The 144,179-nt window shown below is 39.3% G+C and overlaps 9 protein-coding genes across 9 annotated transcripts; all 9 read right to left on the reverse strand.

Annotated features, from left to right (window-relative positions):
* Positions 1 to 16,514: 16,514 nt before the first annotated feature.
* LOC124002452 (homeobox protein Hox-C4a-like) lies at positions 16,515 to 18,567 on the reverse strand. Its single transcript, XM_046309842.1, has 2 exons — positions 18,091 to 18,567; positions 16,515 to 17,515 (listed from the first exon to the last, which is right to left on the reverse strand). The coding sequence occupies exons 1-2, from the start codon at positions 18,527 to 18,529 to the stop codon at positions 17,130 to 17,132; spliced, it is 825 nt and encodes a 274-aa protein (XP_046165798.1). The 5' UTR covers positions 18,530 to 18,567; the 3' UTR covers positions 16,515 to 17,129.
* Positions 18,568 to 36,988: 18,421 nt separating this feature from the next.
* Positions 36,989 to 40,455, reverse strand: LOC124003474 (homeobox protein Hox-C5-like). Its single transcript, XM_046311755.1, has 2 exons — positions 39,798 to 40,455; positions 36,989 to 38,828 (listed from the first exon to the last, which is right to left on the reverse strand). The coding sequence occupies exons 1-2, from the start codon at positions 40,303 to 40,305 to the stop codon at positions 38,614 to 38,616; spliced, it is 723 nt and encodes a 240-aa protein (XP_046167711.1). The 5' UTR covers positions 40,306 to 40,455; the 3' UTR covers positions 36,989 to 38,613.
* Positions 40,456 to 42,630: 2,175 nt separating this feature from the next.
* On the reverse strand, positions 42,631 to 47,288 carry LOC124003456 (homeobox protein Hox-C6a-like). Its single transcript, XM_046311726.1, has 2 exons — positions 44,478 to 47,288; positions 42,631 to 43,721 (listed from the first exon to the last, which is right to left on the reverse strand). The coding sequence occupies exons 1-2, from the start codon at positions 44,875 to 44,877 to the stop codon at positions 43,423 to 43,425; spliced, it is 699 nt and encodes a 232-aa protein (XP_046167682.1). The 5' UTR covers positions 44,878 to 47,288; the 3' UTR covers positions 42,631 to 43,422.
* Positions 47,289 to 59,440: 12,152 nt separating this feature from the next.
* LOC124003593 (homeobox protein Hox-C8a-like) lies at positions 59,441 to 63,230 on the reverse strand. The gene is made up of 2 exons (XM_046311968.1): positions 62,498 to 63,230; positions 59,441 to 61,938 (listed from the first exon to the last, which is right to left on the reverse strand). The coding sequence occupies exons 1-2, from the start codon at positions 62,931 to 62,933 to the stop codon at positions 61,598 to 61,600; spliced, it is 777 nt and encodes a 258-aa protein (XP_046167924.1). The 5' UTR covers positions 62,934 to 63,230; the 3' UTR covers positions 59,441 to 61,597.
* Positions 63,231 to 67,106: 3,876 nt separating this feature from the next.
* LOC124003871 (homeobox protein Hox-C9a-like) lies at positions 67,107 to 69,873 on the reverse strand. The gene is made up of 2 exons (XM_046312494.1): positions 69,276 to 69,873; positions 67,107 to 67,960 (listed from the first exon to the last, which is right to left on the reverse strand). The coding sequence occupies exons 1-2, from the start codon at positions 69,844 to 69,846 to the stop codon at positions 67,716 to 67,718; spliced, it is 816 nt and encodes a 271-aa protein (XP_046168450.1). The 5' UTR covers positions 69,847 to 69,873; the 3' UTR covers positions 67,107 to 67,715.
* A 15,001-nt stretch (positions 69,874 to 84,874) lies between these two features.
* LOC124004245 (homeobox protein Hox-C10-like) lies at positions 84,875 to 89,053 on the reverse strand. The gene is made up of 2 exons (XM_046313028.1): positions 88,315 to 89,053; positions 84,875 to 85,492 (listed from the first exon to the last, which is right to left on the reverse strand). Exons 1-2 carry the CDS (start codon positions 89,051 to 89,053, stop codon positions 85,218 to 85,220), a joined length of 1,014 nt encoding a protein of 337 aa, XP_046168984.1. The 3' UTR covers positions 84,875 to 85,217.
* Positions 89,054 to 96,283: 7,230 nt separating this feature from the next.
* On the reverse strand, positions 96,284 to 98,935 carry LOC124004290 (homeobox protein Hox-C11a-like). The gene is made up of 2 exons (XM_046313084.1): positions 98,233 to 98,935; positions 96,284 to 96,956 (listed from the first exon to the last, which is right to left on the reverse strand). The coding sequence occupies exons 1-2, from the start codon at positions 98,933 to 98,935 to the stop codon at positions 96,724 to 96,726; spliced, it is 936 nt and encodes a 311-aa protein (XP_046169040.1). The 3' UTR covers positions 96,284 to 96,723.
* Positions 98,936 to 112,616: 13,681 nt separating this feature from the next.
* Positions 112,617 to 115,780, reverse strand: LOC124004286 (homeobox protein Hox-C12a-like). Its single transcript, XM_046313077.1, has 2 exons — positions 115,186 to 115,780; positions 112,617 to 114,105 (listed from the first exon to the last, which is right to left on the reverse strand). The coding sequence occupies exons 1-2, from the start codon at positions 115,778 to 115,780 to the stop codon at positions 113,867 to 113,869; spliced, it is 834 nt and encodes a 277-aa protein (XP_046169033.1). The 3' UTR covers positions 112,617 to 113,866.
* A 10,021-nt stretch (positions 115,781 to 125,801) lies between these two features.
* On the reverse strand, positions 125,802 to 129,358 carry LOC124003951 (homeobox protein Hox-C13a-like). Its single transcript, XM_046312619.1, has 2 exons — positions 128,655 to 129,358; positions 125,802 to 126,475 (listed from the first exon to the last, which is right to left on the reverse strand). Exons 1-2 carry the CDS (start codon positions 129,313 to 129,315, stop codon positions 126,216 to 126,218), a joined length of 921 nt encoding a protein of 306 aa, XP_046168575.1. The 5' UTR covers positions 129,316 to 129,358; the 3' UTR covers positions 125,802 to 126,215.
* Positions 129,359 to 144,179: the final 14,821 nt, after the last annotated feature.

A 144,179-nucleotide genomic window follows, 5' to 3' on the forward strand; every position in this document is an offset into this window, starting at 1 on the left:
ATGCTGCTTTCCAAGAAATACCGAGTCTTAATCTTCTGACGTGATGATAGACGCTTGGCTGCCTTTTGACAAATACAAATAATCTGTCCATCTCACCATCTCATCATGCACTGTATCTGCAGCATGTTGGTGAGAGCGCACGTGCAAATACCAGTGGGAACATTCTGGTATTTAACAGCAAAAGTTATATTTATGTGAAATAAATCATCACCCACAGACTTTTATGCATAGAATATATTGTTTTATGCGGATTTTCGAATGAACATTTGTCGCCAATTAGATGGACATTTAGCTAATCGGATGAAAACATAATGACGAGGTTTACTGTCAAAATACATGTCTTCAGTATTAGGCCCATAATTTTATTTAACTCGTAGGCAAGTCAGTTAAGAACAACTTCTTATTTTCAATGACGGCGTAGAAACTGACTTGTTCAGGGGCAGAACGACAGATTTGTACCTTGTCAGCTCCGGGATTCGAAATTGCAACCTTTCGGGTTACTAGCCCAACGGTCTAACCAATAGGATACCCTGCCGCCCCATTATAATTCCCCCACTGTGGAAAATAAGACCAAGTATTTGCTTTCCATTCTATTAACCTGTTGTGCCAATTGAACATTCGGCTAATAGCTGTTTAGCGTTAAAAAAAATTCAAATAATTTTCTGTAACCCGTTTCCGTTTAAATATTCTGCTGTGATTTGTATTGTTGTTGTAATTAGCAGGTCTAATTTTATGCTTTGCCAGGTTGCCCAGACAGAACAAGTGAGTACAAGCTGGGGAGGTTAATAGACAAGAAAAGCAATATCAGGAAACTATATTGCACTTTACACAAGTCTTTTCTGCCTGCACAAAATAGAGGTACGTTTGACTCAATTTACTGTGTTGAATTATCCTCATAATAACTGGTATGTCTTAAACATCAGAAAAGACAGATATAGGCCTAACCAAAGTCATTATAGGACAATTTGCTTGTCATTTTGCCTAACATTAAGGTTATCATAAGTGTATCAAATTTGTATAATGTTATGGAAAATTATGCTTTCTCAAAGAAAATGTAGTTTTATAGACTAGGCCTATTGTTCAGGTGAACACTTTGTTTTCTATTAAATAAAACATGCATATATTGCACAATTATATCTTTCTCAATCTCTTTATTCTTAAGAAAAACTACTCTGCCATAGCTCTCTCAATTCTGCTTCACCAGAGTGACAAAAAAGAATGTATTGTTATTATTACTACTACTACTTCTTACAGGGTAAACATTAGACTAACAATGTAATTATAATAATTCGTGCTATCGTTGGGTTGCCTTATTATTATCAACATTTACCATTTTCTATTTTCTATTTTGTTATTCCCTTTCTTCAGAGCGCTAGTCTAGCTCGAGCCTTTCCTTTCCTCTCTGCACAAGCAGGCAGCAGCTCCTCGTGAACTCTGTGTGAACCGCGATGACAACAATAAATTATTTTCTCCCATCGCTCGCGCCTGCCGTTAGCTCACCCTGTCAAACCATTATAATGTCTCCCTGCCTCCCTTCCCTTGATCTGGTCTAGGCTAGGGCATATCGAGAAGAAATATAAATAAAAATAATATATTAAAGATGATTTGAATAAAATAAGTAAAACCGGTTGGTAACTGGCATGCAGTCAATAGTCTCACATGTTACAATGGGTTTATTATTGTTTGTTTAGTGAATTCATCAGGCAGATAGTGACTTATGAATTGTAGTTTTGATTCAGCCCCAGGTAAACACAGCCTCTCTCCCTGGGGTCAAATTGTGTGATAGTCTATAAAGTACAGCCTGACCTGGGGGTAAGAGAAGGCAAGAGGCGACCTGGGGAGACGTGAATGGGCAAGGCACTGGCTGTGGTTAGAACCATGCATACAGATGGCGCAGTCTTGGCGCATTCGGGGTAAGATTTATGACTCCATCGCTTTCTTCGGATGTAAACAACGCCGAGTAAAAGAAAATAAGACGGAGTCGGCCTTCCATTGAGTAGACCAACAATAATGTGCTGGACAATTTCGCAGGATGGCAAATTCTTGTTTCAAGACAACAGAGGTTCTAGATTATAATCTTAATTAAAATTGTTATGTCGGCGAATTAAGTTCTCTCATTGAAAAAAATAGCATTTAGGCATTGTCAATTCTTCATCACCATTATATATCACATTAGGACAGTCTTAAACAGGTGGAAGAATAGGCCTGTTTTAATTTGATGAGGCATTATCCACACTAACCTAGATATAAGCATTATAAATGGCCTCATTAGCAGTTATTATATGGCTATTATCTAATGTCCTCTTTTTAAGTTTAGAGTTTATTGGGATAGCTAATGAAAGGTCCTACATTGTCCTACTGGTAGGGTAAGGTGAGGTTACTAGCCCCCTGGGGTAACTTCCCCCTGTAATTCTCACAGAAACTTACTTTATGTCACCCATCCCCCCCCCATCACTTTCCCTGGCTGCCACTACTCTTGTTTAACTAAAAAATGTTGTCTGTCATATCAAAAAATATTTCCCTCTAACCAAATGAGTCGGACGTAAGTTGATCTAATATTTTGCATTTAGAAAAAGTTATATACACTGAGTATACAAAACATTAAGAACACCTTCTCTTTCCATGACATAGACTGACCAGGTGAATCCAGCTGAGAGCTATGATCACTTATGGGTGTCACTTGTTAAGTGCACTTCAATCAGTTCAGATGAAGGAGAGGAGACGTATTAAGCCTTGAGACAATTGAGACATCGATTGTGTGTGTGTGTGTGTGTGTGTGTGTGTGTGTGTGTGTGTGTGTGTGTGTGTGTGTGTGTGTGTGTGTGTGTGTGTGTGTGTGTGTGTGTGTGTGTGTGTGTGTGTGTGTGTGTGTGTGTGTGTGTGTGTGTGTGTGTGTGTGTGTGTGTGTGTGTGTGTGTGTGTGTACCATTCAGAGGGTGAATGGGCTAGATAAAAATTTTAAGTGCTTGACCAGGCTGACAAAAAATTATGTATTACTACTAATAGAAGTAGTATTACTATTCCTACTACCCCAACCTCACTGTATACTGCTCATTGTCATAGATATTTCCTATTTTCCTCCTCACAGAAATACAGTGCCTTCAGAAAGTATTCACACCCCTTGACCCTTTCCATATTTTGTTGTGTTACAGCCTGAATTTAAAATTCATTACATTGAGATGTGTGTGTCAATGGCCTACATACAATACCCCATAACATTATTTTATGTTTACAAATTAAATATAAATTAAAAGCTGAAATGTATTGAGTAAATAAGTATTCGACCCCTTTGTTGTGGCAAGCCTAAATAAGTTCAGGAGTAAATATTTGCTTAACAAGTCAAATAATAAGTTGCATGGACTCACTCTGTGTGCAATAATAATGTGTAACATGTTTTTTGAATGACTACCTAGTCTCTGTACTCCACGCATCAACTATCTGTAAGGTCCCTCAGTCAAGCAGTTAATTTTAAACACAGGTTCAATCACAAAGACCAGGAAGGTTTTCCAGTGCCTCACAAAGAAGGGCACCTATTGGTAGATGGGTAAAAAATAAAATAAGAACCTGGACATTTGAGCATGGGGAAGTTATTAGTTACACTTTGGATGGTGTAGTAATATACCCATTCCCTTCAAAGATACAGGCGTCCATCCTAACTCAGTTGACAGAGAGGAAGGAAACCGCTCAGGGATTTCACCATGAGACCAATTAATGGTGACTTTAAAACAGTTGCAACGTTTAATGGCTGTGATAGGAGAAAACTGAGGATGGATCAACAACATTGTAGCTACTCCACAATACTAACCTAAATGACAGAGTAAAAAGAAGGAAACCTATACAGAATAAAAAATATTGCAAAACATGCATGCTGTATGCAATAAGGTACTAAAGTAAAACTACAACAAATGTGGCAAAGAAATTAACTTTATGCCCTGAATACAAAGTGTTATGTTTGGTGCAAATCCAACACAACACATCACTGAGTACCACCCTTCATATTTTCAATCATGGTGGTGGCTTCATCATATTATGGTATGCTTGTCATCGGTAAGGACTAGGTAGTTCTTAGCATAAAAACAAAACAGAATAGAGCTAAGCACAGGTCAAATCCTTATGAAAAACCTGGTCTGTTTCCAAAATACACTGGGAGACAAATTCACCTTTCAGCAGGACAATAACTTAAAACACAGGGCCAAATATACAGGAGTTGCAAGACCCTGGGAGACATTGAATTTTCCTGAGTGGCCTAGTTACAGTTTTGATTTAAATAATCTTCCAAATCTATGGCAAGACTTGAAAATGGCTGTCTAGGAATGATCAACAACCAACTTGAGAGAGATTGAAGAATTTTAATATTTTACAAATATTGTACAATCCAGGTGTGCACAGAGACTTACCCAGAAAGACTTACAACTGTAATCTGTGATTCTAACATGCATTCAAATCAAATCAAATTTATTTATATAGCCCTTCGTACATCAGCTGATATCTCAAAGTGCTGTACAGAAACCCAGCCAAAAACCCCAAACAGCAAGCAATGCAGGTGTAGAAGCATTGACTCAGGGGGTTGAATAATAATGTAATGAAGATATATTAGTGTTTTATTTTTCATTATTTGTTTTGCAAATGTTCAGTGGCATGTATTCATGGATGTCAATGGAAGCCAGGCTTCCACACAAAAAAATGTACCAAGAAAAAAAGCTAAAAACATTATTACAATTAATCTTTCAACTCTCTGTGTTTCATAATTTTCCGTCAATTTGCAAGATGCTTATTGTATCTCATCCGAGCGAGCAAAACAACTCCCCTCTGTCTCTGTATGGGTAGGTTATCTATCTGATGCTCTCTGGTCAAAAAGAGTATGACATTGTACCATTGAATGCAAGGGAAGCCAGCAAGCATTTGGACTCCCTTGATAAAAAATTTATAAAATAATAGCCAATCAGCATTGAGCTAAACTGAGTGAGCTCAACTGTGAATCGTCCTGATGCACCAATGAAGTGTCAAGGGAAACCAGTTTGGATTTGGCTTCACACCAATCACATCACATCAAAAGCCAAATTTCATTGAAAGAAATTGAATTGTTGCATGTTGTTGTTGTTGTCTTCAAGTGGCTAGCTAGCTCAAATTGGGCCTTTTCTAAATTAGCCAGGGATGGAGATAGGGATTTGGTCTTGTGGTTTGGTTTAATTCTCCGTACTGGCCAAATGCTAATGCTGATTCTGATCCAACCATAAATTCATACATTGTGCCCCTGGCATGAGAGTTTGGAAGTCAACCTGTAGCTACAGTGGGGCAAAAAAAGTATTTAGTTAGCCACCAATTGTGCAAGTTCTCCCACTTAAAAAGATTAGAGAGTCCTGTAATTTTCATCATAGGTACACTTCAACTATGACAGACAAAATGAAAAAGAAAAATCCCGAAAATCACAATGTAGGAATTTTAATGAATTTATTTGCAAATTATCGTGGAAAATAAGTATTTGGTCACCTACAAACAAGAAAGATTTCTGGCTCTCACAGACCTGTAACTTCTTCTTTAAGAGGCTCCTCTGTCCTCCACTTGTTACCTGTATTAATGGTACCTGTTTGAACTTGTTATCAGTATAAAAGACACCTGTCCACAACCTCAAACAGTCACACTCCAAACTCTACTGTGGCCAAGACCAAAGAGCTGTCAAAGGACACCAGAAACAAAATTGTAGACCTGCACCAGGCTGGGAAGACTGAATCTACAATAGGTAAGCAGCTTGGTTTGAAGAAATCAACTGTGGGAGCAATTAATAGGAAATGGAAGACATACAAGACCACTGATAATCTCCCTCGATCTGGGGCTCCACGCAAGATCTCACCCTATGGAGTCAAAATGATCACAAGAACGGTGAGCAAAAATCCCAGAACCACACGGGGGGACCTAGTGAATGACTTGCAGAGAGCTGGGACCAAAGTAACAAAGCCTACCATCAGTAACACACTACGCCGCCAGGAACTCAAATCCTGCAGTGCCAGACGTGTCCCCCTGCTTAAGCCAGTACATGTCCAGGCTCGTCTGAAGTTTGCTAGAGAGCGTTTGGATGATCCAGAAGAAGATTGGGAGAATGTCATATGGTCAGATGAAACCAAAATATAACTTTTTGGTAAAAACTCAACTCGTCGTGTTTGGAGGACAAAGAATGCTGAGTTGCATCCAAAGAACACCATACCTACTGTGAAGCATGGGGTTGGAAACATCATGCTTTTAGGGCTGTTTTTCTGCAAAGGGACCAGGACGACTGATCCGTGTAAAGGAAAGAATGAATGGGGCCATGTATCGTGAGATTTTGAGTGAAAACCTCCTTCCATCAGCAAGGGCATTGAAGATGAAACGTGGCTGGGTCTTTCAGCGTGACAATGATCCCAAACACACCGCCTGGGCAACGAAGCAGTGGCTTCGTAAGAAGCATTTCAAGGTCCTGGAGTGGCCTAGCCAGTCTCCAGATCTCAACCCCATAGAAAATCTTTGGAGGGAGTTGAAAGTCCGTATTGCCCAGCAACAGCCCCAAAACATCACTGCTCTAGAAGAGATCTGCATGGAGGAATGGGCTAAAATACCAGCAACAGTGTGTGAAAACCTTGTGAAGACTTACAGAAAACGTTTGTCCTCTGTCATTGCCAACAAACGGTATATAGCAAAGTATTGAGATAAACTTTTATTGAGATCAACTTTTGTTATTGACCAAATACTTATTTTCCACCATAAATTTGCAAATAAATAAATTAAAAATCCTACAACGTGATTTTCTGGATTTTTTTTCTCATTTTGTCTGTGTACTTATGATGAAAATTACAGGCCTCTCATCTTTTTAAGTGGGAGAACTTGCACAATTGGTGGCTGACTAAATACCTTTTTGCCCCACTGTATATGTTGTAGGCTATTGTTAACTAGCTGGCTCATGAAAGGGGCAACGAGTAAGCATTTTAGACAGGTAGCCAAAGACAACAAAACTAAAAGTGTGTTCTTTATGACAGAGTCATAGACCATTTCTACATCATGCAAGAGAGGAGGATGGCATTGGCATTTCTGTACAGCATAGGTGATTTGATGATGTTGAAATATTGAAGTTGAAATGGTGCTGGAACAGTGGAGGCAGCTCCTGTTTTCTTTGCAACTGGCTGTGTTCTAAATCAATAGTTGTTAAGTAGTCCGAAAAAAAAATTGAAAATATTAACTTGATTGAACATGCTGTAGGTCATGTAACTCTTTGTTACATGCAATATGTTTCGTGGACTCCACCGGACAAATGTTGCTCTGTGGTTTTGTGATGAAACAAATGTGTGGTTGAATATATTCTGCCACTCTGTCTTCTTATTGTCTCGGCCTTAGGCCTATGTATCACGGTAGCAAGGCATATGAACTAACAGGTTTTATAGCAAATAATGCAATTATCACAACACATAGGCCTCGGTTGTAATATGTATTTTCTTCCCCGGCTTCCTCTGTGATTTTACCCACTCACCGCTACTGCAAATGTTAGAATGTTTTTTCCACTTTGACATTACTATGAGTATTTTGTGTAGATCGTTGATAAAAAAAGAGAGTATTCAATACAGTTTAATCCCACCTTGTGACAAAACAGAATGTGGAAAAGGTCACGGGGGGGGGGGGATACTTTCTGATGGTACTGTATATGTTTATCAATTGGACTAAATGGTACTGGGCATTATTTTCCACCAATGGGCCTGGGTGGGAAAGAGTCAAACATGACTTTATTTGTCAATGGCATCATTTTGGATCCTCCTAATAAGCTGTTATATGTCATTTGAATTAACATTCAGTAGGGAATAAAAACTACTGTAAACACTCAATTTGGAATATAATAGAGCAAAATATAGGACGATTGAGTCTGAACACACCTAAGCCTATCCACATACTGCATATACTATACTGTAATCTGTGAGTTAGTCACATGTGGACAGAGAGGATTCATTGAGGTAATACCAATAACCAGTAGCCAGCTACTGTGCAACTGAACTTCCTTACCTTTGGCATTTCATTGAGTCCTCGAAATGAAATTATTAACAGATGGATCTCAATAAAATCCCAACTAAGTGTCTAATTAGCCTACAGGCATCTAGTCCTAAGGAACGATACACAACATGAACATGGAAGATATTGAAGATAGGCCAAGTAGTCTAGGTTGCAGTAATATCCTATTTGTCATCCATTATGACTTAAAACGGTCTATTGGCTATTCGTTTACAATATTGTAAGCATGAACGCAGCACGTAGGCCTATTATACTGTAAATCTGGCAGTCTTCTTAGACCACATATTTTCTGAGAGAACATGTTGACAACCAAAATAGTATCTGGTTAGCAAAACGCCCTTATAAGGGTGTGCATGGGATTTGTGAGGTAAAAATGATTCCTTACAATGTATGAAGTACAGTACATTGGATAACGAATGAAAATATGCGTTTCGTTTCGTGTACAGTTTTCATCACATCACGTGTGACAGGCTACAGGGGATATGTCCTCGACGACCACGCGCGCGCATCCGGGGAGAAGGGAACATCTGCTGTGCTCCACAATTTGAATAAGGGAGCAGCTAGATTTATAACACATCACCATTGAGAGTGCCGTCCTTTTTGTTCAATAGCCAGACGACCCCTGTTTCAACTCTGGGCTCCTATATGCTGCTTCCATGATGCACACAAAGGCTAATATTAACTCTCCTGCATACTGAAACTATCCGTGAACTCACAATTGGCTATCAGCGTAAAATCGAAATCTAAACCGAAGGCTATAAATAAAAGGCATTTTTTAAATAACTTGGGCATTTGATGAAATATCACAAATAAGACTGCGTAAATTAGGAAGCCATCTGCTGCAGCTGTAGCCTACGTTTGCGCTCACATTGCCTGGCCTATTCCAAAACCATTCCATGTCTTGTGGAAGAATTCCACATTTTTGCGGGGCGTAAGGGCAATACTTTAAAACGTGCTATAAATCAGAGTGAGACAGAGGAATGCTGGAAAGACACTGCACCGTTCTAAAGCAACCCAGGGGCTGGGGACTCCTCCAGGCATGTAGCGACACAGAAAGTTGTATCCCTATTTAGGCAGGCATACTGAATTACACAAAACAGAATGTTTTTGAGTAACTTATGTTTAAACCAATTGATCTATAGGCCTAATTGCAAGTTTAATCGCACTTTTCTCAGGGTTCTTGGTGGTATTAAAACGGATTTAGGCCTATAGACAAAAACAATCAAGTGTGCTTGCCAACATGAGGCTAACTTGAGGTTAAATGTAAAAAACAATCTTAGTAGAACATTTCAAATCGGACTTGAACACTGATATCGTGTTGATATTATGACGATATAACTTCGTACCGCCTCATCTGTGAAATGTAGGCTTAAGATATAATGGTGTCATTTGGAGCGAGCTAACCTGCGGATTTTTGTAGGCTACTAAAATACACGAAAGATCTAAATACTAAATACTACTAAATCCATTTAGGCCTATACCTACAATTAATGATGGGCCTAAGCATATATGCTCTTACAAAAAGACAAACTTCGATCCAGTTCTCCATTGCATCATATCTGAATGAAAGATTCCTTGGCTAGAATAAATATCTGTCCATGTGCCATGCCTATTGTACCTGCTTAATATAGCCTAGTTTGATACCAGTGGTCCATAGCACAGCGCTGAATGGGTCTCTGCTGCACCTATTCTCTTTTCTACTCTCTCCTCTAAAGTGTCCTTCCCTGTCTCAAGTAGGGTCATGGCCCTTTTCGTTGCCAGACACGAACTCAAAAGAAACATGTCATTGGGTCTTTAAATATTTATCATTGCTCTGCAAACAGGAGACAAATCCAGAGACTTGAGTTTAGCCTAATACGGCCAAAAACATAGTCCACACCGCACACTTGTTCACCAGAGGCATACAAAAACAAAAACAGAGTACAAAAAAGTAGCCTACACATGCTTAGTTAAATCAACACAGATGTCCAAATGGGTGAATACGCTCAGTAACCAAACCCTTGGTATTTAAGTCCATTTAGGAGGCTCGTCAAGGGGTGAGCTAGGGCTAAATCAAAAGTTCCAATGTGAGAGGTATGGGGCAATCATTTAGTAATAATGATTATGACAAGGGAAGTCAATTATACGACTTGATTACTTTTTTTAACCAAATGTCATTTTGAGGGATAGAGAGGTGGCCGAAAAAAGAGAATCGACAGAAAGAAAAATAACCTGCATCTATTTGAAAAACATTTGGTTCAGTCTACGGATACCATGCCTTTATTGTACTCTGTTCAACACATTCTGAAATCCTTAAGGATTCATCACATCGACAAGTCTGATGCAGACAGCCTGTTTGTAAAATATTTGTTACAGATTTGTAGAAATAAATAAAAATGGCCAAGTTCTAGGCTCTTATCACGACCTTCTGTGTTTTCGCTGTTGGGAGTTGTGCTAAATAAATAAATTAAATTTTTTAAAACATATCAATTGTATCTTAAAACACTTTTCTATCTCAGCTTTTTTTTATCAGCAAATGCAATGATGGTGGTTATAGATATCGATTACTTTTGCCAATATGAAAATGGAATGGACATGTCAATTGTCACCTAACAGACACAGTCATATCTCTCTGTCCCGTCAAAGACACCAACATATATAGGAATATATAGGAGGTGATACGGTAAAACGTTTTAGGCTTCTGGATGTATGAACGAACATGTGTGCTACAGGCCCATTGATTATCGCATTAGGACATAATAACCCCAATGCTAAACACGTCTTAATGTTTTAAATCCGCTATGTAAGATGTGCATACAGAGAGTGGGGCATGCACCAACAATGGCGCGAATGCATCCGATATGTTTTCCACATGTAAATAACACTTATTTTCTGGGATATACTATATCTTTGGTAGGCTGCTATACTCAGAGGATGAAAGTGAGATAAATACAGATTTTTGAAAACACAATTTAGGCTACTAGCTGTTTGGTAAAAGGCCGTTAGCTAATATTATTTTATGTTAAATATATAGGCCTAAAAATACACTTTAGTAATTTAGCAGGTACTTTCATCTAAAGTGACTTACAATAGTGCTTGCATACATTTTGTGGTCCTTCTGTAGCTCAGTTGGTAGAGCATGGCGCTTGTAACGCCAGGGTAGTGGGTTCGATTCCCGGGACCACCCATACGTAGAATGTATGCACACATGACTGTAAGTCGCTTTGGATAAAAGCGTCTGCTAAATGGCATATATACATATATATATTTTGTTATAGGTGGCACCAGTGGGAATCGAACCTACGATCCTGACGTAGTTTGCGCCATGCTCTGGCACACAGAACCCATTCCGAACCATAAAACCTTGTGTGTTTTTATACAGGCCAAAACGAAGTTTTTAATGTATGGCCCAAGGTGTAGTAGGCCTATTACAAGTTAATAATCATAAGCTAAGCATTGCTATAAGCTATTAATTTCAGACATTATACTCACGCATTTATGTTATAATGGAATAATGAGCTATAGGCTTCGTATTTGTAATTAGAGGTCACAGGTACAACAGCATCAGGACAATTAACAAGTCACATCACACACACTCTCCCCATGACAATTAACATAGAACAAACATCCACAATCAAGGCAACCCCCTGACGAAACACACAAACACACAAACACACAAACACACAAACACACAAACACACACACACACACGCACACACGCACACACACACACACACACACACACAAACACACACACGTTACAAGTCGAGGGAGCTTGACCGACCATGTTAGACCGTTGAAAGGGTCGAGCATCCCGGACAGAAATTAAGCTAATGGCACAGAAAAAAATGTCCCCCGCATGAACCCCAGCCTTTTCTGCCATCCGTCTGAAAAAAAGTTCAATAGCATTGCCCTTTTCAGCCGCGCTATAGGGAGACAGAGTGATATAGAAAATAGATGACGGGGAGGCTGCTGTTTTGGTATGCACACATACTCATTTCTCACCGCTGTCCAGGAGTATAATGGCAGCCAGAACGGTGGGTGGATCTGGTGGGGTTTACCCTGCATCTTTCTGTTCTATATTGGATGAAATCTAGAAAGGCCTCACCATGTGGCTTTGTTCTATAGGAAAGAGTTGAGTTGTCCATGCGAATATGGAGACATGTGGATTAAAGGCCCAGTGCAGTTAAAAACTGAATTTTCCTCTGTTTTATATATTTGGTGTGTCTGGTGACGTCATGAGGCGGTAAATTAATTAATAGACCAATAAGAAAGAGAGTTCCATACCTCTCTGCCAATAACTGCTAGTTTTCAGTTTTTACCCTCCCCACTCAGACCACTTCCAGACAGTCCTAGCTAAATTCTTGCTTGAGAAATTGCTCTTAGCTAAGAAGCTATTTTAATTTATTTTTAACCATTTTAATTTAAAACAATCCCACTAAGTTACTTAATTGTTACCCAGAAATGATTTGATATTGAGATAAAAAATTGCTGCATTGGACCTTTACATTTACATTTACATTTAAGTCATTTAGCAGACGCTCTTATCCAGAGCGACTTACAAATTGGTGCATTCACCTTATGACATCACAAAGTAGAATAAGCCATGGCCCAAGATTGTTCAAACCATATACCTTCAGTGTGTAAGTGATGCTAACAGGCAGTATTTGGGCCGTAGGCAATTAATAGCACAATCTGTAGACATGTAGCTGCTTATTAATTTATTAAAACATAATAATAAAACACTACGGACCTATTACTCCAACGTTATAATTTTGTTGTCATACAAGACTTTCTAAACTGTTTTTTAAAGTATTTTTGCTCTCTTGAACACTACAGATAGCCTATAGATATCACAGATCCAGATCGCAGATCCATTACATAGTTGATAGCCTAACTGAAACATGGACGTCACCTGTGCTTCTATCGTCAAACTTTGGTTAGAAACACATTTTATGACATTAAGCCTCTAAATCAGCAGTCATATTGACACCATAGTGCCCTCCAAGCTCATCACTAAGCTATGGACCTTAGGACTGAACACCTCCCTCGGCAACTTGATCCTGGAATTCCTGATGTCCGCACCTAGGTGGTGAGGGTAGGCAACAACACATACGCCACATTGACCCTCACCTTGGGGCCCCTCATGGGTGCGTGCCTAGTCCCCTCCGGTACTCCCTGTACAGGAAGGGATTAAACACCAATAGGACCCTGAACAGCTTCTACCCCAAGCCATAAGACTGCTAAATAGTTAGTTAAACAGTCAAGGAAACAGCTATCCGGAATATCTTCATTGACCATTTTTTGCACCAAATGTTTTTACTCCTCACATACGCTGCTGCTACTGTTTATTATCTGTCACTTTATTCCTAGTAATATGTACAGTACCAGTCAAATTGTACTACTCATTCAAGGGTTTTTCTTACTTGTACTATTTTCTATGTGGTAGAATAATAGTGAATACATCAAAACTATGAAATAAAACATGGAATCATGTAGTAACCAAAAAAGTAATAAACACATCCAAATATATTTGAGATTCTTCAAAGTAGCCACCCTTTGCTAGTCCCCCACGCTCTTCTCAATTTACATCAATAACATAGCTCAGGCAGTAGGAAGCTCTCTCATCTATTTATATGCAGATGGTACAGTCTTATACTTAGTAGGCCCCTCACGGATTTTGTGTTAAATGCTCTACAACAAAGCTTTCTTAGTGTCCAACCAGATTTCTCTACCCTTAACCTGGTTCTGAACACATCCAAAACAAAGGTCATGTGGTTAGGTAAGAAGAATGCCCCTCTCCCCACAGGTGTGATTACTACCTCTGAGGGTTTAGAGCTTGAGGTAGTCACCTCATACAAGTGCTTGGGAGTATGGCTAGACAGTACACTGCCCTTCTATCAGCACATATCAAAGCTGCAGGCTGAAGTTAAATCTAGACTTGGTTTCCTCTACTGTAATCGCTCCTCTTTCACCCCAGCTGCCAAACTAACCCTGATTGAGATGACCATCCTACCCATGATAGATTACGGAGACATAATTTATAGATCAGCAGGTAAGGGTGCTCTTGAGCGACTAGATGTTCTTTACCATTCAGCCATCAGATTTGCCACCAATGCTCCTTACACTCACTTATAATCACTGCACTCTATACTCCTCTGTAAACTGGTCATCTCTGTATACCCGTCACAAGACCCACTGGTTGATGCTTATTTTTAAAACCCTCTTAGGCCTCACTCCCCCCTATCTGAGATATCTAATGCAGCCCTCATCCTCCACATACAACACCCATTCTGCCAGTCACATTCTGTTAAAGGTCCCCAAAGCACACACATCCCTGAGTCGCTCATCTTTTCAGTTCGCTGCAGCTAGCAACTGGAACGAGCTGCAACAAACACTCAAACTAGACACTTTTATCTCAATCTCTTCATTCAAAGACTCAACCATTTACACTCTTACTGACACTTGTGGCTGCTTTGCGTGATGTATTGTTGTTTCTACCTTCTTGCCCTTTGTACTGTTGACTTTGCCGAATAATGTTTGTACCTTGTTTTGTGCTGCTACCATGTTGTGTTGCTACCATGTTGTCACGTGTTTCTGCCTTGCTATGTTGTTCTCTTAGGTCTCTCTTTATGTAGTGTTGTTTTGTCTCTCTTGTCATGATGTGTGTTTTGTCCTATATTTATGTTATTTAAAAAAATATATATTTAATCCCAGCCCCGCAGGAGGTCTTTTGCCTTTTGGTAGGCGGTCATTTTAAATAAGAACTTGTTCTTAACTTACTTGCCTAGTTAAATAAAGGTTACATAAAATCAAATATTTTTTTTTTCCTTGACAGCTTTGCACTCTCTTGGCATTCTCTCAACCAGCAGTCTTGAAGGAGTTCCCACATATGCTGAGCATTTGTTGGCTGCTTTTCCTTCACTCTGCATTCCAACTCATCCCAAACCATCTCAATTGGGTTGAGGTCGGGTGAGGTCGCACTCCATCACTCTCCTTCTTGGTCAAATAGCCCTTACACAGCCTGGAGGTGTTTTGGTTCATTGTCCTGTTGAAGAACAAATTATAGTTCCACTAAGCACAAACCAGATGGGATGGTGTATCGCTGCAGAATGCTGTGGTAGCCATGCTGGTTAAGTGTGCCTTGAATTCTAAATAAATCACAGTGTCACCAGCAAAGCACCCCCCCACACCATCACACCTCCTCCATGCTTCGCGGTGGGAGCCACTCATGCGGAAATCATCCATTTGCCTACTCAGCAATATCCACTGGTGTAATGACCATTGCTCGTGTTTCTTGGCCCAAGCACGTCTCTTCTTATTATTTGTGTCCTTTAGAAGGAGTTTCTTTGCAGCAATTCGACCATGAAGGCCTGATTCACGCAGTCTCCTCTGAACAGTTGATGTTGAGATGTGTCTGTTACTTGACTGTGAAGCATTTGTTTGGGCTGCAATTTCCGAGGGTGGAAAACTCTAATGAACTTCTGCAGCAGTGGTAACTCTGGGTCTTCCTTTCCTGTGGCGGTCCTCATGAGAGCCAGTTTCATCATAGTGCTTGATGGTTTTTGTGACTGTACCTGAAGAATATTCCAGATTGACATGAAGCTGGTTGAGAGAATGCCAAGAGAATACAAAGCTGTCATCAAGGCAAAGGGTGGTTACTTTGAAGAATCTCAAATATAAAATATGTTTTATTTGTTTAACACTTTTTTGGTTACTACATAATTCCATATGTGTTATTTCATAGTTTTGATGTCTTCACTATTATTCTACAATGTAGAAAATAGTAAAAAATAAAGAAAAACCCTTGAATGACTAGGTGTATCCAAACTATTGACTGGTACTGTACATATACCTCAATTACCTCATACCCATGCATATTGATTCGGTACTGGTACCCAATTTATATAGCCAAGTTATCATTACCCATTGTGTATTTATTATTACTTTTATTATTATGCGTTTTACTTTTCTAATATTTCGCTATTTTCTTTCTCTCTGCATTGTTGGAAACGGCCGATAAGTAAGCATTTCATTGTTAGTCTAGACTTGTTGTTTGCAAAGCGTGATTCATATCATTTGATTTGATTGGTTAGTTGGTAATGAATAAAGTATTGACCATGGTGTATGGTGTACAGGCACTGAGACTTTTAGCCTAAAGCCGATATGGACCAATGTACCTCCACAATAATTGAATAGTGGCCTATACCCCCAAACTATTTAGGGGGTTATGTTTTAAGAGTGCATGATGTTAATCTGAATTTGAGGAAAATATTTTCTACCCTTCTCACTCACAGAAGAATAGAATTGTTCCAAATGAAGTTATTCCAATGACGTATAGGACTACCGCTTTAGGGTCCGAGCACTTCTTCGTTGAGGACGCTCGAGCGTTTCCCATCTCTTAGATGGATGAACTTTCAAAACACAGTGTAGGCCATATGTATATAGAATATATTTTTTTGTGCTAAATACGTAAATAAAGATGACAAACGTATTTTAAACTACTCGACACTGTTTTATTGACCACTGCGATCATCACAAATACACTATACGTATTTTGCTGCATCTGATCAATTCAAAATAAAGCTAAATCACAGAAAAGTCATCACAAAACACACTACACTCATTACCTAAGATTGACTTTTCCTGATAAGAGGTTGTGCTGAAAAATAATTCACAACATATCACTGATTCACATGTAGGCTATTGCAATATATTGTTTTTATAGTACGTATACTTGCTATTGTTACTGTCACTTCTGAGATTAAAAAATAAATACATTACCCTACCATTCTTTTTCAGAGAATAAATAAAACTATTGTGCATGTGGATCTATTGACATTCAAGTTCATTGATAATGTCCATTATTGTTGTCAAAAATGTTTTACAAAAAAATGTAACAATTTCTATCATAAATAAATTAACCCTGATAACCGTAATAATGCATTGATATCTACAGTAATCCATGCTATGTAACATGCAATCGTGAATAACTGTGGACTGAGAGGAAAACCCCGTTTACGCACAAGAACACTACGAGGAACAAATATATAAAAAATAATATGTATTTTTTAAATAAATAATCCGTTGTTTTTTCTTCCTATTTGTTAGATATTATTGTTTGTCTATAACCTTGTAATATCCTGGTTTCTTTCGACTACGGACACTCGAGAGAGTTCCTCCGAAGCTGGCACAGTGTTGGAGACCACCGCACGCTGGAGAGTGCTGGCTGTTGTTGACGCTGTGTTGGACCCGGAGATAACGCTAGTGTTGGAGGAGGATCTCACTTTCGTGTTGGGTAGCCTATGGTCTTTTTTCCACTTCATCCTTCGGTTCTGAAACCAAATTTTGATCTGGCGCTCGGAGAGAACCAGGGTGTGGGCAATCTCGATGCGTCTTCGCCGAGTTAGGTAGCGGTTATAGTGAAACTCCTTCTCCAGTTCTAAGACCTGCTGGCGAGTGTAAGCTGTTCTGGACCGCTTTGCGTCTGCTCCATTGTAATTGGGATTCGCTGAGAGGTTTGGAGAGGTAAATAGAAAAGAGAGGAGAAAGGAAATGAAAAGCAGAAGGAAAAGGAGTGAAGCAAGACTGGCGTAAATTGAAATATGAAAAGAAATAGCGCAGAAAATTGAGAGTGGAATCACTATTATCTAGACCCCAATCAAATATTTCACAGTCAGGGACTCGACTCATGGTCTATATAATGGGTAGCACTTTCTCCACAGCGAGGGAGCAGCTGAATTATTTATTCAACATTACAAATAAAAAAAATATTCTTATCCCTCTTTTTCTCTCTCACTCTCTCCTCCCTCTGACACATAGCCTACATAACACAAAAAGCCACATGGCAATACGGTTGTCCAGACTAGTCCCTCCGCTATAAAATTTATGGCGGGTGTAATTGCCAATGCTGACTCGTAAATCCTCCTCATATGTGCCATTTCAAAGGGGCTGCTCTCTCACAACGTACGTAGCACGAGCCGGTTATAGGCAGGCGATGTAGGTAAAATAAGGGTGAAATAGTGGAAGAGAGGGCGCGAGAGGGAGGGAGGGCGAGTTATTAGAATAACTACACAGATTGCCTACCCGTACTGACGTGGATTTTCTTCATCCATGGGTACACTACAGGCTGCTTAGACGAGGTAGAGCTGATGGGATGCTCCGGGGTGGCTTGGATGCAGGTAGGCGGCGCAGTCGGTGGGGTCGTAGGGGATGTGGGTAACGGTGGCAAGGGCTCACGTGGAGCTGTCTGTGCCTTCCCCGCGAGAAGATTCCCCGAGTGTGTAAGCCCATGGCCAGTCTGGGGCTCGGGCTCGGGGATGCTTACACAGTTATACGGGCGCTCCTGGTAGGTCACTCGCGGAGGATACAACTCCTGGTGGTGATGCTGGTAGACAGCGTCTCTCATGCGGCTGTAGTATTCAGGGCTGTGTTCTGGGATGTAGCTATTTTGTGAATATTCCTCACAAGGAGGAAATTTCGGATCGATGTAGTTAGAGTCCATCAAATACGAGCTCATGATCATTAATTTCTGGAGTGAAAAATTATTTTTCTACCTTTGTCGTTTTTCTGGTCCATAAAGCCCTCCTACAAGCAAGCGACCCTGTAAAGTTACTTTAACCACGTGACACAGCAGTCCAATGGCAGCTGGCGAGGTAGTTCCCGGATAGGCAACCAAATATTTATTATCATATTTTTGTACTCTTTGTATAGGTGTGACAGTTTTCTCGAGGTTAGGCCTCTTCGATGAAGATCCATATCAAATGACTGAATAGGGCAGAAAGAGGCGAAGGTCAGCGGGATGTTGTGTGGGTATGCGGGCAGAGATACATCTCAGGCTGGGACTGAGGCTGAGCAAAGGTATTATGACATGAATAGGAAAACACAAAAACAAACAGTACAATGTGGCAATGGAGTAATGTGATGTGAACTATGCAGTTAGGCACATATACACCACTCCCTTCCTAAACCATTACAGCAGAACGTAGTCAAACTCATAACCCAATGGCTAACACTGATTGATTTAAGAAACAGGACCACATTCTTACCATAACACACTAAACGTCTAATTAATTAGGCATTATTGATCATCGACAAGCCAATCCGTTGGAGACCGGAACGCAAATGGATCATTCAACAATTTGTAAATTAACACATTCTAAACCAATGAAGATGGTGCTACTACCAGTACTAGGCCACTAATAGATAATAGCAGGCCTACTGCTAATGCTACTTCTCACGATATGAATAGGCTAATAATGATAATATTATGCGTAATATACTATTAGACCATTACTGCACTGTTGGGAATGAGCTCGTAAGTAAGCATTTCACTGTAAAGTATACACCTGTTGTATTCTGCGCATGTGACCAATAACATTTGATTTAGGCTATCTATTGTAGGCTTGTTATAACAACAACCATATTGTGATTGCAATGTTTTACCATCTTGTGAAGACCGAAGACAGAATAGTCTAGCATTAGGTCGTGGTAGGGTGTTAATAGTAGCAGTAGCCTACATGGCAGCTGTCCTTGCAATAGACTAGCAGTTATTGTTTATCTAATGACCCTATGAGTGATAATGGCCTGGCGGGTTACAGACGGAATCCCCCTCACAGTTCTATATCAGAGCGACTGAGAGCTGAACCTCCAGGTTAACTGTCTCTACTTCCTAAATAATAGGCGTCATTGCTGTGTCAGATTTTATCGGATAAAAATAAAAACGACACATAAAAGTTAGCATGGCTTATTTATTAGAATCGCGCGCCTGCCCGTTGAAGGCTCCTGGTTAAATGTTGTCTGAGTTTTATTGGGCTGTAAAAAGCAGTAAATCAATAGCTTCAAATGATCCCCGCTTGCACGCGTGCTTTACGATTTCTTAGATCATTCTTCTCTCTCTATCTTGCTCCCTCCCCCCTCTCTATTTGCAGCACCATCTCATTCTGCTTCTCCATCTTCAAAAGGTTAGATTTTTGCTCACATCCATTGAAGCATTATCAAATGTTCTTGACGGACGTTGTACTTGACACAGCTGAGGTATTGAAATCGCCCATGTATTCCCGTAGAGGCGAATTTGCGGTTGTGCAATTGTTAACACAAATTCGGTTCTACAGGGTGCATATAGACGACTTGAACTGCATTGCAATGCTGCGAGCTGTGATTGTGAAACCGAGAAAATAATATATAAATCCCACTCAGAATAATAAGTAACCTAGGCCAATGGCATCAGGGCATTGTCATCCAGGAGGAGATATAGGCCTATTCGGCTTGTAAACTTTCTTACAGACCATAGGTTGTGAAGTGTCAATACGCACAACAAAACACATAGTGATCTATATCTTATAATATAGGCTATTAATGGGTGCACATAATACTATAATGTAAGTTGTGGTAATAATTATATAGGATTCAACATTTCTGTCAACATAGCGTTGGAAGTGAATAGTGTTATCTACACAGGATGGACACAGAAAACCCAAACATTTAAGACATTTCCGTAACACTGTGAGACGCCGTTAGTGTTAACTATTAGACCCATCCCACTCAGCACAACCTGGTTGAATCAACGTTACAAAGTTATCAACAGCTATTGTTTCAATTCAACCCAGGGTTCAACTAAAAATAGACAATATATATGAGGCCTAGGGTTTAAAGCTTTGATTGATTTCAAGTGTAATCTTCAAGTTAATCATAAAAATGCTGGATTTAAGTCTCCATCACAACCACAGATCAAAGTTAAAGAATAGACCTAAATCAAATCAAACTTTGTTTAACGTGCATTTAAAGTTTGATTAGATTTAGTCCTATTCTTTACCTTATATTTTTTATTGAGATGGAGACATGAATCCAACATGTCAATTATTAATTTGTAGACAAACTGGCATTCAATATCCTTTAAATGTTGATATGTTGTTGTGTTGTCAACCGAACACAATTCAATATTGCTATTGTAATACAGTAAATTGTCTAAAGTTAAGGTTTTCTTACAAACTAATGTACAGTATTTATTCAACCTTAAAATGAGTAACATCCATGGCCACATATTGAGGTTAGCCTACTGTAAAGGCCTTCTTATGTAATCATAGAGAGCTTGAATGTTCAAGATAGCATGCAAAGGTTGCAGCTCAGTGGAGATCTTCACAATTGCTTTCATAATCTGTACAGAATCTCGAACAGCATTGATCACTTGTACTATGTACTTTTAATGTAATCTCAACTGCAATCCAGATCATTTGGTTGTGCTTTTAGATGAAGCACAGTGATAACACATTAAGTTTTTGTATAAATACCAAATATCTGACACGATATTCCCATATGAACTTTGTTGCGCATTTAAATGGTTGACAGCGCAGTGATACCATATTGATACCATACTAAACCAAACATCAGACATTGTTTTTCTATAGGAATTTGGTTGTGCTTTTAGATGGTTGAACGCATAGTGAAAACACATTGAGAATTCATCAAACTTCTGGCTGTCTTTTTGAGTGGGTGAATAAAGGTTGAAATCTCATTGATCAACGTCTCAACCAAATATTACCCACATTTCCACGTTGAAATGATGTGCACAGTGGGATAGATTAGTAGAGGCAAGACCCTGTGACCTCTGCACTGCTTCTCTCCACCCTCAAATCTTTTGTGGCACAAAATGTATGCCTTTAGCTGAATTTCCTAATATGTTAGGCCTACTCCTGGAATGTATAGGCTTAAGCTACACAAAGGAACCGCGAGAAGTAGCTTAAACACACCACAAACAAGTGAATATGCATGCGTAAAACGTACATTTATTGTCTAATGTCTTTCAAAATTGCACTGAACATAACCTTGCGGGTGTGTACCCCTTCCTAATCATAAATATTCCGATTGGAAAAACAGAGGACACAAAGCGACCACGTGACAGTAGAGATGAAAAATTACTTTCTATTATCCCCAAGGGTTTATTGTGTTCTTCATTACCATACTGACCTCTGGGTAACCCGAGTGTGGCACACAGAACAAACGAAATAGACTATGCCTATGCAAGACATCAAATAAAGGAACTCCCAGAAAAATACCTTGAATGTAAGCTACACTGAATAAATATAAACCTCAACGAGCAATAAGGATATTAATATGAAGAATAAGAGTAAGCAGCATTTTCAAAAGGAAGAAATTGGCTATAGCCACCCTCTTCTGTTTTGTTTCCTATTTGAGAACCTTAGCCTGCTTGATACAAATAGGCTAGTCTAAGAGAGGCCCTTGACTATCTATAAAGTCATTTCCTATAGGCTTATATGTGGGGGAACAAGACTATTGCTTTATTTACCATCCCCCACAGTCCTCTTTCTCTCTCATACCCTTTCTCGCTGAAGCCACATTTAATATTAACTGGTAGACAGCTTGACCGGCGTTTCACCTCTTGCGTTTGACTCGTTCCAATAGTTCACTGCCAAGGGGTTGATGAAGAATCACCAATTAAATTTGTCTTAAAATCCCATTTAGATCTGTTACCTTATTCAATAACTCAGTATAGGTAGAGATGGAAAGATGAACCCCTTGAGTAAATAATCTTAAGTTATTTCTATTATGGCAAATGGATGTTTCTTGAATCTATAGAAATCATATGGGCTCTGTTGCAATATGTAGGATTCTTCAACTCACCGCATGCTTTTGGAAAACTTCTTAAAACTACTACTGTCTGCAACCTCCACCCTCTGGTTTATGGGTTTTACGCAGAACAGAGACTATACATTTAGCCATTTCCTGAAATGTTGTGACTTGGTGGTGATACCCACTTGAAAAGCACTTTCAATTGATTGCAGTAATAGATCAATGACATGCTATTTTATCCAATCAAACAGACAACTTTACTGAGCAATGCTGTTGCCATAGCATTCACTGAAAACAGTACTAACAGGTCTGTGAGAGACGGAATTCTTACTGGTTGGTAGGTGATCAAGTACTTGTGTCATGCAATAAAATGCTAATTAATTACTTAAAAATCATACAATGTGATTTTCTGTATTTTTGTTTTAGATTCCGTCTCTCACAGTTAAGGTGTACAACAATGACATTTGCAGGTACACTCTTAGAAAAAGAAAATCTGGATAGAACCAAAAATGATTCTATTGCTTGCTTCTCATATGGCACCCCTAAAGGTTTTGTATGAACCCTTTTGTAAGGTTCTTTGATCAGAACCCCAGGGGTTATTTTTCACTGAACCAAAATTGGTTCCATATTAGAAACTTTGGGTTCCATGTAGGGTTTTATATGGAACAAATGTCCATTCTACAGTGGGGAGAACAAGTATTTGATACACTGCCGATTTTGCAGGTTTTCCTACTTCCAAAGCATGTAGAGGTCTGTCATTTTTACCATTGGTACACTTCAACTGTGAGAGACGGAATCTAAAACAAAAATCCAGAAAATCACATTGTATGAATTCTAAGCAATTAATTTGCATTTTATTGCATGACATAAGCATTTGATACATCAGAAAAGCAGAACTTAATATTTGGTACAGTCACCTTTGTTTGCAATTACAGAGACCATACGTTTCCTGTAGTTCTTGACCAGGTTTGCACACACTGCAGCAGGGATTTTGGCTCACTTCTCCATACAGACCCTCTCCAGATCCTTCAGGTTTCGGGGCTGTCGCTGGGCAATACAGACTTTCAGCTCCCTCCAAAGATGTTCTATTGGGTTCAGGTCTGGAGACTGGCTAGGCCACTCCAGGACCTTGAGATGCTTCTTACGGAGCCACTGCTTAGATGCCCTGGCTGTGTGTTTCGGGTCGTTGTCTTGCTGGAAAACCCAGCCACCACCTATCTTCAATGCTCTTACTGAGGGAAGGAGGTTGTTGGCCAAGATCTCGCGATACATGGCCCCATCCATCCTCCCCTCAACACGGTGCAATCGTCCTGCCCCCTTTGTAGAAAAGCATCCCCAAAAAATGATGTTTCCACCTCCATGCTTCACAGTTGGGATGGTGTTTTTGGGGTTGTACTCATCCTTCTTCTTCCTCCAAACAGGTCGAGTGGAGTTTAGACCAAAATTCTTTATTTTTGTCACATCAGACCACATGACCTTCTCCCATTCGTCCTCTGGATCATCCAGATGGTCATTGGCAAACTTCAGACGGGCCTGGACATGCGCTGGCTTGAGCAGGGGGACCTTGCGTGCGCTGCAGGATTTTAATCCATGACGGCATAGTGTGTTACTAATGGTTTTCTTTGAGACTGTGGTCCCAGCTCTCTTCAGGTCATTGAACAGGTCCTGCCATGTAGTTCTGGGCTGATCCCTCACCTTCCTCATGATCATTGATGCCCCATGAGGTGAGATCTTGCATGGAGCCCCAGACCGAGGGTGATTGACAGTCATCTTGAACTTCTTCCATTTTCGAATAATTGCGCCAACAGTTGTTGCCTTCTCACCAAGCTGCTTGCCTATTGTCCTGTAGCCCATTCCAGCCTTGTGCAGGTCTACAATTTTATCCCTGATGTCCTTACACAGCTCTCTGGTCTTGGCCATTGTGGAGAGGTTGGAGTCTGTTTGATTGAGTCTGTGGACAGGTGTCTTTTCTACAGGTAACGAGTTCAAACAGGTGCAGTTAATAGAGGTAATGAGTGGAGAACAGGAGGGCTTCTTAAAGAAAAACTAACAGGTTTGTGAGAGCTGGAATTCTTACTGGTTGGTAGGTGATCAAATACAATAAAATGCTAATGAATTACTTAAAATTCATACAATGTGATTTGCTGTATTTTTGTTTTAGATTCCGTCTCTCACAGTTAAGGTGTACCTATGATAAAAATTACAGACATCTACATGCTTTGTAAGTAGGAAAACCTGCAAAATTGGCAGTGTATCAAATACTTGTTCTCTCCACTGTATATAGAACCGTTAGTGGTACCATATATGAAGCAAGCATAGAACCCTTTTTATTCTATCCAGAACCTTTTTTTCTAAGAGTGTAGGCCTAATTGGTGTATTATGGAGTGTCCTCTCCAAATCCCATGTCGGGAAGCATTTGAATGTTGTATGAAAAACTATATATATATTTTCAGTTATACACACCCCAAGGTGTCGAAAGCCATGTAGGCTCCAATGCTACCCACAGTTGTGTCAAGTTGGCTTAATGTTATGTACTCTCAGTGTATATCACAATATATTTATTTTCTCTCGTCGATGCAGTTTAATCAAGTTGGAAGACTCTTTCGTATTCTTCTAGTCAGGATGTTCCAGTTCTCTAGTTTTCACAAACAGTTCTCCACAAATCCATGAAACCCGTTTGGCAATCAAATGATGTTAGATGTTAACTGGAAAAAAACAGCCTACATGTGTCTATTGATTTAATTTTGATTTTGTAAAAGTTCCTTCACGTACACCACTTGAGATGCACTCAAATAATGAATACTCTGTGCTTGCACATAAACATGAACCCAACGTCACTAGTGTGTTTCTGGCCTACCAAGGACTGACGTGTACTTGATATCGATATTGATGATGAATCTTCAAAGATGATTAGCCTATTTTGTAATCGTTTGTTAAAGCAATAAACTCTTTATAATAGTGGGAAAATGGTTTTAATCATTCACAAAACATGCAGCATTGAAATCCTACAGAATTGAAAGCTAACACAATAAAATACAATATTAGGCCTTAAAAAAAGTTAACCTTCTATAGAAACTAATAAGTTCAGTTAACAAGTGTTTTTATGTAGAAGTGAAAGTTGAAAGGAGTATTCGGGGTGCAATAGCTGAGTATGATAGCAGACTAGATTGTTGATTGTACTGATTTAATAACTGAGGCATAGGCTATTCTCAATGTTGTTAAGGGTTGGATAAGTGAGTAGAGGTGATAATAATTCAGAGGGGAATGGATGAAATATATAGCATGCAGGGTATGTTTATAGCATGCAGGGTATGTTTATAGCATGCAGGGTATGTTTATAGCATGCAGGGTATGTTAATAGCATGCAGGGTATGTTTATAGCATGCAGGGTATGTTTATAGCATGCAGGGTATGTTTATAGCATGCAGGGTATGTTAATAGCATGCAGGGTATGTTTATAGCATGCAGGGTATGTTTATAGCATGCAGGGTATGTTTATAGCATGCAGGGTATGTTTTTAAAATTAGAAGGACAGATCCGGAGAAATGTGGCCCTGATGGAAACTGTAATATAATGCACATCATTCATTTTAAAGGTTAGTTCTATTGTTATTGTAAAAATGCAGTAAAGACATCATGTTATTAATACACATGTTTGAGCATAGAATAATTAGAGGTGGTACAACACTGATTTGAGTAACTGGTGGAATTGACATGCATTGTAGCATCTTTACAGATACATTTTAGTGTGATAATCCTGTATGAATCTGGAATAATGATGAGTGACAAAGTTACAGAGGGTCAAAGATCATACCCCCAAGTCATGCTAACCTCTCTCCACTGCCAGTAACAAGGGAAGTTAGCATGTCTTGGGGGGTATGATTTTTGACCCTCTGTAATTTTTCTCTGGCTGGAGTCTCTGACGATTTTTAAGGCCTTCGTCTGACACTGCCTGGTATAGAGGTCCTGGATGGCAGGGAGCTAATCCTAAGGATGTACTGGGCGGTTCCCACTACCCTCTGTAGCATCTTGTGGTCGGATGCCAAGCAGGTGCCATACCATAAGGTATGCAGCCAGTCAAGATGCTCTCAATTGTGCAGCTGTATAACGTTTTGAGGGCCCATGACAGATCTTTTCTGCCTCCTGAGGGGAAAGAGGCATTGTCGTACCCTCTTCATGACTGTGTTGCTGTGTTTGGACCATGATAGATCCTTCACTTCCCATCGATGTGAATGGGGGTGTGCTCGGCCCTCCGTTTCCTGTAGTCCACGATCAGCTCCTTTGTCTTGCTGACATTGAGCGAGAGGTTGTTGTCCTGGCACCACACTGCCAGGTCTCTGAGTTCCTCCCTATAGACGGTCTCATCGTAATCATCATCATGATTGGCAAACTTAATGATGGTGTTGGAGTCTTGCGCAGCCATGCGGTTGTGGGTGAACAGGGAGTAGAGGAGATTAATAATTTTGACAGGTTACCTTGGCGTTCTTGGGCACAGGGATTATGGTGGTCTGCGTGCTACGGGGTGATAGTCATTTAGACAGGTTACTTTGGCGTTCTTGGCCACAGGAACTATGGTGGTATGCTTGAAACATGTAGGTATTACAAACTGGGTCAGGAAGAGGTTGAAAATGTCAGTAAAGACATTTGCCAGTTGGTCAGCAGATTCTATGAGTATGCGTATTTGTAAGCCGTCTGACCTTATGGCCTTGTGAATGTTAAAGGGAAATATTGAACATTGTCGACTTCATATTCATCTCCAGCACCACCCCAACATCAACATACAGTGGGGCAAAAAAGTGTTTAGTCAGCCACCAATTGTGCAAGTTCTCCCACTTACAAATATGTAATTTTCATCATAGGTACACTTCAACTATGACAGACAAAATGAGAAAGAAAAATCCAGAAAATCACATTTTAGGATTTTTTATGAATTTATTTGCAAATTATGGTGGAAAATAAGTATTTGGTCACCTACAATCAAGCAAGATTTCTGGCTCTCACAGACCTGTAACTTCTTCTTTAAGAGGCTCCTCTGTCCTCCACTTGTTACCTGTTAATGGCACCTGTTTGAACTTGTTATCAGTATAAAAGACACCTGTCCACAACCTCAAACAGTCACACTCCAAACTTTACTATGGCCAAGACCAAAGAGCTGTCAAAGGACACCAGAAACAAAATTGTAGACCTGCCCCAGGCTGGGAAGACTGAATCTGCAATAGGTAAGCAGCATGGTTTGAAGAAATCAACTGTGGGAGTAATTATTAGGAAATGGAAGACATACAAGACACTGATAATCTCCCGCTATCTGGGGCTCCACGCAAGATCTCACCCCGTGGGGTCAAAATGATCACAAGAATGGTGAGCAAAAATCCCAGAACCACACGGGGGGACCTAGTGAATGACCTGCAGAGAGCTGGGACCAAAGTAACAAAGCCTTTAGTAACCAGTTACCATTAGTAACACACTACGCCGCCAGGGACTCATATCCTGCAGTGCCAGACATGTCCCCCTGCTTAAGCCAGTACATGTCCAGGCTCGTCTGAAGTTTGCTAGAGAGCATTTGGATGATCCAGAAGAAGATTGGGAGAATGTCATATGGTCAGATGAAACCAAAATAGAACTTTTTGGTAAAAACTGGAGGACAAAGAATGCTGAGTTGCATCCAAAGAACACCATACCTACTGTGAAGAATGGGGGTGGAAACATCATGCTTTGGGGCTGTTTTTCTGCAAAGGGACCAGGACGACTGATCCGTGTAAAGGAAAGAATGAATGGGGCCATGTATTGTGAGATTTTGAGTAAAAACCTCCTTCCATCAGCAAGGGCATTGAAGATGAAATGTGGCTGGGTCTTTCAGCATGACAATGATCCCAAACACACCGCCCGGGCAACGAAGGAGTGGCTTCGTAAGAAGCATTTCAAGGTCCTGGAGTGGCCTAGCCAGTCTCCAGATCTTAACCCCATAGAACATCTTTGGAGGGAGTTGAAAGTCTGTGTTGCCCAGCAACAGCCCCAAAACATCACTGCTCCAGAGGAGATCTGCATGGAGGAATGGGCCAAAATACCAGCAACAGTATGTGAAAACCTTGTGAAGACTTACAGAAAACGTTTGACCTCTGTCATTGCCAACAAAGGGTATATAGCAAAGTATTGAGATAAACTTTTATTGAGATAAACTTTTGTTATTGACCAAATACTTATTTTCCACCATAATTTGTAAGTCGCTCTGGATAAGAGCGTCTGCTAAATGACTTAAATGTAATGTAAATGTAATTTGCAAATAAATTAATTAAAAATCTTACAATGTGATTTTCTGGATTTGTTTTTTCATTTTGTCTGTCATAGTTGAAGTGTACCTATGATGAAAATTACTGGCCTCTCTCATATTTTTAAGTGGGAGAACTTGTACAATTGGTGGCTGACTAAATACTTTTTTTGCCCCACTGTATGTTGATGTTTAGGTGGTGCTGGAGATGATGAATATGAATTTGAACAATTTAGACATTTGCCTTTAACCTGTTTACTCATATCCCCTACAGAGAGCATTATCACACAGTCATATAGAGCACCTCACTGGAATACCTCATGATAAGCTGTTGACTATACTGTTTACCAAGAGAGTTTATCTAAATTTTTTCAGGGGGCTGTAAATTTACCACCACAACCCGATGCTGGCCCTAAGACCGCACTCAACAAGCTGTATATGGCCATAACCAAACAAGAAAAAGCTCATCCGTAGGCGGCGCTCCTAGTGGCCTGTTATTTTAATGCAGGAAAACTGAAATCCCCCTTATCTAATTTCTACCAGCATGTCACCTGTGCAACTAGAGGCGAAACTCTAGATCAACTTTACTCCACACACAGAGAAGCATACAAAGATCTCCCTCGCCCTCGATTTGGCAAGTCTGACCATAAATCTATGCTTCTGATTCCTGCTTACAAGCACAAACTCAAACAGGAAGTACCAGTAACGCACTCAATACGGAAATGGTCCGATGAAGCGGATGCTAAGCTACAGGACTTTTTCGCAAGCACAAAGAGGAATATGTTCCGTTACTCATCCAATGGCATTGAGGAATTTAACACATCCGTCACGTCTTCATTAATAAGTACATCGATGACATTGTCCCCACAGTGACCATCCGTACATATCCCAACCAGAAGCCATGGATTACAGGCAACATCCACACTAAGCTAAAGGCTTGAGCTGCTGCTTTCAAGGAACTTAACACTAACCTGGACGCTTATGAAAAAACATATGCTACGCCCTCTGACGAACCATCAGACATGTTTCAATTATACAACACTATAGCATGCCCAACATGACCATATTACACCCCTGCGGAACCTCATAACAAACTCAACTTTAACTTTTAGAGTCAAGATCATTTAAAATTTGAGCACCATCCCCTTCTATGATAACCCTAATGAATCAGGTAAATTTGAGAGAGATAAAGGAAAGCAGCAGTGATTATGACCATTGAAGACAGAGACTGGGCACAACATCTCCAATACACTTCCATATAAATTCACTCACCGAGTCAGCATATTTGTCAATGTTATTCTCTGAGGCTGACCAGAACATATCCCAGTCCGCGTGATCAAAACAATCTTGAAAGGTGGATTCCAATTGGTCAGACCAGCATTGAATGGCTCTAGTCACTTGTACATCCTGTTTGAGTTTCTGCCTATAAGACGGTAGGAGCAAGATGCCACCCTCACTTCGGAAAATCTGAACACAACGCCATCCTGCTCCTACCGTCTTATAGGCAGAAACTCAAACAGGATGCACCAGTGATGAGAACCATTTCTTAACCAGAAACCATGGATGAATGGTGGCATTCGTGCAAAACTGAAAGCACGAACCACCGCATTTATAACCATGGAAAGAGGTCTGGGAATATGGCTGAATATAAGCAGTGTAGTTATTCCCTCCGCAAGGCAATCAAACAAGTGCAATGCTGGTACAGGGACAAAGTGAAGTCGCAATTCAATGGCTCAGACACGAGACATGTGGCAGGGTCTACAGAAATCACGGACTACAAAAAGAAAATGAGCCACATCATGCACACCGACGTCACGCTTCCAGACAAACTACACACCTTCTTTGCCAGCTTTGAGGATACTACAGTGCCACCATCCCGGCCCGCTAACAACAACTGTGCCCCCCCTCCTGTGGCCGACGTGAGTAAAACATTTAAACATGTTAAACCCTCGCAAGATTGCTGGCCCACACGGCATCCTCAGATCATGCGCAGATCAGCTGGCTGTTGTGTTTATGGACATATTCAATCGCTCCCTATCCCACTATGCTATACCCAGGAAGGCAAAGATAACTGAACTAAATGATTACCGCCCCGTAGCACTCACTTTTGTCATCATGAAGTGCTTTGCAAGACTAGTCAAGGATAATATCACCTGCACCTTACCGGCCACTTCAGTTTGCATACCGCCCTAACAGGTCCACAGACTATGCAATCGCCATCACACTGCACACTGCCCTATCCCATCTGGACTAGAGGAATACCTATGTAAGAATGCTGTTCATCGACTACAGCTCAGCATTCAACACCATTGTACCCTCCGAGCTCATCATCAATCTGGAGGCCCTGGGCCATGACCCCGCCCTGTGCAATTGAGTCCTGGACTTTCTGACTGGCCGCCCTAAGGTGGTGAAGGTAGGAAACAACATCTCCACCTCACTGACCCTCAACACTGGGGACCCACAAGGGTGTGTGCTCAGCCCCCTAATGTACTCCCTGTTCACCCACGACTGCATAGCCATGCACGCCTCCAACTCAATCCTCAAGTTTGCAGATGACACAACAGTAGTGGGCTTAATCACAACAATGACGAGAAAGCCTACAGGGAGGAAGTGAGGGCACTCAGAGTGTGGTGTCAGGAAAACAACCTCTCACTCAAAGTCAACAAAACAAAGGAGATGATTGTGGACTTCAGGAAACAGCAGAGGGAGCACCCCCCTACCCACATCGACGGGACAGCAGTGGAGAAGGTGGAAAGTTTTAAGTTCCTCGGCGTACACATCAACGACAAACTGAAATGGTCCAGCCAAACAGACAGTGTGGTGAAGAAGGCGCAACAGTGCCTTTTCAACCTCAGGAGGCTGAAGAAATTTTGCTTGTCACCCAAAACCCTGACTAACTTTTACAGATCCACAATCGAGAGCATCCTGTCGGGCTGTATCACCGCCTGGTATGGCAAAGGATCCACCCTCAACCGCAAGGTTCTCCAGAGGGTGGTGCAGTCTGGGAGCAAACTGCCTGCCCTCCATGACACCTATAGCACCCAATGTCACAGGAAGGCAAAAAAGATCATCAAAGACAATAACCACCCGAGCCACTGCCTGCTCACCTCACTACCATCCAGAAGGCGAGGTCAGTACAGGTGCATCAAAACTGGGACCGAGAGACTGAAGAACAGCTTCTATCTCAAGCCATCAGACTACTAAACAGCAATCACTAACTCAGAAAGACTGCTGCCTACATGGGGACCCAATCACTGACCACTTTAACAAATGGATCACTAGTCACCTTAAACAATGCCACTTTAATAATATTTTACATATCTTACATTACTCATATCATATGTATATACCTTATTTTATACCATCTATTGCACCTTGCCTATGCCGCTCATTTGGCCATCGCTCATCTATATATTTATTACACCCCTTTTAGATTTGTGTGTATTAGGTAGTTGCTCCGGAACTGTTAGATTACTTAGATATTACTGCACTGTCGGAACCAGAAGCATTTCGCTACACTCGCATTAACATCTGCCAACCATGTGTATGTGGCAAATAACATTTGATTTGAAGCCAGCAGTTTTCTTGTTACTTAAATTACACAATGCTATAAACATGCCCAACATGACCATATTACACACTTGCGGAACCTCATAACAAACTAAACTTTTCATTTTAGAGTCAAGATCATTCAAAATGTATAGCAGTGGCCTGTAGTATTTTTAAAGTCTCATTATAACATTGAATATCACAGGTACCTGTCCAATGTTATGTTAAAAATCTCTTAAGGATCAGGCCCTTTTTTTCAATTTTTGCCTAAAATGACATACCCAAATCTAACTGCCTGTAGATCAGGTCCTGAAGCAAGGATATGCATATGCTTGATAACATTTGAAAGGAAACACTTTGAAGGTTGTGGAAAAGTGAAATTAATGTAGGAGAATATAACACATTAGATCTGGAAGATAATACAAACAACAAAAACATGCGTTTTCTATGTTTTTTGTTGTTACATCATCTTTGAAATGCAAGTGAAAGGCCATAATATAATATTGCCGTTTAGGCGCAATTTAGATTGTGACCACTAGATGGCAGCAGTGTGTGTGCAAAGTTTCAGATTGATCGAGTGAAGCATTGCAATACTGAACAATATCTACCCAAATGTGCCGAATTGGTCAATAGATACATTTTCATGTTCATAACTACAGAGAACATACAAAAATTATATGGTAATACAAAATGTAAGTTTACACACTCCCAAGAATGTCATACATGATGGATCATTAGCTTATATACTAACTTTCACACATCTAGATGACAGGGTGGAGTGGGTGTGGAGCCAGAGACAGCAGGGGTTCAAACTGTAGAACCCAGTTCCCACATTTTAATTTAAAAGTATATTTTATCAAGCAAAACTATACTACATTTTATCTCTGGGACCTTCAGGATGACAAGTCAGAGCAAGATTACTGAATGTAAGGACATTATTTAGCTTCAGATGTGAATGTGTCAATCCTGTTGCGGTGAAAAAAGTTTTCTGTTGTTGTGCACTCTCCTCAAACAATAGCATGGTATTTTTCACTGTAATAGCTACTGTAAATTGAACAGTGCAGTTAGATTAACAATAATTTATTTTTTTCTGCCCATATAAGACATGTCTATGTCCTGGAAAGTTTGCTGTTACTTACAACATCATGCTAATCACATTAGTGCATGTTAGCTAAACTGACCCGGTATAGGGACACTGAACCCGTAGAGGTTTAATGAGGCCAGAATTGCAGCAGTCTGTAGAGAGTAGTCAAACAGACATGACATCACATGACCCAATCTTTATATCCTGAACCATAATAGGGATCTGGCCCTGACTGTATCTGTCATGTAAAAAATGTATTCCAGCAATATTGACATTTTTGTTGATATTCAATTAATTCAGAAATGAGCTCCTGTCTACATTTCCTAGGCTACTGGTGAAACTTTAGCTAGGCTACTCATGGAAACTTCCATACATCCTCTGGGGGAAACTATTCAAAACAAACATCAAACAAAGAAAGAAACAAATCACCACTTGTAAAACCTGTCTATTGGACTAACAGCAAGCCACCATCTAACGTTAAACACAAGCAAACCACTAGGCCTACCCAGCTGGGATTTTTAAAGTTAAATTCAGAGGGCCGGAAAATTAGACTTGCACAATCTGTTCCTGTGTTCAGTAAGGACCGGGAGTCTCTAATGAATGAATGGATGCCTGAGATACTGGCAGGCATCACAGGGTTTAATGGTCCAACCGGCTGTTGTGCTACAAACTTTGAGATTGAATAATTGCTATCACAAACCACGTTACCATTCAAAGTTTTTATGCGAGGCATAGCTTTTTTTTTTTTAAATCACGACAGCTGTGATGGAAACAGAGAGTTCCGGTACAATTTATAAATGCGACAAATAATTTGTTCATTCGAGAAGGTGAGCTGTTTTTGTCGTAAAATTAATTGTGCGAGAAATGGTGGTGGAAAAGCCTTTATACTAAAATATTGAAATAATAACCATAATGTCGAAGTAAACTTGGTGTCACGCGATGATATGGTGTGTCCTCCCACTAAGACTCGGGAAACCATGCAGTTTATTAGAATACATCTGAAATTAAATTATGATGAACTTCACAGGGTGGTGAATGGGTGGTTGATGCTCCACAGGGTGGTTGATGCTCCTTGCCAATACATATAGAGGGTCTTATTCTGCTTGACTGCCGTTTGACAAATAAAAAATATTCTTGCTCTTATCCATAATAATCTCATTGTGTAGACTATACACCTCTATGCGGATTTTAGAATATATATCCGTCGACAAGTTGGATAGAAACCTAGCATGTAAGTAGCCTGATAGCAGCAGAATGGTTCCTTTGCAGACTACTCCCACCCCCACCCCCACCCCACCCACACAGACATAGGCACAATACTATTCAATACAGTGAGCTGTGATTAACTTTTGAAACTAAGTTGATAGCCTACAATTGCTTCCATGTTGAATTTTTAAAGGAGTTATTATTTGTTCATTACTAATCAACCCATTTTGTTTTATGTTCATGTTCCCTTAAAAACATTAAGCTATTAACTCTATTAACTCTGTATGGTGATTGCTGAATCAAAGCTGATTGATTGCTGGATCAACTAAACAAAATTAACTCAAAGACAATGTTGACGTCTAGTTATGTAATGACAACTCCACATACGTCAAGAGAACACAGGGGGCTTCCGCTACAAAGACCTAAATGAAACGCACTTAGCCTACACTCAACTGTTAACCCCCACAGCATCACATCTATACCACATGCAACTAGTCTACCTTTAAAAGTAATCTGAGTCAAGAGAAAATGCCAACATGTAAAGAGCCTAATTGAAAACCATTCGCGCCAGATCACCAAGGCATTTATCAGGCTAACATTAAAATTACAGTATTAATTAACCCCCCTGTTGTTACAAGGGGCATGTGTCTATTTCATTACCAGCAAGATAAACAAGATTATTAACTTACTGCACCGTCTGGGAACCATTTGCCTGAGTCAAACGATGAGAGTGCAGAGTATTGAGGGCTAGATAGTCCTTACTAAACGCCTCATACCCCACCGTCCACTCAGATACGAGCGTCCAACAGCTGCGATTCACGACAGTTAAGATTACATATGATGTAAATATATCGAGGACTGGGTTGTCAGCTCTCCCAAACCATAAAACTTACTTTAATGGCATCACGTGTTCCCCGCGAGCCACTCAGGGTCAGCGCCTTAGGCCCTTCTGCATACACAACCTCCAAAAGTTTAAAAGTACAAAAGACAGACAGACGGAAACTAAAAAGCAGGCTATGCAATAGAACAAAAAAAACTACTCTACGCGTCAAGTCTGGAACTATAACCACAATAATGAAGAGGTGAGTCATGTTTGTTTCATTCTTTCTGACATGGAACAGGGTTTGACATGTAAATAGTGTTGGGGAAATACTGTACCAAGAAGTTGCAGAAGACTGCAAGGAAGACACCAGTTTATCCTCTTGTGGAAAGGACTCTTTCACATGTGAAAGGGCTTGAGGAGGGGAGGGGTTGTCCAGCACTGTTTACCTGTGTTGATATGTTTGAGACAGCAAGGTTGATGCTGCGTGATGACGGCTACAGAGGTTCCTCCTGAAGATTTGTTACATGGTGTCATACTGCTCCCGGTGTAGGATCATGGAGGGAAGGCATGTAGGCTACTTTTACAGACTGACACGATAGTTGACCCTAATAATTACACCAAACCAGAATTCTCTATAACCAGCGTTTTTTTAAATGATCGATGCAGAAGTGATTACTTCAGTGCATGCTTCGCTCAAAGGTGGCTCTATAAATGTGTTTTTGATCGAAAAGTTCCGTCAGAAACTTTGATATGGACAACATGTGACATTAAGGAAGAAATCATGTTTGGACCTGTTTTGAGATCAAATAAATGATAAATTATAGTTTCGGGTCCAAAGTTGGTGGATCATTCAAAACGACGAGAGAAAGCTTTTACGTTGTCACATAAGTTAGAAATTGTGTTGAATGTTCCTGGAAATAGCCTAAGAGAATAATATATTTCTAGTTCAACTGCTGCTTGGGATTTTGATTAAAAGTTTTCTTTTCCCTGGGAAAATGATATTCATTTTTGTCAATCTTGGGTGATTAAGTTACTATTTTAGCAAAATTAACAGATTGGTTACATCAAATGGAAATAGCGTTTTCTCCTGTATTCAGAGCCTCCCTGGAAGTGCATCTGTTTCGCTAGACAGAAAACAACTGTCGTTGTTTGAGCCGTGTTAGGGAAAGCTGTAAAGTTTTATGACACGACCGGGCCATAAAGTTTTACAGGCATCCGTCTGTACTGTAAACAATTACTAAGGAAGTGGAGCCTGACAGTGAACCGGCGAGCACGTTGAGAACTGCTAAGGGCCAAAGACTAAAAAAACAGCCACTTCTTCTTTGGAGTTGGCTAATCAAACCGCTACTGAATTAGCCGCACAAAGATCCAGTATACCATTATACTTTCCCACACCCCGTTTTCCCCGTGACACATTCAAAAGACATAGTTGTAATATGAAGCACATACGACGCTGTTTTTTTCCCCCCAAATTCACCCATCTTTATTTCATTACTTAAAACACAAACATAGCACGAATGCCTTTCTCCTCAAGATTTCAGTCCACTTCAAAGATAAAACTTCACCTATCTATAATCAAAATGAGCTATTTTAAATCTAAGCTATACTATGGTGCTAACTGTTCTAGTTAATATAGGTAATTCAAGTGCATTTCGTTCCAGAGGATCATCCTCCATTAAACCACTCAATAGATTATTATTATTTCTAAAAAGTGAAAAGAAACTTGGTCAAGAATATGTTAAATGTAATATGTGAATTTGTTTTACCTACAAGGCCTTCAAAGTTGTATATGTGAGGAATTATAACCGTGCATACGAGAAAAGGTTCTGACACTTGTGTGCTTTGTGGCAGCCGCCGGAAACGAGAAAATTGTTTAATTGTTGGCTACTCATTGTGGACATGGGTGTCCTGCCTCATGACAACCTTTATGTCAACCCAAAATCTCACATTAGTTGGAGAGATAAGTATTCAGAAGAAAAACAATACCACGTCTGTGTTCTTCACTTTCAAACCTTATGTACATTAATAATGAATCATTATTGAAGTGAACATAAGTTACACATCAGGCCTACATAAACTCTAGACTACAGAGTGTATTTCTGTTTTGCCCACGTTCCCAAGTAATGTGAAATTTGCAGGACATGTAGGATGCTGGGCTATTGCCCAATTCTCAGCTGTAATCTGCCACTACATGTATTTTTCGTGTTTTACAAAATATTCTAAATTGCTAATAAAGATTTGTGACAAATGTAATGCTGAGGTTTAAAAACAAATCCCATGATCATACTTGGCACATTAGGTCAGATCTTAGTCAACAATCAGGCCAAATGTTATGTTTCCCCCAAATATGAAGCCCCTGCCTATACTGGCAAGTTATGTAGCCTAATACAATATACCTTTTCAGATGAGGAAACCATTCACAGTATACATGTTAACTACGAAATGTATAGTAAGGTTTAAGTATATCACTGTTCTCACGACACTTGTCCAAAACCAATCATTTTATGTGGACTATTTTAAATACAATCACAGAATGATATAGCCCTCGCAATTTACTAAAATGTTTCTATGTTACACCGTTGTTTAAACTGGGCTGGTAAAAAAACACAATCAGAAAATAAATACTTAAGGAGTTTGAAGATAAACTACAAGGAATTTATTTACCTTGTTGTTTTTTTATATAAATAATAGGCACCTCTCACGAAGAAAACAATAGTGATAGTACAGTAGTAATACGATAATAACAATAAAACGTTCAGCTTTAAAATACTTCAAGGTAATAAAAAAAAGGTAAGTGGTGAAATGTTACAATTTTCGCTAATTAATATATTTCAAGCGTTTCTATTCTCACAAGTTATATAAGACTCTGCTGAACAAGTACATATTCAAAGATAGAAAATAAAACAACACAACATTCAAACCAAATGACAGGTATATTACATAATCAGATCCATAATCGAAGAATGTTCAATATTTGTCATCACACTGAAACATCGCATCACAAAAGTCACTGTTTGGAAACATGGGTGGTGCTGACAGTCTTTGAATGACATCTCTAAGGAACGTTGATAACGTTTGAAAATGGCTCCATGTTTTAGATTGACTCTTTAATTTTAAGCTTTGAGTCCTTCTTCCACTTCATTCGTCGGTTCTGGAACCAGATTTTGATCTGCCTCTCGTTCAGACAGAGAGTATGGGCGATCTCGATACGCCTACGACGCGTCAGATACCGGTTGAAATGGAACTCTTTCTCCAACTCCAGAGTTTGGTAGCGCGTGTAACTCGTCCTTGACCTTTTACCGTCAGCCTCTGGAGTGTAATTGAGAGAAAAATAATCTGTGACCACACTGGAAATGTGACAATTCATAGAAACATTCTCAACATTATCACTTAAAATATGTCTTAACTTGTCAATGGACATGCAATGACTTGTAAGCATATCAATTAATAAGAATTAATAGCAAAACACAGCCTCTTCTGTGACTATATACTCATGTTAAAGATTACTTTAACATTTTAATGTTACTGTATGGCTTAATGAATATAGCCTATATGAGGATAGCTGGATGGCTGGGTAAATGGTAATCAATGTGGAGCTGCGTGAGTTACCAAAACCCAGGCAAAAAGGTGGCCATTCGGGTTCACTCAATGAAACTACAATGAAAGTATATTACTAGTAGGCTTATTACTAATAATAGTATTGTTATTATAATAATCATTATTATTATAACTACAACTAAAACAAGAACAAGGTCGTTACAGTTACAGAAATATCATTTGAGCCTCTAAAGTAGGTTACATGCCCTGTTACATAACACAAAATAAGTTGCCATGGCAAGTAAGTAGACTTTTCAAATTTGATAAACGTTCAGTTAAAGTGCACAGTGAAATCCACAATTTCACCCTTCAACTCTCCTCAAAATAAGCATAGGCCTACTTATCATACTATCTTGTTTTGATTCTAAAATAGAATGAAAACATTGTTTCTTGATATTTTTAAGGGACTTGTGTCTCCCTTATCCAATTACCCTGTCATAAATTTGGACGCAGATCGCTTCTTCGGTGTAACAGGACATTTTTACGAGCAATTGATGACTTTGTCATAAAATTTACGACTGCGAGTTTTATTATTTCCGAATACAGCCTATAAAACGCAAGAAAGAAAAAGTGTGAATGGACTCAGGAGGGTAAAAATAGAGACACACATGGAGGAGAGAAGGGGTGAGAAAGAAACTTCCCTTTGTACAAAATAAAGAAAAGATATACATGAAACTTTACCGTGACCCATGTGTAGTTTCGTCATCCAGGGATATATTTGTGGTTGCGGTTCGCTGGTTTGTGGCTGAGTAGAATGGTTTCCTTGTCTTACTGGCTGGACGGGTTGCAAACTTACGACTTTGATCTCGCCTGTTTGAGTCTTGCATATATGCATTTCGCTGAAATCCGAGTCCGTCTCGGGTTTGCGACAATACAGTCCGAGATTTAGAGAACCCTGGCGGCTTGTCTGCTCGTTCATGTGGCGTCTCTGGGAAGCGTCTCCTGTGGAAGACTCTGGTCGTGGTGTAAGGTCGCCAGGATTGCCATGCAGCCCAGAGTTCATCTCTACCATGCCAAGGGAGCTTGAGGACGGTGGGGACGCGAATGACCCCCGGTGATCATGCCCTCCAAAACCACAGTAGCCGGACACGTTGAGTTCGGAGCTAGAGCCGTATCCATGGTTGTGCAAAGCGAAGGCTGACGCCTCGTGAGTTTGCTTAAACAATGAGTTGGCTACGTAAGAGCTCATTTCAAGAGAAAACGCTAAGGAAACGAAATGGAAGCATTTATATGGATTAAATTATAGCATTCAAGTTTTTATTTAACACGATAACTGTAAAAAATATGTAGGCCTACAGATAGCAGTTGTAACGGTTTGTTATTATTATTGCGTTTGATTTGTAGCTCTTTTGAAGTTCATGGGTTTTATCCTAAAAATGACCACGATTTATAGGTGGGTGATTTTTTATTTTTTTCTCCATTGCCCAAATATGGGATGTTTAAAAATAATCACGTGCTCGTATCGGCCAGTCATAAATTTGGTTAGATCACACTTGGAGGTTATTGATGGAAATAGGAGAAACGCCTGATATCCGGGCAGCGGGGACCCTGTTGGGGCACTGGCGGTGCAGTGCTGGACGAAAGGCCGAGAGCGTCACCTGGTGCCAGGGATGGATAAGGCCATAAAACACACAAGCCCCCCCATATAACATGTTTTTGTCATAGGGTAGAACTGCATTGAAGGCCTAATGTTAAAGTTTGTTATAACCAGTTGCAGACAAACTAATTGATTACTACCAACACTACCGATAGTAAAGGGGGGATACCTAGTCAGTTGTACAACAGAAAGGGGGATACTTATTCAGTTGTACAACAGAAAGGGGGATATTTAGTCAGTTGTACAACAGAAAGGGGGATACTTAGTCAGTTGTACAACAGAAAGGGGGATACTTAGTCAGTTATACAACAGAAAGGGGGATACTTAGTCAGTTGTACAACAGAAAGGGGGATACTTAGTCAGTTGTACAACAGAAAGGGGGATATTTAGTCAGTTGTACAACAGAAAGGGGGATACTTAGTCAGTTGTACAACAGAAAGGGGGATACTTAGTCAGTTGTACAACAGAAAGGGGGATACTTAGTCAGTTGTACAACAGAAAGGGGGATACCTAGTCAGTTGTACAACTGCATGCTTTCAAATGAAATGTGTCTTGCGCATTTAACCCAACCCCTCTGAATCAGAGAGATGCGGGGGCTGCCTTAATCGACATCCACGTCTTCGGCGCCCGGGGAACAATGGGTTAACTGCCTTGCTCGGCGGCAGAACGAGATCTTTTTTTTACCTTGTCAGCTCGGGGATTCGATCCAGCAACCTATATGTATAAAAGTATCCTTAAAAGTGTAGCATAGAGCAGGCAGTTGGTCTCCAAACTATAAAAGGCAATAGAATAGGCAGCATCAATGGTGGCTACATAATGTCTGACCACAACTTTACACAAAATGCCCAGTGGGCACAGACATCAATTCAACGTCAATTCCACGTTGGTTCAACTTGGAAATAACGTTGATTCAACCCGTGTGTGCCAAGTGGGTTGTCTGTAGCATTTATTTAATTGTTTTTCACAATAAACAGATAATAGTAATAAAACGTAATAATACACATTTTAATGGGCTAAACAATCAATTGCTATGGCATATTACTTTGGCCAACTGATATTCAGTCAACGTAATAGCAATGCATGAGAACATTCTACTTGTTTGGGTCGCTATACTGTAAGTACACATTTGTTCACTGTATGTTTCATATCGTATTTGAGGCCTATCTGGAATTGTTTTCTAAATGGCTTGACTGACCACCAGGAACTATTTTCTCGATAAGGCAGGTATACCAGAATTCGAAATCGACGTGAGTAATTGTGCGTAATTGTATAGCCTACAACGACTGATAGCCTACTTAGAATGATAATGCCAACGTTGATAATAATGGTGATAATAATAACAGTAATCCTAAATGATCTTTATTCAAGTTGCATCATCGGTTTATCTGAAAAGGTAAAGCGCAAACAGAATGTCATCTAAACAACTGCAACATCTCCTGGTTTGAATTGGCTTGTGTGTGACATGAGTCACATAACTGGACAAGTTTTCTAAGAAAAGAAGGACTACTTTCTTAATAACACGTATGAAAACGTTAAATCATACCGTGTAAGCTGAAATGGAAGTCTATTTAGACATAACAATTAGACAGGCCTCTCAAGCGGTGATTTTATATCGAATTGTGGGATTTGCTTTTCCTCTACTCTCCCCATCCACATCTTCCAACATTTCTGTAGCTATTTGAAGTGACTATTCAAATACTTCACTGCATTGCTTTGAAGTGGCGAAGCTTTGAATCGGCGGATAACGTGGAAGAACCATTATATAGATAGGGTGGCTGGCTTTGGGTCTGTTATATGACGAATAGAAAACGTGAACAAGGATAATGTACATATTTTACCTGCATGGAGGGCTATAATTGAGAACTAGACCAACTTGGTATGATGGGCGCAAAAACATGGACGACAACTTTTTTTATTAACAGTTTTATTAAATATGACTTGAAGTGAATTTCATAGCCTTCATCACTGTTATTGTTTTATTTCGGATTTTCAACTAACGCTACAATTCAAGCCACATCGGTCAGTTATGATTTGACCACATACTCAATGTAGGCTAGCCTACTGGTACATATCTAAACATAAATAAAGTAGGCTAGCTAATACAAAGAAGGTTCGGGAGGCGGACGAATGCTCTCACAGGACTAAGGCGTGTAATATAGATATACATATATTTACAAACATATCAACAATTTAGGTAGTGTGAGTCGTTATTATTCAGCATAGTTTTTTTCGTACAACAAAACAGCAAAACGAAAAAAAACATAAATGGGTTACTCAAGCGGATGTAAAGCTTATACCTTCCTTCACATCTTATGACAATTACTTTTGTAAAACATATTGCCAACATCATAGGTGTATAGACATCTGAGAACCACTGTGTTTCTTTGCTGTCAAACAGCATTTAAGAACATATAATGATGAATGTCTTCGCGTTACACACAGTTTGGGTATATAAGGGAATGTCAAGTAAGGAATTAAATGATTTGGTCACGGTGAAATGTTCATATCCAATACAGAAAGAAATTAAAATGGCAAACATTGATGTCTGAAGATATGTAGCGTCCACATTCCATTTAACGCAGCCACATATGTTAATACACTAGTTTCTTTATTGTGCCAAACAATAGTTGATAGGTAGGCTACTTGATAGGTAGTTAAGTTATCCTCACAGAACGGCGGATTGATGCATATAGTAAGTTAGGATCTCGTTCATTCTTTCTTCTCTTCTGTCGCCTCTTCTGTGTCCTCCTTACTCGTGTCTTGACTCACCCCTGCCGAACCACTTTCGGTGAGAGTCGTAGTTAGATTGCTTTCCTTTTTCCATTTCATCCGGCGATTCTGGAACCAGATTTTTATCTGACGTTCGGTGAGACAGAGTGCGTTGGCGATTTCGATACGTCTGCGTCTCGTCAAGTAGCGGTTGAAATGGAATTCCTTTTCGAGTTCTAGAGTTTGGTACCGGGAGTAAATTTGTCGGCCTCTTCGTCTGTCAGAACCATATCCAACTCCTGAGTGGAAACACAATTTAAATTAGCATAATCAGGAAATATATTTTAAAGTAAGCTATAATGCAATGTCACTATCCCAGCGTTTCCCAAACTCGGTTCTCGAGACCTCAAGGGGTGCACGTTTAATTTTGCTGATTCAAATGATCAAAGCTTGATGATGAGTCGATTATTTGTATAAAGGTAGGCAAAAACCAAAACGTGCACCCATTGGGGTCCCTCCGACCGAGTTTGTGAAACCCTGCACTACCCAAACACACATAATCACAAAAACCCACGGAAATAATCGATATTAGGCCTTCATTCATAATCATTCGTAGTCTAGGATATAGCCTTATCGTGCCAGGTTTTCATGCTAGCCTATGTTTTGCAATTATCTAAATAAACAACAGTTGTGGTAGCCTATGTACTGACGCAACACACACACACATACTTTCGCTATCAGGGGAACCCAGTCTACTGAGTAATATTTGAAGAGATTATACTCGTCTTAAAATTCCGTGAACTCTGCTATGGGTCACAAAAAGAAGAACTTAAATGCTATAAACTCTTTTGTTTTAAGGGAAATAGGGATGGACTGTGACGGAGAACAGCGGATAGTTTGTCCAAAAGGGATTTCCTACGAAGATAAAAGGTCTTTATTGCCGGCGACAGGGTGCTGCTGTAGTATAATGGTTTATGGGGTGATAAAACGTAGCTTCCCTAGTCGTAAAACGGGCCAGCTCGTCTAATTTATCTCTATGAGTTGGTAATACTCACCGCTATGAGAGTTCATCCGCTGCATCCACGGGAAGATCTGAATGTTCCCCTTCTGTTCCTGCGAGCCGTTCCTGCACGGATCAGACGGGTAATCCTGGGGGAGTGAGGTTTGTGCACCTTGTCCCAAACTGCTCTGCCTACAGCTGGGCAGCACGTCCTTATCTTGGTAAAACACGTTGGATCCATACTCGTACGGTCCCCTGCTCGAGCCGAACACTACGTTGTCTTGGGGCGAATAGAAAGGCGAGGAATATATCCGATTTTGGGCCACAGCGGCTCCGTAGGATGAGTAGTGTCGAACAGCGTCATAGGTAGTTGAGTTTAGGGCCACGTTAGGTAAAACCTCTTGACCACCAGCTAAATGGCATGAGAGCGACGGGTTTGCGAAATACGAATTCATACCTTGCCTCTCTCCCTTGCTCCCTCTTTCTCTTTCCCTCCCTCCCTTACAATCTCACCTCTCTCTCTATTCTCCCTCTCTCACACTAAGTCACTCTCTTTTTTTTCTCTGTCAGTCTATCTTTTAATACCGGCACGCTGAATGATTTCTTTATAATGTATTTCTAGACACCAATAAAGACACAAGGTACAAAGCCGAATGTTGTTGCTAAAGCCTCACTCTAGGATGGACAAGATGACAATGTCAGCTGACCAGATTTCCTCCAATAAAAAGCAAGGAGTAGAGGACTAAGGGAGAAAAAAAACGTTACTTCATTTAAAAAAATCCTCGCTTGAAACTACTCTCACATACGCGCATGTACACACACAAACGCAATCCCAAGCTAATACATTGTCTTGTGCGTGCGCACATACAGAAAGACGGACTACATAAATAGGGAGCGTTTATACACACACACGCGCGAGCGCGCATGCGCACGCACAAAGTCACATACTTGCCAATCTGCCTCCGCAACACATGTTCTTTGTTGCACAGTAGCCTGTACTATACTGAAGCAAAAATAATAGCGCTAATGCTCATAAATGTATAAAGAACATGCAGTGGATGAATTGAATCAGATTGGCCATAAACAATCACATTAATCAATTAGCCTAAATGTAGAATTGAATTATTGAGAGAAATAGATGCTAACGCTAGACAAGCATGCTCTGTTTCAATTATTTGGAATTGAGTTCATTCTCTTGTTATTTTTTTAAAGACGGACCTTAGAGACGACGGAGAGTTATGTTTTCAAGTCTCTCGGGTCGAGAAAATAAGATTAGGGTCCGCAACTGCAATACAGTGATCGAATTATTCAGTTAGAAAAAGTCTTGACAATATTGCCCTCATCGATTAATATATTTTTCCTCGGTGTGAGATACATAGCTTATTAAACGGATTAAAAAGCACGATTTATGATAAACAAAGGGGTTTAATCAAATTGTTCAAATAGAGTTTAGAAAACATGTTTGGGTGACATTTAATTTGATAGTTTGTAATAGCAACGTTGCTATAGGCTTTAGACTTACATGAATGGACTGAATGTTGATGTATTCGATAATAGGAATGGCCATAACACAGTTATCTAATCTTATGATATAAAATCCAAATAGTAAGAATTGAGTTAATTCAGTTTGACATAAAACAAGTCCTAACACAGAAGCCTAGAGGCTGACAGGAAAACTGAACACAGGAGCGTGCGCTTTGACACACACACACACACACACACCTAATTTATCATTAGAGCTGGAATTACACGAAATAGTTCACCATGCAATGGGATCACTGTTACTTATGTCACGATAGGCCTCCACGACAGGAGTAATAAATGGAGTTGTATTTTACCTGAAATTGCGTTGTTGTGGATAGACAGGCATGTAAGGATATGCCAAAATCTTTTGAGGCTTCTCCATCAAAAAAGACAGGTCTATGCTACATTTGATAACACATGAGGTTGCCTGCTAGGCTATAGTCTATAGCAACTTTGGACAATAATTCGATTAGAGCTGGTGCACGAAATTCGACACATTTATTCGAAGAGGTAAGGAAAGTCTTATATTGGGACAAGGGTTTTTTTTTTGGCGCGTTGCCCCTTTGTTCAGTGCGAATTCTTTGGGCAAGGAGAGTGGGGGTTTATTGCAGTTTTACAGCGAAAGAATGTCTTTAACGCCTGTGTAAGCCGCAGAAGTCATAAAACCAGACAAATGACAGCTTCCAGTCTACAGCCTATAACGCTCCACCACTGCATGCACTGTGTGTATCCGCGTGTGGGAAATCCTTGCCCAACAAAGAAATGAACTGCACTAGTGAATGGAAAGAGAATAAACTTAAAGTGAAGACACTGGATAGTCAAGCGGTGCCTTTAAAAAAGATATAATGGACAAAACCACAAAATGATGTTAGGCCTATTACAAAACAAGGCCAATAGGCTTAAACAGCAAGAGAGCAAAGTTTCTTAAACTACTGTAGCCTATCCTGCAGTGAACATTTGAGGGTTGTTACTGTAATAGTTGATATTTAGTTGATGAAATAGCTAAGCCAGTGTGTAGGTGGAAAATATTACTATTTGACGGTAAAGGCCTATTGCAGGAAAACACAATATAAATAAACGATGACAAATGTATATATAGCGAAAATCCTGCTTTTAAAATATCCACCGTAAACGTGCCACAAATGTGTCTGTGGCGTCTTAATCGATATCAAACTCAGATTATTAGATTTCCATATAAACAATACAGCCTACCTAAAGTTAGATTTGAATGACAAGCCATTGCTATTAAGTTTTTTTTTCTTCTTTTTGGAATAACATGGGAAAGATAATAAGGACTTTTATGACAGGTATGATGAATTCGATTAATATCCACATAGTCTAATCAATCCTTCTCGGCTTTCCAAATAAAAGTTCCGCACTCAGTTTAATCGAACTAATGAGCTCATGGGTTGGCAGAAGTTGTCGGATACAAACGTGGTGTTCCCCAAACATGCTTTGATCTCTACATCCGAATGCTTTTAAAAGGCTATTACTTTAATGTGGGCCATGTGACGAACGCAGCAGTGGGATGTTATCGGTGAGCCTTTCTCTGAATTGAATAGAGAACTAGTTAATATGGAACATTTGACCTCTGTAAGCCAGGTTTATCATGCAACTCTTAAGATAATTTATACATGTATTAACTGAGACCCCCCCCCCACCATACACACAATATTAGGCTATACGTGGTTGAGTAGATTATATCTTTCGATTAGAAAAATAGGCACCGTGCTCTATACTTCGCGTTAACAACATAGGCCGAAGTTGTTGATGCGCTTTCCGTGAAGGAAACGTTGTATTGTACTTTGGAAGTGGAAGTGTATGGGGAAGTGTTTTATTGCACCCTTTGTGGAAAAAACAGTCTGGCATTTGCACGGAAAAAAACAGCTGGTCACTCATGTCCTTTGGAGGTATGGAGGTATAGCCTACCATTTGAACCAGACAAAAAACGAATCGGACATAAATAAGGCTCCAATTGTATTCAGGGAATATTATAGAATTTTGTTTTGTGCTACATTATTATTTGCAGATACAGTAAGTCTAACTCAGCTGTAGACGTATACAAGAGTAGCACAATTTTGCATTACTAAACACAAAGTATTGCAACTCTAATTCTGTCTCTTGTGCCAGTAGCACAAATATAATTGGTATGTAAATAACTAGACTTCACTAATAATAACAATTATGATATCCGGGTTATAGGCTAGAATATATTCAATACGCTATTACTGGTGTAATGCTGAAATAGTCTTGAAACTCATCGCTAAATTATAATATTATCTTTTTTTTTTGCATGGGCAAAACAACCCTATACAAAAGTCTTTGAAATAAATGATTAATATCATTATGCTATTATTATTAAATTACATGCTTATTGATTATTTTAAACAGTTTAATAAGGCACTATAGCAGACGGGGTATCATAACCATCTGCATTTTAGGACCAATAGCCTACCAAACAAATGTAGGCCTACACTTGCGATTTACAATTGATATCCCTCAATAATATCTAAATATTTTGAACCATTAATTTTTGTATTTTGACTAAGGGAATCACCAAATAAAGCAATATATTGAAGGCCTGCTCTTGTAAATATAAAGGTTTAAAATGTGTCTTTGCCTTATGATGGGTGGATTTGCCCTTCTCTAAAACTGTTTTTTTTATACCATTTACCTGATCAGGTGCCATGTGAAGGTGAGAAGTCAAGCGCATAGTCAATAGCACCCTGCTTTACGGCACAATAAATGAACAATAAACTGCAATGAAAACAACCGCACTAGGACAGGGTACGCCTAGCGCCTAGGCCTTGCCTTTTTAGTGCAGCGTTTTGGGTTTTATTTGGTGTCAGACAAATATTAGTCTACCTATCTAGATGCCCATCATTTTATTTTGGCATGAAATTTGTTTACTCGAATAAATATTTACTCTTAATGTTGTACTTTTGTTGTTGTTGAGTAGAATGTTTATGAAAGCCTGTTGAAGTCTATTTACAAGTAGGCTATAGGCCTACACATTTGTTGTGTATGATGACATTTTCTAAATGCCAGGCATGCATGCCAAGCGTTTGTGACGATATTTTCTCCCTTATAGACAGGCCTACAAAGTGTCCTCACTTCTTGACTGTGAGGCCAGAACCTTTAATAACCTTACACCCCCCCCCCACTCCCATTTTTCCCCCTCTCTGCAGCTCTGCGGAAAGATCATCTGAACGCATGTGTCCTTGGATAAACTCCAGGAGGCCCAAGAACTGGAACAATAAAAAGTATCTGCTTGCAATCCTCCATCAAAATAACAACACGTTTGTGGACATTCGTCCCGCACAATATTGTAAAGGAAATAGCAGAGGAAATAGAAGTACATTTTCTACATTTTATAATTTATTGAGGTCAAATATAATAGTCGTTAAGGGACAATAATGTCATGGCAAACGTTGTGTGTGGTTAGCACAAGACACATGTTTTGGATGACTAGTTAATGAACAGGACATCTGCGCGCAATCAACCTGAATTTACGCAAATATATGTATCTGACAATCCACGATTTACGGGAAAATGTGAGTTGTGCGCCTATCTCGGGTCAGGGTTATGGTCCTATATGCTGCAGCTATTTGACCCATTTCTTGGAAAGCGACAAAACTCTATAGCTTGCAGGTAACGGACTGCAGCCCACTCTTTTTACATGGGAGGCATTTAAAGGGCTACTAAATTGTGGTCTTGTCTTCTTGGTAATAATTACAGGCAAGGTAAATCCCAAACAAAGCCAAGCGGCACCTGGCTCTCATTTTAGTTTAAAAAAGAACTGTGAAAGCAACAACAGAAGCTATAATAATAATACAACTTATTATTAGGAATAAGTATTCAAACCTTATTGCTGGCAAGGAATGGCAATTTAGTATGGTAAGGCCATTGGGTTGTTGGTTGCTGCATTGTAGTCACAAGGTCTTTGCCATGTGTCATATTTTGTTATTTTATTAGGATCCCCATTAGCTGGTGCAATAGCTTAGGTCCCTCAGACAAATCTTTAAAATGGGCCCTATTTGCAGGGCCGATTCCAGGTATAAGCAACATAAGCGGTCACTTAGGGCCCGGTCGCTAGGGGGCCCTGACCACCCCAAAAAGGAACTCAGTCAGGACTCAATTTACTATTGAGTAGTAAAATACCCCAGGTGCAATTTCTAAATTTGGTTGTGCATCAGAAGTTGGTAGTTAGTCTAGCCAGCCATCGAAACTTGTAGTAATCATGGCCGAATACCGACCAGCACACAGGGCACGTGCCCAGGGTCTCTGACCGCCATGGGGGACTCATTGATTTTATTAGTCATTCTCATTCAGATATCATATTGACATGACATAAGTAATTACAAAATGTGTAGAATTGCAGGAAATTTGCTTTAAAACTTCAAAAATGTCTCTCCACCCCATGGCAAAATTAGTCAAATTTTATGAAATATGTCATAAAATTTAAAGGTTTTCTCTCCGCCCCATGGCAAAATGTGTACAATTGCAGAAAATGAACTATAAAATGTACATTTTTCTCTCCATCGTCAAGATGGGGGCCACTATAATGTTTTACCCCCAAGGTGGGCCCCCCCAACCAAACCTTGCTTAGGGCCCCAAAACGTCTAGAGCCAGCCCAAACTATTTCATACAGGGTATATAGGGAGCAGTGCAAACAACACTTCTTGCAGCTTACCGTGGGCTACGGAAACAACATCATGTTATTATTTTGTCCAATATTGTGTCATAGTCAAGATCTAATTAGATAAAACTAACGTGACTGGACATACACTATTGACAAAAGGCCTATGCCACATGTACTCACGGTATGGATCACACAGTATATTGGCAGTGAGGTGTTGTGATTGAACACTAGATGGCAGTGTTGAATGTAATGCAAATTAGGTGTGAGAAAAGAGGTTTGGGCCTGAATTGGTAGGGTATTGCCACATTCCACTGCTTATTTGCTGTGCATGACAAAAACTATAACATGTCTGATGTTGTATTGCTGTGATAAGTTATTGACTGAGGCTATCCAATGTCTAACTGAATAAAGTGTTTGGCTTTGGTGATCCATGATGATTAACTGTGTGTAAATAAACTTTCTTGTACTGATAGGCCACACAGTAGTGTATGTACATTATACACATTATACACAAACACATTAGTGTATACGACGTACATTAAACACAATACTCATTAGTGTATATGTAGATTATAGCCTACACTTTATACACAGGTGTACCAGTTCAATAAACAAAACTAATACTTTCACAATGTTATGATGACACCACCACAATGTCACCAGAACCATCAACACCCCCTTTTCTTTTGTCTGCTCATGTTGCAATATGGTTCAGATAAATAACCAACGGAACAATGGGTCTTTTATTTACGCATGTGTCGCAGATTTACCTACCTATATAATATCAGTATGAAGGTTTATAGAAAAGGCCATATCTGTGCACATCTCAATGTATTACCACAAATGAAAGACCTAAACATTAAAGCCAAAGCAATAGCCTAGGCCTGGTAATAAGGAATGGTTACTAATGAAATGTTTACTTGACTGCAGACTGAGAAAACATCATTCCTGAATCACACCAGGGTATCATTAGGCATCACACTTGATGTTTAAGGCATGTACCATTAAAGAGTACAAGGAAAATTCCGCCCCCCAATTTTGTTTTGTATTTGTTCCATTAGTCCATTGTTGATATTGTCCCAAAATGTTTTGCTTGCGGATGTATTGGCCTTTCACTACAACTTTGAGAGATGCAGGCTCAGATCCCCCAAAAAAGTTAATTCAACTCCACAAACCAATATTAATTCTATAACAAAGCAAAGCCTAATAGACACTCTTTTTTATTACAGCGGCAGAATGTGTAGCTTATTACTAAACCATAATATATAGGCTACTAAACAATTTGTCTTGCAATTGATATTTACACGAACAAGTAGACTGACGTTACAATATTTATACCTATATCAGGCCAAAACCTTATGTCCATACACCATAGACCTCACAGTGTCAATATAAGCATAGCATACATAATATGCATGATTTGGTCAACTTCTGAATTGACTCCCCGTTTAGTAAAATATATATAACTTCATTAGATGGGCCACAGACCATTCGATTCATTTTAAACTAATAAGGACCGTTGAAACCCAAACTTACCCACGTTCTCCTTGCCACTACATGACTCACGTTCACTGGTCCAGCTGTTACGAGGGCAGGAGGGAAACCAAGAAGACCGACGAACCCAACTTTTTAATATCCTATAAATGGCTGGTATTCTGTTTAACTCTCTAGAACGAAAGGAAGGGTATTCGGGCTCTGAAGTGTCACAATACACTATCGGGAACCGAGTAGACTACTCATGCTCCACTTCTGACTTAACAGAGATTAGAGAGAGAGAGAGAGAGAGAGAGAGAGAGAGAGAGAGAGAGAGAGAGAGAGAGAGAGAGAGAGAGAGAGAGAGAGAGAGAGAGAGAGAGAGAGAGAGAGAGAGAGACGGGAAGCCATAAAGTCAGAGGGGGGGGGGGGTAGCAATGAAATAGGATGGCTAAACATGTAGGTGTGCTGCAAAATAAAGCATATTAATGTATATCACGCGAAAAATGCTGTTGCTTAGACGGGCAGGTCCTGTATCGATTGAGGATGCTAGTAATCAAAGGTCATGTTCGTCGAGGGGGAGTCACATGACAATCTACAGCCAATCCAAGTTCCGATTCAGTCGTAAACTTGAATTAGCTGCAAATTTCCTACCAAACAACCAGAAATGCGCTGCTCCCCCTTCCTCCCCGACCCATTCTCTATATATTTCCTTATTCATAAAGACACGTCACTATCTCTGGAATAAACTCAGCAACTCCAGAAACCCACATCTCATGCATTGTGGCGATGAAAGCTATCCTTCTCCATTTCCTCGTTCGTTCCTTACTGTTGTCCCACCCTTTACACAATTGTACGGCCAGTCTAGTCCTATATACTTTAATTCGGTTATGTTTTTCTTTTCTCCTACCTCTGAAACAGTAACAGTCACATATCCTACATGTGCAGAACATCAAACTCCAGTCGAATATCGGTCCGAGATGCTGATAGGCTAGTACTCAAACATCCACTACATTACGGTAGCCAAGACCTACTATGTGTTGACAATTATTTAAGACACGGCATAAATACTGCATTTACAACGCTGTTGTATCCAGCAGACGCACCAAACACCCCTCCACATGCGCACACATGCGCATAAACATAGCTGCGACAAACTGCGCGCGCATGCTGTACCCTCATCCCAGGTCAATAGGAGCAGTTCATTCTGTAAATGATGGAGACCAGTTAAAATATTTATTCATAAAAATATCGTATATATTTGCATGAAAACATTATTCTCCGGAACAGTAACATATGCATGTGACCATTTGATTTGACGACAATATTGTCTAACTCTTCGAATCGAAATAGCCTAATTGATTTGATTGTAATCATATTGGGTAGCCTATATTGCAAGTTGGTCTGTATACCGTTTTGTTATAACAACCATAGTGAGACCAGCCCTGATATTTATCCATGCGTTCATCCAATACATTTTGTTGGCTCTGTGAGCACATTGGGATATGTGTCTTAAATGAGGGAGAAACATGTTGCACCACACCCATTTAACAATAAACTTCTCATCTGTACAAAGGAACACCGTGTCACTATGCATATTTGAGACCGGGTCTGGTAACTCGTACGTCTGTATAGCTATCATATAATTAATGATATAAGTCTATATTGTTAACCATTATTATTAAGCCTTTTGTAATGGTGTTCACTTGACCTCGAAGGATTAAAGATGCACGCGGCCTTCACATTATGCATATTCCTCTTTCCACCTACATTATTATTTCTGACATTTGCGAGTCCATTTTTGTTACTGAACAAACGACATTTGGAGAACATTCTTTGTGTGCACAGTGAATTAGCAATGGAGGATAACTCCAGATTGGCCATCATTGATAACACTGAAAACAATGAATAGGCTATGTGTGTTGGTGAGTCTCGATTTATTTATTTACATTGTAAATTCATTTCAGCCCACGTGAAATAAGTCAGCAAAATAAATACATCAAAGTTGGTGTAGGGCGGATTAAATAGCTAATATGAGTCTTAATTGTCTATATAACTGTGTATTAAGTTTTCCTCCGCTGCTTAAAATAGAGAAAACCAGACAATCATGTTGCTTTTGGAGGCCAACACTGAAAGCGCTAGGAGTGGGTCAGAAGTTAACACAGAGACACTGGCGAGTTTATGTCGTCTATAAAGTTTTCAGGTGGTTACGACCTTATTATGGAAGTGGTCTTCCCTCACGGCAATATAAAGTACAAAGGGAGACGGGTAGACAATGCTCATTGACAATTGTCACTCTACAGAAAACTTCCGGAATTTCGGCAGTAAACAGCAGTAAACATATAGAATTGTCTAAATCTAGCCTGAGAACCTCAAGTCAAGAGAGTTTTACTATAAGTTAGGAGCCTTGTTTAGTTAAGAAGCCATATGAATATCTGACTGTGGCGGCGTTGATTGACATGGTGAGTCTTTTTATTCTTAAAAGTAAATCAAATTAAGGATAAAACAAGAACATATGGACTTCTCAGAAGCTGTTCTTGAGTTGTTGTTGCAGACTATGGCTATGTGTCATTTTTATCTTAATCGAAGAGATGGTTTGAAAAAGTGGCGCATCTGTCTAAGGCACTGCATCTCAGTGCTAGGGACGTCACTACAGACCCTGGTTCGATTCCGGCGCACAATTGGTCCAGCGTCGTCCGGGATAGGGTTTGGCCTGGGTAGGCCGTGATTGTAAATAAGAGTTTGTTCTTATCTGACTTTCCTAGTTAAATAAAATATGATGTAAAAATATGCATAGGCTATGCACCCTATTCCAATTGTCACACTGCGCTGGTTACAAATATATTTTGTTTAAGCTCGATAAAACAACAAAAACCTAAAAAGATATTAGGAAAATGTTAGACAAGACCTATAGGCCTAAAATAACGAAACATTTCAATTAATATGTATTTTTTCCTGTAGACTGCAGTTTAATTCTGAAAACAACTAGGCCTATGTGTAGACTATATGATTTCTTACATCATCTACTCTGAGTAGGTTATATGTTTTGATTGAATTTAAATAGGTAACACATTACAAACATCTTGCATTGTAGCCTACTCCAATGGTTTCATAATAACGTATTAAATACAAGGGAATATAACATACACATAAAAGCCTACACAGATATTTATCTTTCCATAAAAAAAGAGACATTTGCACTTGCATTTCCGTTACTGGTCAAAAAACAACAGGCCAACCTATTTCAAACAATACACTACAGTAATATAGTCTAATTATAACTATTTATATAATACAGTTTATCCGAAACCTAAAGTATTGTTGGCCCAATACTCTAATATTCCAGCCGACTGTCCTTTTATAACTGAGATAATTGAGATTGAGATCAAATACAGCTAAACTATCTAGTGATTGTATACCTTGTATAGTGGTGATGATGTGTTGAAGAGGTAGGCGCGATGTAGACTTTTGACTCCAAAATACATGGAAAATGTCCCCTCAAAACACATGCATGGTGTTAATCTTTCCATGCATCCGGACAGCTGTACACCGAGTCGGTATTTAAGCCATAATGAGAAATTCCCCTTGACCACGCCCACAAATTGGGGAAAACAAAGATGATGTCCCATTGACCCACATTGTAAAAGAGCCAACTTCGTAGTTGGTATTTAGTTATACAGAAATACAAAAAAAGCCCAAAAAGCAACTGTGTTGTACATGTAAGCAGGTTTTAAAAATCCTACGATGCAATGCTCCCAGGTTGGGAAATAGAACATAAGAGAAAAGCCCTGTGGCTTCAGACTATTTGGTGTGGAGAGTGGGAAATTGTGGGGACCAGGTGTCCAACTAAGTAGGCTCCAAGCAGATATGTGTTGAAAATATTTCAACACTGGTAAGATATTTAACTCATTTAGTGTAGTCCGTTTGTAACTCCACTCACTACTTGTAGCTTTATAGTTCTTTTGTAAATTCACTCTGGAGTGCCAGAGTGTGCTCAGATTGTCCAGTCATACATTCATAGGGTGCATTTGTAAATTCACTCTGGCTATCTCCTCTGATTTCAGAGCACTCTCGTTGGAGTGTACCAGATCGCAGCATAATTGATGAATTTACAATGCTCAACGCCAGTTGAATATGGCCTGTGTCAGTAAACGTCGGCAAAAAGCTAATTGTTGCCAGCAGCACAGTTACAGTCACCAACACTCTGGATAACATGAAAACAGCCTAACCAGCTCTGCTAGGGAGAGTAAAATGCTAGGGAGAGTAAAATGGTCAGAGTGAGGTGTTCTCTCATATATTATTATTATATTTCTCTCATTTGTGTCTAGAAGTAGCTAACAAGCTAGCCAACATTAGCCAATTAGCTTGGGTGCTTGACTGCCGTTTTGGGGTCAGAACTCTCGGATCAACCCGCTCTGAATTTACATACGGACAATTTGACAAGGCTCTGAATTGACAAAGCCCCAGAGCGCACTCTGACACTCCAGACTGAATTTATGAACACTCATAATGCTTCGCTCTCAGAGAGTTCAGAGCGCACACAGGATGCTCTGGTCGAGGAGTAGGGTTGATCCGAGTGTTCTGTCCTCACAACGGCAGTCAAGCACCCAAGCTAATTGGCTCATGTTGGCCTTCCAGACACAAATAAGAGAACACCTCACTCTGACCATTTTACTCGCCCTAAGCAGACCAGTTTAGGCTGTTTTCATGTTGTCTAGTGTTGGTGACTAACTATGCTGCTGGCAACATTTTTTTTAAATGCCAACATTTACTGACACCGGTCATATACAACAGATGTTGCGCGTTCGTAAATTAATCAGCTATACTGCGCTCTGGCACACTCAGACGAGAGTATTCTGAAATCGGAGTAGATAGCCAGAATCAATTTATGAACGCACCCTTAATGTTCTAGTTGGTAGTTTGCTAGTACTCACTCACTTGGCTAACGATAGTAATGAGAACGCTTGGGAGCAGGTAATGTTGAAAATACATCTTTAGACATGTACTTTTCTTAAATTTAGTTTTGCAATGGACTTTAAACAAGCAGACAACAAGAAGATTGCGTTTGAAAAAGGTGTTGTGTGCAAATTCGGTAACCAACGTAAGCACCGATTGTTTTCCCTACACAGGGGCAGACAGGGATTTAGAGGCCCCAGGCAGAAGCCAGTCTGTATATAATGTCACCAACCTCTATACAGGCTGGCCTCAAACAAGAATAGCTCTGTGCACAAGCACGAACGTGCACACAAACAATGATATTTTTGGCACCTAGTACCTTGGTAGGAAGTACCCAAATGGATATTCCATATTTACGCATCTACATGCATTGGAAATGAAGGCCTAGGCAAGAGTTTAGGTGAGCAAACACTTTCTATGTACCAAAACAGTCTCTGCTGATTGGTCAAATAACTCCTTACATGAATTGTGTCTCAAACAAACATTTTCTCTTACCCACTAGCAGTACAGGCTAGCGGGTGTATCCCGTATCCACACCTTCGTCCATTGAGCTGAATGAAAACAAGGTTGTGATAAAAACATATATTCGCTATAGTTAAGATAGGGGAGAGTGGGGTAAATTGACATAAAGGAGTAAATTGAGCCACCCTTGTTTCTAGGAAACCATACACAAAATGTATAATTTGACCAAATATTTAGGAAGAGGTCATAATTTCATGGAGTCTGTGGAGGAAGAAACCCCACGGAAAAAGTGGTAAGCAAGTTCGGTCCGAAAAACTGATTTTCACCAAGTCAAATGAATTTATAGAGTTTTCATGGTGCTTCTATCTAAACCAAAGTAGATGAGTTTAAGAATGTTTTATACATTAGTTAGGGTCTCTCTTAACTTCAATATGAGGTCATAAACGTGGCATGAAAGTGCATCATTGTAGCTGTGGGGGCTAATTTGTCAAATTGGTTGCCTTGGAGTAAATTGAGCCAATGGTTGAGCTAATGGTAAGTTGAAAGAATTGAAGTATTTTCTTCCCAGGCATAATGCAATGCTTTATGGCTGGAATATGAGGTAACAACAAGGCTTGGGCCTATGTTAAAAGTGTTTAAAAAAGTAGTAAGTGTTTGTTACACCCTGACTACACCGCTCGTGTCGCGTGCCCGAGCGTTGCAAAATAAATTTAGAAATCTATATTATTCAGTTATTGTACCCACACTGCTCGTGTGCGCCAACGTGCGTCTGTGTTGCTGAGGGCTAAAATAGAGTCAGTTCTATTTGTGACGCAGATTGCGCTGCAAATCCTGCCTCTCCCATCTCCTCATTGGTTTATACAAGTTGATGCCCACGTGCCTTCTCTTCATTGGTTATACCCACATGGGTGACTGAAAGACAAACTGCGATGTCGGTCATCGTGGTAATACTATGAAAGTTTAGATGCCAATCGCCATTTAAGTTCTAAGTTGAAACAGCCTGGAAGGAGGAGAGATGACTAGAAACGATTTGGTTGACCGTTTTATGTGTGGATTAATTGTCGGAGTGGAGGACCTTGTGCATTTCAAAATAACAACTCAATGTTTATATCCCAGGACAAATTAGCTAGCTGCAAGCTAGCTAAATAGGACAAATTAGCTAGCAAGTGCAAGCTAGCTAGCTAAATTGACATAATTTTTAATGCTTTTCGACCTGTCCCCAAATTAATGTAATTGGTTCAGAGTTTGTTTTAATATTTTAACCTGCGAGTCGTGATCGTGTTTGGTGTGGGGGGAGAAAATACATTTATGCATGATGGCGGACGATGGCTCACGCACGCAGCAGGTTTGGGTTCTGTGTTAGGTGTTAAGCCTGTGTGAATAGATGCTTAAAATGATTAAAAGATAAAAAAGTGATTGTGAACATGCTGAATTGTCTTTGGGAAATAAAGATAGACATGGGTTTAAAAACGTAGTAGTAATATTTCCTTCAGTACAGAAATGTAGGAGGCTTAACTTACCCTAACCCACAGCTCAACTTACCCCATACCCAGGGTTAGTTGTGCCAAGAGACCAATTTTCTGGGGACAAAGTTGTATTTTTTTGTTTTAAAACTGCAATGTTTACATGAATTCTGATTATTTCCAGTGATGCACAACATCCTGAAATATTTGTAGATATTTAAATTATTAGTTATCTTTATTATAATTCACTGGTGTGTGTGTGTGTGTGTGTGTGTGTGTGTGTGTGTGTGTGTGTGTGTGTGTGTGTGTGTGTGTGTGTGTGTGTGTGTGTGTGTGTGTGTGTGTGTGTGTGTGTGTGTGTGTGTGTGTGTGTGTGTGTGTGTGTGTGTGTGTGTGTGTGTGTGTGTGTGTGTGTGTGTGTGTGTGTGTGTGTGTGTGTGTGTGTGTGTGTGTGTTGGGTGGATTATGGGCTATTGTATCAATAATGAGGAAGAGAAATTCAGGTTTTGCCATTTATTTCAATAAGTCAATGTCGAGGGTGTGTGCATTCAGAATCAACATCCCCTCCTTTAACTTAAAACATAAGAAATCAAGCTTATCAATACAACAAGATATACGAAGACATACGTAGAGGTCATCATCAGTGCAATAAAAAAACGAGTCTATTGGATCATCACAATAATGTAATAATGTTTAAAAGTTGATGAAATATTCGACGAAGTACAATTCCTCGTTCAATTATAACATAGGCTGTTGGTTAAATAAATGTGCATTAGGCTACTTTAGGCAGTTTAAGTTGTTGGGACACCAATGTTTGTGACAAAGTCCAATGGCTGACTAGCTAGTATGACGTGACGCAGAGACACTTGTTTCAAAGATATTTCAATATAGGCCTAGAACTGTACCGCCACAAGTAGCACCATAAGTATCATGCAATCAAATGCAATAAATGTGTTATAGCTATAGGCCTGTCCTTGGACTGCCTTGTCACTTTCGTAAAAATGTATAGATCAACATTGTTATTGACAATACAGCTTTGTTGGTAGATTTTAACATTACCTCCAAGTGCGTCCTATTTAGGCAGTAAAGGCTGATTTCCCGATATTCAAATCAGCAGTAGGCTACTAATCACATAAGTTATTGCTGCCTTCCTATATGGTTAGAATCTTTGATTTATCTAAATTAGGTCAATAATCAATAAATATTCAATATATGGAGAATTTCTTATATGTTTTGTTTTTGATAGGCTTATCGGATTGAATATGCCCGAGCAGTTGCAATCCAAAAAAATACATTACAATACACACACTAGTATATTTGAGACAATAATATGAAATATCCCTTATGAAATGTACCTCCTAACCAATAATCCATATTGCAATTTCCCACATTATAGAGACTACTCATGACTCCAAATGTGGAATTGACAGTGGCCAATAAAAAAACTCCCATCACCCCATTAAACATACAAATTCACATAAATAATACTTCGGAGGAAAAACAAAACACAAAAAGTACAAATAATGTGTATTAATAATCAACCCTTTTCCTCGAATGACAACATTGATTGAACACTGAAACATTTCTAGCCATCCTCCGCTTGTACATTCTGTGGACCATATGAGTGTTTTGCTAGTGCTTAGTCTCTGTGTTTTGTGGGCATTTGCATCGTTTTAAGCTAGATATTATAAGCAGTGATTATTCTCCTAAAGATAGTTATTTTCTGCAAAACAGAGCTGGGCATCGTTTCCCAGAGCCTTTGTAGCGTTAAGATCATCATTAGAACCTTCATACGATGTATCTAGCCGAGGTGTTTCCCAGAGCCTTCGTTAGTATCGTGGCTCTTAGCAACCTTCGTACATGTAGAAGTGATCCAGACCACTCGAAGAGCAGCCAAAGTGCATCCTTTAAACGCTTTTTTGCCCTTCCGTGTGACTTTATTCACAGAAGATCTCCGATAAACATGAAATCAAGATCTGTCTGACTGTAACTGCCGTTAACTTCAGAATGAAGTTGACTACAAATACAAAGTATTTACAATTGTTACAAACAAGTGAAGGATAACATTTCGCTTAAAAAGAAAACTGAGATGACTGCATTAAAATATCAATAGGCTACATTAGCCTATATAGGCTATTTCAATAATACTGAAATCAATGTAATGTTGAATCAATTGAGTTCTATTTTGCGACTAGGCTAATGTCTGTCATTTTTGCCTCTATGTGTTTCATGATGTGTGACAACATGTGCGCAATGATGTGCCCAATTTGTGAGTTAGTGCATTATGATTGGGTAAGGATAATATGCTGCCTACAATAGCCTATGTGCAGGCATAAATTGCAATATCTCTATAGAAGCTGATCCGTCGTCAGTATTGTGGAATATTTGTTTTTGTGTTTTAAATGTGTCTTTAAAGGATGTGTCTAACTTGTTAACCCAATAAAACGGTGGTCATAAAATGTGATCTCTCTCTCTCTCTCTCTCTCTCTCTCTCTCTCTCTCTCTCTCTCTCTCTCTCTCTCTCTCTCTCTCTCTCTCTCTCTCTCTCTCTCTCTCTCTCTCTCTCTCTCTCTCTCTCTCAGCTCAATGTTCCGGGCCTCTCCCGCTACCATCTTCAACTTTAAGCCATGTAATCATAAAAAAAAACAATTCAAATCACTCTTTTGTGTCCTCTTCCTCTCTTGTTTCCTTTTTGTCTCCATCTTCCCCTTCACCGTCATCGTTGCCTTCATCTTCGTACTCACCCTCGCCCTCTGCCTCTCCCTCCACCTCCATCTCTCCTCTTTGGCCCGGAAATTTGTCTTTGTTGTTCTCCTTTTTCCATTTCATCCGTCGGTTTTGGAACCAAATCTTAACCTGCCGCTCGGTCAGCCCTAAAGCATGAGACACCTCGATCCGACGCTTACGGGTGAGGTAAGGGTTGAAGAGAAATTCCTTCTCCAACTCCAGTGTTTGGTATCGACTGTAGGTCTGTCGGCCACTGCGTCTTCCGGGGGCTATAGAATGGAAATAGCACTTACAAGTAAGCAGGAATCGTTGCAAGACCTGTATGCTATTAGTTTACACTGCTATTATGTAGTTTTAAAAATACAAAATATTGATTGGTGTATGTGTGTGTGCCGGAGGTAGTTCGTAGAACTATAACTTGTTTGAAATCTGCTAGAGGTTGGTGACATCCACATTTTGTTTACAGTATATTCCAAGACTATAGCCAAGCCTCTACCGTTGGATAGCTGTAGGGATTCATGTGAAGATAAACGCCATGCCAAGGGCTTCTGCTGAACTTTCACAGAATTCGTTTTTACTGTTGTTATTCATCTCAGCTCATTTTCTTATCTACTACTAGCGATCAACTGAGCCGCGGTGAATGGCACAGCACTGACTCAGATTAACTGGCATTTTTTAATCATTGCGCCACGGTTAACGGATAAAATCCTACTGAGTGATAAGTGATGATCCGAAATCGTAATCATACGTTAGCAGATGTAGGCTACATGCCATGAAAAGTACAACAACATAACCACACAAGAGCATATTAAAACGTAGCCTACTAACCGTGCGGTCTCATCCATGGAAACATGAGACTAGGAGACGGGTTTTGATTTAGGTGGCCTTGTCCTTCTCCGAGGTTAGTGCCATTTGACGATTTACAGTCTGGGTATTGCGCCACGCTCGCCTCTTGTTGGGTGCCATAAAGCGTTTGTCTCGGAAGGGCTTCGTATCCATAAAATTTTGTGGCATCTCCATGGCATGCCAAGGGGCATGGATTCTGCTGGAAGCCTGGTGTGGAGATCCCCGGCGTCCCACTGTGGAAGAAGTCTTGGACGTGATGGGGCGGGTGCTGAAAGCCTGGCGCCGCCGATCCTGCACCGTACACCAGCGCGTGGCTCCGGGTGACGCTTTGAGGGAACCTGCAGTCATAGTAAGTTGGTTCCAACGTTTCACCGCCTTTGTACTTGGAAAAGAGAGGGTTCACAAAATAGGAGCTCATGTTTTTCTATTCACAATGTTACAGCTGACGAACTTGGTTTACGACCATTCCAATTACTGCCTTAGTCGTGTTCCAAACCCAATACATAAAACGAACGAAACCACAAAATCATAGAGACACAGGTTTAACGAATAAGATAATAAATCCTGTTTCCTTATTCACCACCGTTATGTTCCAACACTGCCCTGCTACCAATGGAAGTCCTTTGCTTTTTCTTGCTTTTTCCTTTTTGCAGCTTCAAATCAGCTTCTTATGTCGTGAATGGTTGATGTGTGCTATAGCTAAAGTTGGCTAGCCCCTTCCACACACAGTCACAAGCGTTTTTGACCCCCCCCCCCCCCTTACCTCTCTCCGCACCAACCGTCAACCCCCTCCCATTCTCAACGCGCTCTCGAATGTCTATACCTTGAAGCCGACTAGCAGGAAGGGATTGTGCATTTTGCTTTAAAGAGCAAGAAAAAATCATTTTCTGTTGCCTAGACTAGGCCTATATGTAAACTACCCTTTTGATTGGTCTTATAGGCTATGCATTGTCAACTTGAAAGAGTAGTGGTACATTTATAAGCACAAAAACATGGAAATCTAGACATTTCTCTCTAGTTTATAGGCCTACCTTTATTGCTCTTAAGAAAATGATTTGAAAAAGATATATTCTGACTGCTAAGGCAGGGTTTATGCATTGCGTAAAGAATTCACATTCACGCACACACGTGCGCGCACACAGCCTACATCCGCACCCAGTGGCAGTGGAATTCAGAAAAGGTATTGTAGCCTATAGCCTGTTGAAAGTAAAATATTTGAGTTGAAGTGGTTAACATGTAGAAAAATTGTATTTGCTAATAACAAATCATAAATATTTTGTTTATATTGTTTTTCTATTGCCAGAATGATTTTATAATGCTTTAATAGTTGTTGATGCCATTGATGTATTACTATTATTATTATTGTACATGACTTACACAATTATTAATGAAAATAAACTGTAATAAATGTGGTTGGTTGAATTATTTTGTCTTTATTTAAAGCAAACATAATACAAATATTACAATATGTTTACAATAACAAAGACGAGACATTAGACATTAAGTTTGGCCGAGATGTTCTGATGTTCTTTTGAGGCCATAGCAGGTGTATCTTAGGCTACTCAACACTACACCTATCGGCTATCCATAAAACATATCGATACAATAGTATTAATCAGTTATAACTCAACGAAGTGTTCTTCATAATAATACAACAAGAAAAAAAGGAGATAGAGGCAGACAGATACATGAGTGTCGTAAGACATAGTCTAGATAAATTGCGCTATCGATCTTTTTTTTTTAAGATGAAGAACAAAAAAAGATTGGCATATCTCAGATAACTACTGCCCATAGTAGAGTGAAGAAAGATACTTAATCTCCGTAAAAGTTACGCGTAGACTATTAATAAGAGGTAGGCTATTGACAAAAAAAACGGGCCCTGTTGGTTGTTCAGTTGTATTCATTGGTTGTTCATCTCTACATGTGTGACTAGTAGACCTAATCATTGGTCTAGACTGTAAGGACACCATCTACCTCGAAGTCCCCCACAGGCTTCCAATACAGGCTAAAAATAGGGGAACAGGCTACACGGGCTCGAACGTTTTCAATACTTAGTCAACAGCGACATCCAGTGGCATTTTGGTGTGTGGTACTACACTAACTGGACTAGTGATAGACCTACAGTACTTCACGAAGCCATGAGAGTGTGATTTCGGGAAATATAGGCTAGGCCTACACATTTTTGGTAGAAGATTCAGTCTCTTCGGTTCTTGAAAAGTACACATTTTATTTCGTGTCCTCAAATTGTATAATTATAGGCCTACTCTTTCTTCAATGTTTGGGTTGCGATTAATGTTGAGACTGTGTAGTAGTAGTGCATTGCAATTCTATTTCAATCTGGCATGTTTACACTATGATCCACAATCATTTCTTGACATTTAGACAATTTGGAAGGAATAGGTGCAACTCTCGCTCACAATTAAAATATTGATGCTTTATATATCTAATTCTTTATTCATGCTTTATTTATCCAATCTAGGTTAAAATCATGACATTTCGAAAGTCAATGGCCTTCATCCGAATGAAAACAAAATGGGAATGAACACAATACTATTGTATTTAGGAAATACAATTGAATTGACATTTAGACAACAACAAAAAACTAAGACAGAAAAACGAAATCTTTGCTGAAAATTATTTTTTTAAATGTATGTTTCATTTTTTATTATTATTATTCTAAACTTCACCATCATCATCATTATTATTATTTATTAGGCTATAATACTATTGGTGGTGTTGTATGGTAGGCTATATAATGATAGCGGAAGATTGGATCTAATTAAAGTATATGCCAGTATGAATCATATCAATAGAATGCTTCTACCACAAATGGGCCTATTGCTACGGCTGGTAGCTTGCTATTTGATAACTTCTTCTAAAGATACAAATCCTATAGCCTAATAGTGAAAGTAGAAATAATAACCATTTGATAATGAGCATAACATTTATATCAGTCATAGCGGCCTTCATAATTGTTGGCATATAATCATAGCAAAACTAGAAATGATGGTATGGTGGACATTTAAAGGCTATACAGAAGCCATAGACAGGCCAAAGTCATAAATAGATGGGTATGGGTTGAATTCAATCGAGGCTATTTCAGATTTACGGAAATGTCCATTAGACCGGGGACAGTGCCAGCGTTCAAACAGAATATTGGTGCACTGTGCTAGATTTGGAATAAAGGAAGTGGAATTTGGGCCCTTTCATGTGTTGCTCTTTCCCCCTCCGCCACATGCAGAGTGGAAAAATAAAGCGGGCGGGAGTCACGTTTGCAGTAGACAAAAACAAGTGCAATAAGCCCCCTTTAAAACGAGCACACCATATCCTCAAATAAGAACAATAAAGTAATTTACTCCAGACGTCTAGCCAGCTCTGTCAGGGTTGCTTTGTTATATTACATTCGAGACAAACAGCGCTGCACGAGGGAACTGTCCAACTATACTAGGCTCTATAATCTCTGCATGCTGTCAGTATTGTTTGTGGCACTTTTTTCAAAGGAAAGCTAATTTAGTAAAGCGAGCAAGAAGGAAAAATAAACGCCAGACAAGATACTTCACACATCCTCTCAAATGAATTGATAGAACGCAAAATATGACTGGCAAATTAGTGTGGTGTCCAAGGTGTTCAAAAATAACATCACGACAAAGGGTGTGAGCAAATCTGTCGACGTTTGTTGTGGGTTATATGTCTCACATACCCACGACACATGACCATTATTACCCTAGATAATACTGCAACATAGAGCGCCAATCAATAACCGATCGTTTGCCTCGAATCAATGACCGATAGTTTGCATGACGCATTGCCCCATTGAAAGTTACTTCGTAATGCTATCAATGTGTAGGCCCTATGTTCAAGATTTGTGATGTGACAACAACACTCATATAGCCAACATTTTGATTAAAATATTTTGGAGTCCATAGGCACAAGAAGGCTGAGAAAAAAAAGCAATAAAACAACTCACGTGGTCCAAGATCTAACAACCTTTGTCGTAAACTAAAATTAAGCACGGACTAAAGCCCTACATTGAGATAGGTCCATACAACGTGGTTGCATGAAATGCACTCTGACCTAGAAAATAGGCCTTTATTATACCTGAGTCACAATAATGAAGTTATACCGTGTGGCAAGTTTTGTTAACTGATCACCCATTAGAAATATAGCCAGGTTGAGACTGATACGGACGTTTGTACTACAGAAAACATTTCAATGCCAGAATGTCAACCTAAAAGCTATTCGTTGAAATGGTTGCAATAATCTGGAATGATTATGAAAGGATAAAACGTATAAAGGAAGCAACGTGATGTTTTCTGAGCAATGAGTTTACACAGTGCCTCAAATGTCACCTAATTCTTCTCCCAGAACCATTCAGATTGCAGGGAAAAAAAGTGGAGGCAGGAAGTGGTCAGGAAACGTGCATTATGAAAGGAAATAGAAAATGAAGAATAATGAGTTAAAAGTCACAGCTGCTTTCAATAAGAAGAGGCCCGTATATCTAACTGTAGTATGTGGCCTATTTGAATTGTTGAATTACTAATCTCATAATAACAAGAATTTACTGCGTCTTGAACACTATTTCTGATCAAGGTAAGAGTTTTTAAAACGTTTTAATAAGAATGACATAACAAATACAGAAAATTAGACTATGTGGGTTATATTTAAAGATGACCAAAATCTACAGTTTACAGTATAAAGTTCAAGTGTCGAGAGAAAATAAAGAAGATTTAAAGACATACAGGCTACAACTAAATATATATTCACAGACGAAAGCACAGACAAACGTTCCATGTACCTTGTTGCATTGTCGTGTACAAAACACTCATTTACACTTGAATAAGATGCAACATGTACAAAAAGACACAGGTTTTGTTATACACGTGAACAGATGAAACACCATTCACGCATAGTTATCCAACTTCCCCTTACAGGCTACATTTCTTTACCAAAATCTCATTTGTGGGTCTTGACATGAAACAGTAGGCCTAATAACGAATAAATAGTCTAAACAAGCTGCATACATTCATATTGAGACGTGGGCCTAAAATTGCGCTGTGCTACCTTGCCAATAATAGGCCTATGGCTTAATTATATCAGATAAAAAAGGAAAATAGTATCTATCAAGAGGAGAGACCATCGCCCACAGTTCACGAGTGGCATTTTTCTGAATGTGTACTTGTCAATGTGTCCATAGGACACGTTACTGCTCATTGGTTTCTGTCTTCTCTTTATTCATTTTCTTCATCTTCATCCGCCGATTCTGGAACCAAATTTTGACCTGTCTCTCCGTCAAATTAAGAACCAAAGCGACCTCATAACGACGGTCCCTGGTAAGGTACATATTGAACAAAAACTCCTTTTCAAGTTCGAGAGTCTGATATTTTGTATATGGACACCGTTTCTTCCTTGTTGAACGAGCGTGTATCCAATTCGCCACCGGGTTGCCTGTAAAATGATAGGACAGATAAAAGAGTAAATAAATTGAACACTTCTGATGAACTTTTGCAGTGTATAAACTACAAGTTACTTTAAAAGCATTATCATAAACACTTCAACACACGATAAACCAAACAGAGAGCATCATACCTCTCTTGATTTTCTAAAACTACAATACGCCTGGTTCAATATAATCCATGTACATTGTCAAGTGTGTCATCAATGTTTTCCTTAATAATTATAAATAAGTATCTCTCTTATAGACATCCATATTTTAAGAGTGTCAACAGTGCTAGAAAAGTACCGAGTCGTAAAACTGTGAGTGCGCCCGTTTGTTTTATTGGCCCATAAATGATTTTAAAAGCCTTCAGCTTCAAGTCTCGGCAGGTCTGCAACAGATACAGCTAGATGCATTTCACCCTGGCATTCCTGTTGTGGCCTCAAATATTATGTTCTGTGTTTATTGTAGGGAGTTTGCTCGCTGTTGTCTGATAAGTACTGATATGAGGAACTTTCAATATCAATGGTTGTGGTCCTCGCTTAATAGGTTGCATCTCAACGTTATGTTTTGTGACTTAGGCTACTCGGCTTCGGTTGTACCAGAACTATGAATATTCACGTGAGAAATAAGCCATTACTGACTAAATAATACGTGGCAATAAACCAGTATAGATTTACAATAAATGGAAAAAACGAGCTATTATAATCATACTGCAGATCAAATCTATGGTGATTTTTGATCGTTTCTACAAGCTGTATTAGCCTTTTTAGGCCTTTGGATGTGCATTCCAATCGTAGGCTATTCATCCAGAATGCAAATAATAATAATAATTACAGTAATAATAATACATTCATAAATAATCCACTGTAAATCAAATTATATGATTAAAAGTGCCACACCTCTTGTGTATGAATCCTGCATACCACATCAAATGTATCTAAGTAAAATAAAATATGCTTTTACGCACAAAATAAATGCGTCTACGCACAAGTTTAGGCCATGTAAAACAGTGGAGTTTACTAGAGATTCTAATCTCGTCAATGAAAAGGCTTGATTCCAGAGTTCCCCATTTTATAGCCGTTTTATAGCTTCTTCCTATTTTACAACCTTAAGGGGATTGGCGTTTGTCCTGTCTAACACTGTCTAACAGCCCCCAGTTCACCTCGCGTTCAAAGGGAAGGGAAAAGAGATTTCGTTTTATAGTTGGACAACAGACAAGGAGCGAAAACCCCATGGAAGACAAACACCCCCAACTCACCCACAAACAAACGACTCCAATAGCCGGTTGTAAAAACAGCGTAAACTGCCATGGCTTCTACTTACTTGGGTCAAATTCTGGCCTGCCGTCTTTGTGCTTTCCAGAAGCCAAAACCTCTGTCTCTGGAGAAGGGATGATCTGCTGTGTCTTGTCTCGGATGTCCACCGAGGTGTTGTAGAAATAATCCGGGTATCCGTGGCGGTTAAAGGCGATGGAGTCTCCGGCACCGGGCTGAGGAAAACCATCTGTTTTGAGTCCGTAGTGTCTGCCGTTCGCAGGATAGCCTGAGAAGGATATTGTTCCAGATATGGGCTCTAGCCATGAGCGAACATACCTCGAGTCCGTTCCAATGTGAGGTTGGTGGGTGTATGGGTGGTATACCACTGAAGACTGTGGGTGAACTGGGCCCCAGGAGGAGGTAAAGACAGGAGGTTTCGGCGCAAAACTGCAGGAGGGGTATTCGGAGCACTCTGGTGCTAGTGTCGTCGGTCGAGAACCGGTGGGGAGAAGCTCTGGGGCTGAGAACCGCGATGTCAGCACATCCTCGCTCTCATGGTTTATCAACGAATCCACATAATAATTGTTTATGGGACCAGTGGTCGACATGACGATGCCTCTCGTCTCTTTAACATGCATCCGATTATTATATGGACTGTATGTGTACTTTAAAACAAATCTTACCCGTAGAACAATCAAGCCAGGTAATTATTTATTCGGGGCTCCTTCGACTCTCATTGGCCACCGCTGAACACGTGATTATATTTACCCCAAAATTATACAGTCGATTAATGCGCATGCACTCCTAGGACTGTGATGTACCTCAGACACTTGAATGCTATTTATGTATAGGATTTCTATTGTATGAGCAATCATTAAGACGGATTCACCACCTATCATTTTTTTTCCGTTTTTCCTTGTCTATAAAAAATGGAGAACGGTAGGCTATATCCCCTCGTATTGTAGCATGAGGTACATTGATCACAGAGCACGATACCCTATTTCTCGACGTAATTTATCTATTTGTCGACCATAATCTGAATGATACATTTGAAATTTGAGGGAAATTCTTAAAGTAAAACAATTTAGGAAAATACAAATGCCTTTTTCCTTTAGAGTTGTTACAATCTGAAAGCACCGTGGACTTCAATGGTAATAACATTGCTGTAACATGTACAATAGCGAAAGGAGATTAAAGATCCAATAATACAATAATATAATTGATTCACATGAGGCTTTTATGTTGTAGAAACACATAAGACCAGTTCATGGAGTCGAAAACGTTGTGTCTGTGTAGATTCGGAACTCTTGCCCACCACTGCTGCCTAATTCGGATAGAGGCCTCTCGTGTTTTTATGTCCCTCAATAAATGTTTATGAGGACCATTTGATTGTTCATAAATGTGTCGTTAATCAAAAAAACACAACTGATTCATTCATATTATCGCATAAACATAAATCCAACATAGACGAAGAACAATAAGCAAATTGCAACTATTGCACGAATGACAATATAAAAACAACATTCCACAACAATTTAATGCAGTAAAAAAAAATCACATGCTAAACCTATGCATCAGAAAGGAGTTGGGAATCCCTGGTCTGAGGGACAATTCGGAGCAGGCCTAGACATAGGCCGATCCATAAAATAAAATGTTGGTTGGATGGTGTGTCGATAACAGCAAATAGCCTAGACCTACCACAACATAGTGTACTTGTGATCATGTAGGCTAGTCAGTCCCTATTTATATAATGACTGAGCGCCTTGTGGAGTAAGTCCAGTTTAAATTGGGTTTAAGTGGCAATATTGCGGTATATCTGGTGTGCAGTTAAGGGTGACACTGTTCTCGTCTCTTGGGCGTTGACTTTGCTATTTCTCGCCCACCAGTTTGTGTGCATGCTCTACTACACATGCACCTCCCAACCTCACACTTCAAGTCATGGTCATCAGGGAAAATAAAGCATAATAAGTCAATTGGATAACCTTACAAAAATAGCAAACCTGCAATTGCCAACTGATCTCTTGAAGAAACCTTTGGTATGGGTAGCCTACATCTGGAAATCTATATACGTGTGTTAATAACTTTGGCTACTATTCATGATGATCAATTAGGGGATGCATGATAGGCATGCATGATGTTCTAGGACACTCCGCAGTGCGGTGCCTGGGCGTCGGAGGACCAGTCATTGTAATTCAGTCTGGGCTAGGCCTAATATTCCTTTTGGCTCAACACGTCAGTCTGCGTTTCTCTCTTTTCACGGCAAATAGGATACCAAGGCTCAAATCACCTTCTATTCAGAAATGCAATAAACTACAAATGCAATAACACCTGTATTTTTACAATGCCGTCTCACGGAAAAGATGGCCAACTGAATTAAGCCATTTCGATTAATCAATTCAATAAGCCTAACAACTAGGCCTCCAGACTTGCTATGACTCTGTGACTGTTGTAGACAAAATAAATAACAAACATTGACGTCTTCTCCAATCTGAAACTGAATCAATCGCCATTGTTAAATGATCAGCCTAAAATGTTAAAATATAATTTGCTGGACACGATGTAGCCTTGTGCCATGCTGATTATCAAAAGGCTATATATATATATATTAAGTGGTATATCAAACACCAAATGTTGGAAAAAGTAGGTCTAGGCTTATGTTTATATGGTGGACCTATCAATCACACTCAAATGTACACATTAGTATTTGGTAGGTTCCTATCGACATTATACTTGTAGCCTACAGGGGCACGAAAATAGGTATATACTGTAGGTCATGGACTGAGGTGGTCATGACTTCATCTGAAGAAATGGATGAGTAGATGGAAATGGTTATAAAGACAGGCGATAGGGTGAGTCTGTTGTATAGCCCAGATAATCGATTGTCTTGCTATCTATTACTGGCATCTGCGAACCAAAGTTAACAATGATGATCAGCGGACGTGAAGTACACACACAACAACTAACACAGACGAGAAACTACTGTGTAGCACATTTTTGTTATTCTCAATGCAACTGTCAATAACCAATCAAAATACAACTTTGGAAAGACTAGGCCTATACAAAATATTATGTTATTACCGATAATTGCTCCCCTTTGATTATTTTAGGCCTAGGCCTAATATCTGGATTAACTGTTAACCTACACTACCGTTCATAAATTTGAGGTCACTTAGAAATGTCCTTGTTTTTAAAAGAAAAGCAACAAAAAAAAACTGTCCATTAAATTAACATCAAACTGATCAGAAATACAGTGTAGACATTGTTAATGTTGTAAATGACTATTGTAGCTGAAAACGGTAGATTTTTAATGGAATATCTATATAGGCGTACAGAGGCCCTTTATCAGCAATCATCACTCCTGTGTTCCAATGGCACATTGTGTTAGCTAATCCAAGTTTATAATTTTAAAAGTCTAATTGATCATGAGAAAACCTTTTTGCAATTATGTTAGCACATCAGAAAACTGTTGTCCTGATTAATAAAGAATCAATAAAGCTGTCATTCTTTAGACTATTTGAGTATCTGGAGCATCAGCATTTGTGGGTTCGATTACATGCTAAAAATGGCCAGAAACAAAGAACTTTCTTCTGAAACTCGTCAGTCTATTCTTGTTCTGAGAAATGAAGGCTATTCCATGTGAAAAATTGCCAAGAGACTGAAGAACCTGTACAACGCTGTGTACTACTCCCTTCACAGAACAGCGCAAACTGTCTCTAACCAGAATAGAAAGAGGAGTGGGAGGCCCCGGTGCACAACTGAGCAAGAGGGCAAGTATATTAGAGTGTCTAGTTTGAGAAACAGATGCCTCACAAGTCCTCAACTGGCAGCTTGATTAAATAGTACCCACAAAACACCAGTCTCAATGCCAACAGTGAAGAGGCGACTCCGGGATGCTGGCCTTCTAGACAAATGCTGATGCTCCAGATCCTCAACTAGTCTAAAGAAGGCCAGTTTGATTGCTTCTTTAATCAGGACAACCGTTTTCTTCTGTGCTAACATAATTGCAAAAGAGTTTTCTAATGATCAATTAGCCTTTTAAAATGAAATGATTAACTTGGATTAGCTAACACAGTGTGACATTGGAACAGAGGAGTGATGGTTGCTGATTATGGGCCTCTATAAGCCTATGTAGATATTCCATTAAAAATCAGCCGTTTCCAGCTACAATAGTCATTTACAACATTAACAATGTCTACAGTGTATTTCTGACCAATTTTATGTTATTTTAATGGACAAAAAATGTGTTTTTCTTTCAAAAACAAGGACATTTCTAAGTGACCCCAAACTTTTGAACGGTAGTGTACAGTCGTGGCCAAAAGTTTTGAGAATGACACAAATATTTATTTTCACAAAGAAAGTCTGCTGCCTCAGTTTGTATGATGGCAATTTGCATATACTCCAGAATGTTATGAAGAGTGATCAGATTAATTGCAATTAATTGCAAAGTCCCTATTTGCCATGCAAATGAACTGAATCCCCCCCAAAAACATTTCCACTGCATTTCAGCCCTGCCACAAAAGGACCAGCTGACTTCATGTCAGGGATTCTCTCGTTAACAAAGGATGAGGACAAGGCTGGAGATCACTCTGTCATACTGATTGAGTTCGAATAACAGACTGGAAGCTTTAAAACGACACCATTCTGTATACTTCTGGCCCTTCTTTGGACACTGTTTTAACTAACCTCCAGATGAGCTTCAATGCCATACAACTCTCCTTCCGTGGCCTCCAACTGCTCTTAAATGCAAATAAAACCAAATGCATGCTATTCAACCGATCATTGCCCGCACCCACCCGCCCATCCAGCATTACTACTCTGGACGGCTCTGACTTAGAATACGTGGATAACTACAAATACCTAGGTGTCTGGTTAGATTGTAAACTCTCATTTCAGACTCACATTAAGCATCTCCAATCAAAAATTAAATATATTTCGCAACAAAGCTTCCTTCACTCATGCTGCCAAACATACCCTCGTAAAACTGACCATCCTACCGATCCTTGACTTCGGTGATGTCATCTGTAAAATAGCCTCCGACACTCTACTCAGCAAACTGGATGTAGTCTATCACAGTGCCATCCGTTTTGTCACCAAAGCCCCATATACTACCCACCACTGTGACCTGTATGCTCTCGTTGGCTGGCCCTCGCTTCATACTTGTCGCCAAACCCACTGGCTACAGGTTATCTACAAGTCTCTGCTAGGTAAAGCCCCGCCCTATCTCAGCTCGCTGGTCACCATAGCAGCACCCACTCGTAGCACACGCTCCAGCAGGTATATCTCACTGGTCACCCCCAAAGCCAATTCCTCCTTTGGTCGCCTTTCCTTCCAGTTCTCTGCTGCCACTGACTGGAACGAACTGCAAAAATCACTGAAGCTGGAGATTCCCATCTCCCTCACTAGCTTTAAGAACCAGCTGTCAGAGCAGCTCACAGATCACTGCACCTGTTCATAGCCCATCTGTATACAGCCCATCAATCTACCTCATTCCCATACTGTATTTATTTATTTTGCTCCTTTTGCACCACAGTATCTCTTCTTGCACATCCATCTTTTGCACATCTACCATTCCAGTGTTTAATTGCCATATTGTAATTTACTTCGCCACCATGGCCTATTTATTGCCTTAACTCCCTTATTTGACCTTATTTGCACTCACTGTATATAGACTTTTTTTCTATTTTTTCTACTATATTATTGACTGTATGTTTTGTTCATTCCATGTGTAACTGTGTTGTTGTATGTGTCGAACTGCTATGCTTTGTATTGGCCAGGTCGCAGTTGCAAATTATAACCTGTTCTCAACTAGCTTACCTGGTTAAATAAAGGTGAAATAAAATAAAAAATAAAAAAGGAGGGTGGTGCTTGGAATCATTGTTCTTCCTCTGTCAACCATGGTTACCTGCCAGGAAACACGTGCTGTCATCATTGCTTTGCACAAAAAGGGCTTCACAGGCAAGGATATTGCTGCCAGTAAGGCTGCAGGAGAGCGTGTAACGATTGTTGTCTTCTTCTGACGAGGAGTAAGAGATGTCGGACCAATGTGCAGCGTGGTAAGTGTCCATTTTAACATGTAAAACTGAACACTAAAAAAATACAAAATAACAGGGTGAAAGAACAAACGAAAATCGAAACAGTCCCATATGGTGCAAACACAGACACAGGAAACAATCACCCACAACTCAAGGGTGAAAAACAGACTACCTAAGTATGGTTCTCAATCAGGGACAATGATTGACAGCTGCCTCTGATTGAGAACCATACCAGGCCAAACACAGAAATAACAAATCATAGAAAAACTAACATAGACAACCCACCCAACTCACGCTCTGACCATACTGAAACAAAGACATAACAAAAGAACTAAGGTCAGAATGCGACAGAGCGGTTCAATTGTTGTGAAGAAGTCTTCAGGGTGCCCAAGAAAGTCCAGAAAGCGCCAGGACCGTCTCCTAAAGTTGATTCAGCTGCGGGATCGGGGCACCACCAGTACAGAGCTTGCTCAGGAATGGCAGCAGGCAGGTGTGAGTGCATCTGCACGCACAGTGGGCAAAGACTTTTGGAGGATGGCCTGGTGTCAAGAACGGCAGCAAAGAAGCCAGTTTGGTGACGAACAATGCCTTTTCCAGCATGATGGAGCAACTTGCCATAAGGAAAAAATGATAACTAAGTGGCTCGGTAAACAAAACATCGATATTTTGGGTCCATGGCCAGGAAACTCCCCAGACCTTAGTTCCATTGAGAACTTGAGGTCAATCCTCAAGAGGTGGGTGGACAAACAAAACCCCACAAATTCTGACAAACTCCAATCATTGATTATGCAAGAATTGGCTGCCATAAGTCAGGATGTGGCCCAGAAGTTAATTGACAGCATGGCAGGGCAGATTGCAGAGGTCTTGAAAAAGAAGGATCAACGCTGCAAATATTGACTCTTTGCATCAACTTTATGTAATTGTCAATAATTCCCTTTGACACTTATGAAATGCTTGTAATTATACTTCAGTATTCCATAGTAACATCTGACAGAAATATCTAAAGACACTGAAGCAGCAAACTTTGTGGAAATTAATATTTGTGTCATTCTCAAAACTTTTGGCTACGACTGTATATATAAACAAGAATGTATCTCAAAGCTAAACATTTAGCATGAGCTTTGCTTTTGGCCACTATTCGTGTGCATAAATGCTGTATGTTATGCGTAAAAGTAGATGGAAAAAAGTCATTTGCATTTCCTATAAGCCTAAACCTTGTCTATATCTCAATTTCAATTATTATGATCTTCATTGTCTCATGATCTTGGTGGTCGGGATATTGCAGAGATTCTGTAAACGTATGTCTCAAAATATGAATAGGTGAGAGGCAAATAGCCTGCATATCATGCAAAGTATCCATATGTTCCTCTGTATCAGCAAAATGCAACAAAATAGTGAAAAATATCTCCACGACTGCTCTTTGATTTTGACCTGTAGGCCTATGGTCTAGTTACACATAGATGCTGTACATTACAGCTTCATGGACAAATGAGCCCCCTCTCAAATAATATATTACAAGGAGCCAACCACTATAGACCTATACGACTATTAATACAAGTACTGCTACTATAGTAGTACCATACGGGTTCTAGTAATTATAGGCTAATGCTAGCCTACTAGTAAAAAACTCAACCCTGATTTGCAAAAGCAATACCTTGTGTTCCTGTGAATGGACAATCATTTTCAATTTACATTTTTTTGTAATTTAGCATCTGCTCTTAGGCATTCATCTTAAGATAGCAAGGTGAGACAACATATCACAATCATGGCAAGTACATTTTCCCTCAACAAAGTACTTATCTACAAAGTTAGTGCTGGTAGGAAAAAAACAAGTGCATTTTTCTTCAGTGTAGATGAAGGGTAGGAGACAGGTTAAAGAAAGCATTTTAAGCATTACGATAATTGAGACATGGATTGTGTATGTGTGAAATTCAAAGGGTGAATGGGCAAAACAAAAGATGAAGTGCCTTCGAACGAGGTGTGGTAGTAGGTGTCATTGGCATGGGGATGTTTTAAGATGTTCTTTAAAGAGATAGATTTTCACAAGTTAAACACGCTGAGTGTACAAAGCATTAGACACCCCTTCCTAATATTGTGTTGCACCCCCTTTTGCCCTCAGAACAGCCTCTATTCATTGGGGAATGGACTCTACAAGCTGGCAAAAGCATTTCACAGGGATGCTGGTCCATGGTGGACTCCAATGCTTCCTACAGTTGTGTCAAGTAGGCTGGATGTCCTTTAGGTGGTGGACCATTCTTGATACACACAGGAAACTGTTGAGCGTGAAAAACCCAGCAGCGTTGCAGTTCTTGATACAAACAGGTGTGCCTGGCTGCTACTACCATATCCCGTTCAAAAGCACTTAAATATTTTGTCTTGCCCATTCTGAATGGCTCTCATGTACAATCCATGTCTCAATTATCTCAAGGCTTAAAAATCCTTCTTTAATCATGTCTCCTCCCCTTCATCTACACTGATTGAAGTGGATTTAACAAGTGACATCAATAAGGGATCATAGCTTTCACCTGGATTCACCTGGTCAGGCTATGTCATGGAAAGAACAGGTGTTCTTAATGGTTTGTAAGTTAAAGGTTAATGGTTTGTTAATGGTTTGTAAATACAACAGGGTATCACTCAGATAGTGTGCTTTCTTGTCTGGAAGGTTGATAAAAAAAACCTAGTAAAATGTTTTATGTTGTTGTTGTAATAAACTATATAAGGTTATATGGTGCATTTTCTGCATTTTAGTACCAACTATAGCAAAGAACTCCCGTAGAAATCAAATATTATTTCTTATGAGGAATCAGTGTGATTACCATCTCAGTGGTAAGTATACAGTAGCTTACATGAATGATAATGCAACATTTATAATTAGAATTATATGTTCTTTAAGTCGGTTAATCAGCCATACGGAATATTTTAGAATGCAAATGTTGTTTTATAGGATATATAATTCCAGATGTTTGTGTGTAGGCCTATCCCACATTTATGCATGCCGCGCTAGCGCATTTGGAGAAATGTAAATACCAGGTTCTAGTTAGCGCTTTATTGAGTTGTGTCGGTGTGGGACTAGTTTGCACTCTTATTAATACGTAATTCATATTCTATTTATGATCTACACCCATGTAAGCCTTCACGTGTTTTTTTGTAACATTATCCATGTCAGCCTTTCTTCCCTTTTTGTGACCTTAAACTGAACAAATAAACAGTGAACGTTGAGCATTTGTGTCCAGTGTGATTTCTTGAAACTAACCAGGATAGGTGTTGACTCCATTTCAATGAACTCAACATTATTCGAGATATAAGGACGCATTTAGACAGGTAACCTAATTCTGATATTATATCCACTTTGACCAATCACACACATCCAATCAGATTTTTTTCAGAGCTGATCTGATTGGTCAAAAGATCAATTAGTGAGAGAAAAAAAGATCTGAATTGGTGTGTTTGTCTAAAGGTAGCCTTAGATCCTCTTAAAAAAGATTCAGGGATGGATCTTTTCCATTTCAATAAAATATCTGGATCTGAAATCAAATTGACATACACAACCTTTATTTAATATTGGGAAGATGCAATCGAACCAACACACACACACAGTATTCTTTTGTGTTATTTCGTACGTTTCTTGCATTATAACCTATGCCGAATATACTTAAAATACATAGGATGCTGTACTTCGTTCATCACCCATTTCAGTGCATTTTGAGCACCATGCGGTTGCTAAGAAAATGACATGGCCATGGCATGCAACATTGGTCACCTCCACAGTCTAGTGCAAGGCATGAACGAACACATGGGGTCTTGACTTCTATCACCGCTACAGCTATATTGGCTATATTATTCAGTCACATGGGAGTGTTGAAACACTCGACAACGTGCTAAGAGGAATTACAACTGGAATCATATGAATGTGCACGTAGATACGAATATTGAGTGACGGATAATCAATGCGAATCAGACAATCTACGGTCACCATTTGCCTAGTAGGCCTAGTTTAAGGTGAAATCACTGCCTATTTAATATGGATCCAAGTGTTGAAGTATTCATTACATGTACCACATTACCAAATGTATGTGGACGCCTGCTAGTCGAACATCTATTTTTTTTAATGAATGGCAATAATATGCCTCCACTCTTCTAGGAAGGCAAAAAATAAATAAATTGAAACTGTATTTTAAGATAGGAGGTAATTTCATTTCAACAAATCTGTAATGATAGGCTACCCTGACTGTTTACTGACTAATGCCCATAATGTAGTCTATTTTTTATTAAATCATCCATTTGAATACATTAACAACGTTATTGAAAACATTAAACAACATACCCATTTAGTCATTAGTAGGTATTAGAAAGGTAGCATATTAGCAAAGATGGTGGGACTATCGTTCATTATAACCTGATGTTTTCTTTCTTTGACCTTCAGCCCTCAAAACTTTCATCATTGTATAAGAGGATTGAAATAATTATGTTTATGTTAATAACATCTTCAGTACTTTTGTTATTTCCAATTTAAAAAATGATGATCCTTGATTAATGATAACTTTAAGAACAAGAATACAAAACTGTGACAGCTCAGTGCGTGCAAGCAGGTGGTATTAGAATTCATCTTGAAGGTAGTCAGTCTGTCTGTCTGTCTGTCTGTCTGTCTGTCTGTCTGTCTGTCTGTCTGTCTGTCTGTCTGTCTGTCTGTCTGTCTGTCTGTCTGTCTGTCTGTCTGTCTGTCTGTCTGTCTGTCTGTCTGTCTGTCTGTCTGTCTGTCTGTCTGTCTGTCTGTCTGTCTGTCTGTCTGTCTGTCTGTCTGTCTGTCTGTCTGTCTGTCTGTCTGTCTGTCTGTCTGTCTCTCTCTCTCTCTCTCTCTCTCTCTCTCTCTCTCTCTCTCTCTCTCTCCCCCTCTCTCTCCCTCTCTCTCCCTCTCTCTCCCTCTCTCTCCCTCTCTCTCTCTCTCTCTCTCTCTGTGTGTAGGAGAAGAAGTAAAAATAAGAAAAAAGTATCTCCACATTAATTACAGTTAGCCTACATTTTAGTCATTTAGCAGACGCAGTTAATGCTCTCCTCATAAGATAGGCGCGGCAGATAGTCTAGTAGTTAGAGCGTTGGGCCAGTAACCGAATGGTTGCTGGATCGAATACCAGAGCTGACAAGGTAAAGATCTGTCGTTCTGCACCTGAACAAGGCAGTTAACCCACTGTTCCCTGGTACATCGTCATTGTAAATAAGAATGTGTTCTTAACTGACTTGCCTAGTTAAATAAATGTCAAATAAATAAACAAATAGCTAGATGAGACAACCACATCCTAGTTCAACACAGTCACATTCGCTCAAGCTTTCATATATCCTGAAATGTAGACGAACAGCCACACGTTATTTCTTGAACATCAATGCTCCCGGGAATAATCCTATAAACTAATATTCAGTATGAACCCAGAAATATTTTTTCAGTTGTTGTTTATTAAATTCTGGAATTTATTTTGTATAAATGCATAACATACATTTAGGCCTATACCTCTGCCGTGGGATACGAAATTAGAGCCGTCGGGCTCTATTACAGACGTTCATTTTGGTGGAGTTGGAGTAACATTGCGAACTCGTAAACGCATTTAAAGCCACCACTTAAAGGCCTTACTGAAAGGAAACGTTTGAATAAAAGCTATCATATAGTCAAGACATTCATATTGGGGCAGCAATTCGGCGTTAAAGCATTGATAGGCCTTCTTTCTCTTACGAGGGTTACTTTTGAAGACTATATATAAATGGTAGAAATGTATTTGGTCACGGAGACGGGCGCCGCACGGCAGATTAATAAAGGGCCTAATAATATTCCAATAAGTAATATTGAGTCCTCGCGTTGGTATTGCATCCCTGCAGGCAGACACCAAGCCAGATCACGCTGTCATTGAAACACGTTCCGTCTATATAGGCCTATGTGTGATTGTGGTCCGTGCGTAAAAGTGAACGCAAGCATCTGGCAAACAACAATATCAGCCAATATATATATACATCTACCTATTTTATATAGGGAGTCAGATTAATACCCATGTCTGTTTTACAAGTGAGCCATGACATACACAACATACTTAATGTACTAAATACTAAATATACAGACCTGGGAAGAGCCAATCAATATATGTGCTCACGGGGCCAACATTTGCTCTGGCCCATGTTTGTGGTTAAATGTCAATGTTTGTCGTTCATGGATGATTTCAATGACATTTTGTCAAATCTTCGTGGTGATTGAGACAAAAGAGCTAGTGGCCTAATAGGTCAACACCTTCATTCTGCATTATGAAACCGGATATCATGCAGATGGTGAATATTTACTGTTACCGGCCTCAGAAACTGTGTAGTTCTTTCAACCCATTAAACTTGTAATATCCAAAATGCAGTCATTATACATCAAACCTGGGTTCAAATACGATTTCAAATAGCTCAATTACGTTCACATACATCCGAAGTAAATATTAAGATGTTTTTTTTTTTTTTTGAAAAGACAAGTACAATATTTTAATGTAGGCCAATTTGGAAATACACTTGGAAAGTATTTGAAAATACTCAAATACTCTGAATCAAATACACTCTCATGCATTTAACGCGGGAAAATACTGTCAAATACAATTTGGTAGACTATTTGATTTTTACAAATAAAAATTAAGAAAAATTATTTGTTTTGGCCTGTGTAGGCTCATTTGAAAATACTCAAATACACAGAAAAATATTTTAAAATAGCAGATTTTGAATCCAGGTCTTATATAATACAATAGGCCTACAATAGGCGATAATATACAAACACAGATAAGCCTATATTTGTTACAATGTAACATAGGACAATTGTAATTGTTAGTGAATTATAGGCAACGCTTATTGAATAAATTATGCACGTCTCATTTTACGAAAAAATGATTTATTTGTTTGCTTCCGTCACTCAATTTAGTGTCATAACAAACGGAGATCAAGTCACTTTATGTAGCAAAAACGTTGAGAGAAATTCATAACAGCAAATTTAAGAAAGCAAAAAGGCCCAGATCTAGTCTACTAAATCGGTTCAAGTGGACACAAGAGCGTGCTGCACATTTGAGCGTGTGGCACATTTCTGTTCCGTGACCATTCGATAAACATAAGACCGTCGGGATGTAATGTTAATTTAATGTTTCAAAATGGTTTATGTAGCAAAACCATGTTTAGGCCTAATTACAATTTTGCTTAGGCTATTTCAGCTGAGATTAAGTGCAAAAGAGAAAGCAAGCCCACCTAAATAACGAATTCAGTTAATATAAAACAAGCCCTAATAATCTTGAGAGTCATTTTAATAGACATGCACTTTTATTATTATTTAATGATCATACAAATGATGTGATAAGGACACTAATATCATATGATACAATATGATAGATAAAGATACTATCATGATCAAGTCTATCTATTCCAACAAAAGCATATCTAAATTAGTCTAAAGATGAGACTTGGATTTTCACTACTTGGCAGATGTCCCATATAGGCACCTGGAGACGGTCTTGGAATGCTGATTACCATCCTTAAAACACATCCGGTCAATAATCCCGTCTGCAAGGCTAGACCTCAAAAGTCTGCGCCACAACACAAAGCTGAAAGGATTTTACCCCGTGATGTTTACAACCCCAATTCTCCCACTGCAGCCAAAAGACCTTTAGTGTCCACCACATAAAGCCAAAGAGCAAAGAAAAAAGGTCTCGTCGTGGATATTGGTGGCTCGGTTCATTTACAATGCCATTTGCGGCGACTCCAGAGCAGAGTATAATCTGTCGGAAATGGACGCCCTTGATGAAGGCGAACTGACGTAATCAAGGCAGTTTTTTGTTGCCGAGCCAGGAAGTCAATCCCAACAACATGAAACTACCTAAACCACGGATCAGCTAAGCGTGAAAGGGCAATCCATTGAGAATTAGACGCAATATCAAACGTCTCGCATACTGTGAAACGCTTTTCTTTTGACCGATGGGAAAGAAAATCAATAGAAAAAATACGAATAACAACGTGATGTATTTCTAGACAAGGACGAACGATCCTAGGCTATTAGTCTACGTTTCCATGTTCATCAACTAAAGCTACCTGTTAAACTTCAACAACGCGACACTGGACCCAATAATAATTTAATATGATTCATGCATGTGTCCTGTGTTGAATCTAAATCCAGTTTGAAAAGGGCAAGGTAATACAGCCTATGATGTCCACGATCTGAGTGGACATCCACCATGGAGCGAACATATTTTGGAAGATATTTTGTAACACAAAACGTATAATAGTGAAATAGATAGCATACTCCATGAACACATCCAGGGGCACAATCGTCTGTTCGTTATATGAAAAAACATCGTTGTCCATCCAAGGTAGAGGTAGAGGTACATTCGACAAAATTATCACAGCACACATCATAATCCAAAATCCACTTGCAAACATACAAACCCCCCATAAACATCGCAGGACGGATTTCGAATGTCTTTAGGATGTAAAATAAAATGAAACACAACAACAGAAAAACACGAAATACCATCGGTGTAAAGAAATGTTATGTGCTGCCAGTTGCAAATGTGCCAAATGAGCAGAGCCAGACGTGATCGAGTCCAAAGCAAAGAAGAGAAATGCCAGCGGCTATATTCCTACCTTCAACCCTGACTGCATGCGGGGATCCGTTTCCATGCTCCTGCAGCCATGTCTCGTTGCTGACTTTGTGCCATTACATACATTCCCTTAATCACCCGGTCTCTTTATCCTCCATCACCCGTTGGAGAATGTCGCATTTCCCTCATCCGGTGAAAGCAGTGGCGTGTGCCCGTGCAAACCAGCCCCATCGTAGTGCGGCTCTGTGGGTATAGAGTTCCTCCTCCTCACCTTTAAACGCATCTTTACTGCCGCGGCGCACATTATATTTGCAGATCATTAAACCCACCTCTGGCGCTGTACTCCGGCCATCCTGACATTACTATTTTATGACCTTGACTTATTGGTCACCTGGCTAATATTTAAATCACCGCTATATGGTCGGTCTTTCCACTCCTTTCTCGCCCCTCTCTTTCTCAAAGCAAGCCATCAAGGACACGAAGGGGAAGGATAACCAGGGTAAATGATGCTCCAAACCCATTTATTTGATATCTTTACAAATGTCCAGCAACATAATTCTTGGGATAATGCTTTACAAGTTAATGCACTTTGATGCTGTAATGCAGAAGTTCACAGAAATGACAACATAATCAAACACAAAACAATAAGAACAGAAATGATGAAAAGGAAGAGACCAAGTAATGACACGTTTTCATTAAAAGTGCATGGAAACCATTTCAGACACAGGACTGTCACTTTAAGACACATTTCACAAAAAATTGAAGACTTCCTTTCGTGATTTTTGTAACATTTACTGTTCTAACGCGATATCCCAAGTATAAATACAGTAAAGTACACCCCAGGTTAAAAAAACGACAACTTTTGAGCAAAATTATGTTTTCGAGACACAACCGCAAACTTCAAGAAGTAGGGCATTCAAGGAGTTGGTCTGATGGAAATTCGTGATGTCACCGGCATAACCCTGCTTGAGGAACAATAGAGGAGCAATAGAGAAGAAAAGAGGAAAGCCCCCCCCCCCACACACACACACACACACCACCACTTTTGCTATGTATTTCATGACATACCTGAACCACCTAATTGAGATGTGCCTTTTGTCAACTACATCAGGTGTTAAATGAGGTGAAAAGGAGTCTGGAGTGCCACTTTAATATCCAGCCTTTTAAACAATGTGCATCTTTAGAGCATCATAGCATTTCACTGTCAAATCATGAAACTTACATTTTTCATAAAACCATGCATGGGCTCGAAAGAAACGTGAAGATGTTTGAGAGGCTTTTACAATTCCTATCCTGCTCTAGATGTTTTCTCCTGTATGTGTGCATGCCTAGCCTGTATGTGCAGCTTACGCGTAAAAGTATTTCTCTCCCAATAAGATGTAAGGTTTAAGTATAGTCATAAGCAGAGGTTAGCTCTCTCACTCGACTCTCCCTGTTGAATTTCTTGAGCTTCATACGTCGGTTTTGAAACCATATTTTGACCTGTCTGTCAGATAAGTCAATACTCTTGCTGATCTCCAAGCGGCGCTCTCGCGTCAGATACATGTTGAACAAGAACTCCTTCTCCAGTCCCAGTATTTGATGTTTGGTGTAAGGACAACGCCTTTTCCGTCTACTTTTCGCTGTCAGCCAGTTTCCAAAGACATTCTCCAATCTGTCCCCTGTAAAAAGGAATGAGTTAAATTAACGTAATTCTCAGTGTATAGCCTAACCATAGGCTTATTTGTGATAGAAAACAATAATGCACTGACTTAATCAGGTTACAAAGGCCACGTCTTGACAACAAAACTATAGCTTTTGTTTGAATCTATTCGACCATTATATTTGCAACTTCCATTTTTAGCTGAAAGGAGTAGGCCCACTAATCTGACATGCAAGGAAAACGTTCTAATTTCTACTCCAATTGTTATACAACTTGTCGTTGACTTCGATGTCTTTATGAACGGACGATATAATGTGGCTACTCTATCTTTTAGTGAGATAATACATGACCGCTTCTTAGAGGTAGACCTACAAATAATGTTGCATTATTTGCGAATCTTCAGTAGTCTACGCTCACTCAAGTTCAATTGAAGTAATTAAGTACAAAGACAGGGCCTATAGAAAAACTTTCGTCTAGATCTCATCAGGCAAATAAAGGAAATCAATGGATAATTCATCTGGGCAATTTGGGTCCTTTTGGCGATAAGAATTACATGATGTTCTTCAATCCCTTCATAAATAGCCTAAAAGAGAGAAATAAAATGTAGCCTTTATTAGTGAATGCCACAATACAGCTCTTGGTAAGTGGGATGGATATGACGGACTTGTCTAGTCTACCGACAAAGGAGTCCGGAGGGGTTTCAAATCTAAATGTTTTTACTTCCGTCTTGATTACATGGCTCAACGGGCACGAAAAATACAACTATTCACACAATCTGGAAATCATATAGGCCTAGTAATTGAACTGCGCAAAGGTATAGCCCTATAACCTACACATTCAGACTATTCCAGACCAGTGTTTTTATGTAGCCTAGTCATCGCTTCATTTTTCAGTGAATCACTGATCAATTATTATTTAAACATGTGGGATTAAAGTGTCATATTTTAATAGAAAGTTATTAATATTGTAACGAATCTGACGTTAATTTTCAGATTTAATGTAGAGAGAAATTAGGGACTGAAACAACTTATTCTATTTCGACCTAAATCACAAGTTGTTTTCAACAACACGTACATAGAGATAAAGTACCATTGTGTAAGCATTGGCGTGAATTTCGGATGCACGCGGTGTGGCAACATATGCTCAATAACAGGCCTAAGTAGAATAAATAATAATAATAATAATATGCCTAATAATACTAATCGATTTACCATTACCCTAAAGTTCACATAACTTACAAAATGAAATGTAATGAACTTGAGGAAGCAACATACAATACAACATAGTACATAATAATTGTTGGTATAAAACGTACAACAATAGATTATCGAGAATTTAGCTTCAAAATGTCGTTTCAAAGGTGGACAAACTGAAAAACAGCAGCGATCACGTAGCAGCCATTTCGTTGCCCTTCACCTTCCAAGAAACTTTCCTACGCAAATGCCTTGTGATGTGTTTTTTGTCAGTTTGTCTGTAGGCCTATGTCTTCCCGGGACGGTTTCTGGTGCACATATTTAACATAGTTTTGGACTAAGCACTTTCAGTGGTGAATATCCATTGAACACGATGTTTTTTGTCTGGGAATAATCTGTTCTGGGAAAGCGGCCCCTCCGGTTATAAATCCAATTAGATATAAACCAGGCTACGTTAGACGCGCATAAAGTGAATCGTGTTTTGTTTTGAAGTCTTCATTGCTGTAATTAGTGCGTGCGTATTCCTTTGGATGGGAACAATTTACGAATAGCCTAGAATGCTTCTTTATTATAAAATATCCAAGAGAGATGTAGCGACTAATAAGAATGAATGAGCGTCATCTCAACTGCAAAATATATTTGCGACTGTGCAGTTTATTTGATCAAAACAAAAAACGCAGACTATCAAGTAACATTGCAAAGGTTTACCAATGCAAACTTGCAATTAGTTCAATGCTAAACAGATCATGTCGGTCGTAGCAAATTGGTAATGGACTGGCAGCTGAGTGTATGAAATAAAGTTGCTTAAATAAACAATGTCAAGAGTACACGCCTTTGGTGTTCACCCTTGAAGTCTATTAAAATAAACAGCGAAAAGTAGTCTAACGGCAGGCATGCGCGTTAACTGTTATTGTGTTGCTGTATTTACAAATAAAATGTTTAGGAAAGAGATTAGGAACTAGGAGATCCTAATTATAAAGATAGTGTTGGGAGGGAAGTGTAGCCTATGTGCTTACACTCTTAGAAAAAAAGGTTCTAGATAGAACCGAAAGGGGTTTTAATGCTTGCTTCATATATGGAAATAGGTTCGATATAGGACCCGATATAGAACCCAAGGGTTCCATATGGAAACAATTTTGGAAGAAGAACCCCTGGGATTCTGATCAAAGAACCCTACAAAAGGGTCCATGAAGAACCTTTTTTGTTCTATTCTGACCCTTTTTTTCCCAAGGGTGTAAAAAAAAGAAAATATTGCCTACCAATCGAATCAAGTTTGCAAGTGCTGAAAATTGTAGCCTACTACAAACTGTACCAATGATGAAAAATAGCATATAAGCCTATGCCAAGACTTAGCGTTGCATAATCATTTGAAGGATTAGTTGACTTTATTTCTATCTCAAATCAAAAGTTTAAACATCGCAATTCCTTTTCTCATATGATAGTGGCTTGTCCAACTGTGTGCTTCCTCTGAGTGTGATGATAAGCTTGCTTATGTCTTATAAACTGTGTGTGTCTGTGTGTGCTCGCACTGATAATATGCTTGTTGATGTCTTATAACCCATGCGTGTGTGTGCTCGCTCTCTCAATATGCTTGTTTACGTGTTATATACCCTGTGTGCGTGCGTTTGTGTGTGTTTGTGTGCGTTACCTTTAACCTCACTGTCTGAGTTGTCTGTGCTACCGTCCGTTTTAAGGACGTTCTCTTTCTCAGGCAGTTGTTTCGTGGGACTGTGATTCTCCTCGAGTTTACTGTCTGCCACTGCCTGATGCGCCTCCTGATTGGTTTCGCAGGTGTCGTTAAATAGTTCTGGATTATCTGTCTCAATTCCGGACACAGAGAAGATACTTTCTGATCCCAAGCCATGCGCCTTCTCTTTCCTTAGGTACCGTTGATTAGCTGTCGAGGATTCCGGACAAGAATGTTCGTGCGTTTGACTGGGATGGCGTCTCTCAGCCATCCCGGTGTAGGAACAAGTTCCAACAACTGTATCCGTGCGTCCGTTTGGATCTCCGCTATATAGGCAGAACATTGAGTCCTCCTTCACACTGTCCGATGGGAAAGAACATGGAAACAGGGATCGGATAACAGGCTGTGCTACCTGGGATGAATTTTTATATTCAGGCCCAAAAGCATTTAGTTGCGAAAGGTAATGATGTTGATGGTAGACGCTGAGAGCCGTGTTTGTCGGAGATTGTGCTCCCGCTTTGGAGAGAGGCGAAGAAGCGATTCCATAATTTCTCGCTGTCGAACAGTCATACTCGGTCGCAACTCTTTGAGCATACATTCCGGAACTGCCGAAATAGCCCTCATCTCTGGACACAGAGGATCCTCCTACCAACTGTTCCACATGGAAGATAGAAGCTGGGATTCTATTTGGACATTCCATTTTATTGTTATCTTTCTTATTTTGATACCACTCTTCAGTGCCCCCCTAAAGGATTATAGAGGGGTAGGAAGCTGACATATTTGAGTTGGGGGCATGGAGCATAAAAAAATATCAGCAACACAAGTATGATTGTACGAGGCATGCCACGTGAATTTCAGACCAATGGGGGTTTGAAAGTGGCCTTGACGCACCAGATTACCATGACGACATTGGGGTCAAGTTGTCGAATTCTCAGCTCTAGGACAGAGTAAGGGCGCCATCTAGTAGGGCAGATAGGGTACAGACACAAGTTCTAGAACACAAAGTCACTATAATTAAAATAGTGTTCTTTTAATGATGTGTTCTGGAAAACAAATGTGAGCGACCGAGCTGGCAAAAAAATAAGATAATAAACCTAAAGTAGCAACTAGATGTTGGTTATGTAAATTGGATAACATGTAGGCTAGATTCCATCATGATGCGTGTGGTCTGCTTTTTGTGTACAACTTCTCCACAAAATTATATATATATATATATATTTTATTTAGAGGAAACAAAAGCAAAAACAAACATTTCGGCAATGATTCTTGAAAATTCAACTGCCAAATAGTTGAATGATTTGATGTTTTCTAAAGGTGATAACGAAAATAGTTTGCTTGTTTAAATATAATTTAGCCTATAGTTCCTTCAAATTGGGACGAACGCAAGTAGCTTTAGTTATAGCTTTAGTTATAGGCTGTTGCAGATTTTCATAGAGTTAAAAAAAAGAGTGGCATAGGCCTAAGTTTAAAAAAAAGGAGTGAATTGAGGACAAAGAGAGAGTGTAATAAGGACGCAAGGTTTATAAACATTGTGGCACTACTATCGATAACCCAAAATGAATTAGTTCACTTCTAAGCTTTTTAAATGTGTTTTAGAGGCACAATTTCGTGAATTTGCATTACAATGCACTACTATTTTTTTTTTTATCGAAACGCCTATTTTTGTGCAAACCTTTCAATAATAGAAATGCATTTAAACAGTCGTTGGTATGACAAGCAATTAAAACGTAAGCAATAGTCTACCCTTTCTGTTTGCCTGTCTATCATTAAAATGATTTTCGCCATTGATTTGTCTATGGTTTGAATTGTCTTTGGCCATTTTATTGTGCTGATCATTGATTAATATAGCTAATTGAACAACATTTGTTAGACTACACAATAGTGTTGCAAATAGGTGCATAATGATTTTATTGAATTACTTTTCAATTAAACCCATTTTATCATGGTTAATCTATTTCCAATTCTTGTAAACCTTACTGCCATATGTTGTTTTGGGCTTCTAGGCCTAGATATTGGCTATAACTCCGACATTGCTTGTCCTAATATTTCTATATTTCTTAATTCCATCCTTTACTTTTTAGATTCTTGTGTATTGTTGTATATTGTTAAATATTATTGCACTGTCGGAGCTAAGAACACAAGCATGTCGCTACACCCGCAATAACCTGCTACATTTTATTCGATTTTTTATTTTTTAATTGTGTGAGAGGCAATTCCCTAGTGAATCCTCTGTTTGCCCCATAGTATGAGCAATTACAGAAAATACTTGGGAACTATTCCAAAGCTATTATTATAGGCTAGTGCCAATGAAGTACTGAGTTGTCTTAGTTGATTCTTTATCATTGCAAAGTGGATTCAATCATCATCACGTATTAGTGTTAATTGTGTTGTGTTATTTAGTTCGTATACGGTAAGAGCGTGTCGCTAGAAACCCTAATGGTCGTGGGTTCAATTCCTGCAGGGATCACTTACACAAACAAAATGTAGAGTATGCACCCACTTGATTTAGTTTTCTAAATCACTTTGGATACATTCTGCAATTGACATGCATTATATACGGGGAACTATTTGTTGTATTTTATTTAACGTTTATTGAACTATTCTCCAGTGCACCCGATTTCTTTATATGTTATTTCATTCATTTATATTCCTGTAGACCGACATAATCTATGGTGATTTAACAAATGCAACAGAACATACATTCCTACTCACAGGCATCCTCGTTTACCAGATAAAGGATGTATATGTGTTTTGATATAATTACTCAGTTAACGTTTCGCTGTCATAATCTGTCAGAGAGCCTTGCAATTAAAAGTAAACGCAATCGACCAAATGAACAAGCTATACCATCTAGACATACAAGTAAATACAAAACAGGTTTGTTGTGCTGCGTCTGTTTTGTTAGTTGGTTCTGATCTTATCGGTTATGTGACGGTGGAACTGTAGTCTAGTTTTGCCTTCAATGGCGCCGACAGAGGTCACTGACAATGACCCGGCCTGTCCACAGCAAGAGATCAGCTTTACCTGCTCTCTCTGTCACCGTTACTACTTTTATTTTTTAAAGGCATATCTTTTTGCAAGGGCATATTTCGTTCAACATGTTATGGTGTAGGCTAACGATTTAAACCATTGATCTCGTTTTTACGTTTTCAGGGGAGAGAGAAAGTGAATATAGGTTGTTGGGCGAATCCTATAACTGTAGGGCTAGACTATTTGTGTGCGCATCCTGAACTTCAGCGAAAAACTCGCATTTATATTAATAGCTTACAATATTTGTGCGAAACATCGAGAAATGGTCCGTATCTGAAATAAGAATTCAGTCTTTTAAGGGAGGTTGGGTTGATTTCCAGTCAAAGCAAAAAGGCTATCCGTTTTGATATTGATAATATCGCCACGATATGTTTCTATGAAACAAACAAAACAACTATAGCGCCCAGAGCTTTTATTTTCAAACTTTATAAAATGATTGTTAAGAGATCGCGCTTTATTCGGTGTGGTGGTCTATAGGCAATGTAAATTCAATATATGCCATAGCCTAACTGTCTTGCACTCAGATGTTGCTTCTTAATAAGAACACAACAAAAAAGTCACATGTAGCCCATTTTTGGATCATAGGCCTACATAATATCAATACCATTTTAAACAGGGTGACTGATCGTGAGGAGCAATAGGAATTGTAATATGTAATATGTGTGCACACAGATAGCCAACTTGACGGTGTGCGCTAAACCGAACCGGGGTAATGCATAAGAGGGGTTTACGAATTGGAATAAACACGAGCACGTCAAAATATCCGCCTGAATTGAAATATAGAATGTAAATATTCATCTTAACGGTTCAAAATCAATCTTTCAATTGGTTCAATACCCATTGCCGACATTAAACTGACTATTATTAATTGTATCCATGTTCTTATTATACACATTCACATTCGTACTTTTAGCTTAATATGATTACTATATGGGCTTATTATATATGTGTTTTGCTTATTGGTATTTCATGCCTCACGTGGCTTTTCTTACGGGGAATGTGAATTACTTTTTTCGAACATGTGAGAAGAGGTAGAAATATTCAATAAAACCTAAAGCCTTGATGGGGTAACATTATTACTCACACAGCAAATCCTCCTGTCGCCACAAAACACACAATAAAATGGAGTCCCCCTCCATGCCAAGCCATCAAAATGACCGAAAAAGAATATTACATTTGAAGTAACGTTGAGCTATTTTGCGCTGGAAGCCCGCTCTTCCAACACACTAATGTTACATTTACGCTTGGTGCATGTTCTCTGTATTAAACCCTATTATACATCGTTCAGGTGTGATATACAAGAGAAGTAAGCATTATATTCAAATGTGAATATCGTCAAAGAGCTTTAAAAAATGACCACACCGCACCGGGCTGGTGATGCATAGGCTTGTCATCACCTTGTGGGGTTAAGCAATGTAGTTTTTTTACTGATATAATGTGCAAGCACACACATAGGCACACGTACACATTATTCCATACAAGCCTTCACGCACACCATAGACTACATATGGACCTTTACACACAAAGACAAACCTGACCTTGATTTCTAAAAGAGTGTCATTATTCCATCCTCTCGTCCTCTCGCATGCCTTCATACCATATACGTAGCTAGCTTATACTAGCTAGCTTATATGCTAAATATTTCAGAAAAGTACATTAACCGTAGCAAAACAAAGAAAGTCTTCAAGGGAGCAAGCTCATATCACTATTGCTCCTGTTCAAACCTCTACACATAGGTTCTAAGCAATGTAGGCTATATTCGAAGAATTCATCTTTCTCCTCCCTGTGGTTCGCTTCTCCTTAGAGGACGGCTATAGAGCCATTTGGGCCTTGTTCCACAATTGTCTATCAAGTGCGGAAGTGTAGCCTCGTGAACATAACAACATTGACATAACACCAAATCAAAGCGCAGGACAGGATTTTGTGGAGCCCTGGATTAACATTTATTTGATTGTACCACAGCCAAGACTCCTCCCAGATCAATATTGAGAGGGGTGTCTTGATTACGTTAATATTGTAAGCCGAGACCTGAGTGACGTTGGACACCACCAGACAGAACAGCTTATCGCATCACACTCCAAATCCCACTGGTTCATAGAGATAGATAGATGACTCATCTTGTATCTGTTCCATTATGGCGTCAGTGACAGCATGGGCAGCGCCGTTGAGACCATCTCCATTTTAAAGTAATATACATTTTACTCTTATGCATTGGCTGATTTCTCCCAATTCACAGGAAACCCCACCAACTGGACAACTTTTAAATGGTGGAAGCCCTCAATGGCAATGCCCATATTAAAAGGAGTTATATCCATGATGAGTGCTCTATCCATCTCAATGCACTGGTCTCATAGGCACATGCACACAAGAGAAAATGGGGAACAGGCGGGAGTCAAAGAAGAGCAAGCAATCTGATGCCGTGAGAGGGGCCCGGATTTGTGAAACTCGGCAGTCCAGGTCCAAGATCCCTCGGCAGGGTGTGAAAGCAGCAGTGTGAGAGTCTTGATCTCCAACATTGATCCAAAACGCACATCCCTCGGCCAGATTTCGTTTATCTTTCGGTAGACTGTGAAATTAGTTTGGGGCGGAGGGTTCGATGTTAGTTGAGCTAAGACAAATCGATACATTTTCGGTCATTATCTATTTTGTTTTTGCTAGTAAAAATATACAATTAAAAAGCGTATTATAAATATGTAGGCCGGTATATAACTATTATTTAATCCTGCATGTATGAGACTTTTGAGATGGCACATGAAAATAAGTAAATGCCAAACGTTAAGGTTATTCTGGGCATGAGACAGTTTTGCTAGTTTCCAATTGCTTTTCCATTTCAATTACAGAAAATTAATGATATAGTTTTATGACCCGGTTACACATATGCTCTTCGCCGTAGTGCATCCAATACACACGAACTGTTTTGCTTATTTTGAAATGGAACAGATATTAAACAAGAGAATGAAAAAAATGGAAAATTGTTTTCCAAAATTATACAACAATCACAGCAGTTGTTTAAAAAACACGTTATATGCATCAGTTTTCAAGAGGTCAGTGCTGGGTTCTCTAAACATCCCCTTCTAAACCCCATCCCCCTTTCCCCCCGACCTTCTCTCCTTCGCAAACCTCATTGGCTGGCTGTTGGTACCCGCATTTCCGGGAGCAAAGCCACTCTCTGATTCAACTTTATTGCGTCGGGTTAAAGGTAATGGCCTTGACTTCCCGGAAGTTCAAAGACAATATCTCTTTCTTTCTTGCAAGACATCAAAATACACCTAAACGTCCCAAGGACTCCATATCTGTAAATTGGTGGGCATCGGTATGAATTACATTCAATATATGCACAGCTACAGAGTAAAACACATGCCACAGCCGCAGGACATCGATGAGGAGGGCCTATACACCACCACATGGTCAATAAACTTGAGGGTTTTTTTCTCGCCAGAAAGCCTCTCAGGAGATATCCTTGGGTTCGTTTTGTTATCACGAGAAGAAATGGATAAGGATGACGTGAATATTGTGCACGAGTGATGATATCAACGTGAGATTTTTGTATGTTTTAGAGTAAAAGGCCTTCTATTCGAGTTCCCCATTTACGACGGAAGGTATCTCACTCCACTGGGCAGACGGTGCAATTAAGAGAAAACTAACTATTTAGTGCCCCTGGTCTTTATGACAGTGTCTAGACTGGACTGGTCTAGTTTTCAAAATGACCATTGGATATTTATTTTAGTGCACATATCAACCTCTCTCTCTCACTCTCTTATTGACACATTCACTCACCAACATCAGTAACACGGGCAAACATGCACGCACACGCAAATGTGTTTTCATTTAGCCTACATAGGTCATACATGGATGAAAACCAATTCAACATTATAGCACCCCTAATTACTTGCAGACTTTTTCGTGAAAACAAGAGCACTGGACAATGAAGACAAATATAGCGCCCTCATACTCCTGACAAATTGCGCACGAAGTCCGCCTAATTTTTTAACTATTTTACAAGCATTCCCAATATTCTAATCTGACATCTTACCCTTAGCCTATTGATTTGTGGGTAGACATGGAGTCTTGATTTGTATCAATTAGCCTAGATACCTAGTTCTGCGATAGAGCCTATACATATTTCCCATTACTCTTCACAAGAAATTTCAACGACTTGTCGGGGACATGCATAGGGTTTCACAACTTTTTATAGGCCGTTGTGACCAGTTTAAATAGCCTAGTATACTATGCTAGTAAGGGCCTACTTAAGAAGTCACGTGGCAGGTAACATTACATTGCTCTTCTATACGCGTTGAGGACTATAGCCCTACTGATAACTAAAGCCCAAGCATTCTGTATGAATACACAAATAGACTATAACGCATGTTCTTGGTGGATGATCGTTGAAATACAGACCCAGGGGAAATAATAACATAAACACTCTCAAAGAATGGCTTGATTTAAGAATCACTATTCGTTTATTTTTGTTACATTATTTCACTCGATGCATATTTGCGACGTCATCTCTTTATACTGCATAAACTAAAAATCCGCAAGCAAAACGGCAAGCAATTAACAAAAAGCTCACTATAGAATCAAAGAGCTTGTAAGCCATAGAGCTTTTAAGTTACTTTTTTGAAATCTTTCAAAGATAGTAATTAGTTTAAGGGATAAAATTTGATAAACAAATGAAATTCATATATACAGTCAGTCATATTGTATAGTCTCTTAAAGGACATTATTCATTTGGGACCAATGATTCGTGTCCAAGTTCTTGGTTGCGGCAAAAATGTGTCTTTATCTGCAAGGTACCTATGAAGAATCTGTGCGGCTGTCCTCAAGTCGGTTCAGTTTGTAGCGAAATCATTTCACAAAGAAAGGATAATGTTGAAATGCAGAGGTACAAGAGAGACATGTCACTGGAAAGACAGCATTTCACAAGTGAATCGAAATAGGCTATATAATCAAACAAAATAAAATATACTGAGAACCGTCGTACTTGCGATTATAATGTTTCACATATTTGGCTTAATGTGGCAAACGTGTGAATAAAAAATCTTTAATTGGCAAAAATGTTGTACACAAAAATGAAAATGTTACCTTAATTTATCTGCTATTGTCAGAGATACAGTTCTCTGATGTCTTGCTTTTTGCTGGTTCTTCTTATTGGTTCAACAAAACAAGGAAACATAAAAAAAATATGAATAATTGCTTATCTTTCTTTTCAGTCCCAGCGTTTCCATGACCTAACACTTGTTTTTAACTGAAGTCGACTCTGGCTTTGTCCTCCAAAGGCAATTCAGTTTTAGAGGTGATAATATTAATGATTATTTCTCACCAAAGCTATCAGTTTAGAGTTCACAATAAGGGGTTGCCAGAAAAATACTGCAGGCGATCTCGGCTTAATTTCTTTTCTTTCATTCGGCGGTTCTGGAACCAGATTTTGACTTGACGGTCAGTGAGGTTTAGCATTCTGGAGAGCTGCAGCCGTTTCTCCTTGTTGATATAAACATTAAAGAAGAACTCTCTTTCCAGTTCTCGAATCTGGAACTTCGTGTAAGGACACCTCTTCTTCCTCGTGCGTGGTGTACCTTAGAGCAATATAAAACAAATACGCAGAAGAATGTAAGGTCAAATGTATCCAACATGTACACTTTAAGTAAAATAAGCATTTAGAGACTCGTTGAATCTTGTGGAGATTCAAAACCTAGGTTTGTTAAGTTTTATAAAACGTAAGTTTGCTAAACATGTACCCTTAAGTTTGCGCATACATTTTATTTCTCTGTATCCTTAAATACATCCCCCAGTGCCACCCCCTTGTGACACGGAGAACTTATGATACAAAAGTATAATCAACCTTCTCCTCTATAAAACCTAGTTTTCTAACGCTATTCACAAGACATTGCACTTTTACACCCTCACTACCCCATTATTTCCCTCTCTCAATACACTGCCAAAATGGCAATATATGCCTATCAAGGAACATATTTACTTTCATATTGCGATCATCTATGGCAAATTAACACTGGATAGCTAGATAGGATAACCCATGGGTGGGATATTATTAAAGGCTAGAGACAAATTCTTCCACATGACACTATGCGGGCGCTCTGGCCTGCGAAGTGGGAACCACCGTTTCATAGTCTACGAATACATTTGAGATAATTATATCCATTTTGACCAATTTACCGATGCTCATTGGTTTATCACATGGACTATAACGAAGCAGAACGAGTTTGTTGGTGATTTACAGAATATCTCAACGCTTGAAATATTTAAATCACTGCTTAGTCTACAAACGGAAATACTAGGATAGCCTTTTTGAGAAGAGCATGGATCCCAAAGAAACCCAAACGTTATTATTATCACAACCGATATTTTCTGAACGATTTTACATAAACATTTACATAAAATCTCGATAAAACAGTTAACATCTGCTGTTATAGCGTAAAGCAACACGTCGACAGAAGCAACACAATATAATTTTTTTACTTTTATAGGAGGCTGCTGAGAAGGGAAACATCACAGGACGCCCAAAAGCAGTGTTCTGCCCAATTGCTTTTTACCCTCGACAGCCTGGCGAAACATGCCTTAAAAAGCCCAGCGCAAGTTCATGATCAAAGTTAGCATTTGTCACAATAGCGCGCTCTTAAAATTTCACAGACTCTGGGATAGCTGCTGCCTGAGTGTAACGTATCGTTTTTTGAAAGCGCTTTCCCATCGTAAAAATTATTCTTGCTGGAAGAAAGAGCTTTGTAGGTTATAATAAAATCCTTTGAATGCTTATAAAACTCCACATAAAATCTGACCGACAAAACACAGGGCTAGTCCCTTAACCTTTTTCCCATTTACAGCTTCGGTACCTACTCGAGTGGCTGGTTTTGCTGGCGCTGTCGTCTTTCGTGACCGATGAAGAGGCACAAGAACCCGAATTAGTGTTTTCCTCTTCATCTTCTGGGTCTTTCTCCGGGTCGGCGGCGCTGTGGAGGGCGGCAGGCGGCTGAGACGCTGAATCCAGTTTACTGGAGTCGCCCTTCTGAGAACAGTTCTCTTGCGAGCTGTTATCCGCCCCGCTGTGTGTGCTTTCGAAAAAGCGGTCAAAGCCCTGCGGAAGAACGTTGTTTTTCCCCACACCCGAGTAAAAGCCCGTGGAAGGGTGGTTGGAGCTTGGGTGGTGGTGGTGGTGATGGTGATGGCTGTAGACACTTTCGTTTTTCATCAGCATTTCTGTCATGGTGGACGATGGCGGAAGACAGTCCCTGTGTACCAGTTCCTCCCCTGAGTAGCAGGACGCATAGTTTCCTCTATGGTGCCACTTACTTGAAGGCTCCAAACTGTAAGAAACGTCTCGAACCGGTTGCACTTGGGAGAGGTTCGTGGAGTAAGGGTAGGTGATTTGCCGAGAAGGGGCCTGTGGCAGAAAGGAAGAGACGGCAGAAAATTCGGGGACATAATAGGTGCAGCTGGGGAGGTAAAGGTTGGACCCACAGCTTGCTCTGTCGCCGAACTCAGAAGTCCTGTCTTTTCGCGTCTGTGAGCAGAAGTTTCCCAGATTAACCGAGTTAAACATCGTTCTTCCCGTTCTCGTGCACTATAGATAGATTTTTTGGATTGAACTGCAGAAGGAGAACATTTGGGAAGGCGAGATGACGCGCTATCCATCTAAGTCACCCCAAGACACGTGATCGAAAGTAGATATTGTCATATATCAATTTGAAACACTTACATGCGTAGGAGTGGTTCACTTTGGTAAGATATAGGAGGTTCAAACGATTGGTTTTCCAACACCGCATGAGCATTATAAAAATCTATATCAGGTATCTTAGCTACGTAGCCTATAACCATGTAATCAAAATATGAATACCTTATAGCACATGCGCAATGCAATATAGCATATAACCCTGACAGGTATGCTAAGGGTTTTTTAATGATAATAATAATTAATAATAATTCAAATTATTATTATTCTTATTATTATTATTATTAGTAGTAGTAATAGTAATAGTAGTAGTATTGGGCCATGCAAATGTAGGCTACTATAGCCTATATCTTGATAGTTACTAGGCTACTACTACTACTACTACTAGTAGCCTATAAAAGTTATTTTGCAAACCTTCACTAAATTTCGACCATATGAGATTGCAGTGTTTGAGATTTTCAACCATTTCCCCAATGTATTTTCCTAGCAATGAAAAGCCTTTTAATCCATTATCCTAAAAACCCTTGAAGTGCATATTGAAAATATTCTATAAACTCTTGAATTATTACAAATACGTTATAATAAGACATACAATTTATTCCAGTCTTCTTTAGTGAATGAAAATGCATGAAGGCCCAATTTAAATATAACCTGAGATTTTAGGACATCGAAGATAGTTAAAATATTCATTATCATACAGTCCGATAGTTTAGTTCCTCGTGAAAGTGTTATAAGTTATGAATTGCAAGTAAACCTGATGTAATAACTGGTATAAAGATCTCGTTAAGGAACCCTATTTTAACGCAGTTCATTGCTCTATCCCCAGCACCAAGATCACTTAAAGAAAGAAACTAATATACATTTTTTTTTTTTATTTTTTTACATATATGGCTGCAACACAGCCCAGTGTTTGGCGACGTTGAAACTAGGAATTCAGAGAGAAAAAACACAGCTTTCGATTTTATAACCTGTGTGTGCGCGCGCGTGTGTGTGCCCACATGCATGGTTTCACATATATTTTCTTCCCTGCATTTTTGCATCAACGAGAATCCGCGATGACCATTCCATAATATCAAGACATAAGACATGCCAGTGCTACCAAAACCAAATGGTTTCATTGAATTTTCCGAAAGGAAAAGGGCCAAGTGTACAAAACATATATTTCAGAGTTATGCCTTGGACTAATAAATAGTTTGAGATTCATGCAGGAACATGTTCACGACCTCGGTCCATTCCATTGGAATTCAAATCATTTCGTGTTTTGAAATTATTTGAATTGTAATCGGAGAATTGACCAAGACCTTGGTCCTACTCCCCTAGACTTAACTCAAATAGTTGAGGTCTGCATCACTTTCTAAATGTGGTGGCTGATTTTTGGGGGGACAGTTTGTTCAAAAGCCCAAATTTCAACAGAATAAAGGTCGAGGCACAAGACGCCTGCAATCAAGTACAAAGAAACCAGACAGCTTTCCAGACACAGCACTTGAATTTGACCACCAAAATCCTGTAAGCAACCACCATAAAAGGCCGAATAGCTGCAGTAAACAGACTTTTCTTCACCTCTTTGGCTACTAGGCTTTTGTTAAAAGGAGCGAAGTTTACATACAATTGTGCCATTTTAATTCCTTACATTTAGACCACTAACACAACATGTGGCATATCCGAAACAGACATTTACAAGAAGACTACATCATTGTGTTTACTGTGTTAAATATATCATAGGCTCCATGCATGCCATTCCAAAGCTGTTGAACTTCAAGAAAAGAAAGGTGAGGTGTGCACACTAGAATTTAATTGAGTGTAATGTTAGTCATAGTGTTAGCTTTTAAAGATTTCTGTATATCTCTTGTCAAATTCAGCAAAAGATTAGATTGAATGTCGGCACAGAAACTGCACCCGGAGAGCAGTAGAACTAATAAACAAATAGCCTGCCATAAAAATGGTATCCTCTTCCTGGGACCGTCGGCCGTGTATGACCATTAAATGCTCTCTTCCATGCTGCAGGGATGCCAAGTGCACTATTCCGTGTTCATTTGAACATACTGGCTATATACTGTTTCTTTTAGGCACAATACAGATCCTTTCTATAGTCGCTTACATGTAGCCTATAGCGTCTGAATGTGAGTGATATTGCTTTCCTTGAAGGCTGACAGAATGTAACGATTGCGTCTGCATGCACTTGAAGAGCTATGGCTAGGTTGGCGCAAGTCTGCTCGCAATAGGGCCCTGCACATAAAACAATCTAGGTATTAGTTCGATCTGAAAATAGATTTTTGTTCTATACAGTTCTGCTGAGTTTGGTATTTCATAAGACTGCATCCGACGGTTTAATATTGTGCATAGGAAATATAATATTGATGCGGGTAGCCTAATATCCCCAAAAGTGCCAATGGTCTCTAGCGTCTTGAGACTTGAATGAAAGCGGTGTTGTAAATATTTGCCATTCTCTGCTTGAAAACACCACTGTTCGGGAGAAGACTTTACGACATGTGTTTGACTGCGGAATCCTGACAACGCCTCGCCACCCCTTTATAGTAATCCAACAAGACTACTGACCTATTTTTAATCCAAAGAGAAATCATGAAAATAGAGACCAAACGGAGACCAGGAGAGGCGAAATGTTCTCTCAAGACAGTGGTCAAGTTAGCTCCGTGAATGTCTATACCCTCAAACAATCGAGCAGAAACAATCGCTCAATGTGGCAAGCGTGTGAAATAATATTATTGTCCCCTCATGGCCCAGATCATTTTAATTGGATGTAAGCCAACCTATTAAATCCGGTTGTATGAGCTGTGAACAGTTTCAAGCATCGACAAAAAAAAGGCCATGGTTACACCGAGGTCCTGGCTGCAGCAACGAGCCGCAGCAACTGAGAATGGCAAGCAGGTTTTAACACATATGCCCTTCGGTGAAAATATCAGGAGTTCATTGTGCAGTAAGCACAAAACCTTACGCATTTCATTGTGCAAGTTTTGTTTTGCAAACCACTAAGGTGGAAAAGTGGATTTATCAATAAATAGCCTAATTAAAATACAAGGACTGCAGGTGAGTTAGGTATAGGCTATAACTGACTTTTTGGTAAGTCAGTTTCAGGATATAGCATTTTGAAAGGTTGACGGTTACATTAAGCTACTATTCATTAGAAATAAATATCTTCTAAATATGCTAACAAATATCACGGGCTAGCCTATTTATTGTGGAAATTAGCCATACTATAAACGATATTATAACTTGCCTATACCATATAGCTTAACACAATAATAAACCATGAATAAAACACTTAACGATAAAGTTTGTAACGTTAAATGTGTTGATTTTGCCGTCTTGTTTTGGGGATAATTTGTGGCGAGGGTAGCCTACCTCATGGATATAACAAACCCAAATGTGCTATGAAAAAAATATTTTGGAGCGTTCGCTGAGGTGTGGTCTAGCCCAGGGAGAGTCAGCGTTGACAGAACACGCTCCTCGAACAAGCTATATTTACTTTATGCTTATGTGTGGGAAAATGAAATCCAAAACTGCAACAGCATACATTCCACAAACAATTTTGAGAGTATTTAAAATGCTCATTCCATATGGTAAAGTTTTTTCCATTTCTTGTTTTTAATCATGGCTGCCATCTGTCACTTACAATAGGGCCTAATATAGTCTACAAACCCAGTGATGTGGTTGGACTGCGCGTGTTGAGGACTATTTTCTCCACGTGTGTGGTAGAGTCGTGTGTAGGCATATAGAGTCGAATTTATAATGTCATTTCACTTTGTACACTTTGTGCACTATTACAGGCTACAAATTTACCGATGCATTTGCGAGATTTGTCTGTAATTTGTGGGGTGAATCTGCACGACTCGCGTGGACAGCCTAGGCAAAAAAAATAAGGAAAAAATAAAGAAAACCTTCTGGACAGTAATCGGGTTCCAGGTGCTGACAGGAACAGCTAGTATCCACGAACACTGAAAACGTTATAACTATACTCAACGTTATAACTAAACTCGCCTTTGTTTTCGAGTGTGGGATTTGTACACTTGTTTAAAAAAAACAATTGGAAGCTGGTTTATAGTCGTTACCAAATACTAATTTGAATCCCAAACATGCAAATAAAGCAACAACAAGTTAATATTATCAAGCTGTGGTTCATTTCGTTACCTGTCTGAAATAGGATGCATACAAACGGATGAATACATTTTGAGTAGGCACATCTTATTTCGTTAAAAAAGACACCTCAGAACATTACAAATACTTGGATAAAGTGGGTCCATTGAGTGATGACACTGTTCGAGGAAACTATGATACAGGCTTATCAAATGTTGACGATTATAAAACCAATCCATATCTGTAAACTGATAGATTATCAAAATAACATCAATTGGAGCAGGAATAAACCGAATTTGGGCAATATGTTCCATTCCAATATAGCCTATTTTTGGAAATGGTTAGTATTTGGAAAGGGTTCAACATTCATTCAAGTGTCACGATTTCGTTTGCACATCGATGTACGGGAATAAACGCAACTTGTCTGTGCGGTAATGAGAATTAATCAACTCGTCAAAAACTCTAATCGTAGCTAGTTCTACATTATTTCATAAACAAACCATCAACGTGATAAGGTCGCATCAAAGTTGAAAACTAATTAGAGGATGAACAATTAATCGACTAGCACAATACACATGTTGCCTTGTTTCAAAACAAAATACAACCAGGTCACCCATGATACAAGTCAGTATTAATGTCAATCCATTTTGGAGGACGTCGGGAGATGACGTGGAAACCGGCCACTAGAGGCAACAGTGAGCGCTGTTACCTTCAAATAGGCTTTGGTTTTGCCAGGGCTTCGTATATTATTTTTGTTTGAATTTATCCTTGGATTAATACAGAGAAGTAATCACACTTTGGAACAACTTCGAAATGTGATTTTTGAGAAACGTGGATGAAGGTCTAATTCTGACGTAATACTATGAGAGCTTAGGCCAGGCCATACAATGCCATGCAGTTTAGGCAAGGACATACAATGACACAACAAACAAATATTGATCAAATTGGATATAAAACGGACATCCAGTGGAAAGCACAGCGCATCAAAACAACAAACTAGATAGCGACCTAATATAAAAGTACTATACACTTTTATATTATACGGCACTATACTACGACTGAACAAAAAAAAAAAATCGTAAATGAGCCAAAAATAATAAACTGGTATAGATTACATGTGCTATGTGCCCTGTAGCTCTCAAACGCAATATGAGCATACAAGTAAGTGGGGTTTAGACCAATTCAAGTAATGAGTTGAGATTCAACTGGAAATGGTCAAATATTAAGGCTATGATGCCTCAGTTGTTTGGAACAGGGTATCTGCAACACCAGGATTGTGTAAACTATATTTGATTCCCGCATTGGAAACATACGAATGGATATTCAGTACGTGGACCGTACATCGCTTTGCACAAATGCATATACATCATACATGCATATACATATATTTACATATATTTTGAAGGATGGTTTCCATAAAATAATTTAATTTACTGAACTGCCTGAGTGGAACTGGACTTGACCCCAAATCGTGTTTATTATTTATTTGGTCCAATATTTGATGGCAGACGTCATGTAACCTTACGAATTGAGAATTATTCGTCACATATTTGTGTGGTGTTCAGATGATAAGCCATGTGGTCGATATCCCACGATCAGCAATGTCTTCATTTTGCATGGCATACCCTCAAATCAACTGATAGAATATCAACCAGAGTTTTCAGTGGGTACCAATGCATGACTTCGGATGACCACAAGTAGGCCTATTTACTTGGATAGGGTTTATAAAATCACCTGCTACTATTCTGAAAATAATCAACTTGTGAATTTCTTCATAAAAAAGTTGCACATTTGCGTTGCTCAGATTATGCCTACTACTTGGCTAGTGCATCTATAATCGTAGGCTATTTTATCCTCTAAACTGGGATCAAATTGCTTATAGCCTCGGTCAAAAATCACGACATGTCCAAAATACCCAATGAACTTTAGCTGATCTGAGACATTTGGCATTTGACTATCTGAGATCAGACAAAAAAAACGCAGTAAAACTTTTTTCTTAAGTATCTGAAAGGTAAAGTAGATTTATGAGAAAGGAAATAGAATCTGTATTTTCTTACCAAATATCCGTCTTTGTTTCCTACAGGATTCGGTAGCGCATAAGCATTGGGCCCCTAATTAAGCCTCTCTCTTTATGACGTTTCATTTCCTCTCCAACTCTAGACACTGCTGCCTTCAGATCTAGCGGAGACTGCCGCTTTTGAAGTTAGCATCCCGATCACATTGGATATATTACATCTCCTATTCTTATTGAGAAACAATTTATTCTCTCAAAAACGCGCCCTGGAACCTTTCATCTCCTGTCCCTCTCTATCCACCTAAGTTGTAAGTCTTACTTTACACTCAACGAGAAATGTATTATAAAATACAACCACCATACGATTTATAGGAGCAGTTTTCCCCCTCTTTTTAAACCGGTCATTCTTGCCCTTTTCCCAAAACATTGACGATGGACAATGGAGCCCCATATAAGGAGCTTACTAACTTGACCTTCAATTTGTCGGGGGGTTTCCGCCCACATAGACCGCAGGAAAAACACGAACAATGTGCCACAGCGTCCGCAAGCGCAGCTGTGTGGAAATATTTAACATCAAAACAATGCACAGCCATATGTATGGCGCACTCATGTGGAAAGTTTTAAAAGTTTCCCAGATTTACGCATCTGAATGCGTTTTTGGCATGTAGTAGGTAGATATAGGCCTATAGCCTAATGGCAAATATGACGAAGGATTATGTCGCAAAGCTAAGCCATGAGCCCCACAAGCACACGGAACAACCCACAGTAACATTATTTGGCAAATTAGGCTGCTAATAAAATGCAAAGATTCCACATCAAGTGACAGTAGTTACTCAAAAAAAAAACTCAGGTGATGGGTTTTAGTTCATCAAGACATTATGGAGATTAAACTATAGGCAATTTAATAGCAGGTCTACTTTGAATGTAAAAATAGACATAAGGTGTGCGTAATACCTATCTGATAAACGTGCGTAAAAGTCCAAATTCTCAGCGTGCATAAAGGTCGATATTCTATGAGGAGATGCACATGATCTGGGATGTCTAAACAGCAATATCGCCAAAAAAGATTAGAGAAAGAAAACCTACTTTAAATCTGAACATATCAAACATACCAACATAGACATATGCTATCTAATAATAATAACAACAAACCTACTTTAAATCTGAACATATCAAACATACCAACATAGACATATGCTATCTAATAATAATAACAACAAACCTACTTTAAATCTGAACATATCAAACATACCAACATAGACATATGCTATCTAATAATAATAACAACATACCTACTTTAAATCTGAACATATCAAACATACCAACATATGCTATCTAATAATAATAACAACATACCTACTTTACATCTGAACATATCAAACATACCAACATAGACATATGCTATCTAATAATAATAACAACAAAAATCTGAACATATCAAACATACCAACATTATGCTATCTAATAATAATAACAACATACCTACTTTAAATCTGAACATATCAAACATACCAACATAGACATATGCTATCTAATAATAATAACAACAAACCTACTTTAAATCTGAACATATCAAACATACCAACATAGACATATGCTATCTAATAATAATAACAACAAACCTACTTTGAATTTAAGAATAGATAAATGGTGCTCGTTACACATAGGCCTTTCAGATAAGTTTGCAATATAGTAAAAACATGGCTGAAGGTGTGTATAAAGGCTTTTAAAAAAATCTAAACATATCAACACAGCCATATGTCTGTCACAACATCATCACCTTAAACGTAGCTTACATTGTTTAATATAGTTGAATCTATGCCGAACAAATGCGCGGTTGGTCTTACTGAAATGAATGCACCGTGGTTTAGGCGTAGGCCTTATATTGGACGATGTATTTAGAAAGATCTTTGGAAAAAATCTGAGCAAATTCTGAATGAAAACTACCGAAAAGAACGAGGATGTCAAAAAAAAGCACGCAAATTAAATGAAAAAAAAAAAAAATCAATTTTAAAGAATAGGTCCAACCTTTTAGTTTTACTATGCTCCCATATTATATTGGGGTGTAGATATTCACATGCCTATTCTAATTTAGTTGTTGTTTGCATTTTATCTGTGAAAATACAAATAAAAACAGTTAAGAAATAGGTCTAGGCCACCTCAGAAAATGAGAAAATGTAAATTCCTTCCATTGTTTGTTTTCATTGTGTTTAAGCACTTTTTCCATCTTCATTGCAAAATGACAACGCCGATATGGGTGATGAAACAAAAACCGCAAAAAATGCTTGCATCAGTTCATTTGTTGTCACTGCAAAAGGTGGGATAACACCTGCGCGTGAGGTTTGGACATCATGTCAGATTCGTGGTTCAGATATCACTGTCTGATATATTGTTCACAAAGCCACATTTGGAGATCTATTGGTTGCTCGAAAGAGAGTTGTGTTTCCATGTCTGTAAATAAGCAGCACATGCTCCAAATATGACCTCGACACTGAGTTACCGACTTTAGTGGTGAAAATCTGAAGACTAGCTATGTAGGCTACAACTTCATGGTTTGACACAGACACTCGTTAAATATTGATATGACAACAAAAGACACAGTGAAAAGACACAGTCTAAATCGTGACCTATCATCTTTCTCTTAATTGTATTTTTTACATGCACGCACGCACTCTCTCTCTCTCTATCAATTCAATTCAATTCAATTCAAGGGCTTTATTGGCATGGGAAACATGTGTTAACATTGCCAAAGCAAGTGAGGTGGACAACATACAAAGTGAATATATCTATCTCTCTCTCTCTCTCTCTCTCTCTCTCTCTCTCTCTCTCTCTCTCTCTCTCTCTCTCTCTCTCTCTCTCTCTCTCTCTCTCTATCTCTCTCTCTCACACACACTCAGACACAAACAAACAATGGTGTCTGAACTTGGCAAATGGCTTTGGAAGTGAAAAGCAAATGGTGGGAAATGCGTAAGAATGAAGGCAACTTCCTCTTTAAAAATACCACGTATCCATAAATGTACATTATTTCAAGCAATATAAAGGCACATGGATCTGTAATCAGTCCTTGTGTTTCATAAAAATGTAAAGATTAGGTTATTTATCTTTAATAAAACGATTGTGTTTAATTAGTAACTAAAATGTTTGTATAGCCTACTGAATATAGCAAACATTATTGGCATAAACATTGTATTTCTCTTACTTGTACTGTTTGTATTATGTCGGGTATTTTTTATTTTCTCAAATACTTCTTATTAGCATATAGCATGGATAACGACTACACTCAATCCGTCGAACAATATTTTCATAAATAGCCTATTAAACAGTCGTTATTATCGGTTGGGAAATCATACTACAGCAACGTTAAGAGCAACAACAAGAAAAAACTAAACGCACTTTCTTAAAATCAACGTAGCCTATGCCATTTGAAGTTTCATTTTTTTCATTTTTTCATTTAACCTTTATTTACCCAGGCAAGTCAGATAAGAACAAATTCTTATTTACAATGACGGCCTTTCATCCTGAAATGTCAGACGTTTGATAATTCTAAAGACTAGTTAGTGATCAGGCCTGAAGCACGCAAATGTTAAGTCTCTATTTTTTCGATCAAGATGCTGAACAGAATAACACTTTTAGGCAAACCCATTCCTGTTTTTGCTTACAGGACAGTTCAAAAAGCCTAACAGAAAATCCTGTTTTCCGCACAAACCTTACGCGTAAAAACGGACATGGTTGATATTCACTTCTTGTAGAACTAGGCTATCTATGTATTTTCTCTTGTTAATTTGTCCATCCCTAGACCATGGTCTGTTTAATATGTTAGGCTTACGTTTCATCCAATCAGCCAATTCTAACATTAACGTGGAAAATATAAGAAATAAGCTTGGAATAGATTGCATTTCCTAACTACAAAGTTAATGTGACATTCCTTTCATAAACGGTCACAAAAAACATCACACAAATCAGTTAAAATCCTCCGAAACTATGGGAAAAAAGTGATGCATTTCTCACTCATGTCATATTTAATAAGAATATTATCCTGAGCATGCAAAGACGGAAATGACATGCACTTAGTGTCCCTCTTGCTCTTTGTCGCTGTGTGTGGGTGTGTGTGCGTGCGTGCGTGCGTGCGTGCGCGCGCGCGCGCGCGTGTGTGTGTGTGTGTGTGTGTGTGTGTGTGTGTGTGTGTGTGTGTGTGTGTGTGTGTGTGTGTGTGTGTGTGTGTGTGTGTGTGTGTGTGTGTGTGTGTGTGTGTGTGTGTGTGTGTGTGTGTGTGTGTGTGTGTGTGTGTGTGTGTGTGTGTGTGTGATTTTGAGTAGACGATTACGCACGACGTTTTTAAAGACTCTTGGGTTTCTCTGTCCTATTTGTCGAAAATATATCTCATGATAGTTTAAAACAGTAGGCTCAACTCAAAATCGGATTAAGTATTCGTTTTAGGACAGTGGATACGCAGACTGAACCTATAAACACAACAGAAACGTTAACAAATAGTTTCTTCAGACCAATTTACGGAATAGGTCCTTTAGCATGTGACGCAATGGTACGTAGCGCAGAGACACACACAGTAGGCTATTTATTATTCCCTTTCTCCCAAGCCCGTCTCCCTCCACAGAGGGAGGCTTTGGTCCCACATTCAAGGTCTGCATCAACGCCGTACACAGCGATGACCTTTGATCCCCACAGACAAGTTGCCATAAAAGAGCCTGGAGACCGTCTCAAAGTCAAAACTATCTGTTGGTTATCCAATTGTATATATGTCATACATTTACGTCTGCATTTTCTATACATGATACGTTTAGCAGATCCACTTGGACGTAGAAGATGCAAGGAGGTTAATACAAACTCATTTGATGGAAATGTGAAAAGACGCATTCAGTGTCTCAGTGCGTATAGGGGGATTTGCAATATGTTATAGGATTTCTGCATTTATAATGAGATTAAGATATTGGTACTTGAATACTTGAGGAATTGTAACCCCGAGAATAAATCTAAATTCCACACGACTTGTTTGACAGCAGGAACAGGAGAATAGACCGTGCAGTCACACCTAGCTCTGAATAAAGAGTCATTCCTGCCATTTGTACCACTTGTGCGCCCTGCTAAACATGCATGGCTAAAACTAGTGCATTTGACCTTGACGTGATAGATAGGCTTGTGTTCGGTCAGAGCTAGCGCTATAGCCTACCGAATTGTTTTGGAAGGTCACTGCAGTCTATTTCCCGTTTCTTTTTTGGAGACATCAAAATATGTCGGTTCGATTGAACAACCGCTCACAATGAAATCAAAACATTTAACTACATCTCAAAAAAACTTTTAAATAAATATGTTTGTATAACGCAAATATGGTCAAAACCTTCGGGAAATGTTTATATTCTATTATTTGCCAAATTAATGAAAAGCCTATTGATGGCCTTTCGCCTACTCGATGACCTGACCTGAGAAGAATTGTAAGCATACATTACTAAAGTCAAACGAGGTTGAAATAAATACTAGAATATACTTTTTGCTAAACCCGATGTCAAGGTGAATATATCTGTGATCAGAAGTAAGCCTATGTGTGAATGTGGAAATCTGAATGCATTTCTATAAATACACTTTTAAGTAAATTGAAGTTCAGTGCAAGAAATCCAGTTGCGTAAAAGCATGACGTTTCTGAACACAAAGTGATGGTTGCTTTGTATGTTTCTGGCCTCCGGAACTGTAACAGCTCAATTCAATGGGTCTAAACCTATAACCACCGCGCGGAGAAACCAATGTTTTCACAACTTAAAGTTCCTATCATAAAAGTCTATGTATTTAGCAACGTGTATACATACACACATGGTTGGAGTTAAATTAGGCCTACAGATTACAGAGCAAAGCCAAACAAAGACTGAGGCATCCCTCCCAAAAATATCGCCATATTGTAATGTCCAATCATCGGCCCATATCACTGAACCATATTGTTATGTGGTGGTGGAAGCAGCGGGAAAAGTGTTTCATTGCTAATATATGATTTTATTGCATCCTCTTCGCAACCTTGTAAAAGCATAGCTTGCGATGGCCAACTTGACCAAAAAAGGAAATATAACTGGATTTATTGTTAGCATTTCTTGTACCTTATAAAATGATTTGCTTGAAACGTGAGGCTGAGAATCAAAAATGGCACCAGGCTACTTCTGTGAGTTTGCCTCGGATATCTAAATTGAATTATTCTTCATTATTTTGTTAGCTGTGAGGATTAACAGAATGGCGTGTGCTCTAGGCTTACATGCGCTCTACAGTTAGACCTACATGCACACCACAACGTCTGCGACCCCTCCACTACTTGTTGCAATATTGATGTTACTCATAACCCCAACTAAATAATACCAATGAGTATAATTACACCAACAATATGATAATGATATAAAAGTTAACATATTTTAATAGACATAGTAAACCGTACACATATGAAACATTCATGTAATTCATATTGGTATAGGCACATTTATTCTATAAAGTGGATATAGATGTTACATAACACAGACAAAACGAAAATCTATCATATTGCTCATTCTAAAATGCAGTTATTGTAAACATTCTTATTTTACAATATAGCATACGTGAGTTGGTTTCATTGAGACAAAAGGGGAACGTATTGAATAACACTGGAGAGATGATAAAGAGGGGAAACAGAGCAGCACAAGCCATTCAGGACATTTATATTTTCATGAACAAAATTCCTAGGGGAGAATTTATTCCCAATTATTTACAAACACGGTCACGTTGACAATTACACAGCTACTGACTATAGGTACTACTTTTGATAACATTAAAATCTACTTATAGCTTTCATTATGAAAATTATTATAACGATAATATAAAATATATAACAGACAACAAGCAATAATCATCAATGCATAGAAGGTAAGTGAGTTTCAGTATTTGGTGTTGGAACGGATGAGCCCAAATAATATTGAATGAATCCTGTTGACCGCTTTCTAGGCATTTTTCACATGTCATAATGCATATGCTATACAAGCCTTGAGGAATTTAGCCTACTTCTCAAAACATGTATTAGCCTTTTTTTGTATTAACTATCAGTACAATAGAGTAAAACTGATTGCAATTTCCAGATTCATTGCTCTCATTCCTGCCCTTGTAGGGCTAGGGGACGCACTTAAATCAGAACACGTTCACCTACTCCATGATAACTGCTCAGTTATTTATACAGGTTTAAAGAGGGATCCGAGTGTTTACGAAAAAGATATTGGTCTCCATAAGCCCCCAATTATTATTGCAGTAAACAGATCGCAGTCCATAAATAGTCATGACGGTACATAGGCTATTACTTTGCACCCAAGCGACAAGAGAATCCGCGGATCATTCCGCACAGAAATAGCAGCATGTACACTTGCCCACCCCTCCCCAAAACAAACTCAAATATCTTATCGTAATCCCCCCACTAGCCTTTAAGACTGCAACTCGGAATCTTTGTGTGTGTGTGTGTGTGTTTTAGCGGGATGAGAAATGTAATAGCAGATAATCGACTTTTGTAAATCAAAGTGTTGTAATTTACAAACAGTATCGAAATGCACTCATGAAAATGGCTCTAGAATGGATGGCTCTGACAGACGCAGTAGGCTGTAAGGCCAGTTGTTGTCCTTGACCGTGGCCATGCACGTCTCCTAGAGCACACGATTGATTGAAAATTAATAACTTAGGCTTTTAATTGCATGCCCCAAAACCATCTTAAGATCCACTGAGATAAAAAAATAAAAAATAAAAATTAAATGGCTGAATATGCCAAAGCCCAAGTTCAACCTTCCATGAACGTTGTAACACTTGTTTTAGGAGTTCTGGGGTCGATCATGTCATGACTTATTTAATACTGGTGAAATGGGCCATAGCCATATTGATGCACCGTGCCTACATAGAAGTACCTAAGTGAACTCAAACTTATGAAACACAATTTGGATCAGTTCAATCTTAATTCCACTCATGAGACTAAAAAGGTTTATAAATACATGCTATGCATTCGTAAATTTGATTGAGTTATTCTTTAATATTGAATATCCATTAGTATGGATTCCGTAACTTTCCATTAGCTTCATATTCTCAACAAGCAGGCATATGCTTATTACTGAAATTGTTCATATCTTAAATCAAATCAATTTGTAAAAATCCGATATATATATCATTTGATTAGTTACATTTGTTAGAAATGATTGTACCGAATGAGTCACAAGTGTTAGTGCATTGGTAAAAGGATGGGAAACTAAATTGCCAAAGAAATCTTTGAAAAAAGTTACAAGTCCCAAATTATATTTTCCCAAATAATGTTAATTGAAACGTTGTGTTGCTTTAGACTGCACTGTGTCTGCCTTTCATTCCTGGGCGCTAACTATTTCGAATGTTCCATATCAAAGAACACATAATATAGGGAAGACTATTAGCTCTTGCACTGTCACCACTTGTATTGATAAACGTTTTATATGCGATATAAGGTCAGATAAAGATATTATTTGGTCTCTTGATTTGTTTTTCGAGATAGATGTAGTGATAACTCAGATGAGGTCGTTTTGTTTCAGAAAACATCCTTCTTCTAAAGGACGTGAGACGTCATACTGTGCATGCTATATGCCATCGAATTTGATTACACCAAAATAATCAACAGTATGTTTCATCGAGAATACAGCCTGCCTATATTCCCCTTTAAAATATATCTCTCCCTCTTAGAAGAAGGACAAGGCCTGCTCCCTAAGCATCAATCTCTTCTTCTTCATCCGCCGGTTCTGGAACCATATCTTAACCTGTTGGTCGCTGAGGTTCAGGCGGTCAGAGAGTTCCCTCCGCCGCTGTCTGGTGATGAACTCATTGAGCATGAACTCGCCTTCCAGCTCCGCCAGCTGGAGTTTGGAGTAGGGTTTACGTTTCTTTCGGGTTCGGGTGTGCATTGGGTACCACGGGGCGCCTGGAGAGAGGGAGAAGTGGATGGGTGAGCATGGGATGAGGCTCTATAGTAGGGCTCTCCAAACCGGTTCCCGGAGCGCATCTGTCCTGTAGGTTTTCACTCAAACTCTAATCTGGCACACCTGATTCTAATAATTAGCTGCTTCATAAACGGAACCAGGTAAGATACAACTGGGTTCGGAGTGAAAACCTACAGGAGGGTAGCTATATAGCTTAGCATGCATCGCCAAGTTAAGGTAAAAATCCTGCACTGCACCAATGGGTTGGTTCTACAGAGCTGATTACCCGTTTTTCAAAGCACAAACGTATTTTGAACGACTTTGTCACTTAAGTAAGCTGTTCTTGACCCAGTCTTATAGCAGACCAATTACCAACATGTAAATTGCAGATTAGAATATAGACACAAACAAATTAGCTACATTCTACTAGTAGGTCTACTGTTTATCAATTTAGAAGTTCACTAAAGAATGTGTGGGACGACAGGGGGACAGATCACATCTTTTTTGTAATTTGATTGCGGAGAAACACTATCATTCACAATACTCTGTGTCACACAAGGTTTACAGTGGCAGCTATGGTCGCCAATCTCTCTCGAGCCTGCAAGCATATGCAATTGCCAAAAGGCATGCAAACGAAAGTTCTTGTGAATAACATTTATTGTTTCGATGTATGATTTTGTTCAAATATTGGTGCAATTATCAACAAACTCTCAAAAAACACGAGTCTGTATTTGCAGAGTTTATCCTGAAATTCCATAGGTTGAAATGGTTCAAAATCAAATACTGTTGTTTCGTATTATTATTTCATCTGATTTTATCACAAACAATATATAGTTTTTATGGTGCTGTAAGGGTTTCCTGGTGTGTAAAGGCAAGTGTAAACGAACATATGAACCCTTTCTTGAATGCTTCCCCTAGCGGCGCTCACCCCAACATGCAAGCCTGGTGTCAATTCAGCATCCTAATCATTTATATAGACAAATAAAGAAATACGATTTTAATGGAAAAACAAGCGTTTAACATTCCGTTGTTAACATCCAATAAAAGGCCATGTATTGTCGTATATAAATAAATACCCTCACCTCCGCCCGCTGCTGTGCTTGGTGCGTGATTGCCAGGGGATGTCAACGCCTGAGCGATGCCTGTAGAGGCTTTGCTCCCTTCATTGAGCAGCGATGAACTGGAGTCAGATTCTAGGGATTGACAGGATAGCGGATCTTGGGTCAACTGCTCCACGCCATAGTCGTACTTGGAATATGTACCGTTGTTGCCAATCCCGTTGTGCAGTCCATGCTCCGTCGTTATGGAGGAAGAGGAGTCTCCTCTTGCCCTCTCTTCACGTTTGAGGTTTGCGCTTTCAGCGCAGGGTTCCCTGTTGCCGCCACCGTTGCTGTAAAAACATTTGCCTTCATCTTGCCTGGTGATTTCGCATGCACGGTTGAAAGAGGGGTTAATGGACATGGCACTGCTAAAGTAGGGTTGAGGATATCCATTGCACGGCTCCGACGCGGTCCAAGGAAGGGAGCATACATTGTCCCTTCTTGGGTAGGAGAGAGAGGGTAGACCCGCCAGTTGTCCCCCGGACGCTCTAAAATTGGGGAGGTAAAATGTGTCTCCCGTGTGGATGTTTACCAACGGTCCCACAAACCCGGGATTAAGAAGATTATGCTCGCCCATTTCGGCGGGCCCGACCAAGAGCTTCTAGTTTATAGTAATCTGACATTTAACATAGTTAAACCGAGCGGCGCGCCTGATTGGTCGAACTAGTGTCACATGTCCCCACCAATTTGCCTTACGGAAGGTACCACCCACTATGTCCATGTCTGACCAAACTAAACATTAGCTTCTGTATTACGGGTTTTATATGCTTTTTAAAATACTTATAAACATTTCATGCAAAAGGAAATATGGGTTGTGTTTTCTCCTTATTGCATGTGCTTCAAAATACTCAACTCTTTCATTTTTAAGTGATACCCCAATCCATTAATATTACAGGCCATCTTGATCTCAGTAAAGTTTTCCCAGAGCTTGCTTTTCTTTTTAATATGTCATTTAACAGTTACAAGGCAGCTGCAAAAAGGTCTGTACGTGTTCTATTGTTTCCGACGCACAAAAAAAATCGACAATTGTTGGGTGTGCTTGTCCGACTTTATTTTAGAGCAAATTACAGATGAATCGAGTGTCATATAAAGCTGTGATGCTCCACTTTACGGGCCTGTTTTAAGGAACGACTGATGCCCACAGCCTCACTCCTCTCGTATTTACAGTAACGGGGTCAGTAGGTTGAAACCGTTGGCTCAGTAAAACATAAGACGATCTGCAATAAGGTTATTTTAAGAGCGTATATTTCAAATGATACTCGTGCTTCTCTGAGGAATAACTTAAACAGATAGCCTATTAAACGTTCGTGGCTATGCGCTGGGTAGCTCGGTATAAACTCACTATTTTAACAAGGAGGTCGAAGGAGCTTAAATGCGCTTCATTAGTCGAAATTAATCACAGTGCATTTTTATTAATTGATATGCAACTGAGCATCCCTGTCACAATCAAGTTGAGTAAAGTGAGCGAGTAAGGGCGGCAGGTAGCCTAGTGGTTGGAGCTTTGGACTGGTACCTGAAAGGTTGCAAGATCGAATCCCCGAGCTAAAAAGGTACACATCTGTTCTGCCCCTGAACAAGGCCGTTAACCCGCTGTTCCTATGCCGTCATCAAAAATAAGAATTTGTTCTTAATGAACTGAATAAGGTTTTATCGAAAATATTATCAGGTATCTAATTATTAGGTATCTGTATGATAGGCCTACTGCGAAAAAAGGGCTCACAGAGGAATGATAACATTTAATGGATGACTGACTGGTCCCATAAGGAGTGTTCCATTGTGGAAAGTGATCCTCTAAATATAACAAGGAAATGGAATTTAAGACTTTTTTGCTTAAGACAGGCATACCCAGTACTCATACCCAGTACTCATACCCAGTACTCATACCCAGTACTCATACCCAGTACTCATACCCAGTACTCATACCCAGTACTCATTTGAACTATTTACATTACTCATGTAATGTTGTTATTCTCGAAATGCCTGACAACCGCGTTCTAATCATTGGCCCTACTTGCCAGGCGTAAGCAATTACGTAAGATGTCAACAAAACATTGCTTATTATATCATTACTAAATGGCTTACCATTGTTATTACAGTGCCATAGTTTGCATAGGACAGGACAGAGAGGAGTTGCTATTTTATCAATGTGTAATAAACCTACCTATACATATCACTTTCTATAGAAGCCTTGGCTTCTGCGGCAGCTGCTGCAATGCGACCAAAATGAAATAATAGTGTCTGTAAGGATTCATATTCATCAAGAAGGATGGAAAGACAGTTATAAATATGGCATTGTAAATTAGGCCTAACTTTGGAGGCTGGCAGTGCATTTGCAAGTGCATTTCACACTACTTGTCTATGGCCCATTGAAACTTGAAATGGGATAATACAAGCTACGCATTAGAGCTATGGAAGGAAGGCTACAGAAGCAGTTCAAATATGGCTTCAGTATACGTGAAATCCTTCATATTTGGGACGTGCGTCACAGGTCTGGAATAATGAAACTGCATGTGAGACATACATTCTGTCATTCCAAGAGCACGCATAGCCTGTTCTAGCTGTCAATCAATGTTGCCTTTTTTACAAATGAGACAAGACAATCGACGAAAACAGAAACAATATCCGATTTCAAGCTAGAGTGTTTTTGTTTTAAGGGGTAAATATAGACATATTTAAACATATAGGCCTAGGTTGACAGTAGGTCTACAGTAGGTCTACAGTAGGTCTACAGTATGTGTATCTCCATAACGTGTTAATAAAATGCCCTAATATGTAGAGCATTTGCCTATTGTGTAACACTATCCTAAAATTGATACTCAGTTAGTTTTAGAGTTGAGAGATTTTTTTAGAGCCCATTGTTCTGAACTGCCATCAGATACAGTATTTTTTTTAAAAATCGTGCGTAATAGTCAACCCAAAAGGACCCTTTTCATAAACAAATTACTGCAAATGCAAATGAATGAAACACATAACATGCATTTCTTAGGTCTGTTTGTGGTCTTGTACTTATTACATGTTTTGTTCTGCTTCACAAAACGAATATCTATAAAAACAAATTTTGCCGTTGATTTTCCATGATCAATAGCCATGCTTTTGGATTAGTTAAGCAGCGTAGGCCTGCCTATATGCTGCACAAGTTCACTAAATGATGTAGGCATATTATAATCATTATCAGAAAAGAACACGAGTCATCGACCTCCAGTCATCCACGGCTTCAGTCATTGCACAGATTAGTGTACTCTTACTAGGATGATATTGACCAAAGTAGCAAGGGCAATCTCATAACAACCGTTTATGATATCTAGGAACACAAACACACAGGCCAATACATCTTTGATGTTATGCTACTGAGCCTATCCATTTCTCAGCGCACACAGTGCTAATCACAAATGATGAGGTTAAAAAACAGTCCGTTTGGCAATCACGGATGTTACCTTGGTGAAACAGAAGATAGATAACCATGCCCCATAATGACGGCCATTGCAAAAAAGAAATCACTCCAAACCCTGACGTCTCGACAGGAAGTAGAAAAAAACAACATGATTGTGTATATAGAAGAAACGCAAAATTTAGAAACAACACAGGTATTTTCTATTGAAGACAAGACTCAGGAATCATATTTTAAACACTTTAACATACAATTGTAAAAAGATGCTGAAACTTTCGCGTTTCTCTTCTATCAAGTTCTTTCTTTCCGTTTTTTTAGTGAAGAACGCTATACCAATTGGCGCTTCGGCAGTTCAAGGTCACTGTCTAGTGCATTGATGTCTGCTGGCTCATTGACACAACTGTCTTGGAATCCCTCGCCATGTCCAGACAGGGGCAAAAGCGTAAACAAAGAGCGTTTCCTTCCTTTGAGTTCGTTACATGTTGTCAGAGTTACAGCCCCGTTGTGAAACTAATCAATGATTCTTTTAAGTCCCCCAAACAATCACACTGAAGCCAAATATCAATGTCAACCCTATTAACATTAGGACACTATACCTCATACTTAGGTGGTAGCATGGTCATACTTAGATGGTAGAATATAAAAAGTATCGCACTTGAGTTTTCTAATTGTTGAGTAGGCTAATTATAGAATGATTCAGTCTATAGCCAACTCAGTCTATAGCTTACAGGCAAGCCAAGGCCAATCGTAATGTTAAATTGGCAATCTAAAATAAACAAAACTGGTCGAGGCAACACTGGTTCTGGAATGGAATGTGAAAGAATTCAAGCTAAGGACTGCAACTTAAATTCCTCAATAATGTTTAATGCTGACTGAAGGGTTTCCGGAACATGTTTGTATTTAGTTGTTTATTTAATATTTAAACATACTTAATCAACATGGCATCGATATATTGTGAAATTTTAATTTGCGTTTACACAGATTACAATGCTATTTTAAATGTAATCAACTTTGATTAGTCTACAACTCAATAAAAAACAGAACAAAACGCAAGATCAAAATTACCACACAATATAGGCTACTCCATGGGCACAAAATATACCTAGTCTACTTCATGGCATCGACTTGGAAAACATTAATATAGAATCAATTTCATCCTTACTACTGTCAATATATTATTTGGTAAGCTACTTTCTATTGCTAACCTAAACCGAATACACACAACGAATACATAGCCTAAATACATCACCTGTGATGTATTTTTGGAATTCTGTTTTCTATTTGATAGGCTATGGACTATATTGCAACAGTCCGTGCTATTTGTTTGGTAAGGCACAGCCGCATAATATGGACCCACATGCGGTTTTGGCACTGTGATGCAAATCTCATAAATCTCTCTCCGCATGTGAATGTGTGTGTGTGTGTGTGTGCGTGCGTGCGCGTGTGCGTGTGCGTGTGTGTGTGTGTGTGTGTGTGTGTGTGTGTGTGTGTGTGTGTGTGTGTGTGTGTGTGTGTGTGTGTGTGTGTGTGTGTGTGTGTGTGTGTGTGTGTGTGTGTGTGTGTGAGAACTGCCGACTACCTGCCAATTTACTAATCCAGAATGAGTTATTACAATTAAATCTGTTACTCATATTATGTCGCCAAGCAATGTTGCTTGAGAAAGACTCTAACCCGCCATAATATCTTACAATATGCCCTATAGCCCTGCGTGAGAATGCGTCATCAGCAATGAACGGCTGCAGCTATTTCTGATGCAACGTCCACTCGAGCACAGTTTCAGCTGTTCAGGATAAAGACAGTTCTTCTGGCTGACAAACCAGCTTTAAATCACGCAACATGACCACTGACACATGCTATAAGAATGTCACTTGAAATATTATTCGTAAGGCTACTACTATCAACTACTGTTGATAAAAAGGAAACATTTCCGGATGGGTGGGTGAGGTGGTTGTTTGGATTAGGGTAAAGCAATATGTGATCTCTCATCATTAGCACAATCATTTGATAAAAAAAAAAAACTAAAACACGAGACAACGTTGTTCTTCTTTAAATTCTGCTCACCTGCTATATGCTGCAAAAGGGTGAATCTACAATCCCGTCTCCAACTTCCTGCTATTTCCATCTATCCACCACCAGAGGCTGTCATATTCCTTCTTCTCGGTGCTCAGCATTCCCATTCAGGACAGCACACATTCACTCACTCATACTTGGGCCTAAACCCTAGTTGACTGACAATGACAGCCACCTTCTCTTTCTGCGAGTTATTTCCCTAGATCGGTCAGCACGGTTCTACGTTAAGATATTGACACTAACACACGAGTGGATAAAATTCCTGTTTTAATGTAATTTCTATCATGTAAATTATGTCAGATAAGACATATGACCAATGAACGAGTATGTCAAGATGTTCAACAAAGAAATATAACATTTGATGATTCAAAAACGATTTTGTGAACGTTTTAAGGAACACTGTTCAATTGTAGGGAGGCTACTCTAGAAGTGAGACAAAAACAACAGTTTTAAGGTATAGAGGCCCTGTGATTTGAAAAGTAAACAAGAAAGGAGCTCAACTACGTGGTTTACCGGGAAATAAAAAATAAAAGCCATTTCAAATTTCTGGGGAATGATGCGGAAATGTGCAATTTAACCTAGAGAGGATCTAAGGAAAGCGGATTACACAGCTCAGAAAATGCATTTGAAAAACTTGAATTGAAAATACACATGAAAGTTTTCAATATTTCATACAAATAAATCCATATTGTATTATATTTCATTGGATAAATGCTACACGAAAGTTACTATTTTACGCAACTAAACAAGTGCGTAAAAGGCTCAATATTTCCATAAAATGTTGCCATTTGTTCAGCAATTGTTTAAAATGTTTGTGTGTGTGACTTATATTCGAAATCAAGCCGGAATTAGGCCGTGCTATTCAATATGTCCAGTCTATCAAAAGTGTGCGCTAAACGTCTCCATTATATGCCCATGTATGATTGTCTCCAATATCTTCCAAATGAAAGAGTTTTCGCTTGCTATTTAAAATAAAACAAAACAACAAATGGAATAGTTTCGAAGCTGCCCATTTTACTTGCAACAATATTATACAAAGCCATAAAATACTAAATAAAGAAGGCGACTCCTACAGAACCTTTAAGGTTGTCTTCTAACAGTGCCTTACCTAGGTTAGCCTACTTCATGAAAGTGCGGAAGAAAAATTAGTGATAATTCATAACATTAGGCTACTGCACTCACCACATGCTAAAATACGACCATAGGGGTGGATGCAAACAAAAAAAATACAGTTACATCGTAAGGGGACAAGTCTCATGGCACTAGGGTTAAATGTTCTCTTTGCCATTATTACAGTCCTAAATCTGAAACGGGTAGGTAAGTATACGCTCTTGATATATAGCGATACCGTTCTTCACATCGATTTAAACTCAAGGTAGTATAAAACAGCCTACATACCTTCAAAATGATTTTATGGGCCACGTCTGTTTTCCTTTAAGGCAGATGCACAGCTCATCGCAAGGAGTACACTTTAAATCTCGACTTGAAAAAAACCGCTACACAGCTAAAAGTTGTCGGTGTCAAACGTGATGGACTTGCAAGACGTCTATGGTCTGTCTACCTGTTATCCACGCTCAAAATACCACACACTCCCAATGATGACTGTGTAAGTGTGCTGTATAATTTAAGGTCTGGAGATCGGGGCGAAATAATTCTGTAAGACTGTCAGGCAAAACATAAGGAAAAAGTGTAAGAAATACAAATTAAAAACAGGAACAGATTAAAATGCTTGTAATTTGGGGGTGATATTAAATAGTCATGGGGGGGGGCATAATCCCTGACAGTATCCTCGTTTATGGTATGCTAAATAGTGATAACCTACTGTCTAGACTCGAAAAAATATATTATATTGCCTTGCAAACAAATCGCGTGGCTGGTACCCACCCCCACCTCACCAGAGAGAGGAAGCACACCCTTCCCTAGTTATGTCCCTAGCTATGCACGAGCTGTTGTTATGTCAAGGTCAAAGTGACTGCATAGTCATGGTCAAGGGTAGTCAAGAAGTGACGTACAGACACAATAGACGAGGAGCTCTGCAGCTACATTCCAGCCTACTACTAGGCCAACAACTTTTGATTGGGCCTAAAGTTAATTTAACAAAATATCAAGCAACCATTATGTCAATGGAGCTATAGAAAGGTTTGTCCAATTATTAAATGCGTTTGGTCGGATCACGTTTTACAAGTTAGCTAATGCTTATGGTTCAAACAAGACGAAATTTGCTGCGTTACACGAATAAGCAACACGACGATGGCACAGATTGTGTTACTATTTGAGCATTTGGACTACAATCCAACCAACGATATTCCTGATTGTAAGGCATGCTACCAACATCATACAGCCTACGATTCAATATTGAAACGGGGTAGGTTTGCGTTTGTCTTTTTTGCCACAATGCCAATTTGGGCTACTTTTTTGACCAATATGAAAACAAGTGGTCACGCCGATGGGTCTGTTCTCAAAACACGATTTCCATGAGCACATTTTTCGAGACAAAGATTCATTAGTCAACGTGATATTTGAAAAGGAAACTCGTGTAGGCCTACGTCAGCAAGACGTTTTGCTCGATTGAATTAGAACTCAAGATACTTTAGATAGCATATTTAAAGAGGAGTATAACCCAATGATTGATCCCTCAAACGTGTACTCTAATCATACGACATTCACAAGCATTCTTACCAACATGCCAAAAGCAATATAATTTAGTATTTAGCTGAGATTTTAAAATGAGTAGCCTAGCATGTAAAATGCACACTATTCAAGAGGTACAGGAGTGAGTAGTTTATGCACAACTAAACACCTGCGTTATTTCCTGAATACTGTATTACATTTACATTTACATTTAAGTCATTTAGCAGACGCTCTTATCCAGAGCGACTTACAAATTATATTTGTAATTTGTTCACCAATTGTTTCAAAAGCTATTGTGCGACTTATTTCCATTATCGAAATTATATCAAAGGGAAATGTAGGCTACAAAAAGTTTAGAAGACTATAAGCGTCATGAGAATCTCACTGAAGTTAATAACGTCAAGTTAACCAACATATGTTACAAAAGATTGAATAGACCACTTTTCGAAATTCGTTTGGAGAGTCAAATTGGATGTTTCGGTATAATCAACCACAATGGACCTTTTTGTGATTATCCTCGATGATTATTAATCAAGGACGTCATTCGGTATGTGTACCTTGTTTTAAATGATCAAATAAAATAAACATTTCTCGACCAAATAATGCACAGAGAGTTTATGAAGGCTTCCGGAATAAATTAGTTCATGCCACACTTTGGAGCACAAATGAGTGAATGAAATTGCTGCAGACACTAAACACGTAAATAATCTGATTTTTTTAAAGCCTACTCTTAAAATGACTCTTTGCTAATAATCTACACAGACAATGCTTCTTGCGACAAAATATCTAGCCTGTCATTGCGTTTTGAAAATCATATTCACAATCTGTTATGCAGTTAATTTAGGTTTCACGGAGAAATTCTCAATAACCTATAGACTGACTAAACCCAGTGATTTCGTTGTCATGACAATCTTCCATTATGGAATGAAGATATAGGGAGGCTAATTTATATCAGCTTGTCCTGAAGTAGATCGACTTCTCGGTCGAACGCAGAATTTAAGATAATATGATGAGGACTAGTTAAAGTCAGGATTGGGTTTATCATTCTAGAATTTAAACCATAATTGAACATTTTCAGTTTAGGGGTTCTTAACAATTTAGTCCTGGAGTAGTCTATGCTTAATGTCATTGAAGCTGGTTACAACGGTGACGTTCAAAGATGTACACCTAATGTTATCATATTGGGTTATGTGTGGTAAACATATGCCACTTTATTATTATTATTATTATTTTTATTTATTTGTTATAGCCTACTGGTTATTTATCGAATAAGACAATTTGCCCCAAATCATCATCATAATAGATAGCCCAAATAATATGAAAAATAGGTTATTATTGCCATTTTGATTTCCGGTCCATCATTTAGTTAGCATCCTCAACAAATGTTCAAATGCTTTTCTGATTTGCACAACATTTAGACATACATTCTTAGCTGTCATCAATCAACTAATTGTCAATGTGCAATATCTATTCTCAACCAGAACTCAGGGTAGACAAAAATCCAGGACACTAAAATTAGTATATGTTACGTTTGGTATGGTACTGTATGTATAATTGTTTTTTGTACGATATGTTACGAATTATAGTTTGTATGATATGTTACAAATGACATTTTGTGTTACGACCTGTAATTCATATAATATTACGAATTTACAATACATATGTATCATGTACTAATTCCAATTTGTTGTTGCTGATATTATGCGGCTAGGTGGCTAACGCTAATGTTAGTTTGGTGGCTAATGTTAGCTAGGCTTGGGGTTAGTGATTAAGGTTCGGGTTAAGGTTAGCTAACCTGCTAAGTAGTTGCAAATGAGCTAAAAAGTAGTAAGTAGTTGCAGAGTAACTAATTAGCTAAAATGCTAACGTTGTCTTTGATGAGGTTGGAACACGCAACCTTTGGGTTGCTAGAGGTTCATGTTTCATTCCTGTCCAACCACTCTCCCTTTGCTTTTGTCTTAAGTAACCATACTAATTTGAGTGTCCCAGACTTTCATTTACTATTTTCTACATCCTATAAAGTGACACCGAATATGTCATACAGAGACAGAAGAGTAGACATTAAGCGATTAAACCAGACAAGATCTCGATCAAATAGAAAACAGATTCTATCAAAAAAAGTCATTTGACCTTGTTGGTCGTTATATTTATTTGTATATGAAACACGTTTCCATTGAGTAAATGTCGATCAAACAAAAACATCACAGTTTAAATGCTGCACAAAAGAAAGGAATAAAACAGCTTTTGTGAGTGCACAGCCCGGATGCAATAAGTCCTAACTCACTATACAAACCAAGTGAGAAAAGATTATGCATTAATATGAAACATGTTTTAATATTCTTATATTGATTACAATCATTCTAGTTGCATGACAGACATATCATTCACTGAAAAAAAACATTATCTAAATATGATAACCATAAAATATAGCCATTTACAACCTCTGTCATAAGACAGAAGCTTTAATTAAATAATAAACGCACGGCACTGTACATAGACAATAGCAGACTTGCTCATTCCCTTGGGATCAAACTAAAACCGCCATACAATATCATTGAAATATAGTTTTCAGTCTTGATGCGTCCAATACCTGAAAATGTCTGAACAAGATCACTGTATGACATCCCCAAAGACCTCGGTTTACTTTACCAGTCACAAAAGTTTTTAGGTCTCAGGCTATACAGGCTATACTAACAATGCTGGTAGCTTTCGACGCTCCTGTAAGGATGTGATCATTCGTTCCAAACCAGGTTTAGTAAATCTTCTTCTGTATTTCCCCCCAGTTTATGTCCAAATAGGGAGGTGAGATTACGTTTGTGTTTTGCAATGCATCATACCAGGTGAGAATAATGTCAATATATAAATATCGAGCGTTAGTGATGAAAAAGTATTTGAGTTGCCATGCCAGTGACATTGGACTGAATCAAGTGGCATGCATATGAGAGCTTGATTTAGATTTACAGACGAATTTCTTCTCCTTCACCCGTCGGTTCTGGAACCAGATGGTGACCTGGCGTTCGGAGAGATTAGTAGTGGCAGATATTCGCCGTCTCTTGTCTTTTGTGATGAACTTGCTAGCTGCATACTCTTTCTCTAGCTCCTTCAGTTGGATCTTGGTGTAAGGAACTCGCTTTTTGCGGCCTCGTCGGTAGCTGCTGACCTCTGGTTGCAAAGGCACGACATCTGAGAAAAAAAGGGCATAAAAACCGTTGGTATTCTACAACAATTGAAAACTAGGAGAAACAATTTGAAAGATATATACAAACGTTTTTTTTTTTTTTTTTTGGGGGGGGGGGGGTGAAATGCTATGTGAATGTTCCCAGCACTGATGCATTGCATTCAAATCATTGCACTTGTTGAAGTTCATGGTCCCCGTAGATTGGCTATGCTAATTGATTAAGATGGGCCTAAAATACTTGAAGTAGGCTATGGTTGGACTTAACTTATGTTACATCCCAATCATTGGGGTTTAAAAATAAATCATCTAAATGTCTAAACGTAGGCCTAATGGTAGGCGAGCCCATTAAAGGCGCTGCATGGTCATTCGGTGGTCTGCATTGGCGGTGCAGCATTTACGGTGATCCTGCCTCTGCCGAAGGCAGGGAATTCATACTTCTTGCGTTTGGCGGAGCAGTGCAGAGATGTTGTGAAGGAAGTTGTCAAGGAAGTGAGTTTGTGTTGATACAGGACCTCCCGCCCCTACCGTCAACCAATCATGTCAATGCGGATCCCTCCGCATTGTCACAACATTTGAGAGGCGCACGGCAATGCCGTACAGAGCTTAATTTGGTCTCTACATGCCTCCAGGGCCCGCTATTGCGTTACACCATCCATACCGCGCCTCCGACCACATTTTCGGATCAAGCATGCCAGCCATCTCTAGGCCTACCATGATTACTACTTAGTCCAAACATAGATATTTAACCTATGCATATTCAAAACATAAATTGGCATACTGATATGCAAACTACGAATATTAAGCCTTAATAATCGGAATTGGGGCTATACAGTCTATGAGAGCGCAGGAACAGGCTGGGCATTCAGTAGCGAAGCCTATCTATATTGATGTAATACAGCTAAATAACAAGACATCACATCTCATTAATTTAATCATGCGGGTGAGCTGTGTGCAAACAATCTCAGTAGGTTGGTTGGTTAACAGTCCTATCATATTTATCCTTAATACTACGTTTTATTTCAGCGTGTTTAAGAGTGCCTCCATGGCAGAGATTAGATGAGATAAACGACTATTTTAACGAGGTCATGGACAACATGAGGAATGTGCAATGGTACAACTAAACCCAGGACGATAAAAAAAAGAACTGTAATCTATTTCAAAAACAGTAGATCTATTCTGTGTTATGGGCATATAGCGCCAATATCACACTATCCCAATATTGACTGTATTGGCCAACGACAAGTTTGGGGAAAGTGGTCATACAAGCTCCAAAAATCACGTGTGTCAACTGAACAAGATTGTGAATGATAAACCAATCAATCCAGGAATCCATTAGCTATTCTTAACAAGATGGGACGTGATAATGGTATTCAGAAATGTAATGTGCTATTCAATAGGGGCCTACCACATAACTAACGGATGAATTCGTTTCAACTATAGACAATGAGAACGCATACACTTCAAGCTTTGATTACAATTGATTTGGAATTGAATTTGAAATATTAAATAAAGAAATTGAGAAAAAAAGGGTCTCGCCATTGCAAATAAACCGAATGCGTGAAAGGGGTGAGCTTCAATACACCACTCCCTGTCGTGACTAGATTTACTGGCACTGAGCAAATATGTTATTTTATCGGAGATTGCAACGGTGCCCTGCTCCAATCCATAAACCTAGTTGTATGCTAATATGAAAACAAAGGTCTTGTTTTTGCATTTCATCTGTTGTGGTCATATCGTGAAGCAGCCGTGAAGACGAATGATGGTAGGTTGAAGGAAACTAAATATTTTGGTAAGGTTATGTCTTTCCAATCTGTTTTCTTTGCTTCTATATTTTGACAGACTAATTTCTAGTCCCATATCCGGCTATTGAAAAACCCCATGGCCTCCTCTCCGGACTTCAACTCAAGGATGAACATAAATAAACACGCCTTCACCCTGTGCTATCATGCACTGTATAGTCAGTCATATGTTTATTTGAGATGGCTATACAAAGGAAATAGGTTTTAAATGCATAAATAAAATACATTAAAAGGAAATGTTTCAACGTGACATATATAAAACATGTAACAAGTACACTGGTTATTTAGATCCTTTCTTATAAGAAACCACAATGCAAGCCGCGTGGAATCGCCCCCCCCCCCACCACCACCACCACACATACACACACTAAAACAAATGTCATACCTGGGAAGGGCGACTTCCAGAGATGTGTTGACTGTGTTTGTTCTTTAGAACAGTACACCTGTCCATCCCAGCCATTAGATAGAGCCCAGTGCTGGTAGCCATCCATGGGAATCAAAGTTTCATGTCTCGGTTCCGGGTGCGCACTGATACCGGGAACCACCGACACGTCCAAGTAACCCGGGACAGTCTGGTATGAGCTGGCAAAACCCGGGTAAAATGCGAACTCCTTTGCCCGGCTTGACAGATCTTCGGTGGGCAGTGCCGCGCTGGGTTCTGCATATTTCTCTGCGGGGTGGTAAGAGCATTGCTTCTGCTGCAAGTTAACGTTGTGCGAGTGTGACAACCGACACCCGTAATAAGGGCTTCCGAATGGGTAGCCATAACCAAGGGTGGCGCTGGAGGAAGTCTGGGGAGCGGGGCACTGTCGCCCAGTGTCGTGGGAGGGTATGTCCGAGTACACAGAACCCTGGTGGCTTATGGTGCCGGAGTGTCGTCCCAACGCCGAGTGTGATATCAGTTCCCTGCAGTGGGTAGCAGGACAATTCCCGCTTAGTCCCTCCATGGATTGGTTTTTATTCGGATTGCTTTCATTCAGGCTTTTTTCATATACATACATCAAGGTGTCCGCCCAGCGTGGATGCAGAACCATCGAAGTTGTCATATCAGGGGTTGACAATGCTTTTTAAAAGTCAACTACCCCAAGACGCACACCTCATCCCCAAGCACATTTTTTTTGCGCATGCGCAGCGCAATACCCAAGTGTCCAGTTCATTATTGAGACCCTGGGATCCGCCGACACGTGATACGATAACGAGACCGACACGAGGGTGTGTTGGGGGTGGGGGCGAGGGGCTCATCCATTTAAACCGCCTCTTGTGCATGTTTCTTGATTGCAATTTTAAGTCCAGCGGATACTCTCATTGGCTTATCATCGGCAAGTATCCTTAAAGGGGACATCATACATCCCTAACAGTTTTAAGGTGGAGGATGCCATGATCGTCATATTTTACAAAACGGAAATTAATTTCAACTGAACCACATAAAGTATCAATTCGCCAGGCCAGTGCTATTTAGATAGGCCTACGTCTGAAGATTCTCGATTCTTGATAAGGTAAAGATTACACTTGTCTGAAGTACTTTGCTCTAGCAATATTTGTATGTAATCAAACCGGCTAAGATACATCAATTAGTCTGTCAAACACTATCTTAGTCTATCACATTATTTTAGTATGTCACATTATCTTAGTCTGTCACATTTTTTTACCAGAAGATTGTTGTAGAGCACAGAATAACACACCACCCTTCAAAATGGAATTGTAACCTGTAGGACTTTTGGTTGGAATTATCTTCCTGTTGTCAATAGCTTAATATCGAACATGTTCAGATAATTCTCCATGACAGCTTCATTTATTTAATTTGACTGACATTTTAAATGTTCAAATTCTTTGTTTGTGTATATAAATAAATAAATCACAAAACCTTGCCAGGCCAGTTTACGACAACCCTCGAGGTGGTCGACAAGATGCCCAATCTTATGCTAATAGCAACATTTTCTTTCCTCCAATAGTCCTACCATTAACGTAAACAGGCAAATGCAATTGACACAAAAGATGGAAATAAAATATAAAATAAAACCTCTCTCCACGGCACAGAGAAACCACTTTTGCTCAGTTGTATACTCAGAAAGTGGTTTGTTGAAACATGCAACTGCTTGGTCTGTATAATTTGGGGGTAGCCTAACAAACAGAAATTGCTGTGCAGTTTTGGCAAAACGCTGAAAATATGAAGAACATCGGCTATTATCCAGCTCCCCTAATATTTTTTGGGGGTTATAGCAGTGGTCCATGCATATTCTCCAATCTAACGGAATGTATTATCTTCTCGAATAGGCTAGTGAGCAAAAATGTGTATTTATTTTCCCCTAATGCCAGTTGTTGTAATCTGAGTCAACAATCTGAGTTAGGGACACAAGGACTTGGTCTTGCACCGGTCTCTACATTATTTCATTGGACAAAACGTTATTGACCAGACATAATACCTTATATTTCAGGTTTAGTAATAAGTGCATACGACGTTCAAAACGGAGTTAAAAAATGTAGGATATTGCTAAATTCTAAGAATTGTGTTTTTTAGAGATGTGTATGCACTGAGGGAACATGTTAGTCGCACTATAATCAACAATTGTGATTATTAGGCCCATCTAAAATCCCTGCCATGATGGTCAAGAATCAGTCTTATATAGCTAAATGCACCAGGTATGGGTTCTGTGTCAAAAATCAACATGAAACAAACCACAACCTATAGGCTATTGAAATTGAAGAGATAAAGAGAATAAAATCGTTAAACTATATATTCGGTTTGTCGCAGGAAATAGGAACTAATCTGCCAGCGGAGCAACTCACAAATATTGACCATTCATTCAAATTGCAGACACAAGGAAGTCCAAGGTCAAGGTAGGGAACGCAGACTGACATGGTCGTAATAAGTCTAGACAGGCAAGAATGAACTTCACACCCGCATTGTGGAGCTTACGTGCAACCTCACTGCAATTAGGATAGACAACAATGACGCTTACAAGTAGCGGTTTCAGAAAACAAAATCTGGATGGAACAGTCGGCTTGACATACAAAGCATATCAAACCAAACATTTAGCTATCAGAGAAACATCATCTGGGTAAAGCAAAACATGCTTCGCATACTGTTTTTGTGAACACATAGGCCTTTTAGGCCTATTCACAATATACTCACATTTTCATTATGAGCAAGAATGATACAAAATCAATTGTTGGCCTACTAATCTTTTGACGAAGAGTGAGGAATATACAATCGATATAGTACCCTATTTAACGAACACGCATAGGCCGGAATGCAACGTGTGCTTCACGTGGCCAATGTGATAACGTTCGATATATTCCATCATATGATGAACACATGGGAATTTTCCTTTTCAAATTGCTAGCAGTAGATATAGAATATGAACACATTTCTGCTATAGTAAAATGTCAATTGTAACATACACTAAATGTGAAATCTAAAGCAGCTTCGAGTTAAAATACCATTTGTATGTCATCTTTCATTTATACACGTTTTTATACAAGAAACGTTAACTTAGTTTTCCTTATACATGGATGTTAAAAGTATAAGCCAACATTTTGTAAATCAAAATTCACGACTTGAAAGGCATATAGTAAGGTTTAGTTTATTTCCATGGTAAACAACATTGGCAGCTGAGAGCGGAATTGTATTGTACAGTCCATAATAAATAAACAACTCACGTGCATTATGTCCCCCAATAAAACCAACAAAACAAGTAAAAACTTTGATTTTCAGAATTTGGGAAGTTGCCGTGCATGGGTTTGGTATCAATGAAGCTAATACGCTTTCTTGCATATTACTTCCCAAGCATACCATTTCAAATGGTTTTAGTAGGCTAGTCTTGTATGCTAACATGTATCCAGGGCCCTAACGTTAATTATTCATGCCGTGGAGCTACCGAGTATAACAACTCTTCCTTTTTGTTATTTTTCCTTCATTCATATTTTTATTTATTTAGACCTACTAAATATCATGAGAACTTTTCTGAAACCGACTGGATTGTTTCAACTTGTTTTGGATTGTTGGATCAACTAATGTGAAATATATTTCTCTCTCAATCATAGTATAGACTATGAAAATTATACGTTCTGTAATCATTAAAGCTACACTCTGTAAGGTATGCATACCATCAAACATGGGCCAACACCAACACCAACAATGACTTAAACCGTGGGGCAATTTTCCAAGGTGCATCCATAAATAGCACTTCCTAGGATTCGTATAATAGCTACATTTATCATTAAAAATTAAAGTAGGCCAATCAACATTCCATGAGAGCAACATGATAGGAGTCCTCCTACATAATTTGCATAAAACGTTTACAAATGTCAAAAGAAACATAAGTAAGACATGACAGTTATATCCTAATCTATAAGGCATATTCTTCCAAAAACCAAGGGGTATATTCCATAGTTTTCAATTTGTTTGATGTTATTTGTTTTGTAGGTTAGTCTCGTTGAGATCATATTTTCTGCAAAAGAGTCATACCATTATCTTAAATAACCAATGAGCGTAATCTGGAAATCTTAGTTTTATATTCGGTTATGTTTGTAATTCGCTTGTCTATTTTGTGTGTGTTTGTTTGCTTGTTACGAAGCATAGGCCTATACGGCGCTTTCCGGCACGTGGAATCAAATTAAGACGCACAGGCTCCTAATCACATAATTTCATATAGATGCAAGATGGCCTACACTTGTCTAAATTATATTAATAACATGTATAGTCCTGGTGAAATGAATGGACTGTCCCACAACCATGTGGCATCATGAAAACCACAATCACACATGTAGCAAAGATTCTTCCCTCCGGAAGATTTTTCATTGATCCTCAGCGGTAGATTACACTTTACTCGACTCTGTTGTGTTCAAATGACAGCAATGTGCATGACGACCCCCCTCATTAATAAACAATGTTCTCCCATCTAAATTAGATTATGAATTTAAAGTGAAGTTCGGGTAATTGAAGAACAAACCCATCAAGACGCTTTTAGTATTCATTGTCTTTTTTTCTGGCAATACGTTGAAACCAGGATAATGGGTGGTAAATGTACGCGATTCAGTTCCAGTGAAGTTGCTCAGTGTGCAGACACGTTCTCCTCTGAAAGGCAAGAGAAGCCTTCTGTAGGCCTATCAGAAACACGTGTCGAATTGGTGAGATGAGTTTTCCATATATCCTTTACCACCTTCACCAATCTGTCGAATCTGTAATAACAGGTGGAGATTTGATTTAATAGTAAACTTGGTCATTGTTCAATTTGATTCATGACACCAAGTGATCAATGGTAAATAAGTCTAATATAAAAATACAACTGGACTGTTGTAATATAATGCCGGTTCTGCAACGTTTTAATGCGAATAGTATCAACAACCTTTACACGATTCGGCTCATCTGCCTACGATCTGGCTATGATGATGCACTGGTTTTGGCAGTAACCTTATTTGATTGAATATCCACCTCTGCAGAACCTGGATAGGAAACACAGCCGCGACATTTTTTTTTGTGTGTGTGGATAGAAGTGATAGTCTTTCTTGATTCATACAAAACATGAGATGGGGATTCTGGATTTATCTTGACCAGGGATCTTGGCGAACGTCTTTAAATCTTAACGGGAAATTAGGTTTTGATTTAGCCCACAGGGGTCCACTCACTTCTGAACTGGTGCCAGAGCCATATACCCGAAACGTCGAAGTGGTGAGTATTAAGCATAGAAATCTATTTGGAATATGTTTAAAACATGTCCATTGTCCAGTATGGACCGTTTTATGCAATGAGCTGAATGTAACCAAATGTATAGTCTGTTTGTGTGTAGTAGTTTGGCCGACAGCACTCCATGGATTTCCCAATCGAATTCATAAAAAGACCACAATATACAGTATATTCAAGAATCTGAAATAACACAAATCGTTCTAAGATTATGTGCTCCCTATCGTTCAAAACTTGTCATTGATGCTCCAATAGTTCCATTAACATGTTCTGTCATATTCTACATGGGCTCCAATTCCAAATCTGTAACATGGTACGCACAACATTAATTAGTGGATTTAGAAGGCACAGATAATGTCAGCATGGGTAACTGCAGTTACATCCGTCAACCTACAAAGAGAGACAATGATAACGTCAGTATATAATTTCATCAACGACAGAAAGTGGCAGTTATTGTATGAGGAAAATACCGTGCGCTTAATGATAAAACAGGCAACACTCCACACGAGGAAAAATAACAGGCTTCCAGGCCATCAGATGATCTCACATTAGCTATAAGAAAGGACAAATACCGAAACTCATTCATGTCAGATAGGCCTATATAAAAGAAGTGAACACAAAGGCTGTAACAGAAAAAGGCCCACAACGTATTTGTATAAAGATTTACTATTATAATTATCCAGGCGAATAGTAAATGGTCTGGGAGCATATGAGATCATTTAAATCGTCCAAGGTGTGCCCCCAGCCTTCCATCACAAAAGCCCCGGGGTTAAGTTCCTTTATTGCCAAATTAGGCAACTGGCGGTTCCCTTCATTCAGCTTTTACCAAATAACTGTAAACTCTGAAACGGGACAATTAAGATTCCTCTAACAATTTCAATTACATTCACCATCCTGAATTGTACAAAGGTAAAACTAGATCGAACCGTGACAAATGGGGAGACGCAACTTATCTTGAGAGGTAAGGTATCTTTGTACTCGGAACTTCATGCGTAAATTAGGCTACCTTTGTATTACTTGGAGTTAAGCACAAATCTAAAATTGCCATCTGGCCAGAAGAACATTTTAATTAGGCCTACATTAAATACCTAAAAGTCGTCAAATCCCTCATGTCTGAAGACCATTTGTGGGCTTTGGTCAAACTGGACCTATGAGGCAATTGGCACAATTCAACATAATCTGTTATGATGGTCACCATGTATGTGCACTATACTCCATGTGACATGGATTGGGTAAGTCTTTTCTAATCAACATGATCCATTATTATGGCATGTTAAAACATTTACATTTCATTGTATTGGAGGTGATTTTGTGTAGCATCTTGCTATCAACGCAAATAGCTCAATGGCAATAGACATGTCATATGCACCCTCAGAAGTCCAAGTTCAAGTTAAGAGACGTCCATTGCCTCCCTCTGTCCAGACGCCAACAAAGAATCCAGCCCTTTCTAATTAGGCCACCATGTGCACTATACACTATCTGACATGGATTGGGCCCGTCTTCTTCGGTTGAGGAAAGAGTATACAACTGCGGTCTCATAACATATAGGCCAATAATGTTGTTTACATCACATGTTGATGTCTTGAGTCTAAATTTGTTGGACGGACATTAGGGCATCTCTTTGTTGACCTAAGTAATCAGTGTCACTTCGTTTTGGTTTCGAAATTAATACATAATACCGCACCCGTTTCGTAAAGTCTAGCCTCCAGGCTGCGATTTTCTGAATCTTTTTTTAACCCCCGCTGAAGGCATCAACAGTGAATTCGGAAAGTATTCAGACACCTTCAATTTTTCCACATTTTGTTGGAAAATGTGGAAAAGTTACAGCCTCATTCTAAAATGGATTAAATTAATGTTTTTCCTCATCAATACACATAATGCGCCATAATGACAAAGCGAAAACAGGTTTTTAGAAATGTATGAAATGCATTAAAAATAAAAAACAGGTACCATATTTACATAAGTATTGAGACACTTTGCTACGAGACTGTAAATTGAGCTCAGGTGCATCCTGTTTCCATTGATACTTTTTGAGAGGTTTCTGCAACTTTATTGGACTACATCTGAGGTAAATTCAATTGATTCGACATGATTTTGAAAGGCATATTTCTGCAGCATTGAAGGTCCCTAAGAACTGTGGCCTCCATCATTCTTAAATGGAAGAAGTTTGGAACCACCAAGACTCTACCTAGAGTTGGCCGCCCAGACTAACTGAGCAATCGGGGGAGAAGGGCCTTGGTTAGGAAGATGACTAAGAACCTGATGGTCACTCTGACAGAGCTCCAGAGTTTTTCTGTGGAGATGGGAGAACCTTCCAGAAGGACATCCATCTCGGCAGCACTCCACCAATCAGGACTTTACGGTAGAGTGGCCAGAAGGAAGCCACTTCTCAGTAAAAGACACATGACAGCCCACTTGGAGTTTGCCAAAAGGCACATAAAGGACTCTCAGACCATGAGAAACAAGATTATCTGGTCTGATGAAACCAAGATTGAACTCTTTGGCCTGAATGCCAAGCATCACGTCTGGAGGAAATCGGGCACAGCTCGTCCCTACGGTGAAGCTTGGTGGTGGTAGCATCATTCTGTGGGGATGTTTTTCAGCAGCAGGGACTGGGAGACAAGTCAGGCTCGAGGGAGCAAAGTTCAGAGATCCTTGATGAAAACCTGCTCCAGAGTGCTCAGGACCTCAGACTGGGACAAAAATGCACCTTCCAACAGAACAACAAACCTAAGCACACAGAAAAGACTATGCAGAAGTGGCTTCGAGACAAGTCTCTGAATGTCCTGGAATGGCCTAGCTTGAGTGGCCCAACCAGAGCCATGACTTGAACCTGATTGAACACTGCTTTCATGGAGCGGGACACTCATCCGGATGCTTATAAGGTATCTCACTATGCCCTCAGATGAACCATCAAACAATCAAAGCGTCAATACATGATTAAGATTGAATCCCACTAAACCGGCTCTGACGCTTGTCGGATGTGGCAGGGCTTGAAAACTATTACGGACTACAAAGGGAAACCCAGCCGTGAGCTGCCCAGTGAAGCAAGCCTACCAGATAAAGTATGCCTTTTAAGGTTGCTTCGAGGCTAGAGACAATGAAGCATGCACAAGAGCACCAGCTGTCGGTACACAATGTGAGCAAGACCTTTAAAAAGGTCAACATTCAGAAAGACGCTGGGTCAGACGGATTACCAGGACATGTACTCAAAGCATGCGTAGACCAACTGGCAAGTGTCATCACTGACATTTTCAACCTCTCCTTGACCGAGTCTGTAATAGCTACATGTTTCAAGCAGACCACCATAGTCCCTGTGCCCAAGGAAGCGAAGGTAACCTGCATAATGATTACAGCCCAGTAGCACTCACATCGGCAGCCATGAAGTGCTTTGAAAGGCTGGTCATGGCTCACAACAGCATCCTCCCGGATACCCTAGACCTACACCAATTTGCATACCACAGATGACGCAATCTTAATGCACTCCACACTGCCCTTTCCCACCTGGACAAAAGGAACACCTATGTGAGAATGCTGTTCATTGACTACAGCTCCGCGTTCAACACCATAGTACCCACAAAGCTCATCACTAAGCTAAGGACCCTGGGACTAAACACCTTCCTCTGCAATTGGATCCTGGACTTCCTGATGGGCCACCCCCAGGTGGTAAGGGTAGACAACAACACTGCTATGCTGATCCTCATCATTGGGGCCCCTCAGGGGTGTGTGCTTAGTCCCCTCCTGTACTCTCTGTTCACCCACGACTGCATGGCCAAACTTGACTCCAACACCATCATTAAGTTTGTTGACGACAACAGCGGTAGTAGGCCTGATCATCGAAAATGATGAGACAGCCTATAGGGAGGAGGACAGAGACCTGTCAGTGTGGTGCCAGGACAACAACCTCTCTCCCTCAATGTGATCAAGACAAAATGAGCTGATCGTGGACTACAGGAAAAGGTGGGCCAAACAGGCTCCCAAAAACATAGACAGGGCTGTAGTAGAGGGGGTCGAGAGCTTCAAGTTCCTTGGTGTCCACATCACCAACGAACTATCATGGTCCAAACATACCAAGACAGTCATGTAGAGAGCAATGACAACCTATTCCCCCTCAGGAGACTGAAACGATTTGGCATGGGTCCTCAGATCCTCAATAAGATATACAGCTGTACCATCGAGAGCATCCTGACCGGTTGCTATGCTCGGCATCAACAGAGGGTAGTGCATACGGCCCAGTACATCACTGGGGCCAAGCTTCCTGCCATCCAAGACCTATATACTAAGTTGTGTCAGAGGAAAGACCCCAAAATTGTCAGACTCCAGTTAACCAAGTCATAGACTGTTTACTCTGCTACCGCACGGCAAGCGGTACCGGGAGACTAATGAGGCGGCGCACAATTGGCCCAGCGTCGTGTGGATTAGGGGAAGGTTTGGCAGCAGAGATGTTCTTGTCCCATCGTGCACTAGCGATTCCAGTGGTGGGCTGGGCGCAAAGCATGCTGACACGGTTGCCAGATGTACGGTATTTGCTCTGACACATTGGTGCAGCTGGCTTCCGGGTTAAGCAGGCGTTGTGTCAAGAAGCAGTGTGGCTTGGTTGGGTTGTGTTTCAGAGGACGCACGGCTCTCGACCTTTGCCTCTCGCGAGTCATTATGGGAGTTGTAGCAATGGGACAAGACTAACTACCAATTGGATACCACAAAATTGGGGAGAAAAAACTGCACTGTTGGTTAAGGGCTTGTAAGTACGCTTTTCACGGTAAGGTCTACACATGTTGTATGCAACGCATGTGGCAAATAAAGTTAGACTTGATTTGATCTCTGGAGAGACCTGAAAATAGCTGTGCAGCAATGCTCCCCATCCAACCTGACAGAGCTTGAGAGGATCTCCAGAGAAGAATGGGAGAAACTCCCCAAATACAGATGTGCCAAGCTTGAAGCGTCATGCCCAAGAAAACTCAAGGCTGAAATCAATGCCAAAATTGCTTTAAAGTACTGAGTAAAGTGTCTGATTACTTATGTAAATGTGATATCTGTATTTCTGTTTTTTATTTTTAATACATTTGCAAAACAATTACTAACCTGTATTTGCTTTGTCATTATGGGGTATTGTGTGAAGATTGAGGGGGGGGGAAAAATATTGAATCCATTTGAGAATAAGGCTGCAATTTCACAAAATGTAGAAAAAGTGAAGGGGTCTGAATACTTTCAGAATGGTCTGCTAATCCAGGACTAGTAAGGGCACGGAGCACTACTTTTGTTCAATACAATTCTGCTTAAAATTGTTAAGTGTTTACCAGCATTTGTAACTTTGAGTCTGATAATTATCTGTACAAAACAGTTAAAATGGTTATACTTGTGAAATATAAAAACACTTGCTTGATATGTTTTCCAGTTTCTTGAAATAATTTGCAAATGCAGCATATTTCTATATGAAAACTGAAATGGTCTATTCATCCTTTTCCATTATAGTACATGCTCATCCAGAGCAGTTTACAGTAAGGAGTGCATACATTTTCATACTTTTTCATATGGGTCCCCCATGGGAATACAATCCCACAACCCTAACATTGCAAGAGCCATGCTCTACCAACTGAGCCACATCACAAACCACTTGATGTCTCAATGTACTCAAGTACTGTATTGTACATTGTTTTTCCTCATGGTGATGGAAAGTGTACCGGTACAAACCTAGATGACCTGCCTATAATACATTAGAATGACAATCACAGAGAAAGGGACAGGGCAACAAGTCTTAAAATTCCAACTATTGAATCCTGCAAGATACTGTTCTTAATTATACAACTATCTGGTTTGCCAAAGCAGAGATGCTGAAAATGTTTTTGTAAGCTCTACAGACATCTATTGGTCAGCTAATACTAGTAAAGGCAAACGGTAATTCAGTACAATCTTTGTAAAATATATATGAACAGCTCCTGGAACCATTTAGAATGGTTGAAGTAACATCATGTAACTTATAAAGAAGATAAAACCAAACAACAGCCATGAGAGTTTTACAAGCAATGTCAACACTAAGGTGATATAAAACATTTCTTAAGGGGTATGCCAAGATAATAGAGTCCCCGATTTAACCTGTGGAAAAGTAACAGATTTAATAAAACACGAGGACACATTTGTTTAAGTGGCTGAGCCTTTGCCCAGTGCAACACTTGTAGCCTGCAATGGAAGCTTGTTAAGATTTTAAAAGTAGGCTTAGGGTTATTTTTAGGAGCTGCAAAGAGAAGTGAATTGGAAGTTAATGTCAGGGATATAGTTCTGGGACACAGTGACTAAGAAAAAGGAGCAGCTCTGTCAATCCAAGTGTGTGAGTTGATCTCTCTAACAAGTGTAGTCATACTGCCAAACAGTGAGTAAATAAAGGTAGTTTAACTTTCACTAGAGGGGATTATGGTACGGAATGAGTTTATTTGTGAGTTCTATCTGAGGATAATGGTAATGATGGTAACACTATACACGGAGCAATTAAAAACATGCCCCTTATAGCCAACTAGAACATAGTCAGTATACAAAGGTAAACTATAATCTTAAACAAGCGGCAAGTGCACCTAGGAATCAAGTTAGCTATTCTCAGCAACCAACTGCTGGGTTAAAAGTTATGCAGCCTCTTAAAACAACAACTTAATGTCATGCATAGACTAACCAAGAGATGTACAGGACAAGAAGGGGGGTGTAACACGTCAGGTGTAACCGAGCATATGGCCCTGCGTAACTGGAAAAGGTCCGTCTTTGGAGGAGGAGCCTGGGCTCCATCTTAAGAAAAAGAGGAGAGCGGCCATCTTAGGGGGAAGACGCAAAGAGAGGGTCCATCTTGGGGAGGAGGCATTGGTCCATATGGGATGGAGAGCAGGAATGGTCTGAATCCCAAATGTCACCCTATTCCCTTCATAGTGCACTACTTTTGACCAGGGCCCAAATTGGACTCATCAAAAGTAGTGGACTATATAGGGAATAGTTTGCCATTTGGGACGCATTCTTGGTCCCATTTTACAGTATAGTGATGGCCATGCATGAGAATCTGCTGGTCACTCAATTCTCTATACACTTAAGGGCTAGCACTGGAAATAGATCCCCTTTCTACAGAGCACTTACCCTACTGCCTCATTAGGGAAGGGAAATACAGTAACATACAGAGAGTTGCAAATGTAGCATTTTGGCATATCAGTCATATAGCACTACTAATAGTAGCAGTAGATTGAAATAAATAGAAAGACACATTCGTCTTGACATATAGTCTCGCAATGAAATTAAATTGAATGTACCGACCACTTTGTAGTGCAGTGCAAGTCAAGAGGGATGCAACAGAGCCATACAACATGACTCAGAGTAAAGAGGTTCATCACAATCTGCTACACATTATATTTACTTAGTGTAATGTGGTACTAGCACCGTTTGGTGCATGCAGTGGTAAATAATTGCATTACTGTAGTCACCTACTTGTAACAGCATCTCTATCCATCCATCCATCTATCTCTCCATTTCTTAATTCCTCCATCCATCCACCCATCAATCCAGAGTTTGTCTAATCTTAGACTTTATAGAATAGGGGCTTGTAATAAATCTAGAATCAGGACAGAGTGTTCTAACTACATTGGACATCATGATGTTAAAAACAAGTATATTCTGCATATGCTCATAGCCTTCTCTGATAATGGTGGTTGAAATCTACAAACGGATTTATGGGCCCATATCCAGTGCTGTAGCCTATACATCTGCAGTTAGGACGTTGATGCCGACTTCTGAATGATCAATGGAAGATCAAAGTTCAAGTTCAAGATTGTGACTCTTCAGACACAACAGCCTGCACATGAAATGAAGACCTGTTAGTTTTATTTAGCCAACAAAAAAACAAAACAAAAAAACACAGCAAATCCTGTAGGATCCTATCCTACAGAATAGATAGGAACACAATCAATATGAATAATACTAAATAATTAATAATTTAATCTGTTTCAAAGTAAATCGATGGGCAATTTGGCAACACTTTTTTTGCTGACGACATTTGAAACATTAAATGCCACATCTCATTCGGCATGTGGGCTATAGTTACATAGACAGTGTAAAAAACATGAGGAACACCTGCTCTTTCCATGACAGACTGACCAGGTGAAAGCTATGATCCCTTATTGATGTTACTTGTCAAATCCACTTCAATCAGATGAAGGGGTGGAGACATGTCAAATAAGGATTTTTAAGCCTCAAAAGACAGTTGAGACATGGATTATGTGTGTGTCATTCAGAGGGTGAATGGGCAAGATACAATATTTAAGTGCCTTTGAAAGGGGTATGGTATTAGGTTTAGTTTATTAGGCTCTCCATTAGCTACTGCACATGCAGCAGCTACTCTTCCTGGCGTCCACAAACATGCGCACCGGTTTGCGTCTGTCAAGAACTGCAACGCTGCCGGGTTTTCCAAGCTCAATAGTTTCCCGTGTGTATCAAGAGCGGTCCAAAACCCAAAATACATCCAGCCAACTTGACATAACTCTGGGAAGCATTGGCGCAACATGGGCCAGCATCCATGTGGAACGCTTTCAACACCTTGTGGAGTCCATGCCCCAACCAACGAATTGAGGCTGTTCTGAGGGCAAAAGGGCGTGCAACTCAATATTAGGAAGGTGTTCCTAATGCTTTGTATATTCCGTGTATATCCCATTCACCATCTTAAAGTGAGCAAATAACATGAATTGATAAACAATATGTTCATTATAAAAGATGATTTAAAATCTTTTTTGTTTTTACAGATCTTAATTCAGAATTATTTAATTTCGTACACCTTCGGGAAAAGAGACAATGCTATCGGAAAATGCCACGTGTCAAACTAGTTTTGATATTAAGCCTATAATATTTAGCTAAATTCTCACCCTCAGGGGATGCAAATAAGGCATCTTATTGAATTATGACAGGCTATATATCCTGCAAAAAATGTTCTGTTTTTAAGTGGTTTGTAAAAACATATGAGCCTGTCTGATATAACGAGCAATAAACGTGGAATACTTAAAAAACATTGAATATGAATGAAGTTTAACCTGAATGTGATTTATCGTATTAATCTTGAAATCAACAGCCTAAACCTTTTACATGCATGAGTCTAATAAATAACAAAACACGACATAATCAGACACAGTGCAACTATGGTAAAAATAGATATGTTGTTTGTCAAGGCAGCTTAAAAAACGCGCACGCAAAATATGATCAGTCAGATACAATGGATGGCAAAATGCACATTATTAACAGCCAACAAACAAGAAACAATTGTATGTCTAGTATACAATAGGCTATTCTATACATTTCCTAATCGGCTTATCTTCATAGGATGCATGAACGACGCTGCACGCTTGAACATACATTGTTTCATGTTCATAGCAAAATCAAAAGGACAATTACAACAAAAGCTGATAAACACGAAGAGCTTAAATACCTTTTTCTAACATGCATCAAGATTAAAATAAATAAATAAATAGCCGAATAAATTGACAATAATGAAAGCCTAACCACTTGCTCTTGTTTTCCTAATAATGCATGTGTGATACAACCAAAAGAATCAGGATGTAAGATACATTGATGTGGTAAAATTAATACTATATTTAAATATGTCAAAAGCTACTGTATATAATTTACATAAACGAATTTTGTATGTTTTGTCTCGGCAGGCACTTTAATTGATACCCATAAAGAAATACGATTTCTTTATGCAGCCAAGGGAACCAAACAGGTCACTCAGTGAAGCCTGCACAAAGTTTAAAAACAAGAAGAAAATCATTTCTGTATTCTTAACAATTGCCGATATCTGTTTTATTGGTTCAACGTGTTGTGTTTAGCTGGGCTACCCACACAACTCTTTAATAAGTAGTGGTAAAGTACATCTCATATATAGGTAGGCCTATATCCAAGCTGCATGTACGCAATCATAATTAGCCTTTATGGGAGATAAACCCACATAGTAGGCCTATATTACAAGATACTGTTAAAAAGTGTGTGTTTTTTAAACCGCAGCAAAACATATTTACATGAAGATAATATCTCCAAACAATTTAATAAAACTAGATACTCTTACTAGATACTCAACTGGAATTGGTTTGATCATAACTTGACATTTAAATGATTGACATGAATGGAGTATATGGCAGTCTGTTTTGATAAGCCCCTGGATGACTTCTACATCGCATAAAATGTTTAACCACATAACCACATGTTGTTGAGCTTCAC

Source organism: Oncorhynchus gorbuscha, linkage group LG18 (genome assembly GCF_021184085.1).
Source record: "Oncorhynchus gorbuscha isolate QuinsamMale2020 ecotype Even-year linkage group LG18, OgorEven_v1.0, whole genome shotgun sequence".
In the NCBI taxonomy this organism is placed as follows: Eukaryota; Metazoa; Chordata; class Actinopteri; order Salmoniformes; family Salmonidae; genus Oncorhynchus; species Oncorhynchus gorbuscha.

What these genes read in the sequence shown, in the direction of transcription:
- LOC124002452 (XM_046309842.1), bottom strand. Translation starts at nt 18,529, where the DNA reads ATGATCATGAGCTCGTATTTGATGGACTCTAACTACATCGATCCGAAA. An exon ending in GAAAATCCACGTCAGTACGG is followed by an intron (nt 17,516 to 18,090) that starts GTAGGCAATCTG and finishes CAAACCTCTCAG; the next exon opens with CGAATCCCAATTACAATGGA.
- LOC124003474 (XM_046311755.1), bottom strand. Translation starts at nt 40,305, where the DNA reads ATGAGCTCTTACGTAGCCAACTCATTGTTTAAGCAAACTCACGAGGCG. An exon ending in GAAACTACACATGGGTCACG is followed by an intron (nt 38,829 to 39,797) that starts GTAAAGTTTCAT and finishes ATTACACTCCAG; the next exon opens with AGGCTGACGGTAAAAGGTCA.
- LOC124003456 (XM_046311726.1), bottom strand. Translation starts at nt 44,877, where the DNA reads ATGAATTCGTATTTCGCAAACCCGTCGCTCTCATGCCATTTAGCTGGT. An exon ending in GCGGATGAACTCTCATAGCG is followed by an intron (nt 43,722 to 44,477) that starts GTGAGTATTACC and finishes GTTTCCACTCAG; the next exon opens with GAGTTGGATATGGTTCTGAC.
- LOC124003593 (XM_046311968.1), bottom strand. Translation starts at nt 62,933, where the DNA reads ATGAGCTCCTATTTTGTGAACCCTCTCTTTTCCAAGTACAAAGGCGGT. An exon ending in TCCATGGATGAGACCGCACG is followed by an intron (nt 61,939 to 62,497) that starts GTTAGTAGGCTA and finishes TCCATTCTATAG; the next exon opens with CCCCCGGAAGACGCAGTGGC.
- LOC124003871 (XM_046312494.1), bottom strand. Translation starts at nt 69,846, where the DNA reads ATGCATGTTAAAGAGACGAGAGGCATCGTCATGTCGACCACTGGTCCC. An exon ending in CAGGCCAGAATTTGACCCAA is followed by an intron (nt 67,961 to 69,275) that starts GTAAGTAGAAGC and finishes ATCATTTTACAG; the next exon opens with GCAACCCGGTGGCGAATTGG.
- LOC124004245 (XM_046313028.1), bottom strand. Translation starts at nt 89,053, where the DNA reads ATGGAATGTCCAAATAGAATCCCAGCTTCTATCTTCCATGTGGAACAG. An exon ending in CTCAGACAGTGAGGTTAAAG is followed by an intron (nt 85,493 to 88,314) that starts GTAACGCACACA and finishes TCCTTTTTACAG; the next exon opens with GGGACAGATTGGAGAATGTC.
- LOC124004290 (XM_046313084.1), bottom strand. Translation starts at nt 98,935, where the DNA reads ATGTTTAACTCGGTTAATCTGGGAAACTTCTGCTCACAGACGCGAAAA. An exon ending in CAGCAAAACCAGCCACTCGA is followed by an intron (nt 96,957 to 98,232) that starts GTAGGTACCGAA and finishes TATTGCTCTAAG; the next exon opens with GTACACCACGCACGAGGAAG.
- LOC124004286 (XM_046313077.1), bottom strand. Translation starts at nt 115,780, where the DNA reads ATGGGCGAGCATAATCTTCTTAATCCCGGGTTTGTGGGACCGTTGGTA. An exon ending in AAGCACAGCAGCGGGCGGAG is followed by an intron (nt 114,106 to 115,185) that starts GTGAGGGTATTT and finishes CCCTCTCTCCAG; the next exon opens with GCGCCCCGTGGTACCCAATG.
- LOC124003951 (XM_046312619.1), bottom strand. Translation starts at nt 129,315, where the DNA reads ATGACAACTTCGATGGTTCTGCATCCACGCTGGGCGGACACCTTGATG. An exon ending in CTGGAAGTCGCCCTTCCCAG is followed by an intron (nt 126,476 to 128,654) that starts GTATGACATTTG and finishes TTTTTTTCTCAG; the next exon opens with ATGTCGTGCCTTTGCAACCA.